The sequence below is a fragment of the Oncorhynchus mykiss genome, chromosome 2 (genome assembly GCF_013265735.2).
Source record: "Oncorhynchus mykiss isolate Arlee chromosome 2, USDA_OmykA_1.1, whole genome shotgun sequence".
NCBI lineage: Eukaryota > Metazoa > Chordata > Actinopteri > Salmoniformes > Salmonidae > Oncorhynchus > Oncorhynchus mykiss.
In genome coordinates, this window is record NC_048566.1 from 38,927,400 (window position 1) to 39,070,442 (window position 143,043).

The window sequence follows — 143,043 nt, forward strand, 5'->3', positions numbered from 1 at the left end:
TTAAGGAAGAATATCAAAAAGGGAAATAATGTGACGTGGGGAGCGTTGTAATTCTACCTTGTTTATTTGCAGAGAATGATTTTAGAATAAAAAGACCAAATCAGAAGGTCAGTGGCAGTAGAGGAGATATTGGTGTTGATGGCCACAATTTCCTTTACCCAGAGTACCCATTCATGTGTATGTGATGTAGGCCTATGTATTTTACAGGAAGTGAGCTATAACAATCAGTCATGACACACGTATAATGAAAGAGCAATAAACTATAATATATGAGAATCATAATGTTAAGATACCATCATACAATTGATAGCATATTACATGGGAAATGGATGCTTACTGTATCATTTACAATGTGTGTTTTCTGATTTCTGTCCATTGGTGGGCACATTTCACAATTTAATTTACGCAACACACTCACAAATGGTAGCATAGATCACAGTTTTGAGGTTTAGGTTGCTTGATGTTCATAGCTAGCGAGCAGCACAAGCAAACATTGTGCAAATCTCTCTTCACCCAGCATCAACACCAACAATCTCCGCAATCCTCCTCCATGCCATTGACCTTGTAATATTGTGTCTGTATTCTAGCAAAGCAAAATCATATAGAATTGGAAAACCAGACATAGCGATGATTTGCTTTCATCCATCTGTCCTTGTTGCGCTTGCCCATAACCAACGACAGGCGGAACTGTGATTCATGAGCAATCTTCTGCTACTCACCTGCTTGGTTAACCGCAGCGGTAGCAGCGTGACATTTGCATAACGTAGAGCAGAGCGCCGCTCCTGCGCATTGCGCTACTTGCTCCTGTTGAAAATAAATGGGGGCGGTACTTTGCCTGGCGAATTCGGAAGTGGTGGGACCCCTGCTTGACTCTGGCATGCCAAGGGTTAATCCAAGATGGCTGGGTTTACGGGTTCATGCTTTCTATGTTTTAAAATGAAGGTGTCACGTATCGCATGGTTATTATGTAAAAGAACCGAGGTGAGGAGGCATACAGTATGTAGAACATTCATCAGTGGATCCACCACCCTACAACAACAGCTATCAAGCGCGAGGGGTAGTATTTGTAGGTATTCAACTGAATCTTCAATCAATGGTTGTACGGCCCTGTTGTACAGAAACCACGGCGACCCGTCTCAAGTTGTTCAGTAAGAATGTTAGCTCAGGAAAATATTGAGTACTGTGTACCATTGATTCTGGATGTAAGTGCAATGCTGCCGTGACGTACTGTCATAGTTGCAGATTTATCTGAAGAGAGAATCCAGAGGCTTCAAATGTGTCTTGTGTGTTTTACAGGTTGGAGAGCATGGAGCTTCCCTCTGTTGGTGCTAAGAGTGTCCTTGTAAAATTGTTGGCAGCCCCCATCAACCCTTCTGACATAAACATGATCCAAGGTAAAAAGGAAATAAAAAAAACAGCACTGGTGACATGCAAACAGACAATTGCATTTATTGTTGAGTTCCTATCATGAATTAACTGGATCGAGATCAAATTGATCCTAACCATAGTTGTTTTATATCTAAAGCCAATGTCCCTATTTGGTCCTGTAGGTTCCTATGCCATCCTACCTGACCTTCCAGCAGTAGGAGGAAACGAGGGGGTGGGCCAGATCCTGGAAGTGGGCAGCCAGGTGAAAGCACTCAGACCAGGGGACTGGGTGATCCCAAGAGATGCTGGATTAGGTAAGTTAATACTTTATTGCTCATGAGATATCTATCTAGGTTTACATTCAAGCCCTTCATGCTTTAGAATCCAGGGGCCTCATTTATAAACCATGTGAATCTACTAAATAGACCACAAAGCATGCATGCGCCAGCTTTCATGCTAAAGTTGCCATTTATAAAACCTGAACTAGATGTGAAAATGTGCTCACCTTCCTGCAAACTTTAGACCATACCTACGTGCAGTTTCTAGTGGTTAAAGAATTGTGTTGCAAGTAGATTTGAATGTTTTGCACATGGGGGATATGAGGGACAGGCTTATTTATAGCAATCAACAGGTTAAGAAGAGAGAATCTATATTTTGTTTCTTTGCATTTTAAAATAATTAGTAATGGGTATCTATTTCCTAGGCCATTATTTATTGAATTTCCATAATAAATTCTTCACCTTTTCTGTGATGGTTTTATACTTACGAGGTAGCATAGGCCTACAACAAGGATACCATTCGTCCCATCTCATTTAATTGGACCCACTTCACAGTGGTAAAACAGAAAAGGTCATTTCAATATTTTGCTGTATGTCATCCAATCCGCAGCACAGTTTATTAATGGTGGAACAGACAGTTGTAGGTTACTTCTGTAGCTTACGTCTGAATACTGAAATTTCGCATTTCTTGAGTAGACAATATCATGTGCATCTCTCATTTAATTGGGCCCACGAGATAGGCTATTTTTCAAGTAATTTGCTCTATGTATCAGAAAGGAAGCTGGTTTATAACATACAGTAGAATTGAATAGGTGAACAGACCGTTGAGCTTTTGCATTGACGTATGCATGGCTACCGCTGTGAATAGACAATGTTTCAGATTTCGGGCAATGAGGTTAGGTTAGAGGAAAAAGTAAATCCCAAAACATTAGTCCATATTAAATTCAGACGGTCTGTTTACAGGTCCACAGCAATTTGTAATGGTTGTCTTTCATGAACCTTTTGTCTGTCAGATAGCTTAGGACAACAGTAAATGTCACTGCAAAAGATCAACGTTCTGCCATCACTTACAAAGACATTTAATCAAGTTTGATGTTGCTATTTCCTTTAGAGAAACGATTCGGCCTAATTCGAATACTTCCAAAGTGGACAGCAAATAAGGGAGATGTTGTCTCCATAAAAGGTGGATGATGGGTGTTTTTCATGCAGAGTTTTAATGCTTCATGCGCGCACAGTTTCAGGACGGGTCTGATTTGTAACGGAAACATGCGTATGTAGGGAGTGCGCCAAGTTTATGAATCTCAATATTTTTGTATGTGTGCAGTCTTTTCAGAAATGGCGCACGCAGATATTTCTTGTGAAATATATGCAACGATTATAAATGACGCCATACATACGCATGTTTCTTGTTATAAATCAAACCTGTCGCAAAACTACGCACGCGTGAACGAGCATTATAACTTCTCCTGAATAATTCCCATGGTTCACCTTTTATGGTCACAATTAACGCCCTTGTTTGCTGTTTGGAAGTATTGGAATTAGGTCAAGACAGTATCTAACGGAAATAGTAATGGTGAAATTGATGAAATGTCTTTGGGGGTGTTGGCAGAATGTTTTCTTTTGCAGTGACATTTGCGGTATCTGACTGTTTCTGAAAGACAAAAACAATTGTAATTTGTTGTAGACCTGCATTCACTTTTTCCCAAACCTAAATATGCTGCACTGCCTGTGAATTCTGAAACATTGTTTACTTTGGGAAAAAAATGAAACTACAGTAGGCCTACTTAGTGGTAGCCTACACACTTCAATGCAAAATATCAACTGTCTGTTCACCTGTTAAATTCTACTGTACAGTTGAAGTCAAAAGTTTACATACACTTAGGTTGGAGTCATTAACTCGTTTTTCAACCACTCCACAAATGTCTTGCTAACAAACTATAGTTTTGGCAAGTCGGTTAGGACATCTACTTTGCGCATGACACAAGTAATTTTTCCAACAATTGTTTACAGACAGATTATTTCACTTAATCACAATTCCAATGGGTCAGAAGTTTACATGCACTAAGTTGACTGTGCCTTTTAAACAGCTTGGAACATTCCAGAAAATGACATGGCTTTAGAAGCTTCTGATAAGCTAATTGACATCATTTGAGTCAATTGGAGGTGTACCTGTGGATGTATTTCAAGGCCTGCCTTCAAACTCAGTGCCTCTTTGCTTGACATCATGGGAAAATCAAAAGAAATCAGACAAGACCTCAGGAAAAAATTGTAGACCTCCACAAGTCTGGTTCATCCTTGGGAGCAATTTCCAAATGCCTGAAGGTACCACGTTCATCTGTACAAGCAATAGTACGTAAGTATAGACATGGGACCACGCAGTCGCCATACCACTCAGGAAGAAGACACGTTCTGTCTCCTAGAGATAAGTGCAAAAGTGCAAATCAATCCCAGAACAGCAAAGGACCTTGTGAAGATGCTGAAGGAAACCGGTACAAAAGTATCTATATCCACAGTAAAACAGGTCCTATATCGACAACCTGAAAGGTCGCTCAGCAAGGAAGAAGCCACTGCTCCAAAACCGGCAAAAAAAAGCCAGACTACGGTTTGCAACTGCACAAGGGGACAAAGATCATACTTTTTATAGAAATGTCCTCTGGTCTGATGAAACAAAAATAGAACTGTTTGCCATAAATGACCATCGTTATGTTTGGAGGAAAAAGGGGGATGCTTGCAAGCCCAAGAACACCATCCCAACCGTGAAGCACGGGGGTGGCAGCATCATGTTGTGGGGGTGCTTTGCTACAGGAGGGACTGGTGCACTTCCCAAAATAGATGGCATCATAAGGACAGAAAATTGTGGATCTATTGAAGCAACATCACATGACATCAGTCAGAAAGTTTAAGCTTGGTCGCAAATGGGTCTTCCAAATGGACAATAACCCCAAGCATACTTCCAAAGTTGTGGAAAAATGGCTTTAAGGACAACAAAGTCAAGGTATTGGAGTGGCCATCACAAAGCCCTGACCTCAATCCTCTAGAACAGTGGTGGGCAGATCTGAAAAAGTGTGTGCAAGCAAGGAGGCATACAAACCTGATTCGGTTACACCAGCTTTGTCAAGAGGAATAGGCCAAAATTCACCCAACTTATTGTGGGAAGCTTGTGAAAGGCTAGCCAAACCGTTTGACCCAAGTTAAACAATTAAAAGGCAATGCTACCAAATACTAATTGAGTGTATGTAAACTTTTGACCCACTGGGAATGTGATGAAAGAAATTAAGCTGAAATAAATCATTCTCTCCTATCATTCTGACATTTCACATTCTTAAAATAAAGTGGTGATCCTAACTGACCTAAGACAGGGAATGTTTACTAGGATTAAATGTCAGGAATTGTGAAACTCAGTTTAAATGCATTTGGCTTAGGTATATGTAAACTTCTGACTTCAACTGTATGTTATCAACCGTGCACCCTGTCAGATGCATGGAGCAAAAACTTGAAATTATAATAGCTTAACTAATGGTCCCAATTAAATGAGAGATATGCATGGTAATTTGGTATATGGATACAATGGGAATATGGACTCATCAAGGTGAGGAATTTATTCTGCAATGGTTATGATATGCATAACATGACCAAAAGTATGTGCCACCAGAGACTCTGGGTTCGCGCCCAGGCTCTGTCGTAACCGGCCGCGACCGGGAGGTCCGTGGGGCGACGCACAATTGGCCTAGCGTCGTCCGGGTTAGGGAGGGTTTGGCCGGTGGGGATATCCTTGTCTCATCGCGCACCAGCGACTCCTGTGGCGGGCCGGGCGCAGTGCACGCTAACCAAGGTTGCCAGGTGCATGGTGTTTCCTCCGACACATTGGTGCGGCTGGCTTCCGGGTTGGATGCGCGCTGTGTTAAAAAGCAGTGCGGCTTGGTTGGGTTGTGTATCGGAGGACGCATGACTTTCAACCTTTGTCTCTCCTGAGCCTGTACGGGAGTTGTAGCAATGAGACAAGATAGTAGCTATTAACAATTGGATACCACGAAATTGGGGAGAAAAAGGGGTCAAATAAAAAAAAAATTTTTACTTAAAAATAAAATGTTCTACCGTTAAACTGCACTTCAGATTGTATTGCACACTATTTACTACTGTGAAGTGGGTCCAATTTAAATGATGGGGCAAATGGTTGCCTATCCTAACTTGTTGTTCGCAAAATAGCCTACAGGCCTACAGTCTATGAAACCATCACAGTCAGAAAAGGTGAGGAATTTATCTGTATTGATCATGGAAATGAAAAAAAAAAAATAGAATATGCAGTGTGCCTACTTGTAATTATTTTAGCATGCAAAGATAAATTGGTTTACACTCTTCTCACTAACCGCAAATGATTGCATCGTGTTACTATATTTCGCTAGGCCTACCTGTTTTTATTTTGTTGTTGTGATGAATAAGAGTGTCATCATATTACGCATTTGCACAAGGCTACTACTAGGCTACTCATGCCTTCTTGCAATGCAATACTTTAACCACTAGAAACTGTGCATATGCATGGTCTAAGGTTTGCTGGAGGATAAGTACATTTTCATGTGACATTCAGTTTTTATAAATGCCAACTTTTGCTTGAATTGGCGCACTTATGTTTTGGGACATATTTTGTGCCCACGCAAATGTTTATAAATTAGGCCCCGGGCCCTTATTCATTAGGGTGGGGCACACATGATTAAAACGTCCCTCCCTGTTTCAGTCCGTTTTCTTCTATTTGGTTCCCAATGAATACGACCCCGTCCTTTTCTCTCTCTCTCTCTGAGCAGGGACGTGGAGGACAGCAGCGGTTTTAGCTGAAAACGATGTGATCTCTCTGCCCAATGACATCCCCCTGTTCTCTGCAGCCACACTGGGCGTTAACCCCTGCACTGCCTTTAGGATGCTCTCTGACTTTGAGGAGCTGAAACCAGGTGTGCTAAGTTCACCATTTCAACAAGTTGATGCTAAGCTAGCTGTTACTTTTTTTTATACAGAACCTAACTTTCCTTCATCACACTACACTGTATAATATGTTTATTGCACTGCCCTTTGCATGTGAGTTCATTCCAGGTGACACAGTGATCCAGAATGCAGCCAACAGTGGTGTGGGTCAGGCTGTCATACAGATCGCTGCTGCAAGGGGGATCCAAACCATCAACGTGGTCAGAGACCGGTAAATCCAAACGACCAGTTTCGTATTCATCAGGGCACATAACTCAAAATCTTTTGCAACAGAAAATGTGTTTCTTATGGGGTCCGGGTAGTCGCTCGACTCCCTCCCTGTTTCAGTCTGATTTCTTCGATTTGGTGCCAAATGATTAGAACCAATGCATACTGCACTAAGCTACATTTCAAAAAGGGAACATCTGTGAATTAGTGATTGATTAAGAATTTGACCTTTCAGCAGCTGAAGTAAAACCATTTGGGGGGGGGGGGTTCCAGCTCTAATGATAACACTGGGTTATCAGCTGGAAATAATGAAAAGAGTACTTGTACTAGACCAGGGTTGTTGTAAGTAACTCACTGTCATAATATAGCCTACTGCCCTAATAAAGTGATGTATTTTGTGCGAGAGGGACTGATATAGAAAATTCCTTAGAGCAGTGATTATATTAAGCAAGGTTGCGTATTCAAGAAGGCCCGTGTTGAAGAACTGCATGTACTTGTGTGCCCCTTTTCACAGGCCAGACCTCACACAGCTTATTGACAGGCTGAAGGCTATGGGCGCCAGTCATGTGATCAAAGAGGAGACCCTGAGGCGGCATGAAATGAAGGAACTTTTCAAGGTCTGTGGATATCAACACTGCTCTGAGGGCCAAATTCTGATAATGATCTTTCCTTGGATGTAAATTCACTATTTAACTTCCTTATAGACCTGTCGAAGGCCTAAGCTGGCACTGAACGGAGTTGGGGGAAAGAGTGCAACAGAACTTCTCCGTCACTTACAGTAAGTATTCAGGTGACTGAATTGAACCTTCTTTGTTGCCATAGCTTGATGTTCTGAGATTCAAGTGGATTTGATATCTGATCAAGTAAATAGTCCCCCCCACAAACTTTTTCAGAGTTGGAGGGTCGATGGTGACGTATGGAGGGATGGCCAAGCAGCCAGTCACTGTTCCTGTGGTAAGACTGCTACTTCCTATAATTCCTATAATATAACAATTTCAACAGACTGTTTTCTCTCTCCATCTCACAAACATGGCGATAGCTTTTAAATGCTAATACCTATGGAAACCACTTGTGTGTGTTGTGCATACTTACAAACAAATCATTGTCTGTCCTCTCCCCAGAGTGCCCTGATTTTCAAAAATGTGACAGTCAAAGGGTTCTGGGTCACCCAGTGGAAGAGAACCCACTCTCAGGGTGAGCCAGATACAATACACACACACACACAAAATAGGTAGGAGTATGGAGAGACAGATCTATGCTCTGCATTTCTCACATGCCATTATAGTGGGTCCAAGCTATGAGTGAGACACATGGTACCTTTAATTTTGTCCCTCTGAATGTCCAGGGTCAAAAGTTACTTTCAATAGCCTGCCGATATGATGCTTTATAACCTGTTATATGGATGAGTTTGCATGCATGAGCTTCTATAATGCCTTTATAATAAGGCTTATAATATGTTATGTCTGTATATTTCTGTCTCCCCAGATGAGGGGGCCTTACGGGGAATGCTGGATGAGCTCTGCTCTCTGATCCGCCAGGGAAAGCTGACCGCACCTGCCTGTTCTGAGGTAGGCCTCCAAGACTTCCGGAAAGCACTGGACACTGCCATGCAGCCGTTCACCTCAGCCAAACAGGTCCTGGTCTTGTGACCCCTCTTTTGACCAGCCCCAGCCTTTCTCAGGGTCATGTTCATTAGGTACCAAATGGAAGAAAACGGACAGAAACAGGAAGGAACTACCTGGACTTGTCCAATAAGAAACATTGTTTTGCACTGGGTGCCCAATTGAACACGACCCTGCATACAAAACGAAGTCCCGGGCACGTTCAACGGGTGCAGCCCCAAGACTGCTGCTTCATCATTGTCGGAAATGCGTTGCTCAAGCACACGTTCAATAAATGTGTATTTTCCGTAGTGTCTCAAAGTCCACTATATATATTATCAGCACCACTTTAAGTCATATTTCCTGACAACAGTTAATGGAAATGATTTCAGAATGGTCATGGATTCCTTGACAACTTATGTATTGTCGACATGTTTATTTCTCCTGAATGGTAACATTGTTATATCCTGGTCCCAGATCGGTTTGTGCTGTCTTGGCGACTCCTAAGGTTATTACTATGCAAGACGGCACAAACAGATCTGGGACCAGGCTAACGTGGTTATGCAACACATGGTGTTCTGGTAAAACATTTGTCAAAGATTAAGCTATTTTTAAAGAGTTCAAATTACTTGTTGTATGGACACGAGCAAATATCATCATGATGCGTGTTAGACAGGTTTATTGCTTTAAAAACAATAGCGCAGGGTCCAACTAGAGCTGTTACACTGACCATGTTAAATTCCATGTGAACATTAAGTTGTAGTAACTACTAGGCTTCTCTAAGCTCTGATGTTGCTGATGGTCATTAGTAGTCTACCAAACTTGCTAACTGCCTGGTACTCAGCATTCCATTGTCCCTTTAATCACTCTGACATCAATAAAATTTATCAAATCAAACACTTCATAAGAGCTCATTTTGAGCAACATTTCTATAGGCTATGAAATGGTGTGAGAAAAGGGTTTTGATGGCCTCTAATAAAAAGAGGATCCCATCAGCTTTCTATAGGCTAGGCCTACTATATTTATCAACTTTCCTAATATTAAGCACATTGCTTCGCTTTACAACAGGAGTATAGCCTACCTGGCTGGCATGGAAAATGAACCTCAGGCAAAGCGTCCTCCATTCGCTATTTAAATGCATAGATGACGTGTATTTTTTCCCCCCATGCCGCCGTTGCGAGACAGGTGCACGGTAATGGTCCATTCTATACTGAACAAAATGATAAATGCAACCATTTCAATGAATTACGGAGTGACAGTTCATATAAGGAAGTCAGTCAATTTAAAGAAATTAGGCCCCAGCTATGGATTTCACATGACTGGGCAGCCATGGGTGGGCATAGGCCCAACAAATCCGAATGAGTTTTTCCCCACAAAAGGGCTTTATTACAGACAGGGTGGCTGGTCTCCGATTATCCCGCAAGTGAAGAAGCCGGAAGTGGAGGTCCTGGGCTGGTGTTTTTACACGTGGTCTGCGGTTGTGAGGCCAGTTGGACGTACTGCCAAATTCTCTTAAATGACATTGGAGATGGCTTATTGTAGAGAAATTAACATTACATTTTCAGGCAACAGCTCCGGTGGACATTCCTGCAGTCAGCATGCCAATTGCACGCTCCCTCAATTTAAGACATATTTGGCATTGTGTTGTGCAACATTTGAGAAATAAGCTTTTTGTGTGGAACATTTCTGGGAGCTTTCATTTCAGGTCATGAAACATGGGACTAACGCATGTTGCGTTTTATATTTTTGTTCAGTGTAAATCAAAACTAATTTAACACCATTATTTAGTATATGTAAAGACAACATTAAGAATAGTCTGATGGGTGACAACATTAGCTTATCACTTGTGAATGATGTATTATCAATTGTGAATTTAATTTTACATTTTTTTATTTTACCTTTATTTAACCAGGCAAGTCAGTTAAGAACAAATTCTTATTTTCAATGACGGCCTAGGAACAGTGGGTTAACTGCCTGTTCAGGGGCAGAACGACAGATTTGTCCAGCATGTGCAGTAAAGCAAAAAACAGCACATGCCTTTTTTTGCAACTTTTTCAAATCATAGTCGCACACCTCATGTAGCCTAGCCCATAGGCCTATGTGTTTTGATCAGATTTGTATCACAACTAAAGTGGCCAAATAACATTAATTTGCTTTACAACCGATTGTAGAGCCTACCTGGCATACCTACCTACCAGTAGGTGGCGCGTGAGTTTCAAGTTTGGGGAAGATAATTTTCCCCATTAAAAATGCACCTATATAATAAAGCATTACACATCGTATTTGCTTTCATTTTTGAGAACAGTGTTTTCCCGCTGATTGATTGCATTTAGGAATATTTGCGCTTATAGCCTACTGCCATTGCTGCACTTATGTGAAGAAATAGCCTGATAGTGGGCCTCCCGGGTGGCGCCATCAGAGTCCCTGGGTTCGCGCCCAGGCTCTGTCGTAACCGGCCACGAGACGCACAATTGGCCTAGCGTCGCCCGGGTTAGGGAGGGCTTGGTCGGTAGGGGTGTCCGTGTCTCATCGCGCACCAGCGACTCCTGTGGCGGGCTGGGCGCAGTGTGCGCTAACCAAGGTGGCCAGGTGCACGGTGTTTCCTCCGGCGCACTGGTGCGGCTGGCTTCCGGGTTGGATGCGCGCTGTGTTAAGAAGCAGTGCGGCTTGGTAAATATGACATTTACATACACTTAGGTTGGAGTCATTAAAACTCGTCACCACCAAACTTCACCGTAGGGATGGTGCCAGGTTTCCTCCAGACGTGACGCTTGGTATTCAGCCCAAAGAATTCAATCTTGGTTTCATCAGACCAGAGTATCTTGTTGCTCATGGTCTGAGAGTCCTTTAGGTGCTTTTTGGCAAACACCAAGCGGGCTGTCGTGCCTTTTACTGAGGAGTGGCTTCCGTCTGGCCACTACCATAAAGGTCTAAGTGCTGCAGAGATGGTTGTCCTTCTGGAAGGTTCTCCCATCTCCACAGAGGAACTCTTTAGTTACCATTGGGTTCTTGGTCACCTCCCTGACCAAGGCCCTTCTCCCCTGATTGCTCAGTTTGCCCCGGCAGCCAGCTCTAGGAATAGTCTCGGTGGTTCCAAACTTATTTCATTTAAGAGTGATGGAGGCTGCTGTATTTTTGGGGACTTTCAATGCTGCAGACATTTTTTGGTACCCTTCCCCAGATCTGTGCCTCGACACAATCCTGTCTCGGAGCTCTATGGACAATTCCTTCGACCTCATGGTTTGATTTTAGCTCTGACATACACTGTCAACTGTGGGACCTTTATATAGACAGGTGTGTATCATATCAGAACAACAGTTCAGTTCATTTTTGACAAGCATTAACTATATGATAAATTATTACTTTTACCAATTATTCTTAATACCAATGTCTAAACATATGTCAAAGAGAATAACACATTCTATTTTAACTATTTTTTTCAAATTGGCATATACTCTCCATCACACTGTCAACTTCATCGCAGAGCCACAGGAACAGGAAGTTAGACCTATAACCCATCAGGAAAAATCCTAACAATCCAGCAGACCTAATCGGGTGAGATTTGTATCAGAACAAACACCACAATAATACACTCCTTCACATATCAAGGCGTGTAAACTTCAATCCAAAACTTAAACTTTTACCTCCCCCTTTTTGACACACAACTACCCATGTGAGTAATGTGTAAAAAAAAAAAACACAAAAAAACACTACTACTGGTCAAAATAAAATAATTTAAAACAACAAAATCGAATTAGAATCACTACCCTTAACTTCATAAAGAAAAATTATTGTACCCATACGGTCATAGGAAAAAGGCAACTCCCTCTCCTTCACATTGTAAAAATCACAAATATGGCTAAAAACTATAAACGTCATCATAATTGTCAATAATACAAATGAAACTATTTGGAATTTTCGTCTGCGTTGTCGTGACCGCTCTTTCCCATGGATTTCTGAATATAACGCGACAAACAAACAAACGGAACATTTGTTGTGTAACTGGGAGTCTCGTGAGTGAAAACACCCGAAGATCATCAAAGGTAAACGATTAATTTGATTGCTTTTCTGATTTTCGTGACCGAGCTTCCTGATGCTAAGTGTACTTAATGTTTTATCGTGCGATCGATAAACTTACACAAACGCTTGGATTGCTTTCGATATAAAGCTTAATTTCAAAATCTGACACGACAGGTGGATTAACAAAAGGCTGTGTTTTCCTATATTGCACTTGTGATTTCATGAATATAAATATAGTAATATTTATTGTATGTAGTGCTTTGCTATTCAGCGGTTGTTGATGACACTTATCCCGATAGGGGGATTGCAGCCATAGCAAGTTAAGGGAGACCTAACTCTGAGTACACCCTCAACAGGCGCATTTGTTGTTTAAAAAATATATATATATATATATTATATTTTCATCACTTAAATGTTCAGTTATGTCTAATATGTACTATTAATTCTGTGCACTTTAAGTTCAATTATTGAAAGAAACCAGTCTCACCCTTAATCCAATTCTGTTAAAAATTATGTATCCATTCAGCTGACGCTCGCAGCCAGGTGGGGATCCGATCTGCTCCAAATAGTGGAGAGTGGCTTTCCTCTGGTTGCATCTAATGCAACTCCGTGTGCACGGTTAACCTGAGTTTCACTGGGAAAAATCCGAAAATTAAGTTTATCATCCCATCCTTGTCACCAAAATGGTGGTACAACTATTGTAATCAAAAGGAGAGACTTTTAGATTTCTTCAACAATCACTTTATTATTTAATTACTGCAGTAATGGAGCTGGTTGGTAATCACCCCTGGAGGTGATCACTGAGAACTCGAGCTGGTTTGAGCCACAGCATTTTATTACAAAGTCCATCCTCCTTCAGTCTACATGACACACAACAGATGCATGGAATGTGTCACAAGGTTAAGATTTGTATGAAAGATACTGTCTGCTGTGAATTATAAGTATCTGCTGTAAAAACAGTTTTCATTGTGTAGAGACCAGTGTCTGGCACCCCAACTCTATACTGCAGCCATCTCCGCCTGGTACCCCAGTACAGAACAGAAACATTAACTCTGGAATGCGGTATCCCTGAAGACATCGTAAATCTCCTGTCAGTGTTATCTCCCAGAGGCATGTCCTCTGCAACAGGGGACACACCCTTTTCACGCCAATTCGATAAAAAGTGACTTTCGTAGCAGGTTAGGACAGAGTCCAGCATAACCCGAAGATGCGTGTTGGCTTCAAGGAAGTGGAACATGTCATATGACAGACAAGGGATAAGGAAGGCGGAGAGCACGCTTGTTTGAAATTGAAAAGTGTTGCGGTAGCTTTTGATAAATATTACCATCAAGATGAAGCAGCTGCGTTATAAGTGGGATGTACTGTTGAGCGCCACATCCCGACGGGCTGATTGTACGGAGATTGTGACAGCCAGTTAAATGGGGTCCCTTGAGAAAGCAAGAACAAGATATGTCAGGAGAATTGCAGCATTATCATAAGGATAATACTTGAAATACAGAGGAGGAATGGAGGGGAAAAGAGAGGCAGATGAGGTCTAAGAGAGAGAGAGGGAGGAAGATGGTGAGCTTGAGTCAGTGAAAAAATGGCTGGAAAAAGGGAGATGGTTTGCTACAGAAGAATGGTAGAAAATGTAAGCAGAGTGAGCTGAAGACAGGAGGAGAAATTGAAGTGAATGAGGGCGAAGTATCAGAGGTAGTAGGTGTGGTGAAGTTCTTGGTGCCCTTGAGGCTTGCACTGAGGGTGAGGATAAATATGAGTCTGTGACAGTAGGAGTGAAGTTTTTGGAAAAAGTGGACACTTGCCTTTTGGCTGATCCATTTGTGGTTTCAGGGTGAGTGAAAACAGAATTGGGTACTGTGGAATCGGTGAGGGTAACCAGAAGTGGTCTTGTGATAATTGTTTGTGTTTCTGCTGGTCAGAGGGAGAAGGCACTCGGTGTTAAACGAATGGGGGCAAGAAATGTGAATTGTTTTGCTCTCAATTAAAGGGTGGTTACTGGGGTAGCTGTAAATGTGATAGTTGACCAATTAAAAGGGAAAGATTTTCCCCTCATTTTTCCTAACCTAAAACTCAGTATCCTAACCTGCTGCATAAGTTCTATCCTGCTTAGGGTGACATTTATTAAAATAGGTTGGATTTTGTGGAAATCCCCCCACCCAACACACACAGACAATGAAAGCGCTTACCATATTCGAAACTGACAGAACACTAAGCCAATCACAGCGCAACTAAAGAAGATTGCCTACGCTCTGTATTCCTCGCTACCCCTCCACCACAGAAAGCACTGAGCTAGGCTGAAACACCTGCATTTTGGAGCTGCCTTACTCAAGAGGCAGAATGACGGGTCGCCACTGTTAATGCCCATGATTTTGGAATGAGATGTCATGCGAGCAGGTGTCTACATACCCATGTAGTGTATCTCTGGGTAAACTAGTGCGTCTAGCAATCTCGCATGTTCATTGGTTTTAGCTACCAAATCTAGTCAGAATCTCATTGGACAATGGATTTCGCGGCATTTCTGTAGGGCGCATGCGTTCTATACTGTCAACTTTCCAGCGCGCGGAATTGTTCAGGAAGGGGAATAGTTGTGAATACTTTTTACACGTTTTATTGTCTTGCCACCTGTTTAAACATTATTTTATCATATAACGTAAGGTAACGGCACCATGTGGAACCAAGGTGAGTTTGTCTTTGTAGCAATGGTTTATATGGCTGTCAAGAATAGCTCAAAAGTTGCCTAGTTGTAAATAACGTTAGCTTGCTATTGTAGCCAGCTCTCTTGAGGTCTGTTTTGTTGTGCAAAGTTTGTGCGCTGACTTTGTGCAAAGATAGCTAGTAGCTGACTTGACCTTATTTCTTCTGTAAACTAAAAGGCACCGAGCTTTTTGTCGTACAGTAACAGGAAACAACATTAGCAAACGTTAGCTAGGTAACTAACTAACCTTAGCTACTGTAGTTAACTTGTTACTATAGTGCTTTTGTCAGCTAACGTTAGCTATTTGGCTCACTCGTGTGTAGTCTCCAATCAGCTACCTAACGTTAGCTAGTAATGCAAGCTTGCTTGTTTCCATGGTTTTAGTCAGACAGTGAATTATTGCTGCAGTTGTCTCATTGACACAACCGTCGGTGATTGGCCTAGTTAAATATATATATTTTAAAGACTGTCATTTCATGTAGGTGGATCATACGGTGAATCAAACATGGGTGGTGGATACACTCAGTCTCCGGGAGGATTCGCATCACCTGCTGCCTCCCAGGGAGGAGAGAAGAAAGGGGTCTGTATTTGTCATTCACCAACTCCATATATTATAGCGAACAGCAAGTGGAAAATGTCTGTCATCGTAATATTAGTAGCATAACGCACTATTGTGTCTGCCATTGTGTCATTTTTTTTTTTTGTAGGTTAAAGTTGGCTCTGAATTACTCAGGCTTTCTGTGTATGTATGTTTACAGAGACAACGTGCCCAACATATTGTCCCCTGCACAGTGTCCCAGCTCATGTCTGCTGCCCAAGCAGAGGATGTCTTCAGAGTGGGAGAGATAGAGGTTGCCCAGGTAACCCAAAATACATCTTAAATATGAGGATGGTGGCCATTTTGTTGGGGTTTGTGGTGTGTTGCGATACGGTGACTCAAAGACTGATTAGGATTTTACATTTACATTTGTACATGGAAGGTTGAGGTGTGCCTTGGTATACTATGACAGTATTCTATTTTTGTGTGCTAGGTTACCATTGTGGGCATCATCAGAACCACTGACAAATCCATGACCAACATCCAGTACAAAGTCGATGACATGACAGGGGCCCCTATGGACGTGAAGCAGTGGGTAGATACGGAGGTGAGTCTCATCAGGGCTGCTAAGTACTAGGATCAGGAAGGATATACACTACAGTCAACACTTGCGGTTTAATTTCAAAATAATGTTCAATAAACATATATTTTTTGACATCAGGCTACACTCAAATGAGAGTTCAACTGCTAACTCAACTCACCTATGGTTCTGTCCTGCTCTCTCTCCTCTTTCATAGGATCCCAGTGTGGACAGCACTGTCATCCCCCCAGGCACTTACGTCAAGGTCTCTGGCAATTTGCGCTCCTTCCAGGTGACGTCATCATCCCCACACAACTACATACCTTTATCTGTAGGTCATATCACAGCCATGACCACATCATTCTACACGTTCATTTGTTTTTGTTTTCAAACAATGTGTAACCTGCAAATGTTTATTTTGCAGTTGAAGTCAGAAGTGTACATACACTTAGGTTGGAGTCATTAACTTCTCTAGGGTAGTGGGCAGCATTTGGAATTTTGGATGAAAAGCATGCCCAAATTAAACTGCCTTCTACTCAGGCCCAGAAGATAGGATATGCATATAATTGGTAGATTTGGATAGAAAACACTAAAGTTTCCAAAACTGTTAAAATGGTGTCTGTGACTATAACCGAACTGATTTGGCAGGTGAAAACCTGAGAAAAATCCATTCAAAAATCATTTTTGTTGTTGTAGTTTTCTATTCAATGCCATTACAGTATCCATTGACTTAGGACTCAAATTGCAGTTCCTATGCCTTCCACTAGATGTCAACAGTCTTTAGAAATTGTTTCAGGCTTGTATTCTGAAAAATGATGGAGTAAGCTCATTTCATGCGCACGACCGAGAGAGTGCCTTTCTTGTTTACCTTTTATATTGACGACGTTATTGTCCGGTTGAAATATTATTGATTATTTAGGCTAAAAACAACCTGAGGATTGATTATGAACATCGTTTGAAATGTTTCTACGAACTTTACGGATACTATTTGGATTTTTTTCTGCCTGTTTGACTGCATTTGAGGATGTGGATTGATGAAGAAAACGCGCAAACAAAACAGAGGTTTTTGGATATAGAGAGACTATCGAACAAAAGGAACATTTATTGAATAAATGAATGTCTTCTGAGTGCAACCATATGAAGATCATCAAAGGTAAGTGATTCATTTTATCTCCATTTCTGACTTGTGTAACTCTTCTTCTTGGCTGGTTACTGTTTGTAATGATTTGTCTGCTGGGCTATGTTCTCAAATAATCGTAAGGTATGCTTTCGCGGTAAAGCGTTTTTGAAATCTGACACCGTGGTTGGATTCACAAGAAGTTAATCTTTAAACCTATGTTAAATAGTTGTATATTGGCGCTCTGCAATCTCACTGGATGTTGGCCAGGTGGGACACTAGCGTCCCACATACCATAGAGGTTAAAACTATTTTTTTAAACACTCCACAAATTTGTTGTTAACAAACTAGTTTTGGCAAGTCGGTTAGGACATCTACTTTGTGCATGACACAAGTAATTTTCCCAACAACTGTTTAGATGGATTATTTCACTTATAATTCACTGTATCACAATTACAGTGGGTCAGAAGTTTACAAACACTAAGTTGACTGTGCTTTAACCTCTAGCGACGAGCAATCCTGTATCCGGGAGCGTAATCATAGCCTCAATTGCATTACCATAACGCAACGTTTCCTATTCATGAAAATCGCAAATGAAATGAAATAAATATATTCAAACACAAGCTTAGCCTTTTGTTAACAACACTGTCATCTCAGATTTTCAAAATATGCTTTTCAACTAAAGCTACACAAGCATTTGTGTAAGACTATTGATAGCCTAGCATAGCATTAAGCCTAGCATTCAGCAGGCAACATTTTCACAAAAACAAGAAAAGCATTCAAATAAAATAATTTACCTTTGAAGAACTTCGGATGATTTCAATGACGAGACTCTCAGTTAGATAGGAAATGTTCATTTTTTCCAAAAATATTATTTGTGTTGGCGAAATAGCTTCGTTTTGTTCATCACGTTTGGCTAAGAAAAAGACCGGAAAATTCAGTCACTACAACGCCAAACTTTTTTTCCCAAATCAGCTCCATAATATCGACAGAAACATGGCAAACGTTGTTTAGAATCAATCATCAAGGTGTTTTTCACATATCTATTCGATAATATATCAGTCGTGGCAGTTGGTTTCTCATCAGAAGCAAACGGAAAAATACTGCAGCTGGAGATTATGCAATAATTGCAACGGAGGACACCAAGCGACCACCTGGTATGGTCAATCTTCCAATGATATGCCTACAAATACGTCACAATGCTGTCGACACTTTGGGGAAGCGACAGAAAGCCTAAGCTCATTCGTGCCCCATTCACAGCCATATAAGGAGTCATTGGCATGAGGCGGTTTCAAAAAATGCGGCACTTCCTGATTGGATTTTTATCTGTGTTTCGCCTGTAACATCAGTTCTGTGGCACTCACAGACAATATCTTTGCAGTTTTGGAAACGTCAGTGTTTTCTTTCCAAAGCTGTCAATTATATGCATAGTCGAGCATCTTTTCATGACAAAATATCTTGTTTAAAACTTGAACGTTTTTCATCCAAAGATTTAAATAGCGCCCCCTATATCCAAGATGTTAAACAGCTTGGAAAATTCCAGAAAATGATGTCATGGCTTTAGGAGCTTCTGATAGGCTATTGACATCATTTTAGTCAATTAGAGGTGTACCTTGTGGATGTATTTCAAGGCTTACCTTCAAACTCAGTGCCTCTTTGCTTGGCATCATGGGAAAATCAAAAGAAATCAGCCAAGACCTCAGAAAACAAATTGTAGACCTCCACAAGTTTGGTTTGTCCTTGGGAGCAATTTCCAAACGCCTGAAGGTACCACGTTCATCTGTACAAACAATAGTACGTGAGTATAAACACTATGGGACCACGCAGCCGTCATACCACTCAGGAAGGAGACGCGTTCTGTCTCCTAGAGATGAACGTACTTTGGTGTGAAAAGTGCATATCAATCTCAGAACAACAGCAAAGGACTGTGTGAAGATTCTGGAGGAAATGGGTACAAAAGTATCTATATCCACAGTAAAACAAGCCCTTTATCGACATAAACTAAAAGGCCGCTCAGCAAGGAAGAAGCCACTGCTCCAAAACCGGCATAAAAAAGGCTACGGTTTGCAACTGCACATGGGGACAAAGATCGTACCTTTTGGAGAAATGTCCTTTGGTGTGATGAAATAATAATAGAAATGTTTGGCCATAATGACCATTATGTTTGGAGGAAAAGGGGGGGCTTGCAATCCGAAGAACACCATCCCAACCGTGAAGCAGGCGGGTGGCAGCATCATGTTGTGGGGGTGCTTTGCTGCAGGAGGGACTGGTGCACTTCACAAAATAGATGGCATCATGAGGTAGGAAAATTATGTGGATATATTGAAGCAACATCTCAAGACATCAGTCAGGAAGTTTAAGCTTGGTCGCAAATGGATCTTCCAAATGGACAATGACCCCAAGCAAACTTCCAAAGTTATGGCTTAAGGACAACAAAGTCAAGGTATTGGAGTGGCCATCAATTCTGACCTCAATTCTATAGAAAAATATGTGGGCAGAACTGAAAGCGTGTGCAAGCAAGGAGGCCTGCAAACCTGACTCAGTTACACCAGCTGTGTCAGGACGCCAAAATTCACCCAACTTCAGCTTGTGGAAGGCTAATTTTTACTAGGATTAAATGTCAGGAATTGTGAAAAACTGAGTTTAATTGTATTTGGCTAAGGTATATGTTTACTTCCGACTTCAACTGTATATGCGTCTAGGGCAGGGAGTTGCCGCTGGCATTTTGATTCACAAATGTAAACTTCACCATGCCAGTGGCAGTCGGTGCTGTTTAACATTAGGGATGACAATTCATTTTTTTATGAGCATGGCCTTATTTCTATTACAGAATATTGGATGACTGTAGTTTGTATTCTATTCACCCAGCTCAATGTATCATTGATAGGTTTAGGCTATTACATGATACGCAAATTTGCCATATACCTATCATGAGAGAGCCTACAATTGAATGTTTATAGCCTTGGTACACAGGTCGAGAGACAAATTGGAGTAATCAAGGCGAGACCGTGACACTTTAAATATTGCCTTGCACAGTCTTGCCTGCATCTAGCTGATCTGGTGTGTAATCATTTGTCCAAACAGTTACAAAACGTTCCGTTTTGCAACTTACACAAGAGTTTCTATTGGACAAATTTGGGTAGGTCCATTCCCGTTTTAGTTCCGTTTGCTTCCATTTAAGAAACGTTTTGCAACAGAATTGGTGAAGTGAATACACCGTTGATCACAAGCACACATGGTTCACTTTCATAGCAGCCACATACAGCATCATCACTTTGATGACCAGGTGCAAAAATCTCCCCAAGCCAAACCAAAACTGCGACACTGCCTAGATCGTTGTCACCATATGAGCTAACGTCATAATCAACCAAGTAGAACTAGTAAACCCACAATCAATCCCTGTGTACAATCACGCAGTACAGTGTACAGCATTCAGTTTAGCAGTTACTCCGGTGAGCCCCTGTGGCAATACATTTATAAAACAGAAAGCTCCCCTTGACTTGGAAGAGTTGCAGTGTTGAATAGCCTTAGCCAACAAATTGCATTCCTCTCTGTCAGGTTCTTGTGTAGGTTAAATCGGCTACATTAGCTAAGTATGTGAAAGCTAAACCAATAATTAAAAAATACACTGAGTGTATAAAACATTATGAACACCTGCTCTTTCTACGACACTGACAAGCTATGATCCCATATTGATGTCACTTGTTAAATCCACTTCGATCAGTGTAGATTAAGGGAAGGCGACAGGTTAAATAAGTATTTTTGAGACAGTTGACATGGATTGTGTGTGTGTGCCATTCAAAGGGTGAATGTGCAAGATAATATTTAAGTACCTTTGAACGGGGTATGGTAGTAGGTGCCAGGAGCACCGGTTTGTGTCAAGAACTGAATTGGGGCTGTTCTGAAGGCAGAAGTGGTGGTGCAACTCAATATTAGGAAGGTGTTCTTAATGTTTTGTACACTCATCGTATAGCTAGCTCTCTCTCTGCTGCTTCTTAATTTAAGAATTTAATTTGTCCAAACTGATCAACTATTTTCTTTCTCGATCTTTGAGTCAACTATTCACCACAATTTATGCACTGCAGTGCTATCTAGCTGTAGCATATGGTTTCAGTACTAGATTCATTCTTTGCTCCTTTAATTGGATGGACAGCATGTCAGTTTATGCCGATAGCGCTTATAGGTTGGAGGATGTCCTCCGGAATTCTTCATAATTATTTTGTTAGTTTATGGAAGGGTGTGAGAACCATGACCCTCCTAGGTTTTGTATTGAAGTCAATGTACCCAGAGGAGGAGGGAAAAGAGCTTTCCTCTGGCTACACCATGGTGCTCCCCTAGAGGGTGCTGTTGAGCCCCTCATTGCAAAAGTTTTTTTTTTTTATCAGTTATTTGTTGACATTAATATATTTAGTATAGTTTATCTAAAATGTTTCACTTCATTTTTTTAATGCAATTCACTGAGTGGGATGGTCCTGCATTCTCTGAGGAGCCTTCACTGACCTGTGCAAATGCATTCATGTTAACTGAAAGTGTGCGTTGCACATTCAGTCCTGTGTGTCTCTCTGTGTCTGATGCACTGACTGTGGGTGTTTGTGTAACTTCCTGTCTTCGATAGAACCACAGGTCCATGGTAGCATTCAGCGTCCGGCCCCTTGACGACATGAACGAGATCACCTCCCACATGCTGGAGGTGGTGCAGGCACACGTGCTGCTCAGCAAACCACAGACGATTATGGTGAGAACTTCCTTCACACATGACAAAGAGCACCAGGGCCTAAAATTAACACCCCCCTCCTGCGGGTAGATTTTGGCATTGGTGGGTAAGATGCCTTCTTCACCAGCCATGTTGGAGGGTGGTCAGGGCTTCACACTTCTAGAGTTTCACTCACGTTTGTTAATAAGAAGTCAAGTATGATCATATTTATAGCAAAATAAATGCTGCAGTAGCTGTTTTCATATTATTTCTGCCATTTTGTTTCATAGTTGGTAAATTAATCGCACAAAGTCAAAACTACGTATCCTATAGCCTATCCCACCTCGAGCTGCCACACTGCCTGTCTTGGGGCTGTGCGTCCATGAAGAGCTGAGTGAAAAATTATTTTTTAGAAGAGCTGTGCACAGGCATAATGTTGGTCTAATTTACTTGACTCGGAAGTCTACTGATACTTTGTCCTTGTGTTTCTTGGCAATTTACATTTTGTTCACAATCTAGGTATTTTTTTCTTTATTTGAGTTTCAACTGCTAGGGAAGAGAAGACAATGCAGTTATTAGTCAGACTCTGAATCTCAGACACATGACTCTTGAGTCGTGTAACCGCGGTAACCTCCTGCCCTTAACGGGGCATGTGAACATCTGATTATTTTCGTTAACACTGGTCACAAAAATGTATATGAAATTAAACAATATACCACATTACTTCTTACTAGTAATACATTATTGTTTTAGAAACATTACAAAGCATGCTCATCTGTTTTTGTTTTGTTGATGTAATTTTAGGGGTGAAGAAAAATATTTTGACTGGTAAAAAATGTAGTGGCTGGTAGATTTTTAAATCTACCTGACACAGTGGCTGGTGGAACAAAAATTACATTTTAGGCCCTGAACAGCACCAATATGCCTGAATTTTTGACTTTCCCACCTGTATAACAGTAGTCACAGAGCCGACGAGTTGGCCTTGGCCCATCTGCCACGTATTTAAATGGAGATAAATGAATCATTAAACTTAGCTTTGAATAAGGCCATTCAACCTCAGTAATGCCACAATCAGCTGCTTGTGCTTTTTATGAATAAAGTTTTGTTTTGATTCTCTTCCTGCTTGGCACCACTCACACACAGTTCTGGTTACCTTTTTAGATGGGCGGAGGAGGGGGAATGAACACTAGCATGGTGCCCTTGTCGCGGCCGGGAGTGGGTGGCAACATGGGAGGTGGATACTCGGGTGCCAACGACATGTCCGCTAACGGCCTGAGCCCAAGCCAGAACCAGGTGAGTCTGCAATGGACTAAAGAAAATTGCTGGGCACATTAAATAGTTGGTAGAATAAACAATAGGTAGCCTAAACGCACCGACCATACCAATTGGAAAGTAAACCCGCACCTGTTACCAGGTGAAAGGAGAAAAAAGTGTACTTTATTTAAAAAATCTAGCACATTGGTCTAATGATTACAAAATGAATTGGGCCTCATCAGTTTTTATTAAAAATGCCTCACCATACTGCCATCTGTAGGACTGGCATAACAATTGGGAAGTTTTCAAGAGTTGTTCTACATGTGATTGGCACAATATTCTATATGAATGGTTTTTGTTATGCTCTTGTCCTCTCATAAGGTGCTGAGCTTGATAAGGAGCTGTCCAGACGCGCAGGGTATCAGCACACAGGACTTGAAGCAGAGACTCAGCGGCATGAGCTTGGCTGTCATCAAGTAAGACATTCCCTTCCCTCCATCCTCAAATCAGTTTCTGAAGTTCTTGATATGCTTGAATGTGTCCTGTTGGACCACAACAGTGGTTTGTTCTGCAGGGCACAACTTCGGCCGGCTTTCAGATATAAATATTTTATAGAAAAAAACATGTATTTCTGGGATGTAGAATAAGTCATATTGGCTTTATTCATTGTATTTTTATCTGCAACGTTCAACATTTGCCTACTGAACGTGGCCCAGTGCACTCTCATGTGCAAGGCACAAGAGTAGACTGCATAATTAAGCATGCTGCATTGGCACCTATCTTACTGTCCTTGGTCTAATCATAGGCATGCAGTGGAGTTCCTCAGCAACGAAGGACACATCTTCTCCACCATCGACGAGGATCATTTCAAGTCTACAGACAATGACGACTAAAGCATCTCTCCATTCCCTGTTAGCGCTAAGAACATGATCATAGTCTTGGGTCCATTCTCAACACACTGTGGGCTATGAGCGGACGATTGTATTTAAGAATAACACCCAAAGTCCTCTTAGAATTTTAAGATCTCAACACTGAAAATAGAACCTGTAGTCATTCATGGAAGCATGATTCATACTGAGGATCATCATGGGATGTCTATATAATCCTGAGGGTTTCTGCGAAATTAGGCCTTGGTTTGACTGACATGGTGGCCAGTGTTCACATATCCTGTTTCAACTTCCGTTAATGATATTACAGTAAGAGTGGGCGCATCATAGGCCAATGGTTTTTCTCACAATGAATGCAATCTGTGACTACCAGTTCCTCAATCATTGGTCTTGGTAGTTGTTGTTTAAAAATAGTGAACAGAATGCAAAACTTTGCCATTCAGATTCTTATGTCTCTATGTTTTGTTTTTGTCTCTAGTAAACATATATTTTCAGAAAAATGTGTAATTTGTTCTCAATATAAATATTACTATTTTATATAGTCAATTGGAAAGTATCTCTTAATGCAGAAGTATTGTCATGCAGTATCGATACCCCTGCACTAGAAGAACCCCACTCCACTCTTTTTTAAATTATTTTTTTTTACCCCTTTTTCTCCCCAATTGTTGTAGTAGCTACTATCTTGTCTCATCGCTACAACTCCCGTACGGGCTCGGGAGAGACGAAGGTTGAATGTCATGCGTCCTCCGATACACAACCCAACCAGCCGCACTGCTTCTTAACACAGCGCGCATCCAACCCGGAAGCCAGCCGCACCAATGTGTCGGAGGCTACACCGTGCACCTGGCACTTGGTTAGCGCGCACTGCGCCCGGCCCGCCACAGGAGTCGCTGGTGCGCGATGAGACAAGGACATACCTACCGACCAAGCCCTCCCTAACCCGGACGACGCTAGGCCAATTGTGCGTTGCCCCACGGACCTCCCGGTTGCGGCCGGTTACGACAGAGCCTGGGCGCGAACCCAGGGACTCTGATGGCACAGCTGGCGCTGCAGTACTGGCCCTTAACCACTGCGCCACCCGGGAGGCCTATTTACCTCCACTCTTAACAGTAAGGTCACTGACGCTGCCAGAATAGCATCATTGAGTTTTAAAATAAGGGGACATTTTAAGTTACAAAATACATGGCTAAATTATTAAATGTAACAACCATAAACACCAATAGGCTTTTATTATGATAAGCATTTGGGATAATCGGTTGGCAAGTGTGACTTGTGACTGTAGCAATGTAGAAAATGAAAACCAAGTAACAAAATATGTGTACAATAAGACATGTATCCTGTTTTGCACAGTCCCATCTCAAAGTATTCACAGTTACAGTGGCTGGCTATCAGTGCGTAGTTCTGACATTGTCTTGCACCCTATATAGTCTAGTCTATTTTATGCAATGAGACTTTAGTTAGCCTTTTAATAGTTATTCCTCAACCTCGCTGGTTCAGTAAAATAAAAAATGGTCCTGTGCTCTTCTCAACTTGTCGTCCACTTGCTCATAATCATGGTCACTGTCCTCATCTGCTTGAACTTCATATTTCGCCGCTGCTGAAAGACAAGTTAATTTTAGGTTTACTGAACAATTGAGGTTTTGTGTGACGTGGTCACCCAGTGCAAAAACATTTACCTAACAGAGAACTACAGATAACAGTAAAATGTTGTATAAAAATATGCACCAAATTCAGAAACTGAATGGGGTAATTTTTGCCATTGACTTTTACTTCCCTGATGAAATAGCTCAAGTCATTTCCAATGTAAGACATACTGTACCTTTATTGTTGGGCTTGTGACTTTTAGACTTGATGTAAGTGTTTGGCTGAGCCTTGCCTGACTTGACATCGGTCATAGGTTTTCTTGGATTCAGCGGAAGAGCATCATCCTTGAAATCCTTCACGACAACAGGAAAATGAAACTACCGTTATTCTAGGAAGTGTACATACTATGTTGAAAAAACAGGAACCACATATTTGCATGGTGTGAGGAGTCTGCATCAGCAAACATTTTCACATAACTGATGAGACTACTGTAACAAATGCGGGGTGTGTTATGTGTGAATGTTCTAATATTTTTTCTTTAACTAGGCAAGTCAGTTAACAAGTTCTTATTTACAATGACGGCCTGCCAAAAGGCAAAGGCCTCTTGCGGGGATGGGGGCCTAGGATTATATCAAATATAAATATAGGACAAAACACACATCACAACAAGAGAGACTACATAAAGAGAGACCTAAGACAACATAGCAAGGCAGCAACACATGCAACACACAGCATGGTAGCAACATAATATGGTATAAACATTGTGCAGAGTCAACAGCAACAAAGTGAAGAAGGTAGAGACAACAAAACATCACACAAAGCAGCCAAAACTGTCAGTAAAAGTGCATGATTGAGTCTTTGAATGAAGAGATTCCAGTCGCAAGCTGCAGCGAACTGAAAAGAGGAGCGACCCAGGAATGTGTGTGATTTTGGGACCTTTAACAGAATGTGACTGGCAGAACTGGTGTTGTGTGTGGAGGATGAGGACTGCAGTAGATATCTCAGATAGGGGGGAGTAAGGCCTAAGAAGGTTTTATAAATAAGCATCAACCAGTGGCTCTTGCGACGGCTATACAGAGATTACCAGTTTACAGAGGGGTATAGAGTGCAGTGATGTGTCCTATAAGGAGCATTGGTGGAAAATCTGATGGCTGAATGGTAAAGAACATCTAGCCACTCGAGTGCACCCTTAACTGCCGATCTATAAATGATGTCTCCGTAATCTAGCATGGGTAGGATGGTCATCTGAATCAGGGTTAGTTTGGCAGCTGGGGTGAAAGAGGAGCGATTACGATAGAGGAAACCAAGTCAAGATTTAACTTTAGCCTGCAGCTTTGATATGTACTGAGAGAAGGACAGTGCACCATCTAGCCATACTCCCAAGTTATTGTATGAGGTGGCTACCTCAAGCTCTAAACCCTCAGTGTAGTAATCACACCTGTGGGGTGAGGGATATTCTTCTTAACAAACCACATGACCTTTGTTTTGGAGGTGTTCAGAACAAGGTTAAGGGTAGAGAAAGCTTGTTGGATAATAAGAAAGCTTTGTTGTAGAGCATTTAACACAAAATCCGGGGAGGGGCCAGCTGAGTGTAAGACTATCATCTGCATATAAATGGATGAGAGAACTTCCTACTGCCTGAGCTATGTTGTTGATGTAAATTGAGAAGAGTGTGGGGCCTAGGATTGAGCCTTGGGGTACTCCCTTGGTGACAGGCAGTGGCTGAGACAGCATATTGTCTGACTTTATACACTGCGCTCTTTGAGAGAAGTAGTTAGCAAACCAGACCAAAGACCCCTCAGAGACACCAATACTCCTTAGCCGGCCCACAAGAATGGAATGGTCTACCGTAATACAATACATTGATTGAGCAACCCAAGACCCTATTATATGAGGCAGCATTTTAGTCCTAGTCAAATCAAGTCACAATTTACTCAAATTATTAAAAGTGTATTTCACAATATCTCAACATACTTTACAGAGAACATTTTGAAGTTAAAACAGAAAAACATCAGACATAGAAACAGTACAGTGCCACATTTTTGTTTGACAATTTCACAGCTAAGACAAGGGATGTGGGGCTGCAAGGCAGAGTACAAGGGCAATACATAGGATGCAAGACAGTAGGCAGGACATGTAGGACAGTAAACAAGTCCAGCGAAACAGGAGTGACAACAGGAGATGAGTAGTGCTATATCCTGTCTAGAAAGTACATGAGGTCTGAAAGGAAGAGCTTACCGGAGGCAGAGGAGCAGGGGGCCTTTGAGCCTTTTTGCTATCAAGACTTAGATCACTCAACAGGGAAAGGGTGCCGCTTTTGGGTGGAAGACAGGGGGCATCTGGGTGTGAGGGTGAAGGGGTTGCCTTGAAAGACTTTGAGCCTGACAATGGCTTTGAGCCTGACAATGGTTTTGAGGCTGACGGTGGATTTGATCTTGATGATGGCTTCGGCTTTGGTGGACGTGGTGGTGGGGGCTCATCTGATGCGGTGAGCTTTCGAAATTCGTAATAGAATGAGTCTGTCACCTCTGTAACTGTCTCCAGGTGATATTCTTGGGTCAAAGGCAAGGGGTCGTTAGTAAAAGACAAAGACATGTTAAGCCAGTCTGTGGGTATCTCAAAGCACCTCTCTGGCTTTCCTGGAAGGCTGGCCTGGACCATGGGCTGTATAGTAGCCTCCTGCAGCCTCAGGGATGAGAACCCCACCAGAGGATCTTTCTCCAGCTCTGCGTCACCGCTCACCACCTTAACGTCCAGTGGCAGAGCAAAGGCCTTGCACAAGTCCTTCAGGCTGTACTTCTTATTGTCCGTGAGCTTCTCCACAAAGTGGCTCTGCATGTACATGGGCAAATGGACCACCTCACTCTCCTCCTTCTCCTCTTCATCCTCCTCCTCGTCATCGTCCACTTCTTGAAGACGTCTACATACAAGGACCTCCACGGTCTGGTTATTCTTCTCCTCCTGGCTGGTTCCTCCTCCGGGCAGCTTCACCTTCTCGCAGCGCAGCACCTCCAGCTGCTCGCCCACACTGAGTGCCAGAAGCCCCTCCTCCTCCAGCTCCTCACTGTGCCGCGTCACCCTGACCGTGAGTAACGGCGCTTGGGTCGAGGCGGCGTACAGCTCGTACACCGACTCGAACTCCCGCGGCCTCCGTCGCAGCCGTCCCCCGTAGCTCTGCGACATTAGGAAGTACTGGCGGGCCTTGCGCCCCTTGAGACCCGAAGCCAGAACCATGGCTGAGGAACCACGCTTGTGAAGGACTAGAGGATGGCCCTTGTGTAGCTCAGCCAGCCAGGTACAACGGAACAGAGGCTGGCCCTCATGGTGCTCCAGTATTTCAGCCATTGTGGGGAAGGCCTCGTCTGGCTGTGCAAAGACCTCGAGCAGAGTGAGCGGGGTCACAAATGTCAAGTCTTGGGATTCCGTCGTCACGTCGACCACATCCACCTCCAAGCTGGAGGGGAACTTGACTATGTTCTTCCTCACTGTGAGAAAATTTGAGAAATGATGTTGAAAGGGTGAAGACCCATACAGTAAAGTACTAAACTTGATGTTGAGCAGAATAAAAAAAAACTAAGCTGTATGTTCAAATTGCACAACCTTGTGCAGGCTACAGTTTGCCAATAGCTTTGATGATGTGCTCCTCAGGCAACACTTCTCTCAGTTCTAGATTCTAACATTATAGCTCAATGTTTTTTCATTGGCTAAGGAAGTATGCCATTGGTTGACTCAGAACCAGGTTCTACTCACAGTGCATGATGGCCTGGACCTGGTATATGGGGCTGAAGAATAGCGATGCCCCGTGCTTGGTCTTCTTGCTGAAGCAAAAGTGCCGGCTGCAGAGGTGGGGCGAGGACATGATCTCCTGGAGGGTGTAGGTCTGGTCACTCTCACACTCATAGAACTCCCCACGGCAGGAGTAGGGGATTAGCACGTCAGCCGAAGCCCCCTGCTGGCCTCTGAGTTGACAGCGGACGCAGCTCTCCTCACCCCCGTCCTGCTGCTCGATGTGTAGCATGGTCACGGCCATCCCGGCACCGAGCGTGAAATTCTGTAAGGTCAGCTCACATCGGCTGGTGAAGGTGAAGGGAAAGCAGGTGTCCAGGCCTACAGGCCTCAGACTCACCATCTCCTCCACTGTGCTGTATGGCATCTCCTCTGGAACCAGCTTGAACAGATCTGAGCGGGAGAGTCCACAATGAGGCCATTAATAACACAGCATTGATCAAGTGATTTTATTCAAATTAATTAAACATATTACCATGGTTAATAAAGAATAAGGGGGGTTCACATACATAGAATTACTAGAACTGCCATTCTTGGTCAAGTCAATCATCTGTGCTAGGTGGACCGGAGGCATTTATTTTATTCTTTCTAGGCCTGGCTAAGCGCATTTGTTGAAAACCGTAAGCCTCACCTGCATGGTTGATGGGCAGCTCAAACTTATCATTGTTGCTGGTGTCCTCACAGCTGACAGACAGGAGCTCGATGTCGATGACCTTCAACAGGTCCCCCGTGGACAGGCACACCTCGCTTCCCGACAGCTCATAAACAGAGCCTATAAAGCATCAACACACCACAATTTCAGCTCTGATGATAATATTTGATAATATTTGCAGCAACATGCACATACTGTACTGGGTTGATTTTTTTAATGTTTTTATCTCAGTTGTTTACTCAATAATACTCTACCGTTACAAAGCATGCCTGAACTGATGGAAATAGATATACAGTACACAGTACTAACTTATCTGTTCCAGGAACATCACTCATGAGGCTTTGCTACTTTCATTTTCCCTCCATTTCCTTATTTGGAATTAAATAGCTTTTTCTTGTGGGTTGCAGGTCATTTATTTGATACATTGTCTCAATATCAACCTGGTTGTAGGTTGTCTACTGACTGACCATCCATCCATATAACCAAGCATATTATTATCTATAAACCTTTAAACGTGTGATATTACATATAGTCCTCTACGTATTTATTTAGAAAGTGAAGCAAAAACATTTTTTTTGGCTCTACACTCCAGCATTTTGGATTTGAGATCAAATGTTTCATGAGGCGACAGTACAGAATGTCACCTATTATTTGAGGGTATATATACACATCTGTTTACTGTTTTACTATTTAGAAATGAAAGCACTTTATATATCTTCTCCCATTTGAAGGTGTCATCAGTATTTGGACACATTCACTTATGTGAGTATTAAAGTAGTCAAAAATGTGTACTTTGCTCCCATATTCCTAGCATGCAATGACTACATCAAGCTTGTGACTCTACAAACTTGTTGGATGCATTTACGTTTGTTTTGGTTGTGTTTCAGATTATGTCGTGCCCAATTAGAAATCAAATCCAAGTTTATTGGTCGCCTCCAGTTTTGCAGATGTTATTGCAGGTGCAGTGAAATGCTTACGTGTCACGGATTCCTCCGGTACTGCTGCTCATTCAGTTCACCAGCTCCGTCTCACTGAGCTGGATCATTACCACCAACCCCGGACTGTCTTGTCTCATTATGCACACCTGGTTCCAATTCCCTCTGATTAGTATGTGTATATATGTGCCCTCTGTTCCTCATTGTCCTTGTTGATTATTGTTCCATGTCCGTTGGTCTTGTGAGTACATGTGCTCAGTTGTGTCGGCTTGCGCGTTACGGTGTTAGTATGCATTTGTTAATACCGGTCTCGTCCCGTGTATTTGTATTACGGGTCTCGTCCAGTGTATTTATTAGAGGTTTACACCTCGCTCTTTGTTTATAGCGCTGTGTTGTGTGTGTCTGTTTCTTTTGGGCTTCGTCCCCGTCATGTTCATGAGGTACGCATTTTCGGGTAGAAAAAAATAGAACTATTTTGGATTCCTGCGCCTGTCTCCTATCATTATACAACGTGCCATTATGTTTCTAGCTCCAACAGTGCAGCAATATCTAGCAATACAATAACAATACCCAAAAGTCTTAATTCGTTTAAAAAAAAAATGTCAGAGTCCGGAATATAAACATGTGAATGGGGGGATATAGACAGTATGGATATGAATAGAAAAGGTGTGAATGGTAAACAATGTATTGTCACTTTTTGTAATTAAGAATGTTTCTGAACACGTCTACATTCATGTGGATGCCAACATGATTACGGATAATCGTGAATAATGAGTGAGAAAGTTAGCAGCACAAAGACCGTATGCTCAAGACATGGGTATCCTAACTGTGGTCTTGCCATACTGGGAGACTTCAATAGATGGGTTTACCCAAGTTGTGCAGGATAATATGATTAGATTTGTAGAGTGATTTTCATTTACAGATGTAAATCACAAAGTTCTTTACATTGAGAGCAACCATTAAAATAAAGCAGGCAACAAGGACAAAACCACAGAACTCAAACTAACGTATATGACCAAGACACCAACCAGACAGATCATATTTAGCGAAAGACTTTGAAGAAGTGATTCTCGAGCTCAGACTTAAAGGCAGTTGTTGTCTGGGGCATGCAAGAGGTGGGGGCTTGTTCCAGAGCTGGGGGACAACAGAATGCTTAGTCAGCCATTGTTTTTGAGCTTGTCTTTGGGACTGCAAATTCTTTGATCATTTGATCAACTGACTTGCCTAGTTAAATTAAGGTTAGATTTACAATAATACAAAAATGTTTTGACCATAATGACCATGAAGACTGTTTCAGGCTGAGGAGTTCACTGAGGCATTGAAGGTACCAGAGGTGATGCAGTACTGGACCTAAGCATTAGACATGAACCAGCTTTACTATAAACCCTCCATCCTACCAGACATTGGCCTCAGTGATCATCAGGCAGTCCAATGGTCTTGAAAAGCAAGAAGTATACAATGCCCCTGATGCTACATCCAAGACTGCTGCCTTCTATAACATGGACTGCTGTGTGTAATGACCACTTCCCTGTCCAAACTGTGAAAATGCACCCTACTGACAGACCCTCGATGACAGCAGAGGAGGTATAGGAGGATAGGCTCAATGTAAAGGCTGGAACAGAATATATGGAGTCAAACACATATGGAAACCATAGTTAAACACGTATAGAAACCATGTTTGACTCTGTTACGTTTATTCCAAACCATTACAATGAGCCCATCCTCCTATAGCTCCTCCCACCAGCCTCCTCTGGCTGAAATCAAGGCCCCTCTGAAAATGTATATTCCTGCCCATGATCAAAACAACAAAGTAGGAATAACAAATGAAACTAACAACTGGTTCTCTCAGGTCAGCCAATCACTAACTTCCCTGGACACAACAGCCATCCCAGCCTTCTTACGTTCCCTGCAGCCTCTCCCTGAAATCCAACCCTGGGAGGTGTATGACAAGCTGCGTGTGATCAAAAACAACAAAGCCCCTGGCCCCTACGGTGTGCCACAGCAGATCCTATGAGAATTTGCCTGCGAGTTGAGTCAACTCATCAGTGACATCCTCAACACATCATTTCAGCGAGGTGAATTCCCTTCCCAGTGGAAAGAAGCCACAGTCGTGCTCATCCCTAAGACCCTCCCCCCGACAGCCAACCAGCTATGGCCTATATCCCTGACACCACAACTATCAAACAATTCCTGTGAGCTTCACTGCCAGCTGGATGAAGGAAGACCTAAAACCCAACATAGACCCCAGACAGTTTGGAAGCAGACCCGAAAGATCATCGACTTACGCTCTCGTTAGCCTTTTGGACTATACAAACAGTCATACATCCCATCCACCATAACCAACCTCATCACCACTTCTCCAAGGCCTTTGACAAAATCAGCTACACCATCGCCATTGAACGCCTGATCCAACTGGATGTCAGACCTGCCCTCACAGCATGGCTCTGCAGTTTTGTGACCGGATGTAAAACAACACTCAGACTGGCAGAAGCTGAAGGGAGGTGAGGCTCAAGGAACTCCTCTGGGTGCTCTCATCTTCCTTGCAGTCATTGACGGTGCAGCCCGGGATGTTGTGTTGACAGTAGGTGGAAGTACATTGATGATTTCAGTCTGGCCCACACAAGCACAATGGGAAAAATCTGCACACCACAGCAGGTCCTGGACAACTTTGACTCATGGGTTCAGGCAAGCAAAATGTTACTGAACCCTGCCAAGTGTAAGGTCCTATCAGTGACCCTCACTAGAAACCCACCTGTCTCATGCCCTCTCCAGATCGAGGGGCAGGGCTGCGTAAGCTCAAAGTGTCTAATATGTGTATGTGGTACATTTTCACAATGCTTAGTACAAAACTCAAAACAGATAATCAAAAAGGCAGTTCTAAAACTCAAAGCACATTTCCAAATGACTGAGTACAACACAAAATCAGTCACTTTTTCACAAAAATTAAATCAGTGTTTCATCTAGAAATACATGTTCCATATTGCAATACATGTTTACATTAAGTACTTGCCTTTCACAATACAATGCTCACATTACTTTTAATATGATAGTCTTCTTATTTGTTAAAATACTTTTTACTATTACTTAATCCAACTGCTCTTATTCGATAATCACCTAATCTTTTGGTAAACCTATAGATTTTAAACTGGTTTGTCTACTATATATAGATTTGGAGAACTACAGAATTACAATGTATGTTTGTAAAATATATACATATAAAGTATGATATACACTGAGTGTACAAAACATTAAGGACACCTATTCTTTCCTACTCTTTCCATGATATAGACTGACCAAGTGATGGCGATGATCCCTTATTGATGTCACTTGTTAAATCCACTTCAATCAGTGTAGGGGAGGAGACAGGTTAAAGAAGGATTTTTAAGCCTTGAGACAATTGAGACATGGATTGTGTATGTGTGCCATTCAGAGGTTGAATGGGCAAGACAAAATATTTAAATGCCTTTAAACGGGGTATGGTAGTATGTGCCAGGCACACTGGTTTGTGTCAAGAACTGCAATGCTGCTGGGTTTTTCACGCTCAACAGTTTCCCATGTGTATCAAGTATGGTCTGAGGACAGACGCTACTCGCTTCAACACTGGGCGGTCCCGTTCTGTGAGCTTGTATGGCCTACCCCTTCGCAGCTGAGGCAAAGTTGCTCCTACACGTTTCCACTTCACAATGGCAGCACTTACAGTTGACCGGGGAAGCTCTAGCAGAGCAGAAATTTGAGGAACTGACTTGTTAGAAAGGTGCCATCCTATGATGGTGCCACATTGAATGTCACGGAGCTCTTCAGTAAGGCCATTCTACTGCCAATGTTTGTCTATGGCGATTACATGGCTGTGTGCTCAATTTTATACACCTGAAAGCAACGGTGTGGCTGAAATAGCCGAATCCACTAATTTGAAGGTAACTAATTTGAAGATATAGTGTATCTTGCATTTTTTGTTAAAACAACTAAATTGAGAATATTTCATTATGTTGTCTTTTGGTGATTAAACCAATATTTTCATTCAACTTATATTTTAGATTAATGGTTGTGTGGTGAAAGATGTTTCCAAACTAAATGAATGCACAATGAAAGGTTTTGAATGTAAGACTGACTGCGTTAGAAGTGTTAACAGTTTGGAGTTTTGTACTAAGAGTTTTGAAAATTCACCACAAAATTCACCACATTTCCCAAGAGGAAAATAGCAAAACAAAGCGATTGAAAATAACTGTTAAACTCAATGTTTTATTTTAGCAAAGTTGGAAGATAATGTTTGTAAGAAGGCCATTGTAGGCCAAAATGTTATCTTTTAACTTAAATAAACATTGCATTTTTAATGGTTAGCTTTTCCTATCTAAGATTATCACATTTTTTGGTTGCACCTCAACAAGCGCTCTCCACTTCTTTTCACATCAGTCTAGATGCATGTCAGGGGGGGTGATATTTATGCCACTGTAACTTTCTCACTAATTATTAACGATTCATTCATGATTATCCATAATCATGGTAGCATCCGCATGAATATAGAAGTGTTCAGAAACGTATGGTACTCTTATTTACAATAAAAGTGACTCCAAAATGACACAAATGATTTACCATTAATTTCTATTGGGCGCAAAATAATCTGAACCACAACCAAAGCAAACTGCAAATGCATCCAACAAGTTTGTAGAGTCATGGGTGCTAGGACTATGTGACCGAACACTACACTTTGACTACTTTAATACACGTATAATTACACTTGTCCAAATAGATGACACCTTCAAATGTGGGGACTAGATACTGTCATTTCTAAACGGTAAAACATATGTATATGAAAGTACCCTCAGTTGTAAATAAGATATTCTGTACTGTTGCCTAATTATGAGACTTTTGTTCTACTTCTGTTTGTGTATGTCATTGATTATTTATTAAAACTGCCACTGACTGTTAATCAGTAAGTTCTACTCTGCCTGTCTGTCTCATTTCTGGCAATGTAAAAACTAGTTTGCCCACACATGGAGTTTATGAAAGAAAGTATGAAAAAGTCTTACCTTGAAAGTATACCCCAGAGCAAACCTGCAGAATCCGTGGCAGACATGTTTTATCCAAGGATGCAATTAATTCTTGCAGGGACATAACTGTTTCAGTGCCTGCCATCACTGCAGTGCTGCCTCGATGTTGTGCTGTCAAGGCTCAACTGTGGTTCCAAGAGAGGTGCCACTGATCTAACAATCAAAAGCAACAATTGTATGAGGAAGTAGGCAACCAGATATTTTCAAGTAAAGTTAACCCCTACCCTGTGACACTAGCTTGTGTTGCCAATAAAGATATGTGAACTGGACTTTTACTTATTTATTGTTTGCTTATTTTATGCAGCAATTACATTTTTATTATTGGCCTACAATCAAAAAAGGAAGGTACAACTCACCATGTTTCCTATTAAAAAATGATGGATCCTAGCAGTACAGTATTGCATTGTGGATTTTTAAAATTATATTCATGTTTGCTGTATTGTGCATATATATTTTATAGATGTCTCACTATCAGCTGTAAAGCAGCCCCTCAGGAATAATAAACATTCTATACTCTACTCCATAGCAGTTCAAAGGTATAATTAAAATACATTCTGCAAAAGTGTATGGTCTGTGATAAATGGGAAGCTACATAAACATGCACCAAAATGAAATGTGACACCGCAACTTCCTACAATTTGCAGTCTATAGATGTAATATGAAACAAGGAGTATGTTGCTATAGTAGTCTATGTTATTCTACCCAGTGGCTTTTCAATAAAAAAACCGTCTATACTATTGACTATTCTTGAAGCTATTCAATCTGATTCAAGTGAATGATCGATAATGAAAGCTAAGCATAATAACTGTTAGCGTTAGTGCATGTGTGTTCACAGTTCATAGTTATGAACCATTGCCATTACATTTCAGTAGGCAACCTTTTTTTCTAGAGTCGAATCAAATCATTGTAGATAATGGAATGTATTACTTTCTTTTCATCCATTTGGGCAGAGACAGAGAGATTTGGCTGTCAAGGGTTTAACCCCACAAAACTACAATTCCCAACGCAAGGGAGCATTTTACCCAGCGGGTTTGTGAATGGAGAATCCTGCAAGATGGCGACTAATGCAACTGCTACAAACTTACCGTCTTTTGATTGTCCAACATGGTGAGAAAATACATTTACCGGTATATTTACGTTGTACAAAGACATCAAGTTCATGCAAAATCACAAAACAGCATTACTTTTTTAAATTTTGTAGCTAGAAACGTATGTATTCCTTTTAGCCACGTCTTATTAGCTAACATATGCTAGCTAGCTGATTCATTTCATTGAATGGTGTGCTTAGCTTTTGGTCATTGTTGTTTTCAGGGCAGGCAAGCCCCCTCCAGGACTCCATTTGGACGTGATGAAAGGTGACAAAATGGTCGAGGTAAGAGCTTAGGGCTTCTGTGGCGAACATTTGAACCGCCTATCTGTATTATCTGCACAAGGCTAGATATTCTGTATGGTTCCTTAGAATGTGGCTATTATCTTGCATAATACATCCGTCACTACGGAGCTGATGGGTTTACTTACTTTCTATACTAACCAACTGTATCAGCTCTATCAAAAGCTGTGATAGAGAACCATAGGATGTAGTCCTACGTGATGTAGTTTACCTATAAATGTCTATTAGTATAGACTGTCTACTTCAATATACAATATAGTCTACTTCAGTCTGTATACTTCAATATAGGTCGCTAGGTGTCATGGTGTACTTAACTAAATAAACACATTGATCATACATGCATGCACCAGATACGGACACTACTGTCCTCAGCCCAGTGCATCCTGGTGCCTGAGTTCCGTGACTGTTGGGTTTTAAGAAAGGTGCCACAGAAACATCAGTCCTGATATTTAAGCTCAGGAGTGCACTCTTGAGTTATGGCTCAGAGGCACGTGGCTTTAAACTGTCTTACAGCTGGCAAGGATTTAATTCAATGTTATCAGTGTTGTTAGCCTGAGTGTCTGTTTAGGATCTTTTGCCAACTCCTTATGGAATTGTGATGCCAAAACAGCTTGGCGTGAGAATGATTGACGAGGAGTTGTCAAGAAATCAGAATTCTATCTGGGAACACCAGGCTATGATGTTGTGACGTAAGAAAATACATGTATTGCCCAATCTGTTGTTATGATGATGAATCCTTGAAGAAACTGATCATTGACGAGAAGAAGTACTACTTATTCGGGAGGAACCCGGACATGTGTGATTTCACCATCGACCACCAGTCATGTTCACGCGTGCATGCTGCCCTGGTCTACCACAAGCACCTGAAGAGGGTGTTCCTTATCGATAACAACAGCAGTAAGTGAACTGTCGTGTACATCAGTCTGTAAAATAGTTTATCTTACCTCAAGCTAGTAAAAAGTACTCAAAATGTAACAGTTGCATTGCCTTAGAGGAGTGCACTGTCGAATAAAGGCCGTGCAACTATTACTCTTCACTTACTTTTTCTAAATTACATCTGTACATGACGTGGACTTGAAGTTTGTAAATTACGTTCTCAGCGCATGGTACCTTCCTGGGACACATCCGCCTGGAGCCCAATAAGCCTCAGCAGGTCCCCATAGACTCCACCATGTCGTTTGGGGCGTCCACGCGAGCCTACACCATCCGGGAGAAACCTCAGAGCCAGCAAGGAACCAACTCCGCCACGGGGGACAGCAAGGCCGGAGAGGATGAGGAGGGGTCTAAGGGTCTCTTAGGGTTACCAGAGGAGGAGACCGAGCTAGAGGTATGTCTGTGTGTCTTCTGTAGTTGTCTACTTGGGCATTTGTCTGGACATGCTGGTAAGGAGGGAGTGTACTATTACCACAGTAGCTAAAGATAACTTAGGGTGTCCCGCTTTACATAGTTTATCTTTTGTTCTGTCAGTGTCTTTAGTGGGTTTTTTTTTAGCTCTCGCTGTTTCCAATTCCGTGTGTTTAGTGTTAACTTTGTTTCACTTCTCCTTTCCCAAACATTTATCCATCCCCTGTCTGGGCTGTGACAGAACCTGACGGAGTTCAACACGGCCCACAACAAGCGCATTTCCACCCTGACCATCGAAGAGGGCAACCTAGATATCCAGAGACCCAAGAGGAAGAGGCGGAACTCAAGAGTCACCTTCAACGAGGACGATGAGGTCATCAACCCGGGTAAGCTCTCTCTTCAACTCCATTGGCCTAGCACCAGTACCCCAGTGCTGTTGAAGTATTGGTTCTTTATCTGTAGTTGAGGAAAAGTGTTTCTGTGCCTGTCTTCAAATGTTACAGTGTCTAAGACTTTTTAAAATGTTATGATTTAAAAGAAAATACTGGTCCTAGATTAACACTCTTACTCTGAGAGTCTTTGTGAACATGGGCCCTGATTTATAGTACCAGTCAAAAGTTTGGACACCTACTCATTCAAGGGCATTCTCTCAACCAGCTTCACCTGGAATGCTTATCCAACAGTCTTGAAGTAGTTCCCACATATGCTGAAAACTTGTTGGCTACTTTTCCTTCACTCTGCGGTTCAACTCATCCCAATCCATCTCAATTAGGTTGAGGTTGGGTGATTGTGGAGGCCAGGTCATCTGATGCAGCACTCTATCACTCTCCTTCTTTGTCAAATATCCCTTACACAGCCTGGAGGTGTATTGGGTCATTGTCCTGTTGAATAACAAATGATAGTCCCACTAAGCGCAAACCAGATGAGAGGGGGTATCGCTGCAGAATTCTAAATAAATCCCTGACCATGTCACCAGGAAAGCACCCCCACGCCATCACACCACCTCCATGCTTCACGGTGGGAACCACACGTGAAGATCGTCCGTTCACCTACTCTGCATCTCACAAAGACAGCGGTTGGAACCAAACATCTCCAATTTGGACTACAGACAAAAGGACAGATTTCCACCGGTCTAATGTCCATTGTTCGTGTTTCTTGGCCCAAGCAAGTCTCTTCTTATTATTATTGGTGTCCTTTAGTAGTGCGTTCTTAGCAGCAATTGGACCAAGAAGGCCTGATTCATGCAGTCTCCTCTGAACAGTTGATGTTGAGATGTGTCGGTTACTTGAAAGCATTTATTTGGTCTGCAATTTCTGAGGCTGGTAACTCTGAAGAACGTATCATCTGCAGAAGAGGTAACTCTGGGTCTTCCTTTCCTGTGGCGGTCCTCATGAGAGCCAGTTGCATCATAGCGTTTGATGGTTTTTGTGACTGCACTTGAAGACACTTTTAAAGTTCTTGACATTTTCTGAATTGATTGACCCTCATCTCTTAGTAATGGACTGTCGTTTCTCTTTGCATATTGGAGCTGTTCTTGCCATAATATGGACTTGGTCTTTTACCAAATAGGGCTACCTTCTGTATACCACCCCTACCTTGCCATAACACAACTGATTGGCTCAAATGCATTAAGAATGAAAGAAATTCCACAAATTATCTTTTAACACCTGTTAATTGAAATGCATTCCAGGTGACTACCTCATGAAACTGGTTGAGAGGATGCCAAGAGTGTGCAAAACTGTCATCAAGGCAAAGTGTGGCAACTTTGAAGAATCTCAAATATAAAATTATATTTTGATTTGTTTAACACTTTTTTTGGTTACTACATAATTCCATTTGTTATTTCATAGTTTTGATTTATTCACTATTATTCTACAATACAGTAAAAATAAAGAAAAACCCTTGAATGAGTAGGTGTGTCAACTTTTGACTGGTACTGTAAGTATTTACATAAACTGAGGCCATCAGACTGTTAAACAGTCATCACTAACTTAGAGAGGCTGCTGCCAACATACAGACTTAAATCACTGGCCACTTAAATAAATTGATTTAATAAAGGTATCACTAGTCACTTTAAATAATGCCACTTTAATAATGTTTACATATCCTACATTACTCATCTCATGTATCTACTGTATTTTAAACCATCTATTGCATCTTGCCTATCCTGAACTGCCATCGCGCATCCATGTATTTATATGTACAGTTGAAGTCGGAGGTTTACATATACCTTAGCCAAATACATTTAATCTCAGTTTTTCACAATTCCTGACATTTAATCCTAGTAAAAATTCCCTGTTTTAGGTCAGTTAGGATCACCACTTTATTTTTAGAATGTGAAATGTAATAGAGAATAATAATAGAGAATTATTTATTTCAGCTTTTATTTCTTTCATCACATTCCCAGTGGGTCAGAAGTTTACTTACACTCAATTAGTATTTGGTAGCATAGCCTTTAAATTGTTTAAAGGCTAACGTTTCGGGTTGCCTTCCACAAGTTGGGTGAATTTTGGCCCATTCCTCCTGACAGAGCCGGTGTAACTGAGTCAGGTTTGTAGGCCTCCTTACTCGCACACGTTTTTTCAGTTCTGCCCACAAATTGTCTGTAGGATTGAGGTCAAGGCTTTGTGATGGCCACTCCAATACCTTGACTTTGTTGTCCTTAAGCCATTTTGCCACATCTTTGGAAGTATGCTTGGGGTCAATGTCCGTTTGGAAAACCCATTTGCGACCAAGCTTAAACCTCCTGACTGATGTCTTGAGATGTTGCTTCAATATATCCACATAATTTGCCGCAAAGCACCCCCACAACATGATGCTCCCATCTCCGTGCTTCATGGTTGGGATGGTGTTCTTCGGCTTGGAAGCCTTCCCCTTTTTCCTCCAAACGTGGCGCAAATGGTCATTATGGCCAAACAGTTATTTTTGTTTCATCAGAACAGAGGACATTTCTCCAAAAGTACAATCTTTGTCCCCATGTCTAGTTGCAAACCGTAGTCTGGCATTTTTATGGCGGTTTTGGAGCAGTAGCTTCTTCCTTGCTGAGCGGCCTTTCAGGTTATGTCGATTTAGGACTCGTTTTTCTGTGGATATAGATACTTTTGTACCTGTTTCCTCCAGCATCTTCACAAGGTCCTTTGCTGCTGTTCTGGGATTGATTTGCACTTTTCGCACCAAAGTACGTTCATCTCTAGGAGACAGAACGTGTCTTCTTCCTGAGCGGTATGACGGCCGCGTGGTCCCATGATTTTTATACGTGCGTACTATTGTTTGTACAGATGAACGTGGTACCTTCAGGCGTTTGGAAATTGCTCCCAAGGATGAACCAGACTTGTGGAGGACTGCAAATTTTCTTTCTAAGGTCTTGGATGATTTCTTTTGATTTTTCCCATGTCAGAAAAGAGGCACTGAGTTTGAAGGTAGGCCTTGAAGTACATTCACAGGTACACCTTCAATTGACTCAAATTATGTCAATTAGCCTATAAGAAGCTTCTAAAGCCATTACATTTTCTGGAATATTCCAAGCTGTTTAAAGGCACAGTCAATTTAGTGTATGTAGACTTCTGACCCATTGGAATTGTGATTAAGTGAAATAATCTGTCTGTAAACAATTGTTGGAAAAAATACTTGTGTCATGCACAAAGATGTCCTAACCGACTTGCCAAAACTATAGTTTGTTAGCAAGAAATTTGTGGAGTGTTTGGAAAACAAGTTTTAATGACTCCAACCTAAGCGTATGTAAACATCCGACTTCAACTGTACATGTTCTTATTCCATCCCCTTACATTGTGTGTGTGTATAACGTAGTCGTTGTGAATTTGTTAGATTACTTGTTCGATATTACTGCACTGTTGGATCTAGAAGCACAAGCATTTCACTACACTCACATTAACATCTGCTAACCATGTGTATGTGACCAATAAAATTTGATTTGGTTGGGTGAAAATAATGAAGTGTGTGTACCAATCTAAATATGTTGCTTCACTCGTAATGCATGCAGTAACTCAGTGCTTCTTGAAACATTACAGAGGACATTGACCCCTCAGTGGGGCGCTTCAGGAACATGGTGCAGACTGCTGTCGTCCCTATAAAGGTAAGCCTGGGCTTATCCATAGTAAGCCGCTAAAGTGCATTGATTGCCTGAGGTGTCAATATCTTTTTGTAAAATCACGTTGCGATTTAAGGAAGCCTATGATTAAGAATATTGCAGCGTAATCCCAGAAACAGCCTACAGATGAGTTGCTACTCAATCTTTTGTCATTTCCACTCTAGAAACAGAAAATGGAGAGGCACAGCTCTCTTAGTATGGATGACGTTGTGACGAGGCGCATCCACAACTACACCTTCGGCGGCGGCCTTTACGGGGACCTGCCACCCACCAGCCACGAGGGCCACCCTACTGGGCCCCCGAGCGGAGCCACTATCCTGGGCGGTCTCCCTCTGCCCTTCCCCAACCCGGCCCCAGAGGTGAACCTGGCCCCGGACGCCCCCCAGCCACCTGTCACCCTCAACCCTGTCCCCGTCACAGGCCCCTATCCCTCTGAGGTCCTCAACGAGCCCCGCAAGAAAAAGTATGCCAAAGAGGCATGGCCAGGCAAGAAGCCCACCCCCTCCCTACTAATTTAACCCTCTCCCTACACTACGGCGCTTTCTCAATCCGTCTTTCCTCTATTCCTTGTGTCCTCTCTCATGCATTGGAGAAGATCCAAGGTGTTTCCTCTTGGATCTTTTCCAATGTATTTTGAGTCTGAGGCGAGAGGACACAAAGAATCCAGGAAAGCCAAATTGGGAAAGAGCCTATGTGGTGGAGGCAGGGCTGACTCTCAGGGTATGGGCGGAGACATCAGGGACCATGACCCGTTGGAGGCGGATCGATTTTACTTATAAAACTGTTTTTGGGGATTTAATAGTTTTGTCAATGTTTTCTACGTTACTTCCTCGTTCTCCTAAAGATTATCCCAAAGACTTGAGTAGTACATTCCATGAAGACAGAAACACCACTCCTTCGGGAGCTGAATGTTTGATGCGTTTTACAAATTAAGTCCTATATATAAAAAATAAAAGGCAGTTCTTAGCAGACCAAGTCAGTTGGTCAAGTAAGAGTAACTTGTGGCATAAATCGGTGTCCCATGGCCGTGATATATTATCTCTAATTGATAGTCGGGCATCGTGCAGGGAAACAAACACGAAGCGGATGTAACTTAGGAAAACAGCCCTTATGTTGGAAACAAACATTATGTTCTCATCCAAATTCACATGTATTTATTTTCCAAGCTACAGCGCAAGTATTACAGGAGGTTTTTAAAGGACCTGCTCCGTGTTATCATTTTTGCCATGGAAAAAAAACGTTGCGATACTGGTATCATCACAGCCTAATCGTTATATGGTTGGTCACTGTGAGTTCCATATTACTATCTCCACTTCCTTCTATACGGTCTCAGTATTGGTTTGAAGTTGTGCGTAGTATTTTTGCTCACTGTAAACATGAGCTTTCGGAAAGTATTCAGGCCCCTTGACTTTCCACATTTTGAGACGTTAGTCTTATTCTAAAATTGGTGATTTTTTTCTTATCAATCTAAACAAAAAACCCATGACAAAGCAAAAACGTGTTTTTAGAAATTTTACATAATTATTCAGACCCTTTGAAGCACATTTGGCAGCGATTACAGCCTCAACTTCTTGGGTACGACGCTACAAGCTTGGCAGACCTGTATTTGGGGAGTTTCTCCCATTCTTTTCGGCAGATCCTCTCAAGGTCTGTCAGGTTGGATGGGGAGCTTCGACGTACAGCTATTTTCAGGTCTCCAGAGACGTTAGATCGGGTTCAAGTCTGGGCTCTTGCTGGGCTCTTGTCCCGAAGCCTCTCCTGCGTTGTCTTGGCTGTTTGCTTAGGGTCATTGTCCTGTTGGAAGGTGAACCTTCGCCCCAGTCAGAGGTCCTGGGTGCTTTGGAGCAGGTTTTCATCAAGGATCTCTCTGTACTTTGCTGCGTTCATCTTTCCCTCAACCCTTACTAGTCTTCCAGTCCCTGCTGCTGAATAACATCCCCACAGCATGATGCTGCCACAACCACTCTTCACCGTAGGGATGGTGCCAGGTTTCTTCCAGACGTGACGCTTGACATTCAGGCCAAAGAGTTCAATCTTGGCTTCATCAGACAAGAGAATCTTATTTCTCATGGTCTGAGAGTTGTGCCTTTTACTGAGGAGTGGCTTCCGTCTGCTGAGATGGTTTTCCTTCTGGGAGATTCTCCTATCTCTAAAGAGGAACTCCCATTGGGTTCTTGGCCAGCTCTAGGAAAAGTCTTGGCGGTTCCTAACTTCACTGTGTTCTTGGGGACCTTCAGTCCTGCAAACATTTTTTGGTGTTCTTCAACACAATCCTGTCTCGGTACTCTACGGACAATTTCTTCGACCTCATGGCTTGGGTTTTACTCTGAAATGCAATGTCAACTGTGGGACCTTTTTATATAGACAGGTGTGTTTGTGCCTTTCCAAGTCATGTCCAAACAGTTGAATTTACCACAGGTGGACTCCAATCAAGTTGTAGAAACATCTCAAAGATGATCAATGGAAACCGGATGCACCTGTGCTCAATTTAGAGTCTCATAGCATACTTATGTAAATAAGGTCAAACTGTTTTCACCTTGTCATTATGGGGTATTGTGTGTAGATTAAGGAATGTTTTAAATGTAATCCTTTCTAGAATATTGCTTTAACATAACACTGGAAAAAGTCAGTCTGAATACTTTCCAAATGCACTGCATTTCTTTTTTTAATATCTATTTGTAAAATAGATACAAGATGGATTATTATAGGAATTGACGTAAGCAGTTCAGAGTTTCTGAAAAATGTCATTTTCTAAAGACTGAATAGGACTGTAGGTTTATATTTTTACACTTCTATCAAGATGAGTGCCGTGAGGAGAGAATGTTATGTTTACTCGGTTTACATTCACAATCAATATCAGTAATACATTTAAAAAATGTTAATAGACTGCACAGAGTGTTTTTAAATGCTGTCAGCCCATTATCAGAAGATATCGGTATGACCTGTGAGTTGCAACTCTGCCTGAATGTTAGTCGGTCCTCTAGATGGCGATATGTACATTGTAAATTTGCCTGATCTGCGCCACCGGTCGGTCACATGAAATAAAAGGTGGTAAGGTTCTAAGTTGGTGCTATTTGCTGTTGATCATTGTTTTGCAGGCCTTTTGAAATGATTCATTTTTTAATATGGTACACATGGTCTTGCATCACAGCCATAAAAGGGCTCTCAAAATGGAGCTTCTTGATGTTAAAAGAACTGCGTCAGTTTTCACACCAGCCAAATAAATTCTTAGATTGCCCCCTTTACTGGTTAAGTAAACATAGCTCAAATATAACAATCCTGCAAAAGCCATGCTATTTGTATCAACTTTGTACAGATGGACAGACACGTGTGCCCAGAACTTTTGTCCCTCTTTTGGCTGATGATGGCTTTTTTATTCACATAATACACTGTAAATAAAAACTGAATTTTGTCACAAACATGTCTTTATGTACAGTTTATAGAGTAGTGTCATTTTTACGCGGTAGTAGGCCTATATCTTCAAACGCCACGATTTAAATTGGGATTTTGTCTTATTTTTTTGCATTCCAAGGATAGTAGCCATCTCAGTATCTACCAGCACATTGCATGAAGTGTTTGGCCTGGTACAGAATATTCCATAGACAAACATTGACCAGGCAGACTCATTTGTGAGGACTTTGAAAACAGCCATCGGTGTTGGTCAGAGCATGCCAGTCTGCCAGCCCAAACAGCACTTAATGTTTCTCAATCCATCAGCTGGAAGATGCCCATCTAGTGTGACCCTTCACACTGGCATGGATGCTAACTGTTGGGTGGTGGTTCAGACTTCTTTACATACTCATGGCAACACCATAGCAGGGTTGGGGTCAATTCCATTTCAAATCCAGTCAATTCAGAAAGTAAACCAAATTCCTCATTGAAGAGAATTGGAATTTCAGTGCACATCCTGAATTGACCCCAACCCATAGCATATTGGGTGTATTTAGGGATTGGAAAACACTTTATTATTGCCGATAGGGAATCGTGTCAGCTCCTATTCAGTCTATTTCTATCAGACAAATGTGTTGTGTAGAACAGAAATTGTCTATCTGAACGTTTGGCAACATTACATCCTCCTGCACAGGCCCCTGATGTGGCACCATGCATTGTTCATGTTCAGGATGGCTGCTTTCTCTAGTCATTATGAATACCAGTCCAACAAGCCAAGCTTAGAATCATTTAACAACAATATAGTTAAGGTCAGTGACCTGTCCAACACAAACTCACTAGTATTAAAGCCCTGGTTTTGTGGATGTGTGTGGACATTGAATCATTTTCCATTTCTTCTGCTTTCTCAGTGGGTTTCTGACCATCTATTTTTCTGTTTAGTTCCCCAAATCACCACAACCAGGAAGGAACACATTCACGTCACCACATGGTAGGATTTACCATCCAAAATTATAAGCATTGTAAAAGAGCGAGTTTACTCAATTAAAAAAATGACACTTTGGTTTCCTTACCCTGTAAGCAGTCTATGGACAAGGTATGACAGCAATTCATGCTTTGGTTGAATTTCCCTGGCACCGTTTTAGCATTTGTGGCACAAATCCCATTCAAGTCATGGGACTGATATTATAATTTTTTGTGCGTCATGTCTAAAGTCATCCAACAGTATCTCAAATTGATTGTGAAGCTCAAGCTCACTTCTAGATTATTTGAACATGATGAGTGAAAAATGCTAATACCGGTCCCATGACTTGAATGGGAAAGCGTGTGGAAACAGTGCCAGGGAAACTAAACCAGAGCATGGATTGCTGTCGCACCTTGTCCACAGACTGCTTACAGGGTAAGGAAACCAATATTAACTTTGTAATCTGGGTGAACTATCCCATCGTACTTAAATTGATTTTTTTATGTATTTAAATAAAGGTCAAATAAAACACTAATCATTTCAAGTGCTATGTAGATTCAAGTGGCAGCGAGGGAAGAAGTGTTAAGTTACGTGAGGTAGCGTGCTGGAAACACCATGCAAAATACAAACTTGCCTGGTAAACCGTGTAGGCTTGGATATGTTATGGATAACAACGAAGAGAAATCATGTTATAAGGCCTCTTATTGATCTTAAAGTGACAGAGGTACACTCTCAATGGAACTGTCCTGAAAATACATTGATTTGAGAGAACGCAAATGAATGGATTACACCAGCAATTTCCTGAGTGGTTTGCACCACACGTTTATTTGAAATAGTGAGAATAACATTAACTCAATCCTTTGTCTATTCCTTTTCAAACTGTCACATCACTGACAAGGGACATGGACTTACCATAGGCTATATGTCAAAAGGAAAAACAAACAACATTTAGGCAATTACTAGCAAAATATTAGTAACATAAATTAGTGTTAAATTCATCTTTGTATATAAGACATAAAATTCTCCTTACATGGATATTTAAATTACAATTCTGAATATAGCTTTGAGAAGTTAATATTTAAAAAATATTCCTTATGTAAGTTTTATTTCCCATTTCCTGGTGAATTAGCATGTTAAAAACAAATTCATAAGAACATTCCACAAACAGTTGCCTATGCCTGATAACAAAAGTGCAACTATAACATTCCTTATGGTTCAAGATCGACAGGTTTGATTTTCACATGGATCCCATTGAGTGAGCGGAGCACCAGTCTTGGAATCATTTTTGGTTTCTTCATTGGGTCCTCGGTCAGCTGATATCGCTTGAGTGTCTGTGCCACCACCACCTTCATCTCATTCATGGCAAAGTTCTGCCCAATGCAGTTTCTACAGACGGAGAAAAAGACATTGAAATAATGTTGTAGAACTCCTGTACATTCACCCTGTGTAATAAAGAAGTTATGTGGTAAGATTACCAATGGTTTATAGCTCTTTTATATAATAAAACATTACCATATCATCAGACAGACCCTACAGCTCTTTGAAGTGAGTTCAGCCTGTGCCAACTCTACAGACCTATAATAACTACTGTTGTGTCAGAGGGGGATGGGATCTAGCCTGATCCCAGATCCGTTTGTGCTATTTTGACAACTCCTACTTTCATTGTCATGCCAAACAAGACAGATCTGGGACCGTGCTAGGTCCCACCCCCCTTTTATAGTTAGGTTGGATCTAGGTCACAGGCATCAAGGGACCGAAGGGCTCCAAAATCCAGTCAGGTAAATTAGTAGGTCTATGGTTCCATCCTAGTCCCAGACTACTAATGTGAGAACCAAACCCTGCTGCCAATGCTGCTCTCTTAAATAGTGGCTGAGTCACATGGCACTGGTGTGGAAACGAACCTCGGGCCGGCAGAGAAAGGGACAAAGGCATGGGGTGATCTTTTTGCAGAGTTCTTGGGCAGAAATCGGAGTGGGTCGAATGCCTACGAGAATACAAAATAGAAGAGAGACAAATGGTAAATAGAAACAGTGGAAAAGACTGTATATAGGTAGACAGCTGGTCCCAAATATGTTTGTGTTGTCTTGTTCATTGTCACTGCAAACATGACCATATGAGTTGGCAAGACAGCACAAACAAACCAGGCTGGTGAGACAAACTGCCACCAGGCTTGTATAAACAGGTTTCAGTTCCCTATTGTGTATACCCTGAATCTTATAGCGATATATTAGTCAAAATCAAACCCATGGGGTTACTGCTAGGTCATATGGATTTCATTGCAAACTAACTCAGCAACAGCCCCTTCCTCTGTCAATACTCTAAACCTTGTCCTCTGTGACCAGAAACGCATGATTTTATGACACATGTGTTGGGGAATAATCAGAATTAGTTGGTAACATAGGTAAGATGTTTTATATTCATCATATGTTTGTAAGTTACTTCTCATCAGAATGTGTTTGTATAATACTGTGGCGGGGTTGCAGTATCTGTTCTCTGTCAAGACTAAGTTGTTTGGGTCACAGGCATCAAGGGACCGAAGGGCTCCAAAATCCAGTCAGGTAAATGAGTAGGTCTATGGAGGGGAGAGGTCAAGCGTGTATCTCTTGGCTCCACAATGTCTGTGTGCCAGTCAATGTGCCTCTGTGATCTTGTCAAGATAGGATGGATTTGATATATGCCTGTTGATATGGAGGATTTGTTTATGGTTCTGAGTTTGAGAAAATAACATAGTTTAGGAGACAAAGCTGAACGATACATTATGCCTATGCTGTCTGGCTATGTGTGTCTTTGCTATAAAGGATCTCAGTTGCAATGTGTAAGGGACTCTCAGATAATTCATTTATAGACACTGAATTGATCTGAGAGTCACACGGTTGTTATGGAGCTCATATAATATAATAAGATGGACTTTGTGATAACTAACTCTGACTTGTGTGTGGTTTGCTCTCATGATTTGGTAAATACAGAACATTTCCACGACACATGTTCAGCTGTTCAAGCTAGCATTTCTTCTACTACTAATCACAAATTATATTAACCCTGTTAAATGAGAAAATTGTGTTCATCAAGATGGTGTGCTCACGTTAGGGTTCTCCCAAACGGTGGCGTTCCTATGAATGCCAAAAATGCTGGTTCCAACAAGACAACCTAGAGGGAGAAAAGAGAGACGAATTATACTTCCACAGTGTTAGCGCTTGACATCTGTTTAGTTTCCTATGGACACAGTGATAATATTGTCCATGCTGCAAAAGGATCCATCTGCTGAGGCAGAAAGATAGACTATCTGGGACAGATTTTTGTTGGTCATTGGCAGTAATAAACACGATGAGAAGGACATGGTGAGAATGCTCCAACAGCACCAATTCATTTGACATAAAAAAAAAAATACTAGGGGCCAGTTTCCAGGACACAGTTTAAGCCTAGTCCTGGACTAAAATCACTTTAAACGGAGAACCTCCAATTAATATTTGACTTAGTCCATCACTAGGCTTAATGTGTGTCCAAGAAACTGGCACTAGAAAATATATCACTGTTTATGAAAAAGATGAATAAACACACTGATTGTAGAGACACAGTCTCTACATACAAACTAGTTGGTGACAATCCCAATGCAATAAGGAGAACTAGCCCTGGAGACAAACAAACATGAGTTAATATTTAATTTGTTATAGCCGATGACTGAGGCAAAGGTTAGGGAGGACTCCATTGCAACCCCTTATGGCCTCATGTTAAGGCACAGAGCCATTATGCCTTTAAAACTATAATTTTAAAAAGTCTCTTGCATGGCCTGGAGTGGTCGGTGTAGTAGTTAGTTCCACTGCCTACAGTAAAATATACCCACTAGTGTCGGTGTGGATTTGATTCCAACCCACTGCCTGTGTGACCCACTCTCCTACCACTGTCTTGCCTCAGTCCAGTAAAATGTACAAAAAAGTCCCCTTCAGTACATCACAATGCAACATTTTTTTAAATGTACACATTTACCTTCAGGCACAGTCCTCCCATCGAAGAACGTCATAGGTTTGGTTATCTTCCTGGACATCCCAGGTACAGGAGGGTAGAGGCGGAGGGATTCCTTTATACACATGGTTGTGTATGGTATTTTACTGAGATCTTCCCTTAAGAATGCAGAACATTATCTTTATATCAATTCTCTTTTAGTAAACATGTTGCCATGTATTGTGTGGCTCCAATCTAAGAGCAAATACAGGCTGATTTCCCTTCCTTGACTCTATATCTAAAATAAAGGAATGGCTTTGGTAACTAGTTCCAAACATGGAGCCTATTGGTGATTGTGTAGCCCTGGTGATTGTGTAGCCCTCAATGACCAAAAGCGCCCTCTTTGGCCTCATGAGTGGAATGTTATTAAGATTTTGCATAATTTCATAATGGATAATTGTTTTTTTAAATATAGGAAGAAAATCCGGTGTTTCTATGTCAAACTATTGTGTTATATTTCAGTCTTCTGTGATGTATATAAAGTGTAATATTGGGATGCAAACTCAAAATGTAATACATTTTAACTCTATATCTGACATGGTACAGGTGACACGGTACAGCCCATAACCATGTGTGTGAGGTCTAGACTTTTGTTTCAAAGTAGATTTGTTTAAGACTACCAAGAATCACTCTGAGTGACCCTGATTTAGCCCACTGCAGTAAAAGGTTAAATAATCCCCAAAGTAACAAAAAAGTAATTTATATATACTGTAGCTGCGGACTGTAAAATAACCAAATAAAACTGAAACTCCACAGCATGATCTCTGAAAAATAAATCTGGACAGTACAGCCTTCCACTTCATGTCACTCTCCTCCAGCCAAATGAATGCATATCTAACATGCAACAGGATCAGGACAGTAAATCAGGGCCCGTATTCATAAAGCATCTCAGAGTAGGAGTGCTGATCTAAGATCAGTTTTGTCTTTTAAATCATCATGATCAGCATTCCTACTCTGAGGCGCTTTATGAATACGGGCCCTGGACAGTGGAACCTACCATTCCATGGTGTCCCTCCCCTCCAGGGCGCTGATGACCTCGTCCCTGCAGATCTGCTGGTGCTCTGGGTTGCAGGCCAGGCTGTACAGGGTCCAGGAGATCCCACTGGCTGTGGTGTCGTGCCCCTCAAACATGAAGGTGTCCACCTCCGCTCGGATAGCCTCATCTGACAGGCCCTGCTGGTCCTCGTCCTGGATTGAAAACCATAAGGAACAATCAGATCCTTGCATGTTCTTCCTTGTTTGGCTTCATTTTATGGAAAAGGTATAACTCGCAGAACTATAATGTTGCTAGCCTGGTCTCCGATCTGTTTGTTCTCTTGCCAACTCCATTGCTAATTTTCAAGCCACGCCATGTGTTTGGCATGACAATGACTGACAAGGAGTTGGATAGCAAAAACAAACTGGCACTCAGGCTATTGTGTTACCAGTTGCACGGAGAGAGAATATAACGAATAGAAAAGAAACTCTAGCACACTGGCGATCTTGAGGCTACGATGAGTTTCTATTCGAATTGACTTCATTCAATGACATATTATGTCATCGCCGATGTAGCCGTTTTAACTAATGACCTGGTTAGATGAGTGCATAAATGGCATAATGGTGGATAATAGTGTAGTAGAGTAATAGAGGTGTGACGTACTCGCGCGCAGAGCAGGATATCCAGAAAGTCCAGGTTTCTCTTAGCCTGTATCCTGCCCAGTTCCTTTTCGTCCTTTAAGGCCTCTTTTCGCTTTCGTATGATTTCCTCTACAAGCAGAGGGAATCAATAAAATGTTCGATCAAATGTATTTATAAAGCCCTATTTACATCATAGATGTCACAAAGTTGTATACAGAAACCTGGCCTAAAACCCCAAACAGCAAGCAATGCAGATGGCTCAGTGCAGATGGCACAGAGGCTAGGGAAAAATTCCCTAGGAACACATCATGGGAGAGCATCAGACATAGCAGCAGCAGCATAGCTCATTCTTATGACATGGTTATGACATGGTTAAGCCTATAGCTGTACATGAATACAAGATGTATAATCAATAGGAAATACATACATGCATACTCCACAAGGCGAATGCATACATGCTGCTTTTTCAGCGTATATTTGCTTTGTCAAATTCATACATATAAATGTTATCAGGGCTGAGACCTGCTGGTGCAGGGGATTAAAATAATAATTTCAACCTTCATTCACAGAACGCACCTGTATGACTGTGTGCAACATTGCATGCCTTCCTGTATTTGTACCCATGTGGGCTAAGTTGGAAGATCCACTCGCTGTGGTAGGGAAAGGTCCGGAAACGGACATTCACCAGATCACTGAGCTCGTACACAGCCTTAATGTACGAGTTGGTTCCACTGAAATGAGAGTAAAACAACAGAAAAGTATAAGTTACTTCCTCTCAATCATTGCTTATAGGCAGGGCCCTGAGTTTTTCCTGATCATGTGATCTGGCCTGAAAACCTCTGGGCCCGTACTTACAAAGCTTTCAATTTTTATAACATTAACACTGACAAGACAAGATTTTCAACATGGGCAGATTGTCACGACTTTCGCCAAAGTCGGTCCCTCTCCTTGTTCGGGTGGTGTTCGGCGGTCGACGTCACCGGCTTTCTAGCCATCGCAGATCCACTTTTCATTTTCCATTTGTTTTGTCTTTGTTTTACACACCTGGTTTCAAATCTCCAATTACATGTTCATTATTTAACCCTCTGTTTTTCCCCATGGTTTTTGTGAGTGTTTGTTTATTGTAACTTCTGTCCGATGTTTGTGGGCTTGGTATTACTTCATGTATTTTGACATTTTGAGTAAAGTTCATTGTGTTACTCCTCTCTGCTGTCCTGCACCTGAATCCTCTGCACCAGCTACACCCAGACCATTACACAGATGTAAATGGCAGATAATGCAGTGGTTAAAAATAGTTAACTAACTGACCTCTCTCCCCCTCGCACTGTCTGGCAGTTAGTGTTGGAGCTGAAGGCACACTTCATAATGCTGTCCAGTGTCATGAGGCTCACATGCTCAAATAACTCAAATGACTCGTCGGATTTTGAGTGAGTCTCCCATTTGTCCTGGAATAGAAAGAGGACAGACATAGTCAACTTGCACAAGATGGATAGTTACATACTCATAGTACATCACTCCCTTATTAAATTACCCCTTTAGTGTGTTCATGCAGAATTTCCCTCCAAATACAGTTGTCAAACTATACAGCATTCTAATACAGTTGGGAGAATATGTAATGTTAACTCTTATGCAATTAGCTTTTTTGTATCCAGAAATTCCCCCCATATAGGCTATGGTTGTCAACCTATACAGTAATTAGGGTAGAGATAGCAAAACGCACCAGCATCGTTTTGGCAGAATCAGCCATCATTTTGACATAGGGCTTTAAAACATCGTAATGGAAGCCAGGGGTCAGGAGTCTTCTGTGGCGGAACCATTTCTGACCTTCAGACACCAGTAAACCATCCCCTAGAGAGAGAGAGAGAGAGAGAGAGAGAGCACATCCTGAGAAACACATATGTTGTACGTTCATGCAAAAGAATAGAAGTAAAGAATATACACTACCGTTCAAAAGTTTGGGGTCACTTAGAAATGTCCTTGTTTTTTAAAGAAAAGCACATTTTTGCCCTTCAAATAACATCAAAATGATCAGAAATACAGTGTAGTTATTTGTTTCCGACCATTTTGAGCTTGTAATCGAACCCACAAATGCTGATGCTCCAGATACTGAACTAGTCCAAAGAAGGCCCGTTTTATTGCTTCTTTAATCAGGACAACAGTTTTCAGCTGTGCTAACATAATTGCAAAAGGGTTTTCTAATGATCAATTAGCCTGTTAAAATTATAAACTTGGGTTAGCTAACACAACATGCCATTGGAATACAGGAGTGATGGTTGCTGATAATGGGCCTCTGTATGCCTATGTAGATAATCCATTAAAAAATCTGCCGTTTCCAGCTACAATAGTCATTTACAACATTAACAATGTCTACACTGTATTGTTGATCAAGTTCATGTTATTTTAATGGACCAAATATGTGTTTTTCTGACCCTGATTTAGCCCACTGCAGTAAAAGGTTAAATAATCTCCAAAGTAACAAAAAAGTAATTTATACATACTGTAGCTGCGGACTGTAAAATAACCAAATATGTGCTTTTCTTTCAAAAACAAGGAAATGTCTAAGTGACCCCAAACTTTTGAACAGTAGTGGACATTATAACCATAACTGTATAATTGCCGAAGTGGAATGAATCACAACGTTATTGAAAACCAGAACTGCACCCAAAAGGAAGAATATTTGAAAATGCCTATTCTTAAAATATCTGCAGTTAAATGTATATAATCTAATGTTGGTTCAATATTTGTAACATATGTGATTATGGCAAAGACAATGCAACCTTACCTATCCATGGAATAAGAAATCTATATGAAAGGTCATCTTTGGGCTCTATTTAGAAAGAGAGTGAAACAGGTATTCTATCACATGTACTGAGATTCCATAGATAGACATACTGTACATAGATGCAACTTGTTTAAATAATGATGTGAGTATTGTCGTTCCCAAAGAGACCAACCTGTTGATGCCAGGATGGTTTTGACATAATCTGGGTGGTGAATATTGAGGATGGAAACAAATGGACCAAACCACATTTGAAATGCAAGGGGGTACGATTCTCCCCATTTGACAACCTTATACATGTCGTTCCCATCTTGTTTAAACTGCAAGACAACAGAGAAAACATGCACTTATATTATAAAGAAGGAAACGCACGAGCGTGATACCGAAACTTGCCTCTGAAGCTGATGCTACAATGTTGAAGTCACTCAATGTGCACGTTCAAGAAATTCTTATTTTAACTTACCTCTCGTACATGCCCGAAAAGCCAGTGTTTTGGTGGTCCTGGGAATGTCTCGAGCGCCCGAATCCATTCATTCCTTTTGACAATAAGTTTAGAGATTTTAAGAATTACATAGACCAAGCTAAATATTGCAACCAAGTGATGAATGCGATAGGAATCTAGCGTCACTTTTTTCAACGTTTCAAATAACTCCATTGCAATGGACGTCTAACTGCCGAAAGCTACCATTGACAACTTTTACAACAAAAGGCAACGGTCTGGTGAATGACATAACTGCGAGAAGCAGAAGAGAGTAGGGTGGGTGGTTTGAGGTCATTGGGGGACAAATGTTGAGGGGCGGAGTCCAGCCTGCCAGAGCAGACAAGGCACTGCATACCAATAATTTGCCTTGATGTATCTAATTCTTGTTAATTCTTAAATCCTTGATATCTTCAAATATTCAGCTCTGCAAATATCAGAATCATGTTTTCCCATCTGACAGTCATCATGACTGATTAGCTCTATATTATCAGGAGATCACACAACCTTGGGGAACCCCAAGAGGAGGACACTGCTGGACAAAATACAAACAAATGTTGGACATTGGCCATCAACCTCCACTATATTATATATTAGATGATATACTGTAATCAGGTAGCACATGTTGACTTCCTGTTAACCCTTTGATTGGCTATCCCTCTATGAATAACAACATAAAGGCCACGGTCTAGGTTGAAACATACTGTATCTAACAGCAATTGCAACGCAAGGGAACCAACATTTCCGATGAAGGCTTATAAGCCTAGTGACTAATGGCATGCTCTCAATTAACACATCAGATGTCACATTTGGTGTTAACGCCTTGCAAGAAGCTGCATGCAAACCCGCTGATGGAAAATGGAGCTCCAGACCACATTAGTCAAGGACCCCATTGTGTGTCACTGACACTTACACCACAGCCTATGCCATTGGTTCAGAGGAAACATCTGTGTGGGAGGTGTTGATAAATGTTTATGTAAAGTCTTTTTTCTTATCTCTGTTTCCTACTGAGTCAACTGTTCGATTTGTGATTTGTAACCTCTGCTTAATTTCCAATAGCTTTAAATTATAATCATTAAGTGTCAGTGTTGGCGTAGGCCTGTAGCCTGCACATTTTAAAGCAGATTACTTGTGGCTGTTTTAAATATAATGCTTAAGTAGGGACTAATCTCTGCTTCAACAGTGTTTATTGTAATCATGATCGCTACCTCTGCCATAATTATTGTATTTATGGTTTGGGCCTCATTTCCAACATCAGGTGAGTGAAATTACCTGGGGGTTAGAATTCTCACATATGTATGGGCCTTTATTGAAAATGCAAAAGGCTATACAGTGTTTAACCTTATTGTACACTGTTATACAGCTAAACAATTAGTATACAGATCTACCACAGAAACTTAAAAATAGATGTTTTTGAATACTCATTTGAAATTTCAATATTCAAATGTCTCTCTGGACGTTGAAAACCTGCTAATCAGTTTAATCAAATAGGACATGCATTGAGTGATTTGTTTAGGCGATTGATGAAGCTGAATTAACATGATGTTGTTATTGTTTTCTATAGGCATAAGAGAAATTGCTAACTATTTCAATCATCAATCCATCATTTATTCATCCATTCCTTACATATAAACCTTTTATAAACACTTTATTAACAGTACTTTCATGTAACGCTATTGTACTTTCTTATTGTTTTTATCAATGTGTTGTAGAATCTTCAAGTCCTCTTCGCATACCGCTTGGGAGAAAATTGTTGATACCCTGCATAAGTAATGAAAGTCATCCAGAATCTTTTAGCTGGTTTTACAGTACAAACAATGTTGACCGGCGCCGCACCCAGATTTTTCATGAGGATAAAAGTGGCCTACATCTCCTTTCCAAACATTTTTGGCATAGAAAGAGTGTTTTAAGGAATCGTTCACTTGTAATCAGCCCTTTTACAAAGGAGGATCAAGGAATATACTTATGTGGATTGTATAAAAATGACAAGATCACATATGGATTGTCCACTTCAGTTGTTCTTGAAAAAGGTTAGTCAGCCTATTATAATTGGAGATAATTTGCAAGCAGATTGATCGTCTACACTAAATTAGTTTACAGCTCACCCTAACCATCTATCTCTTTATTTAGGATCTCACATGCCAATAATAACCACTGTGTCAAGCAGTGGTTTTATGCATGAAGTAACTAAGAATGTGATTACCAGCACATATTACGCACTTGACTCCGCTCTGAACAACACCACCAACAAAAGCATAGGTGAGACCCAAAAGGAGTAGTTCTTAAACCCCAATCTCACTGACTTTCCACATGTTCTCTAACATCAACAGGATTGCCAGATTCTTTACTAACAGCATTTTCTGTAGTAACACTACCCAACACTGTTGCCTCTTTTACAGACAATGGGCCTACTCCTCCAGATAACCGAGAACCTCAATGGCTGGCATCAACAGTAGCTGGAGTCTCTGCAGCTGTGTGCCTTTTCCTTGTTGCACTGGCACTGTTTAAATTATGCCATTTGAAATGGAGAATACTCGCAGGTAGGATAAATATACCGTATTGTTATCTTTGAAGATGGGGAGATCACAAGATTAATACAATTGTTTGGAGATGGTAATGCAGTTTGAGGCCCTATCTGTTTTAAATGGAAATGTTTGTCTGTTTGTTCAAATGTTTAAGCTTCTGCCAATCAACTTCTCTGTGGTGGCCAGGGGACCAGCTTTGTAAGTTATCTTATCTAGCCGACATTACTACTATTATTCTTGATAAAACGATATTGGTGATGTTTAGTTGCACATCAGTATAGTATTATGCACATACATCTATGCATCTCCTTTCAACAGGAGGAAGAAACTACACTTGTTTATTCATCCTTGTTTATCAGGAGAGTCCAACAGAGAGATGACATCAGAAATGACAATGAGTGTGTGTACAGTCATATCAGGGTCTAGGAACTAAGAATGACACTACTTTGATGAGAGGCGTAATAAATAGTTTAAATCAAGTGTTTCCATTGTGCTCAGGCACACAAAATGCCAAAAAGGCATACTGTTGTTGTTGGGAATGATTTTTATGCTTTGAATTGGTTTGTTTTATATTCTGTCAAAAAGTTATTTAATCACATTTTGGCATGACCTTTTGTTTGTATTAAATTGGTATTGCACTGTGTCACGCACTTCTGTACTTTTAACCTTTAAACCAATATTTAAAAAAATAAAAGGAAGAAAGCCTGCTTTATATATCAAAAAGCATAACGCCTGTGTATTCAGATGTCTATACATTTAATTTGTGACATACTTGTAAACAAGTTGCTGAAATGTAACATTTTGAACTCATCGATCCGCTGAGTTGCTTTCAGAACGTTTTCGGAACGTTTCCGTTCTTGAATGCCCCTTGCTGCATATCGTTGCACAATGCGCAAACGCGGATCTGGGTGAGAAGTATGATAGCGAGCTAGCTATTCCTCCCCCATCACACGGGCTCAACTCTAGCCAATCTGTTACTGTGAACGTTGAAAACGTTTATTTGTACCTGCCTAGCAACCTAGCTAGCTTGTTTCAATGTAACTATGAGCTAACGTTAGCTAGGTTGCAAGTTAGCGTGAATTGCTGCAGTGGCAGTTTGCGAAGGAAGGAGCAGGTACTCGGCAGTCCAAGCCGCCAAACATAAGGTGAGTTAAGTGCATTTTGCCTGATTTCTCAGTGACTTTTTCTTATCGGTGACTTGTTTAATTTTTTCTGTAGCTTATTTGGCTAGCTAGCTAACTGGCTAGCTAACTATTGGTTTGAATGAAATTAGATACTGTCTGTCTAAACTAGCTCTAACTAGCCTGATAGCTTAGCCAGTCGGGAAATATGACAAGGTTGGAGATGCAATCATTAAGAAATGATGTTTATAGTCATAACGTTAGTCTATGTAATACGAATTGATTGAGGTGTTTTCATTTTCCCCCTTGCTCTAGTTACCTGTCTGACACTGACGAGTGATGGAGGCCCCACCAGTCTCAGTGCTGCCCATCACGGGGGGCACAATTAACATGATGGAGTACCTGCTGCAAGGTGAGTTTACCTCGTTCGAGATTCTTGAGTCTCCAGTAGGGCAGGCGTACCTATTTGGTATTCTGTGGTTGGCCATCTTGTAGGGGTCTTGAAAAATATATCCAGATCATAATCAATGTCAATACAGTGCATTCGTAAAGTATTCAGACCCCTTCACTTTTTTTCCACATTTTGTTATGTTATAGCCTTATTATAAAATGTATTAAATCGTTTTTTCCCCTCATCAATCTACACACAATACCACATAATGACCAAAAAAATAGGTTTTGCGAATGTAAAAATAAATAAAATATTACATTTTCATAAGCATTCAGAACCTTTACTCAGTACTTTGTTGAAGCACCTTTGGCCGTGTGATTACAGCTCAAGCACCTTGTCTTCTTGGGTATGACTTTACAAGCTTGCCACACTCGTATTTGGGGAGTTTCTCCCATTCTTCTCTGCAAATCCTCTGTCAGGTTGGATGGGGGGCATCGCTGCACAGCTATTTTCAGGTCTCTCCAGAGATGTTCGATAGGGTTCAAGTCCGGGCTCTGGCTGGGGCACTCAAGAACATTCAGAGACTTGTCCCAATTCACTCCTGCGTTGTCCTGTTGAAAGGTGAACCTTTGCCCCAGTCTGAGGTTCTGAGTGCTCTGGAGCAGGTTTTCATCAAGGATCTCTCTGTACTTTGCTCCGTTCATCTTTCCCTCGACCCTGACAAGTCTCCCAGCCCCTGCTGCTGAAAAACATCCCCACAGCATGATGTTGCCACCTCCATGCTTTCCCGTAGGGATGGTGCCAGGTTTCTTCCAGACGTGACACTTTGGCATTCAGGCCAAATAGTTCAATCTTGGTTTCATCAGACCAGAGAATCTTATTTCTCATGGTCTGAGTCCTTTAGGTGCCTTTTGGCAAATGCCAAGCGGGTTCTCCCATCTCCACAGAGGAACTCTGGAGCTCTGTTAGAGTGACCATCTGGTTTTTGGTCACGTCTCTGACCAAGGCCCTTCTTCCTCGATTGCCCAGCTCTAGGAAGTCTTGTTGGTTCCAAACTTCTTCCAGTTTTAAGAATGATAGAAGCCACTGTGTTCTTGGGGACCTTCAATGGTGCAGATTTGTTTTTGTACCCTTCCCCAGATCTGTGCCTCAACACAAGTCTCGGAGAGGTTTTTGCTCTGCCATGCACTGTCAACTGTGGGTGTCTGCCTTTCCAAATCATGTCCAATCAATTTAATTTATCACAAGTGGACTCCAATCAAGTTGTAGAAACATCTCAAAGATGATCAATGGAAACAGGATGCACCAGAGCTCAATTTTGAGTCTCATAGCAAAGGCTCTGAAAACTTATGTAAATAAGGTATTTCTGGTTTTTTATTTGTATAAACCTGTTTTTGCTTTGTCATTATAGGGTATTGTGTGTAGATTGAGGAAATAAATGTATTGTATTAATTTTAGAATAAGGCTGTAACGTAACAAAGTCTGCATAAAGTCAAGGGGTCTGAATACTTTCCGAATGCACTGCATGTTCAGCTGAAGAACCCATACCAGCCCCTGTGCTGTGGCTTGGTCACCTCTGTATCAGTTAGTTGCGATTCAATAATTGAAAATTGCTGTATATTTCTATTGAGGCCTTTTACATTTTTTTATTTGCATTTCAATTCACTCTTAAAAAGTCCAAATGGCAAGTTGCACTGATTCAAGCTACACTTGATAATATAACATTGCTTACACCGTTCTGTCATGTCCCCACACTCAGGCAGCGTCTTGGACCAGGCCCTCGAAAGCCTATTGCACCGCCTCCGGGGCCTTTGTGACAACATGGAACCCGAGACATTTGCCGACCATGAGCTGGTCTACCTCCTGAAGGGCCAGCAGGGCAACCCGTTCCTGTTGCGAGCCCGCCGCTCCCTCTCCCACCCCACAGTGCCCTGGCACCTGCGCTACCTGGGTCAGCCGGAGGTGGGTGACAAGTCCCGCCACGCGCTGGTTCGCAACTGTGTGGATGTGGCCGCCTCGCACAGCTTGCCCGACTTCCTCAATGAAATGGGCTTCCGCATGGACCACGAGTTCATAGCCAAGGGCCACATTTTCCGCAAAGGTGTGCTCAAAGTGGTAGTTAGTAAACTGTCTCGCATCCTGGTCCCCGGGAATACAGAGAACACTGAGCCGCTGTCCCTCTCCTACCTGGTGGAGCTCAGTGTATTGGCCCCTGCGGGCCAGGATACCATGTCAGAGGACATGCGCAGCTTCGCTGAGCAGCTCAAGCCCCTGGTTCACCTGGAGAAGATTGACCCCAAGAGACACATGTAAGAAGGAGTGTTTTATGATGAGCCTCTGTTGGCTGTCATGGACAAAGTGTAGTTTTTATTAAAACATTTTTTTTTTTTTTACATGGGACTTATTTTTGTATGATTCCTATGAGAAAGCGCTTTCCCACAGTATTTTGTCTCTGTAAATGAACTCTAGATCTCACAATCTTGATGCGTGTCTCGTACATTTGGAGAAGGACCATCTGTCATTTGGATGTTAGTGGTGTTTGACAAGGACTTCACAGGAGGTTTATGACATAGCCAACATGGCTGATGTGACAAATGAGGCTTTGAATGAGTCAATAAATAACAATGTTTCTATTCACAGTGCCGAACTCTTAGAATATACGTTTTGTGTAGTGCTTTGTTCTGATTTTGAGATGTTTTAAGAAATGCACAGCGCTATAGTGTTTATAAAAAAATGTTTTTCTCAACTCAACAGTGTCCTCTTGGTTTGCAGCACTCAACAAGTGAGTGTGCAGCAGGACACAACATCGTGTAATGTTCAGACAGGCCAGTTTGTTCTAACCTACATATTCATAACATAATCTGACATGTAGAATAATGTATCATAACATTTAAGTCGTTTAGCAGATGCTCTTATGCAGAGCGACTTACAGGTGCAATTGGGCATGCCTAGCTTAAGGACACATCGACAGATTTTCCACTGGCTCGGGGAATCAAACCAGCGACCTTTAGGTTACTGGCCGAATGCCCATTCTGCCGCCCCATCATTCCAGCTCTATTAATAACATTTCTATCTGCCATATTCCCCAATGTTTGTATTCTAAATGTTGACAGGTGCCATTTCCATTGACTACCACTAGGGAGCTCTCCTACTCTATTTATAAAAACAGCCATTCTGGTTAGAGCAAGTTATATTTGCACCTCGGATCATCTACACATGAGCTGTGGTTGCCATGGTAATAGTTAGCCACGAGATCTGCACATCTCATCCCACAACTCTAATTAGCTTTTTCAATTGCTTAATGATATATATACCTGTGAAAGCTTTCCCTTTCTTCCTCTCACAAAAGCATTGATTTCCCTTCCCCTCTCATTTCTCTTAACCCATTACTACATCAATGGCAACCTGTGTGGAGGGAGGCTCTTTTGAGTACAAGACTTGAGACCTCAGGTTGTTTAATCTACAGTCATAATTTCAAAATGGTCTATTGTGTCATCATGTCCATTCTTGGCTAGAGATCAGTTTTCCTCTGATGCCCTCCCATATACAGTGCATTTGGAAAGTATTCAGACCCCTTCACTATTTCCACATTTTGTTTCTAGCCTTATTCTAAAATTGATTAAATACAGTTTTTCCTAAATCTACACACAATACCCCAGAATGACAAAGTGAAAAAAGGTTTTGAGAAGTGTTTTCACATTTATTAAAAAATAAAAATAATATTGTTTACATAAGTTTTTAGACCCTTTGCTATGAGACTCGAAATTGAGCTCATGTTTCCATTGATCATCCTTGAGACATTTCTACAACTTGATTAGAGCACCGGTGGTAAATTCAATTGATTGGACATGATTTGGAAAGGCACACACCTACCTGTACATAAGGTCCCACAGTTGACGGTGCATGTCAGAGCAAAAATCAGAGATTCTCTGTGGAGATGGTTGTCCTTCTGGAAGGTACTCCCATCTCTGCAGCACTCCACCAATCAAGCCTTTATGGTAGAGTGGTCGGACAGAAGCCACTCCTCAGTAAAAGGCACATGACTGACCGCTTGGAGTTTTCCAAAAGGCACCTAAAGGACTCTCAGACCATGAAAAAACAGATTCTCTTGTCTGATGAAGCCAAGATTGAACTCTTTGGCCTGAATGCCAAGCGTCACGTCTGGAGGAAACCTGGCTCCATCACTTCAGTGAAGCATGGTGGTGGCAGCATCTTGCTGTGGGGATGTTTTTCAGCGGCAGGTACTGGGAGACTTGTCAGAATCGAGGGAAAGATGAACGGAGCAAAGTGCGATCCTTGATGAAAACCTGCTACAGAGCACTCAGGACCTAAGACTGGGGCAAAAGTTCACCTTCCAACAGGACAACGACCCTAAGCATACAGCCAAGACAATGCAGGAGTGGCTTCGGGACAAGTCTCCCTAATGTCCTTGAGTGGCCCAGCCAGAGCCCAGACTTGAAACCGATCGAACATCTCTGGAGAGACCTGAAAAAAGCTGTGCAGCGACACTCCCTATCCAACCTGACAGAGCTTGAGAGTATCTACAGAGAAGAATGGGAGAAACTCCCCGGTGTGCCAAGCTTGTAGCGTCATACCCAAGAAGGCTCGAGGCTGTAATCGCTGCCAAAGGTGCTTAAACAAAGTACAGAGTAAAGGGTCTGAATGCTTACAGTACCAGTCAAAAGTTTGTACACACAGTGTCACCAGCAAAGGATCATTAAACCACAACCTCCATGCTTCACGGTGGGAACTACACACGCAAAGATCATCCGTTCACATACTCTGCGTCTCACAAAGACATGGTAGTTGGAACCAAAAATATCACATTTGGACTCATCAGACCAAAGGAAAGATTTCCACCGGTCCAATGTCCATTGCTCATGTTTCTTGGCCCAAGCAAGTGTCTTCTTCTTGTTGGTGTCCTTTAGTAATGGTTTCTTTGCATAAATTCAACCATGAAGGCCTGATTCATGCAGTCTCCTCTGAACAGTTGATGTTGAGATGTGTTTGTTACTTGAACTCTGTGAAGCATTTATTTGGGCTGCAATTTCTGAAGCTGGTAACTCTAATAAACTTATCCTCTGCAGCAGAGGTAACTCTGGGTCTTCCTTTCCTGTGGCGGTCCTCATGAAAGCCAGTTTCTTCATAGCGCTTGATGTTTTTTGTGACTGCACTTGAAGAAACTATCAAAGTTTTTGAAATGTTTCGCATTGACTGACCTTCATGTCTTAAAGTAAAGATGGACTGTCGTTTCTCTTTGCTTGTTTGAACTGTTCTTGCAATAATATGGACTTGGTATTTTTCCAAATAAGACTTTTTTATGTATATCACCCACAACACAACTGATTGGCTCAAATGCATTAAGAAGGAAAGAAATTCCACAAATTAACCTTTAAACAAGGCACACCTGTTAATTGAAATGCATTCCAGGTGACTACCTAATGAAGCTGGTTGAGAGAATGCCAAGGATGTGGAAAGCTGTCATCAAGGCAAAGTGTGGCTACTTTGAGGAATATCAAATATAAAATACACTGCTCCAAAAAATAAAGGGAACACTAAAATAACACATCCTAGATCTGAATGAATGAAATATTCTTATTAAATACTTTTTTCTTTACATAGTTAAATGTGCTGACAACAAAATCACACAAAAATTATCAATGGAAATCAAATGTATCAACCCATGGAGGTCTGGATTTGGAGTCACACTCAAAATTAAAGTGGAAGACCACACTACAGGCTGATCCAACTTTGATGTAATGTCCTTAAAACAAGTCAAAATGAGGCTCCGTAGTGTGTGTGGCCTCCACGTGCCTGTATGACCTCCCTACAACGCCTGGGCATGCTCCTGATGAGGTGGCGGATGGTCTCCTGAGGGATCTCCTCCCAGACCTGAACTAAAGCATCCGCCAACTCCTGGACAGTCTGTGGTGCAACGTGGCGTTGGTGGATGGAGCGAGACATGATGTCCCAGATGTGCTCAATTGGATTCAGGTCTGGGGAACAGGCGGGCCAGTCCATAGCATCAATGCCGTCCTCTTGCAGGATCTGCTGACACACTCCAGCTACATGAGGTCTAGCATTGTCTTGCATTAGGAGGAACCCAGGGCCAACCGCACCAGCATATGGTCTCACAAGGGGTCTGAGGATCTCATCTCGGTACCTAATGGCAGTCAGGCTACCTCTGGCGAGCACATGGAGGGCTGTGCGGCCCCCCAAAGAAATGCCACCCCACACTAAGACTGACCCACCGCCAAACCGGTCATGCTGGAGGATATTTCAGGCAGCAGAACGTTCTCCACGGCGTCTCCAGACTGTCGCGTCTGTCACGTGCTCAGTGTGAACCTGCTTTCATCTGTGAAGAGCACAGGATGCCAGTATCGAATTTGCCAATCTTGGTGTTCTCTGGCAAATGCCAAACGTCCTGCACGGTGTTGGGCTGTAAGCACAACCCCCACCTGTGGATGTCGTGCCCTCATACCACCCTCATGGAGTCTGATTCTGACCGTTTGAGCAGACACATGCACATTTGTGGCCTGCTGGAGGTCATTTTGCAGGGCTCTGGCAGTGCTCCTCCTGCTCCTCCTTGCACAAAGGCGGAGGTAGCGGTCCTGCTGTTGGGTTGTTGCCCTCCTACGGCCTCCTCCACATCTCCTGATGTACTGGCCTGTCTCCTGGTAGCGCCTCCATGCTCTGGACACTACGCTGACAGACACAGCAAACCTTCTTGCCACAGCTCGCATTGATGTGCCATCCTGGAGGAGCTGCACTACCTGACCCACTTGTGTGGGTTTTAGACTCCGTCTCATGCTACCACTAGAGTGAAAGCACCGCCAGCATTCAAAAGTGACCAAAACATCAGCCAGGAAGCATAGGAACTGAGAAGTGGTCTGTGGTCCCCACCTGCAGAACCACTCCTTTATTGGGGGTGTCTTGCTAATTGCCTATAATTTCCACCTGTTGTCTATTCCATTTGCACAACAGCATGTGAAATGTATTGGCAATCAGTGTTGCTTCCTAAGTGGACAGTTTGATTTCACAGAAGTGTGATTGACTTGGAGTTACATTGTGTTGTTTAAGTGTTCCCTTTATTTTTTTGAGCAGTGTATATTTTCATTTGTTTAACACTTTTTTGGTTACTACATGATTCCATAAGTGTTATTTCATAGTGTTGATGTCTTCACTATTATTCTCTAATGTAGAAAAAAGTAAAAATAGAGAAAAACTCTTGAATGAGTAGGTGTGTCCAAGCTTTTGACTGGTACTGTATGTAAATGTGATATTTCATTCTGATTTTTTTTTGCTTTGTCATTATGGGGTATTGTGTGTGTACATTGATGTGTGTGTGTGTGTACGTTGATGGGGGTGGGGGTGGGGGGTGGGGGGGGGGCAATTTAATCCATTTTAAAATGAGGCTATAACATAACAAATTGTAGAAAACGTCAATGGGGTCGAAATACTTCCCGAATGCACTGTAGCTGCAAGTGCACATCATGCCCAATGCTCAAAGGGATACTGCGAGATTTTGTTTTCATACTTACCCATAGTCAGACGAACGAGTCAGGCGAACGAATGGATACCATTTTTAGTCTCTGCATGCAGTTTGCATATCATTAGCTTAGGACAATTGCTGTAAGTCTCCCGGTACAGTAGCAAGCTTTAGGGAACTACTCCAAAGCTGGGTGGTTGGTCATGTATAATCTTACAAAGCTAAACATACTGTCGTCATAGATATTTTATAAATGTGTTACTTTTACTGAACATAAGAAATACGATTCTATCCACTTCCTTATTCATTCACTGACGTCGTATAGAGATTGCAAAGTTGTATTTGTCCCACCAGGGTGTCTGTGAGCGCACGGCCAGTGCCATTGAGACAGGTAATGGAAAAGTAGGTAAGTAGAATAATGACCTAAAGGCGAGGTCTTGCTCATTGGTAGAGAGGACTAGGAAGCATTTCAACATGGGCTCACCTGCCCTCACTTCCGGCCTGCCTTACAACATGTCTGTCCCATTGCCATTAAGTCTGCTTGTAATTATTCAAATACAGCCCTTTTCTGTGCACAGAATTCCATAGTGGCTGATTTATCAATGAAAGTACAAGATAGAGACACAGCCCTTCTTACCACTTTGACCAACAACCAAAACCAGACTCATGGCCCAAAGGACAAGGACTGAGTCTGATGTTTCTTGCTGCCTGTAAAGTGAATTATATATTAAAGAAGCAGATGCCTCTTGCCCAGGGCTGTTTATGTCCAGCCCATCATACACAACATTCTGCTGGCTTTATTCCACTTAAACTTGTGTTTAGTAGCCTGATCTCTGGTCATGAGCACCCCCCCCCCCCCCCCCCCCCCCCCCGCCCTGTGTACCTCTCCTCCGTGGTGCCTGAGGAACCCAGCCAGGCTAATCAGCTGCTTGGCATCGGGCCCTCTCAGCCATTGTGGATCCAGCCAACCAATGGTTTCTTCTTGTGCGAGTGAGTGATTTAACTCACTGCCGGAGGCAGAGGCCAAGCGATGGTGCCTCAGTTTCTTAGAAAATAGAGCTCAGAGTTTCTCCTAAAAACCAGATTAAACAATGAGGTAAATGCAGTAACATGACCTCTTGGGTTGCACACAGTCAATAGTAATGTTCATCATGTGCAGTCAGTAGTAAAGCATATAGCGATCTTTGGCTCAGCAGAAGGTTATGGACATCTCATAGACTATCCCTATTAAGAAATATGAATCGTATTCATCGAGGATTGTCAGGATAATGTACTTGCAGATGATGTACTTATATGCCCATTGTAGAGGGGCATGGACATAACCCTGACCTTCCCACTCCTCATCTCACCCGCCATGGCTCTAATAAGTGGGAAATCAATGTGTATTCCCCAATGTCATGTTCATGTATTTGACAACCAGAACACACATCTATGCCACCTTACCATCTTCTGCCACCCAAAGAAACAGCCTAGTACAGGAGAATTGTCAAGGAGATTTTTATCATCCAGACATTGTTTAACTTGTAAATAGGATTAAGCGGGCCACTATCGTATTAGTTAAACCTCTCACTGTCAGAGCCCTCGAAACAACAGAGGAAAGAAACTGTTACCTGCGCACCACTTTTATCCCACTCCGCTGCATTCCGTCGTAATTATAGCCTCTTGGATCCACTCATCTTTGTGCCTCTGAACATTGTGTTCACACCAGGTAGGGCCCGTGCGAAGATCTGTGCCACGATAAGCCTGACTCTTTGCCCAGGGCAGGAAGTATTTAAGTCAGCCCAAGTTGGGCTGGTGCCACGGAGGGGGTGAAATCCAGACTTGCCTACTCAGGAACATTCTTGATAATTGGAAAGGAGCCTCTCCTTCCTGTGTCATTGGGAGCCCATATGCTTGGTGAGGGAGGCGAACTGTGACTGAAGAGGAGGGAGGCGTTTTCCCAGGACGGACATCGGTCTCCCCAGGGCCTCCTTGTGGCTCCTCCAACTTCCAGTCTTCCACTCATCCCAGTACCACCAGAGCGACACGGGTACATGGCCTACTTAAGTAAAGATGTGAGGTTACTGGAGGTGGGAGGGGAATGATGGGTGGGTCTTGGCTGTGGGGAAGTGGGAGGGAACCCTTTATTTTTTGTAGGTGAATGAAATTCCACTGAGTGCTTTTTCGGTGTGCCAATTTACAGGCGCAACGCTTGCCTTGTGCTGTTGTGGAGCAGCTCTTAGCCCAGCCTGCGGCTGCCCCGCTTGTGGCTGAAGTGGTTCGCTGTGGTGAAGGGCTTTTCGAAGATCAGCCACAGAGAGTGCCTTAAGCCAGCCCTCCTGCCTCGGAATGTCTGGTATGGGGACCAGTGTAAAGCAGCCTGCCTGCCTGGACGGGCCGCACACACACTCTCGGCGCTAGGCTACGTCTCCTGACAGTGACAGGGCCTCCCTCTGTCTCTCCACCTATTCCTCGCCTCCCCTCTTCTCCCTCCTGAGGTGTGGTCCTCTTCCAAGCCTCTGGATTGGGTCCACTGTCTCTCATCACCTCTGATTAGTTATTTTTTTATATGTTCTCTGTCTCAGTAGGAGTTCTTGTTCCGAGACATGTTATGCAATGCTGGCCGAAACTCCATAGCTTGGAAATTGTAACTTTTCAGTGTCTGTGAAGAGTGTGAAGAGCGCCCTGCAAAAATCTAACTAGCATAGTAATAAAAAACAGTCTGTTAAGCTAGAGATACAGTATCTTTTTTTTTGTTGCATGGGCTGCATCTCAATCAACCACATCCGTTGATGTCGGCCTTCATCATCTGCTGTGAAAGGCGGCAGAGCTAGTGTGGTATTTGTCAGACCAGGAGACATCCTGAAGATCGGTCTTCTCACAAAAACATCTGTTGTGTCTGAACGGTTTGGCCTAAACACTAATATGACCCCTCTATTGAAAGGTGAGACTCTCACGAACGGGTTGGTTGATTTCCTCTAGGATGCCCACAAGACTCATCTGAAGGTAGACCAGTACCATCTCAAAATATTTATGGAAGTATACAACCGTTCAAAAGTTTGGGGTTGCTTAGAAATGTCCTTGTTTTTTAAAGAAAGCACATTTTTTGTCCATGAAAATAACATAAAATTTATCAGAATTACAGTGTAGACATGGTTAATGTAGTAAATGACTATTGTAGCTGGAAACGGCTGATTGTTTTTGGAATAATTAGGAGTACAGAGGTCCATTATCAGCAACCATCACTCCTGTGTTCCAATGGCACCTTGTTTTAGCTAATCCAAGTTTCTCATTTTAAAAGGCTATTTGATTATTAGAAAACCATTTTGCAATTATGTTAGCACAGCTGAAAACTGTTGTTCTGATTAAAGAAGCAATACAACTGTCCTTCTTTAGACTAGATGAGTATCTGGCTCAAAATAGCCAGAAACAAAGGACTTTCTTCTGAAACTCGTCAGTCTATTCTTGTTCTGAGAAATGAAGGCTATTCCATGCGAGAAATTGCCAAGAAACTGAAGATCTCATACAACGCTGTGTACTACTCCCTTCACAGAACAGCGCAAACTGGCTCTAACCAGAATAGAAAGAGGAGTGGGAGGCCCCAGTGCACACTTGAGCAAGAGGACAAGTACATTAGAGTGTCTAGTTTGAGAAACAGATGCCTCACAAGTCCTCAACAGGCAGCTTCACTAAATAGTACCCTCAAAACACCAGTCTCAACTTCAACATTGGGATGCTGGCCTTCTATGTAGAGTTTCTCTGTCCAGTGTCTGTGTTCTTTAGCCCATCTTAATCTTTTCTTTTTATTGGCCAGTCTGAGATATGGCTTTTTCTTTGCAACTCTGTCTAGAAGGCCAGCATCCCGGAGTCGCCTCTTCACTGTTGACGTTGAGACAGGTGTTTTGCGGGTACTATTTAATGAAGCAGACAGTTAAGGACTTGTGAGGTGTCTGTTTCTCAAACTAGACCCTCTAATGTACTTGTCCTCTTGCTCAGTTGTGCACCGGGGCCTCCCACTCATCTTTCTATTCTGGTTAGAGCCAGTTTGCGTTGTTCTGTGAAGGGTTTCTCAAGCGATATATTTATTGGTCATACCATGACACACTATGACACATTCTTCCACCTCACGCATGTGCTATATTTGACATGTACAATTTCACAACTGAGACTTTACTGCATTTTGTAGTCATATTGTGCAACTTTAACTGTACTTACTGTAGTAGGTGTAATGGGTGGGGACTTGGTAGACAATCTCAGCTTGTTCTTTAAATAGATGTTTTTGTGGTTTGGGATCTTTGTGGCCACTTATATCACTCAAGGAATATGTGAGCGCCCATTGTTGTTTGTGTGTGCTGTCAGTCCCTCAACTAAACAATGCTATTCGATCCACCATCTAGTATTGTCCTCAGAACAAAAGCTTCAGCCAAAAACTTAAATCATGGGTAAAATAATGTAGAACATTGACAACCCCTTTCGCAGAACAAATAATGCAATGTGAAGTAAGGTCTGTGTGTGTGTGTGTGTGTGTGTGTGGCAATGACTGTGGGTTAGTAGTGTAGGCCTACCTATCTCATAACTGGTGCGTGCAGACATTCCGTAATGGCCACGACATTGCCCAACCGCTCACCTGATCCTGGCTTGGTTTCTTCACTAGACAATGGGCAGCAAGCCAACATGCAGTCTAAGGGTCCACCCCAAACACTTTAAGATGACATTTTATTCCTCACCAATGAAAAACATAAAAACAAGTCTTTAAAAGTCACTTCCATGATCCTGAATCTATCCTGTATTATTTTGAACACTGTATTAGTGAGCAACCCATGTACAGTAAATTAGATGTCTCCATGTGTGTAATAACTGTGTAATAGGATTGTAAAGCAAGTTTTATTTATTTTGGTGGAAAGTACAGTATAGGTCAGCGTTTGGGTATATGTTTTCCATTCCTGTGTGGTTCAAAAAATGCATTATGGGTTAGGCAGCCCCCTATGTCTATTTTTACTTTTCTAGTTTTATGTAGTTTATAGGGCTCCTGTCTGTTTTTCGAAAACCACTGACCCATATGTTTTGAGTTAGACTAACATGGTGTCTAAATACCCCGTCTGTGACTACTCTTTGCTTTTGTTCACCTTTGACTATTACTGTCAATGACAAATATGTGATGCAGACTTACCACCAATGAAATTATAAATTCTCAGTCAAAGTAAAGGATTCTACATTGATTACATGATTCATCTGAATTAACCCCTTCGGCCATATAATCAGCCAATGGACAACGTGGTCTGAACTGTGGTAGCCAATCGCGTCTAAGCACCTGAGCAATGCGCCCGCCCAGCTGTCAATTTTGACACATGAGGAGGCGGCACCATACAGTGGGCGGAATCCCCTCGGTCAATGTAGCAATCTGGTTGTTACACACACGGGTCAAACAGGGGCTGCCACTGGGAGTCTGACATCCTCAACGGTCATTTCTGCAAGTGTAGAAAGAAACAGGCTGCTGTAACGCATCGAAACTTGGCAAAAGCGATTTTAGAAAATTATGTGCTACGCCTACATTTTCTTCCGGTGATGTAGGGAAAAGAGCAGAGATAATTGAACAGCATGTAGCTATTTTATTTTTTATTCACTCATATCGGATTAGAATCTGGGGTTACCTAATCTCTGTTAATCTGAACTAAATCTATCTAATTGTGGTAGAAAACTACACTCCCGCTGTTCTGGTGCACCACCAGAGACGCTTTGCGCATCAGTGGGTATTTTGTGACACCGTGCCGCCAAAAGGAGATTATCAACTGATTCTCCAAGACTGATCATAAGGACATTAAGAGAGTATATCTGCACCAAATTCTCTTAAGAGTGACAAGTTAGGCTAATTGGAATCTGGAGACCAAATATCGCATTAAAACGCGCAGCAGCCACTTTTCCAGAGATTAAGAACATTATGCATATTTTTCATGTTGCAACAACATACCGCTTTATGATGGGGTTGATATGATATGTGAGAGAGTTCTGGCCGGGGTGTTCTAAACATGTTCTGGGAGTAATGTGCGCGCCATCCAATGGCAGCATCTATTCCACACCACAGCGTCAGCGCGTCATCAGTTCACATTTACGAAACGAGTTTTATTAAATGAGGACATGTGAGGGGATCTGAGAGTAAGAAAAGGAGATTGGAGATAGACTGACTACATGTTAGAAATACTAGAGGCGAGCAATACGTGTGTTACAATTATTTATCAAATGGACAACAACAGACTGATGCTGGACTGTGCAATGTCTGGAAGTGTGTCGCTTTTTTAAAAGACACATGCGACCCGATTTTTTAAAAAAAAAGTATCATTGCAGTTGAATTCGGAATCGTTTGTGTGTGACTGTGAATGGATTTGCATTTGCCAGCCTATTCCGTGAAGACTGGAATATTTAATAATTTGCGATAATCACACATCATCGCTTGTCTGTGCTGTCTGCACAATCCTGTTGATTTAAAATTATCATTGTCTAATGTTTTTTCGGATCCTTTCGACGCCTCCTGCATCTCTATTCTCGTTATATGAGGTATCATCTGTTGCTGCAGCCGGATGAACTGACACTGTCATGCATTTGGATTGACTCTAGCTGCTGGAGATGTAGGCAATTCACAATTCCCCAAATTGAACATGTTTTATTTCAGGTAAAATGGGAGAACGATTATTGTTACTATTATTGCTACTCTTATCGTTACATTCGGGTCGGTGATAGCCCACTGCAGACGAGCTATTCAACATTATCAATCTCCACAGCAGCCGGCTTCTCTTGAGATTTGATCGTTACTTTATTGAATCAGACTGTAATATCCTCGTCACGAGACGGATTTCGGTTTGAAGTAGGCCTAGTATTGGAGACAATACGGGAATAGTGGAGGTATTGTATTTCTTTCTAACCCGGTTATTCCTTCACAACTGAGGATAAATGTTGATGATGGAGGACGACGAATTGGCTCATCAGGTTGATATCGATTCGGATTTCGAGCCGCAAAGCCGGCCTCGCTCGTGCACTTGGCCACTGCCTTGTCCGGAGGATTTCCCCGAAGTGCAGGAGGTCAATGGGGGTCTTCAACTGACGACCATCAAGGTGGAACCAGATGACAATCTAGCCGTTTCAGCGTGCAGAGCGGGGAGAATGGGTGGCACGCCGACCGAGCTGAAGCATCCAGCAGTCGCCCCGGCTCCCATCCGGGCGACGCACCCATGCTTGGCCAGCGCGGCACTTGATGTGACTGGACAATTGCGCAAAGCCAAATCCTCGCGGCGGAACGCATGGGGTAACCAGTCGTACGCGGACCTTATCACACGAGCCATTGAAAGCACCCCTGAAAAAAGACTCACGCTTTCACAGGTCTATGATTGGATGGTCCGCTATGTTCCCTATTTCAAGGATAAGGGCGACAGTAATAGTTCAGCTGGATGGAAGGTAAGCGCATGTCTAACAATTGTTATAATATAAAATACTTTATGTCGATATTAAACACACCAGAAGTCTCAGCCAAGACAACATTGGGTATGCTATTCCTGGGCTATAGGCTACATTATTGCACATGTAGTGTATATTACATTGCCACATGTCACACTTTAGGGTCGTTACGCATGAATGGTGCCATGTAATTATCTCTCGCGTCAATGGCACTGATCAATAAATGACTGTAGCCTACCATTGACAGCAACATGGAATGGAGCTGGGTAGAGGTTGGAAAGGCACGGTGCATACCTTCATAATTCCATCTTCGGTTTGGCTACGTGTATACAGTAAATGAGTAACCGCCCCCATTTCACAGCCTATGAGCATGAAAATGCACACATGGCAAGCATTTTTATATTGGTTCCTTTGGTTTCTCTCCTCTCTCTCCTTTTTTCTCTCTCTCTCACACTATCTCCATGTGTGTGAGACAGAGAAATAGGCCCTAGACAGAGGCATATAGCCAATTAAAAATCTATTTTCACTTCAAATATTTGTTGTACACCTACTTTATACTCTCTTTTTAAGGTGTCACTTGAGAGACACTTGTAGTTGTAGCTGGTCAGCTGTCAATGGTGTAAATACCCACTGGGCACTTGGTTGAATCAATGTTGTTTCCACGTCATTTCAATTAAATTACATAGAACCAACATGGAATAGATGTTGAATTGACGTCTGTGCCCAGGGGTTAGGCTATTCAAAAGGGGCTTTTCTCCAGACACGCACACGCACACACACACACATACACACACACAGACTACCACCTGTCTCGCCAGCAGCCTAGAGCAGCCTCTCCGGGATGTCTGCCCATTTTACTGTATCAGCCTCATTATTATACCATCTCACTCCTATCGCTGTTCTTCATTAACACAAGCTAATGTTAAGAACATAAAATCCCAAAGTAACAAGGAAAGTTAGAGGCACAAGTGTGGCTGTTGATATTGTACCTCTCAGAGAGGAGATCTTGAGGGCCAGACATGATGAGGTCACAGGTGGGAGAGTTTTATAAACCCACACCACAACACTTCTCCAGGTAGAAGAACCCTTTATGGTTCCAGATAGAACGTTTTCACCCAACGAAGAACACTTTTGGAATCCTTTCTTTCACAGACACAAGGTTCCAAAGAAACATTTTGTATGAAAAAGGTTCCAAAAGGTTCCATGTAGAACCCTCGTCCCTGAAGATCAGAAGAACCCTTTTAGAACCTTTGTGAAATTCACAGCAGTTTGAACCGTTGTCGTGCATGCAGTGGGATTGACTGTAGTATCCCACCCCTCTTCGCTGTCAGTCATTCCTGTTGGTTCCCTCCTAAGAGGCTGTTTTGAAAGCTACTGTCATGGTCTCTTTTTCTGTCTGTGTGATCGTATCAAATCAATATTTATTGGTCGTGCACACATATTTTGCAGGTGCAGCCAAATGCTTGTGTTTCCAACTCCCACAGTGAAGTAATACCTAACAATCCAAAAAAATAGGAAATATCAGGACGAACAATGTCAGAGTCCGGAATATACACTGAGTTTACAAAACATTAAGAACACCTGCTCTTTCCATGACACAGACAGACTAGGTGAATCCATGTGAAGCTATGATCCTTATTGATATCATCTGTAGATGAAGATGAGGAGACAGGTTAAAGAAGGATTTTTAAGCCTTGAGACAATTGAGACATGGATTGTGTATGTGTGCCATTCAGAGAGTGAATGGGCAAGGCAAAATATTTAGGTGCCTTTGAACGGGGTATGGCAGTAGTTATGGTAGCACCGAGTGTGTCAAGAACTGCAATGCTGCTGGGTTTTTCACATTCCACAGTTTCCTGTGTGTATCAAGAAGGATCCACCACCCAAATAACATTCATCCAACTTCATACAACTGTGGGAAGCATTGGAGTCAACATGGGCCAGCATCCCTGTGGAACACTTTCGACACCTTGTAGAGTCCATGCCCCGGCGAATTGAGGCTGTTCTGAGGGCAGAAAAAGGTGCAATCAATATTAAGGAAGATGTTCCTAACGTTTTGTACACTCAGTGTATATGTATATGATGGCGTGTATAGACATATTATTATTATAATACTTTTTTTTACCTTTATTTAACTCGGCAGGTCAGTTAAGAACAAATTATTGCTTTCAATGACTAGTCCAACGCTCTAACCACTAGGCTACCTGCCGCCCCATTATGGACAGTATATGAATAGAACAGGTGTATACAGTATATACATAAAAACACACCCACTGTACATGTAGGCTATGTTGTGATGGTTTTACCCTCACAATTTAACGGTGAGATCCTCCAAAACATATGAGAAAATCATCAGGGCTAGTTTGATTGCTCATTACTTATTGTGAATCGACATGGTTAGGTCAGGGTTTCACAAGGGGCAGGCTAAGCAGGGCACAACGTCGTGGAGCGTTCCGATCTTACGTAGAACTAACATGCCTCTCTGACATGTCGAATCAGTAATAATGTGGGCTCTATTCATGACATTGCAATGTTCAACAAAGCTAGCCTTGAACAACGAGCCCAAAAAACAGCTTTGAAAGGACCACAGCTAGTAATCAACACCAGATCACGTAGACAGAGGATTCAGAACTACACTAATACCACCCCATAAAAGTGTGAAAATCGCAAATGTCAGTTCATCACCTACCAGGTATTTCATGCTTGGCAAGTGTCAGTTTCGTCTTTCACAACCAGGCTCAGAGTAATGAACCAACACTTTATTGGTGTACATGTGAGAAATGCTTGGAGGCCTGGGGTTTTAAGTGTTTCTTTTCCATTTAAACCCGACTTTGTCTTTATGATCTGTATGTCTCTCTTTGTGGAGTTCGGTCGTCTTCACATAAACACCTGTTGTAGTCTGGTTCTAAATGAGGCCTTTACGTGTGTCCCAAATGGCGCCCAATCCCATAAGGGCCCTGGTCAAAAGTGGTGCACTACATAGGGAGCAGGGTGCACTTAGGTAGTCACGAGTTGAGGAGTATGTCGAGTTCAGTCCTTTAGTCTGCTTAGCCTTAATCACCAAGCGCCTGACTAACTCTTAACTCTTTAAGTCCAGCCCATTTAAGTGAGCGCTGCTAAGGTGTGTCTGCAGGTGGCTTAGCCCTTGTTATCCCCGCCCTGTACCTCGACGGCAGTGGCACCGCTAACAGACATTTTTTATTATGTACACAACAAATACACAACAAATACAAAAAAAAAAACGGAATTATACAAACAAGAGTACATAAACCTAACAGTATTACATATCAAGATTAATTTTCAATTTGTTACATACTTTTATGGTGTGCATTGCTTTTTTGTTTTTACATTTATTGATTATTTCAAAAATAATATTTCCATTCTATCTTAAATAATGTGAAGAGGGGTTTGGTCTCTGCCCACTTCATTTTATGGACAAAGAATCTTCCATGAAAGATAAACAAATGAACAATGAAAGTTAAATCAGGGTCCATATCATTTGGATCAAAATTAAAACGTAATATCAGAATCTTTCCAATTAACAGTAATAGTTGTTTATTTGAAAATAAAATCTTCTAACTCACACCAAAATCTTCTGACATAAGAACAGTCCCAAAATAATTGGTCAAGAGTCTCTGGGTCACAACCACAAAATACACATTTGTTATCAATAGCTATTTTAAACCTCTGTATAATAAAGGTATTTACAGGGTCGATTCTATGAATGAGTTTGTATGATACTTCTTTCACCTTATTAGATATACAATATTTACCAGATAACAACAAAACTTTGTTCCAGTTCACTTGTCCTAGGGCTCCATTCCAGTACATTTTAGCAGAGGGAATAGTAACATATTGACATAGCTAACAGACTTTAACCGCTAAGCGACAGCCCAGCTTTATCTTTAGCACTAGTGTCACTCAGTCAGCGAGACCGACAGTTACGAAACGGGCAAATTAGGGGGTTTGACTCCCCGGAAGATTGAGAAAGTCTGAGGACCAGGGTTATTATGAACACAGGTTTATTATGAACGGTGCGAGGCGAGAGGCGCGGTCCGTCCCAGGTAATGAAGGTGTTTAGGAAAGTTGTTTTAAAGCAAGGCGTAATTGCAGTAATAGCCTTGGCCTGGTTTCATTGAGAGACGTTGTAGGTAATGAAAACATACACTTAGAGGAAGCACTCGCGAAATCAGGCCTGAGGAGACAGTGTTTAACGCGACACAACCCCATCGTCCGTACAGCAGCCGTTTGTATGTAATAAAAACGTATGGTATAGTCAATAATCACTTTAAATGATGGACTGTGCAAGGGCTTAACGTCCAGTTGTTGGCCAACTGCTTTTGATGCGAATACTGTCGCAGACTCGCAGCACAGTCCAAATTATGAGTCAGTTGTTTGTAGACGCTATCTCCCTCCCCGTATACATTCACATACTTACACAATCATATCAGGCTCCCTAATTATTCGTAAGGTGCGTGCGAGTGTGTGAGAGTTGGATAAGATTTCTTGCATCATACGCTGCATTCCCATTTCAATCAAAAGGCGAAAGCATTTGATGTGGGAACAAGTTTGTTATTTGTTTTGTTTGCGGGAGAAGGAAAAAAAGATAAAAGACAAAAATATTGGTAAGCCGCTGATGAAATTAAATGAAATGGTATGGTTTGCGGAGGAGGATGAGAGGGGGAGGGGTCGGCTAAACGGAGAGGCACAGGCAGACGGCTATTAAGAGAGGTCTGTATGTAGTAGTTCTAATCTGGTCCAAAAGCAGGTAGTCTTTTAAGCTTCCAGTTCCTCTCTCTCTTGGTCTGGAATGGACACCGGATTCCCTCTTGGTCCTAGACAGTGCTGGCAACACACAACTGCTGACTATAAATACCTGCTCCTCTGACTTCTAGGAAGGCTGGAATCTGAGGCCCTGGCCTGAACCTAATCATCTCATTCGAGAAGGCTACTGTAGTGCGTGGGCTTTGTGGTGTTGGCCAGGCACACGCACGTACGCAAACACACACAGGCATAGAAACGAACACACACACGCGCACAAATGAGGGCAAGCACACGCAGGACATACACACACATGATGCTGAGAACACACAACACAGGGTCAGCAGTGAGTGGTGGTGCTGTGTCTTTGTGGGGGATACTGCAGGGGGAGGGTTTGTCTCATTCTATAGACGTGTGTGTTTGGCCCCTCTGATTGGTGTGACAGCGTGTCACTGCAGAGAATGGTGCGCAGCCTTGCCGCTGACTTCCTAATGTCTATAACGGTGTGTATTAACTGTGCTTGTGTGTGTAATGCCTGCAGGTGCTACTATATTCATTTAGTTCAAGGAGGTTCAAAGGAGTGTGTGTGTGGGGGGGGGGGGGTCTCTGAATGGGTGTTGTTCTATGTGCTACTTAGGGTATATGTGTGTGTGTGTCGCACAGTGTGTGTCAGTGTGTGTGTGTGTAAGCTGCAGGCAGTCAGATGCCAAGGGATTGCGAGGCAGGTCGGAGCGAGTGCGTCAGTCTGACGGTCTAATCTGAAGTGACCAGACTGTTATTTATAATGTGTCTTTAGGTATCAAGCGGACCAAGAGGGCATAGGGTCAACCGCTAGATAGCTGCTTGACAGAAATCAGCCAAATCAGAGAGAGTGGAGAGAAGAAAAGGGGGAAATAGAAAGAGACAGGAGGAGAGGGAGAGGGGGAGGAGAAGAGGGAGAGTGAAGACTACTGATTGAGTTTGGGCTGTTTGTTTGACATTTTGGAATGACAGGGTTGTATTCATTAGGCATCAAATTAACGAAAATGACTGAAACAGGGAGGGACTCATTTTAAGTTTCTGTTGCGAAACGTTGTAGAACATTTTCCGTTGCCTGCCCTAATGAACACGACCCTGGTGTCCGCTAACGATCACACAATCACATTACAGTGTTACGATAGTCATCACTCTTAAAGGGGATGAAGTCAATTGGATAATATCTGTTTAGTTATTGATTTCTACAAACGTGACACTGACATGTGTGCCAACGTCTGTGGAGAGATGTACAGACACTCACAGTGCTGTCAGTACACACAGGCCTTAGCAGAAGAGGGAGAGAAACATTCAAGTTGGGAAATAAGAGGGATATGGCTGTCTCTGTGTGTGAGAGGGTATGTCTATGACTTTGTGTGTAAAAGCTTAGCACGGAAAGGAGACTGATAACTCTTGATTGTGTGTGTGAGTTTGTGTGTGCGCGTGAGTGTGTGTGTTTGTGTGTGTGCGTCCGTGTTGCGGGTGGGTAGTCTGAGGGTGCAAGACTGGAAACCATCCTAGACTTCAGCTGATTCATATGTTATCCTCTCTTTTGGCTCAGGGGAATTGTGTAATTTGAGAGAGACAGAGAGTGATGCACACAATGAGAGCACAGATGATACAATCTGGATAGATTTATGATGTCTGATTATGAACACCTTATACAGTATCTCTCTCTTGGCACACACTCTCTGTTATGTACATGCATGCACACACCAGCCAGGTCACTCCAGATCCAAGGCGATATATGACATTCATCCTGGTCCCCATGACGTCGGGAGATGCTTTCAAAACCATCCAATAGGGGCAATGGTGAGCGCTATTACCATCAAAGTAGGCTTGCGACTTGCTAGCGAGCACCGAGGGTCGCGTGTTCAATCACAGTACTCGGCACTAGGGTTGGGAATATTTGGGCAATAATCAGAGGTGGAAACTTTCCGTGGGAATTAACGGGAATATATGGGAATTAACGGAAATATATGAAAATTAATATTAATTCCTTTTAAATGTAGATGTTTTTTGCATTGGATATATTTACCATATCATATGGAGACAGAAACATAAACTTTTGACCTTATCATAAGTAGACATAATTGCAAATGATTCAATCCTTCCAATAGAAATAAAACCATTTTTTTTTTTGTTAAGAATTGAACTTTAATTAAATGAGTTGATTCTTCACATGGGATGATTTCACTGAAACACAAAAGAAAGGGAATATTGAATGATCCCCAATGATCCATCGCATCTCCCAAAAACGTTTTCAACATACATCTGTAAAATGATAGTCTAGAAACTAAAGCTTTGGTTGTCTTCCTCTCCGGCTTCCAAGTCTTCTCCCTGGACCTCCTCTGTCATGTATTGTCATGTTGTGTCTTGTTTCTGTCCTTTCCCTTCACCCTGTCTCCCTCTGCTGGTCGTTATTAGGTTACCTTTTCTCCCCCTCTTTCCCCCAGCTGTTCCTTGTCTCCTCCTAACTACCTCGTCACCCCTTTTCCCACCTGTTCCCTTTTTCCCTCTGATTAGTCCTCTATATCTCTCTCTGTTTTTGTTCCTGTCTTTGTCGGATTCTTGTTTGTGTTTTTCATGCCTGAACCAGACTATCGTCATGTTTGCTGCAACCTTGTCCTGTCCTGTCGGAATCTGCCGGTCCATCTGAGCCTACCTATGTTTTGTTATTAAAGAAGTTCTGTTTACGTTAATTCGCTTTTGGGTCCTCATTCACGCACCGTAACAGAAGAATCCGACCAAGAATGGACCCAGCGACTTCGGATCCTCTCCACTCAGCCGTCGAGATCCAGGGAGCGATGCTAGGCAGACACGAGCAGGAATTGTCTGCTGCTCGACATGCCGTTGAGACCCTGGCCACCCAAGTCTCCAACCTCACAGAACAGGTTCACCATCTCCGCCTCGATCCACCGGCCACTTCCAGGGCTTTCGAATCTCCGGAGCCCAGAATCAATAACCCGCCGTGTTACTCTGGGGAGCCCACTGAATGCCGCTCGTTCCTCACCCAGTGTGATATTGTGTTTTCTCTCCAGCCCAACACTTACTCCAGGAGCACTGCTCGTGTCGCCTACGTCATATCTCTCCTTACTGGACGGGCTCGTGAGTGGGGCACGGCAATCTGGGAGGCAAGGGCTGAGTGTACTAACCAGTATCAGGACTTTAAGGAGGAGATGATACGGGTTTTTGATCGATCTGTTTTTGGGGAGGAGGCTTCCAGGGCCCTGTCTTCCCTATGTCAAGGTAATCGATCCATAACAGACTACTCTATTGAGTTTCGCACTCTTGCTGCCTCCAGTGGCTGGAACGAGCCGGCTTTGCTCGCTCGTTTTCTGGAGGGTCTCCGCGCAGAGGTAAAGGATGAGATTCTCTCCCGGGAGGTTCCTTCCAGCGTGGATTCCTTGATTGAACTCGCTATTCGCATTGAGCGACGGGTTGATCTTCGTCACCGAGCTCGTGGAAAGGAGCTCGCGTTCTCCGTTGCCCCCCTCTCCGCATCACTACCATCTTCCTCTGCCGGCTCGGGTGCTGAGCCTATGCAGCTGGGAGGTATCCGCATCTCGACTAAGGAGAGGGAACGGAGAATCACCAACCGCCTCTGTCTCTATTGCGGTTCTGCTGGTCATTTTGTCACTTCATGTCCAGTAAAAGCCAGAGCTCATCAGTAAGCGGAGGGCTACTGGTGAGCGCTACTACTCCTGTCTCTCCTTCAAGATCCTGCACTACCTTGTCGGTCCATCTACGCTGGACCGGTTCGTCAGCTTCCTGCAGTGCCTTAATAGACTCTGGGGCGGAGGGCTGTTTTATGGACGAGACCTGGGCTCGGGAACATGACATTCCTCTCAGACAGTTAAGGGAGTCCACGGCCTTGTTCGCCCTGGATGGTAGTCCTCTCCCCAGGATCCAGCGTGAGACGCTACCTTTAACCCTCACTGTTTCTGGTAATCATAGCGAAACCATTTCTTTTTTAATTTTTCGTTCACCTTTTACACCTGTTGTTTTGGGCCATCCCTGGCTAGTTTGTCATAATCCTTCCATTAATTGGTCTAGTAATTCTATCCTCTCCTGGAACGTCTCTTGTCATGTGAAATGTTTAATGTCTGCTATCCCTCCTGTTTCCTCTGTCTCTTCTTCACAGGAGGAGCCTGGTGATTTGACAGGGGTGCCGGAGGAATATCACGATCTGCGCACGGTGTTCAGTCGGTCCAGGGCCACCTCTCTTCCCCCACACCGGTCGTATGATTGTAGTATTGATCTCCTTCCGGGAACCACTCCCCCCCGGGGTAGACTATACTCTCTGTCGGCTCCCGAACGTAAGGCTCTCGAAGATTATTTGTCTGTAGCTCTTGCCGCCGGTACCATAGTCCCCTCCTCCGTCACATTTCTCGGTTCTGTTATTTCCGCTGAAGGCATTAAGATGGATCCCGCTAAGGTCCAAGCTGTCATTGATTGGCCCGTCCCTAAGTCACGCGTCGAGCTGCAGCGCTTTCTCGGCTTCGCGAACTTCTATCGTCGTTTCATCCGTAATTTCGGTCAGGTGGCAGCTCCTCTCACAGCCCTTACTTCTGTCAAGACGTGCTTTAAGTGGTCCGTTTCCGCCCAGGGAGCTTTTGATCTCCTCAAGAATCGTTTTACATCCGCACCTATCCTTGTTACACCTGACGTCACTAGACAGTTCGTTGTCGAGGTTGACGCGTCAGAGGTGGGCGTGGGAGCCATTCTTTCTCAGCGCTCCCTCTCTGACGACAAGGTCCACCCTTGCGCGTATTTTTCTCATCGCCTGTCGCCGTCGGAACGTAACTATGATGTGGGAAACCGCGAACTGCTCGCCATCCGCTTAGCCCTAGGCGAATGGCGACAGTGGTTGGAGGGGGCGACCGTTCCTTTTGTCGTTTGGACTGACCATAGGAACCTTGAGTACATCCGTTCTGCCAAACGACTTAATGCGCGTCAGGCGCGCTGGGCGCTGTTTTTCGCTCGTTTCGAGTTCGTGATTTCTTATCGTCCGGGCTCTAAGAACACCAAGCCTGATGCTTTATCTCGTCTCTTCAGTTCTTCAGTAGCCTCCACTGACCCCGAGGGGATTCTCCCTGAGGGGCGTGTTGTCGGGTTGACTGTCTGGGGAATTGAGAGGCAGGTAAAGCAAGCACTCACTCAAACTCCGTCGCCGCGCGCTTGTCCTAGGAACCTTCTTTTCGTTCCCGTTCCTACTCGTCTGGCCGTTCTTCAGTGGGCTCACTCTGCCAAGTTAGCCGGCCATCCTGGTGTTCGGGGTACGCTTGCTTCCATTCGCCAGCGTTTTTGGTGGCCCACCCGGGAGCATGACACGCGTCGCTTCGTGGCTGCTTGTTCGGTCTGCGCGCAGACTAAGTCCGGTAACTCCCCTCCTGCGGGCCGTCTCAGGCCGCTTCCCATTCCCTCTCGACCGTGGTCTCACATCGCCTTAGATTTTGTCACCGGACTGCCTTCGTCAGCGGGGAAGACTGTTATTCTTACGGTTGTCGACAGGTTCTCTAAGGCGGCTCATTTTATTCCCCTTGCTAAGCTTCCTTCTGCTAAAGAGACGGCACAAATCATCATCGAGAATGTTTTCAGAATTCATGGCCTTCCGTCAGACGTCGTTTCGGACAGAGGTCCGCAATTCACGTCTCAATTTTGGAGGGAGTTTTGCCGTTTGATTGGGGCTTCCGTCAGTCTCTCTTCCGGCTTTCACCCCCAGTCTAACGGTCAAGCAGAACGGGCCAATCAGACTATTGGTCGCATCTTACGCAGTCTTTCTTTTCGCAACCCTGCGTCTTGGTCAGAACAGCTCCCCTGGGCAGAATACGCCCACAACTCGCTTCCTTCGTCTGCGACCGGGCTATCTCCTTTTCAGAGTAGCCTCGGGTACCAGCCTCCGCTGTTCTCATCTCAGTTCGCCGAGTCCAGCGTCCCCTCCGCTCAGGCTTTTGTCCAACGTTGCGAGCGCACCTGGAAGAGGGTCAGGTCTGCACTTTGCCGTTATAGGGCGCAGACTGTGAGAGCTGCTAATAAGCGTAGAACTAAGAGTCCTAGATATTGTCGCGGTCAGAGAGTTTGGCTCTCCACTCAGAACCTTCCCCTTAAGACCGCTTCTCGCAAGTTGACCCCGCGGTTCATTGGTCCGTTCCGTATTTCTCGGATCATTAATCCTGTCGCAGTGCGACTTCTTCTTCCGCGATATCTTCGTCGCGTCCACCCGGTCTTCCATGTCTCCTGTGTCAAGCCCGTTCTTCGCGCCCCCGCTCGTCTTCCCCCCCCCCCCCATCCTTGTCGAGGGCGCACCCATCTACAGGGTCCGTAGGATTTTGGACATGCGTCCTCGGGGCCGTGGTCATCAGTACCTAGTAGATTGGGAGGGGTACGGTCCTGAGGAGAGGAGTTGGGTTCCCTCTCGGGACGTGCTGGACCGTGCGCTGATCGATGATTTCCTCCGTTGCCGCCAGGTTTCCTCCTCGAGTGCGCCAGGAGGCGCTCGGTGAGTGGGGGGGTACTGTCATGTATTGTCATGTTGTGTCTTGTTTCTGTCCTTTCCCTTCACCCTGTCTCCCTCTGCTGGTCGTTATTAGGTTACCTTTTCTCCCCCTCTTTCCCCCAGCTGTTCCTTGTCTCCTCCTAACTACCTCGTCACCCCTTTTCCCACCTGTTCCCTTTTTCCCTCTGATTAGTCCTCTATATCTCTCTCTGTTTTTGTTCCTGTCTTTGTCGGATTCTTGTTTGTGTTTTTCATGCCTGAACCAGACTATCGTCATGTTTGCTGCAACCTTGTCCTGTCCTGTCGGAATCTGCCGGTCCATCTGAGCCTACCTATGTTTTGTTATTAAAGAAGTTCTGTTTACGTTAATTCGCTTTTGGGTCCTCATTCACGCACCGTAACATCCTCAATGTCCACCTCTCGAACATCAGACTCTGAGGCCTCATCTTCACAGTTACTTTCCAACCTTGTTGAGGATGGCTCGTTATCAGGCTCAAAAAGCCTAACATTTTCCCTGATGGCCACCAATTTTTCAACCCTTGTATTGGTCAGCCTGTTGCGTTCTTTGGTGTGTGTGTTCCCAAACAAGGACCAGTTGCACTCTGAGGCGGCTGATGTTGGTGGGATTTGGAGGATGATGGAGGCAACAGAGGAAAGAGTCTCAGATCCACAAAGTCCCTTCCACCAGGTGACTGATGAGATATGTTGGCACGACTGCCATATTGCATCTCCATCCCAAAGCCCTTGCATGGAAGTGTACTTCGCCAAGGTGGCGAGACATGGTAGTGATGACACCATAGGCCTTGTTGACCTCTGTACCAGACAGGATGATCTTGCCAGCATACTTGTGGTCCAACATGTACGCTGCGGTGTGTATGGGCTTCAGGCAGAAGTCTTCATGCTTTTTGATTATTTCAGAACTGAAGTTTCCTCTGCTTGGAGCAACAGTGAAGTAGGCAGGGCAGTACGGATTTCTTCTCTTACATCTGTAAGCAGAGTCTGAACATCAGACAGGATGGCATTGTCTCCCTCAATCCGTGCAATGGCTACTGCTATAGGTTTCAGGAGTTTCAGGCTGCTTACCACTCTCTCCCAAAATACTTCATCCAGGAGGATCCTCTTAATGGGACTGTCCATATCGGCAGACTGATATGGTCGTTTCTTGGAGAGTCTCCTTCCCCTCCAGGAGACTGTCAAACATGATGACAACGCCATCCCAACGGGTGTTGCTGGGCAGCTTCAATGTGGTGCTCTTATTCTTCTCACTTTGCTTGGTGAGGTAGATTGCTGCTATAACTTGATTATCCTTCACATACCTAACCATTTCCTTGACTCTCCTGTAGAGTGAATCCATTGTTTTCAGTGCCATGATGTTCTTGAGGAGCAGATTCAATGCATGAGCAGCACAGCCAATGGGTGTGATGTGAGGGTAGGACCAAGCAGCCTTCATGTTCGCAGCATTGTCTGTCACCAGTGCAAATATCTTCTGTGGTCCAAGGTCATTGATGTCTGCCTTCAGCTCATCTGCAATGTAGATACCAGTGTGTCTGTTGTCCCTTGTGTCTGTGCTCTTGTATAATACTGGTTGAGGGGTGGAGATTGTGTAGTTAATTATTCCTTGCACACAAACATTCGATCACCCATCAGAGATGATTGCAATACAGTCTGCTTTCTCTGTGATATGCTTGACCTTCACTTGAACTCTGTTTTACTCTGCATCCAGCAAATGAGTAGATAAAGCATGTCTGGTTGGAGGGGTGTATGCTGGTCAAAGGACATTCAGAAATCTCTTCCAATACATATTGCCTGTGAGCATCAAGGTGAACCAGTTGCATACACAGCTTGAGCAAGACAGTCATCAGCATTTCTCTGACTACATTCCTCCCATGAGTCAAAAAAACTTCTGATTCCAGGAGGACCATGAGCTGTTGCTATCGATAACGTGTCTGATTCATCATTTACACCTCGAATAGAAGTAGAGGGACTTTTGTCAGATGTTACTTGTTGTGAGCACTGAGGGAACTTTATGCACTTGGCCAGACGATTCTGCATCTTTGTTGCATTCTTCACATATGATTTGGCACAGTATTTGCAAATGTGCACAGCTTTTCCTTCTACATTAGCTGCAGTGTAATTTCTCCACACATCACATAGTGCCCGTGGAATTTTCCTGTAAAGATTAGAAAAAAATTAGTAAAGAAAACCTATTACTATTCCATGTACAGATAAATAGTTAAGCAGTTAGATTAAACAACTCCTTTGTAAGATACATGTTTTAAAATGAAATATGTATGGAAACAGGTTGATAGTAAAAACTAACTAGCAGAAATTGTTAACAAGATTATTTATACACACTTTGCTGTAGGCTACTAATTACTAGTTAACAAAACATAATGTATGTCAAATAAAATAAAATATATTCACCCCACCCAGTATTGTAATCACAATTTACCAGAAAGTATGTAGTCCTTGGCTCAGACAGTGTCATAATGTGGGCTCAATAGTATCTCATTAGTGTGCAAGATCTTGAGAATCAGCTGTACATGTGATGGAAAAGTGCACTGCACATGTGAGGGAAGAATGCACTGTGCATACAGAGGGTTTTGAATTGGGGATAGTTTATCCAAAATATGCAACAAGACCTAGAATTGCCTTAAGTGTATCCCACAAAAATGTTAACTGTTATAAGCTAACTTTTTTGATGAATTTAAGCAAAATTCCCCAAATTCCCCGGAAGGTTTCCGATCCTTTGCAACCCTACTAGGCCCTCAATTTTAATACTATCCCAAACCTTAACTGTATCATTCAAAATATGTTGGAAATGGCACTCTATTCCCTTTCTAGTGCACTACTTTTGACCAGGTCCCATAGAGCTCTGATCAAAAGTAGTACACTATGTAGAGCATAGGATGCCATTTGGGACGCAGCCCTAGTTACATAGGGTCACTCACTTGGAGGGTTTCCATGTTGAGACTTACCACACTAAACCCCATTTTCTCTAGTTTTCTCAGGCAGTGTTGTGAGTCAGGCTAGGTCTTTAGGACGTGGACTTTGCTCATTTCAAAATAAATACAAAATATGGCTCAGTGGATCGTCATTCCTGCAGCGTCTCATCATCACCCTCTGACTGGGCTTGCTCCTACCATGCATACCTACATGCACGCAAACACACACACTATCCCTGTGCCTTGGAGCACCACCCATGGAAGAACACTGTGTTCTTGGTGGTGAGGCCTGTGGGGTGGGGTGGGGGTATGATGAGAGGGAAAAGTATTGTAGATGTGGTAGTTTTCTTTGTTTTGAAACTTGCTGGACTTGTGGCGGATTGGCTCTTTGGGGAGGTGTGGCATTGTTTGGTAAGAGTCAAATGGTTTTGCTGATGCCTTTTACAGCTTGGGACTTGGTGTGCCGAGGCACTTTACGAGTTTGGAACGTCCACAGTCAAGGGAAGGAAGGGAGGATGGGGGAGGGGGGTTCTGTTCTCAGCATTGGGCCAATGTTGGATCCTCTGAGAAAGCACATCTCTTTCTACATTTCTCTCTCTACCCTGCCAGGGTTGGATGGGGAAGTAAAGAGGGAAGAGGGGGAGGCCTGCTTTTGTGTTGCTCTCTGTATACATCATGATCCAACCATCCAGCTAACTGACTGGGTGCACAATGAGTTATCGGCAGGCATCCGCAACTAGGCCTATATTCCAACGAAACAACAAGTAGAAAGAGACACTGAGAGTGCTAGTCCTTTCGGTGGTTTTGTATTGTGCCCAATAAAAGCTGGATGTGGATGTGGTCAGTCCCTCAGCTCTATTTTCATCCCAAACCAAATATTTATCCTTCCACTTGGCTTGTGTTCGCTCACCAAAAGGCTTTGTTTTGGAGGATTTGGTGAATGTAGATGTGTGTGTGTGTGTGTGTGTGTGTGTGTGTGTGTGTGTGTGTGTGTGTGTTGTGTGTTGTGTGTGTACGTGAATGTGAAGGTGGTAAGACAACTCTTTGCACTGATATACAGAGTCCAGTCTAATTGACTTTTTTTGCAGTTTATTTGTGGTTATAGTTCCATTTTATGTGGTTCAGAGAATGTATGTACATTGGGAGCCATCTTGTTTGTCCGTAGGAGAAGAGTCTCAGTGGGAGTGACTCAAATATTAGCAACGATGTCCTTCAAGTCGATTTCAAGCTCCACATCAAGCTCTCTTCTGCTGAATTCAATCCAAATTTTAGTTGTCACGTGCGCAGAATACAACTGGTGTAGACTTTACTGTGAAATACTTACGGACGAGCCCTTTGACTTGCGCGTGGGTTGGTTTGGGAGCTATTCATTTGGATATCTGTTCCCGTTCTTCTTTCTTGAACATGAAAAACAATACATTTTATTTGTAGAGCCCATTTCACTACATGGATAAATCACAAAGGTCCACGCAGCAGCTGATAACATATTGCTATTGTGTTCAATGAAATGTTGTCGGTGCTTGGGAGTAACTTGGTCTGTCTATGAGTGAGTCGGTGAGCTGGAGTCTGTGGATACATGCGTGGCTCTGTACATGTGTGTCTGTTTGGGTGAGTGTCAATGTGTTTTATGCAGTGGATGGCTGCTGAAGGGAGGATGGCTCTTAATAATTGCTGGAACTGCACAAATGGAATGGCAGCAAACACATAGAAACCATGTGTTTGATATCTTTCTACTTGTTCCGCTCCAGCCATTACCACGAGCCCGCCCTCCCCAATTAAGGTGCCACCAACCTCCTGTGGTATTATGTATATGTGTGCACGTACTGTATACCTCGGTGTGTGTGCGCTTACATGCATGTGTCTGTGCTCACTCGTGTGTGTGTGTGTGTGTGTGTGTGTGTGTGTGCGTGTGTGTGTGTGTGTGTGAGAGAGAGAGAGAGTGCTCACATGCGTCTGATGAGCTCAGTGGGAGTTCAGTTCCCCGGGGGAACGGCTTCTCATTAATAATTCAGACGAGGCTCATTATCAAGGCAGTGCAGATTTCTCCCTGATTTCACCTTAATTGCAGGCAGCCTGCTCCACTCAGGCAAGGCAGCAGACCCACTGTGTATAGACTCTTAGCACAGCCCTCATATTCACTCTGCCTTCAGTAAACCTGGGTTTCAATACTTTGAAATCGTTCAAATACTTAGAGCGTTTGAGCTAGTCTGTCTGGAGTGCCAGATGGGCGATGTTTGGGGTTTTTCCATTTTGCTACTATTTCATTGGTGCCATTGTGTCAGGCAAGCTCAATCAAGCCCAGCTAAAGTATTTGAAATTATTTTGAATAGTATTTGAACCCAGGTTTGACTCTCTGCCTCCAATATTCACCCCAGCTCTCTCCTGTTCTCCTCCTGCTGTCATTTAAAAAAAAAAAACTTTATTTAACTAGTCAAGTCAGTTAAGAACACATTCTTATTTTCAATGACGGCCTAGGAACGGTGGGTTAACTGCCTTGTACAGGGGCAGAACGACAGATTTTTACCTTGTTAGCTCGGGGATTCAATCTTGCAACCTTACAGTTAACTAGTCCAACGCTCTAACTACATTGCACTCCACGAGGAGCCTGCCTGTTACGCGAATGCAGTAAGAAGCCAATGTAAGTTGCTAGCTAGCATTAAACTTATCTTATAAAAAAACAATCCATCAATCAATCATGATCACTAGTTAACTACACATGGTTGATGATATTACTAGTTTATCTAGCGTGTCCTGCGTTGCATATAATCGATGCTGTGCACATTCGCGAAAAAGGACTGTCGTTGCTCCAATGTGTACCTAACCATAAACATCAATACCTTTTTTTAAATCAATACACAAGTATATATTTTTAAACCTGCATATTTAGTTAATATTGCCTGCTAACATGAATTTATTTTAACTAGGTAGATTATGTCACTTCTCTTGCAACAGAGTCAGGGTATATGCCGCAGTTTGGGCCACCTGGCTCATTGCGAAATGTGTGAAGACTATTTCTTCCTAACAAAGACAGCCAACTTCACCAAACAGGGGATGATTTAACAAAAGTGCATTTGCAAAAAAGACAATATTAACCAGGTGAAATTGTGTCACTTCTCTTGCGTTCATTGCAAGCAGAGCAAGGGTATATGCAACAGTTTGGGCCGCCTGGCTCGTTGCGAACTAATTTGCCAGAATGTTACGTAATTATGACATAACATTGAAGGTTGTACAATGTAACAGCGATATTTAGACTTATAATGAAGTCTATGATTTGATATTTGATAGAGCAGTCTGACTGAGCGATGGTAGGCAGCAGCAGGCTCGTAAGCATTCATTCAAACAGCACTTTAGTGCATTTTGCCAGCAGCTCTTCGCAATGCTTCAAGCATTGCGCTGTTTATGACTTCAAGCCTATCAACTCCCGAGATTAGGCTGGTGTAACCGATGTGAAATGGCTAGATAGCGGGGTGCGCGCTAATAGCGTTTCAAACGTCACTCGCTCTGAGACTTGGAGTAGTTGTTCCCCTTGCTCTGCAAGGGCCGCAGCTTTTGTGGAGCGATGGGTAACACTGCTTCGAGTGTGGCTGTTGTCGATGTGTTCCTGGTTCGAGCCCAAGTAGGGGCGAGGAGAGGGACGGAAGCTATACTGTTACACTGGCAATACTAAAGTCCCTATAAGAACATCCAATAGTCAAAGGTATATGAAATACAAATGGTATAGAGAGAAATAGTCCTATAAATACTATATTAACTACAACCTAAAACCTCTTACCTTGGAATATTGAAGTCTCATGTTAAAAGGAACCACCAACTTTCATATGTCCTCCAATAATCGGTATCGGTATTGAAAAATCATAATCTGTCGACCTCTACACTGTACACCTCCTCTTACTGTGCACGGAATGTCACAAACCTACTATTTACACTTACTTACAGATCAGATGAGCATTTCTATATTTCTCTAGCAATGTTTGTGGAATGTCATGCATTGTTATGATTGATTTAGTGATACATGCCTACAGTGTGTTGATGTTTAGAATGCTGACATTGTTTTATGTAAGGCAACTCGACCCTGTGAGTCCCATTAAGGCTTTTTCCAGTCTTTATTGTTGTTGTGATAAAACCATCTTGGTATTCATTGTACAGTGTGATGAAATGAGTTTTTTTGTAATGCAACACTGTCATTTACATAATGTACTCACTGATGGTTTTCCGTTCAGTCTTTTGTCCTTCTTTATGACTGTGTGGAGCAGAATCCCCATTGAGAACACAGAATAATGGCCATGAACCTGACATATTTGCATTTGAATGATCAAACATTTGCTGACATGAGGGTGGTGTTGCTTTATACATTTTTTCAATGTTTATCATTTATTTAATAAATAAAGTAAGAAAAGGATGTTACATTAAAAAACTTATGATTCTCTCTTGAGTCTACATACGGAGATGCTGTACACAGGAAGCCATATTTCTCTCAGAGCCACAAAAAAAATGAGCGCAGAAATCCTGGGTGGTCATGTTTCATATTTCATAACTCAATTTTTTTGCGTTCCCTGTATGCAGTGATTGATGAGGGAGAGAATGGGGAAAGAGAGAGGGAGAGAGAGTGAGTGAGGAAAGTGGAAGAGCAAGGAGGGGAGAGAGTAGAGGCTGGGTGGGTGACACTCCCATCTTTGGCCAGTTTGAGGTGGCGTGTCCCCGTCTGTCCCACCCCGTCTGTCTCAACCTGCCTGCCTGCCCTGCCTGCCTGCCTGCGTGCGTGCGTGCGTGTTTGCGTGCGTGTGTGTGTGTATCTGGGCCGTCCATCTATCAGTGTGTGTGTGCGTGTGTCTGGGCCTTCTATCAGTGTGTGTGTGAGCCGTCTATCAGCTTATCTAAGGTTCCCGCAGCCACGTGGCTCGACAGATAACCGCTCTAAAGGGGGATGAAGAGGGCTGGATCACAAAGGGAAATGTAGTTACCGTTGACAGAACCTTGACGTATCGTTGACAGGTGGATATGAGAGTGAGGAGGAGACCAGGGCTGAGAACCGTTACAGTCTGCTTGTTATGCTAATGGTTACTGGCTATTCATGTACACCTGTATGTAGCCCACTTCCGCCCATGCAGTTGATGGATTTGGCTGTTGGTGGTCAGCTGGGTCACTGCAGGTACAAGTTGCCCTCAGAAACAGTTTTATGCACCTGGGGAGAAGGGCACAAATTGGATCTTGGATATGTATCTGAGCCCAACTTCAGCCTATGGTACTACATTGGGGTGCTGTTCACTGGGGGTAGGGGTATAGTTGCAAAAATCCCAAAATGTTTCCAAAGTTCGCTGTTTTTTCCTCTTTGAAGGATTCCTGGAATCGGCAGGGAATTAACTCTTGATGGAATTCCCCAACCTGGAATTCTTTTGAACAAAAAAAAAAAACGAGACATTTTGGGGAATTTTCCAACCCAAGTCGGGACTGTAGCAGCAGGGGTGGTGAGGGAGGTTAGCGGTGGCCAGCAGGATTTGTGTGTCAGTGGGGATGATTGTAGGTCAGGACGCGGGGCCCAATGTTTAGAGTTCTGACCGTATGAGGAGGGCTGAACTCAGAGCCAGCAGATAGACCAGAATGAACCCAGCACGTCTGTCTCCCTCAGTTTCAGTCTCTCTGCATGCGTCTCTCTCTGTGTCTGTCTGTCTCGCTCAAATCAAATTGTATTAGTCACATGCGCCGAATACTACAGCTGTAGACTTTACAGTGAAATGCTTACTTTCAAGCCCCTAACCAACAATGCAGTTTAAAAAATATGAATAAGAATAAGAAATAAAAGGAACACCTAATTAAAGAGCAGCAATAAAATAACAATAGTGGGACTAAATACAGGGGGTACCGGTACAGAGTCAATGTGCATGGGCACCTGTTAGTCAAGGTAATTGAAGTAATATGTACATGCAGGTAGAGTTATTAATGTGACAATGCATAGATAATAACAGAGAGTAGCAGTGGCGTAAAAGAGGGGGTGGGGGGGTGGGCAATGAAAATAGTCTGGGTAGCCATTTGATTAGATGTTCAGGAGTTTTATGGCTTGGGGGTAGAAGCTGTTTAGAAGCCTCTTGGACCAAGATGCGGTAGCAGAGAGAACAGTCTATGATTAGGATGGCTGGAGTCTTTGACCATTTTTAGGGCCTTCCTCTGATACCACCTGGTATAGAGGTCCTGGATGGTAGGAAGCTTAGCCCCAGTGATGTACTGCCGTTCGCACTACCCTCTGTAGTGCCTTGTGGTTGGAGGCCGAGCAGTTGCCATACTAGGCAGTGATGCAACCAGTCAGGATGCTCTCGATGGTGCAGCTGTAGAACCTTTTGAGGATCAGAGGACCCATGCCAAATCTTTTCAGTCTTCTGAGGGGGAATAGGTTTTGTCGTACCCTCTTCATGACTGTCTTGGTGTGCTTAGTGTGTTGGTGATGTGGACACCAAGGAACTTGAAGCTATCAACCTGCTCCACTACAGCCCCGTCGATGAGAATGGCGGCGTGCTCGGTCCTCCTTTTCCTGCTTGATCAGGTCTCTGACCTCCTCCCTATATGCCGTCTCGTCGTTGTCGGTCATAAGGCCTCCCACTGTTGTGTCATCGGCTATCTTAATGGTGGTGTTGGAGTCGTGCTTGGCCGTGCAGTCTCTCCCTCTCTCTTTTGTTCTCTCTTTGTATCTTGGGCTTTTCTCTCTCTCTGTCTCCCTCTCCCTGTGTTTCTTTCTCTAGCTTTTTTCTCCCACTCCTTTTGACTCCCTTTCTCTCGTATTTTGGTATTTTCTTCTCTCACACACCCACTTCCTGTCACTCAATCCCCTTCACTTCCCTCCTCTCTTGCTCTATTTCACACTTTCAGTCACTTTCATTCCTTCTCTCAAAAGTACCCCTTTTACCACTCATTTCGCCATCCCTCGCTCATTTATTCCCTCTCCTTTCATCCTCGTTTGATGTCCTGTTTCGTCTCTCCTTCCTTCTCTCCTTCAGTCATTCTTTTATTACTAAAACGAGCGTGATAAACGCCTCTCTTTTCTTCTCCCGAAATGTCGGTCTTAGAGTTGTCTCTGGTCTCTGGCTGTATCCGACTGACATTTCCACAGGGAGTTTGGGGGGCCTCTGGTTGCTATAGTTGCCTGTGACCACAGGTGTGTCCATCATTGATGGATAGCCAGGCTAGGGTTACAGTTGGCTGATATAGCGGTAGGTTCAGCTCTGTATCCAGTCTGATGTACCCAGAAAAGAACCATAAATGTGTGTGTGTGTGAGAGAGAGAGAGAGAGAAGACGAAGAGACAGAGAAGGAGAGGGAGATGAGGATGAGTGGATTAGAGATTCCAAGCAGGACTGGAAGCCAGACTTGGCTGCACTTTAGCTACTCTGCGCACTTCAGCTCAAGTGTGCGTCCATTAGTGCACTCCCACTGCACTCAGAAACTCATACAGTCACACACACACACGCACACACACACACACACACACACACACACACACACACACACACACACAGTTTTGTATTGCTATCCTTGTGGGGACCAAAGAATTGCTTCCCATCCAAAATCCTATTTTCCCTAACCCTAAATCTAACCTTAAACCTTAACCTAACCCTAACCCTAACCTTAACCTAACCCTAACCCTAAATCTAACCTTAAACCTTAACCTAACCATAACCCTAACCTTAACCCTATGCCTAACCGTAACCCCTAACTCTAAACCTAACCGTAACCCCTAAACCTAACCTTAACCTCTAAACCTAACCGTAACCTCTAACCCTAATTGTAACCTTAACCCTAACCGTAACCCCTAAACCTAACCGTAACCCCTAACCCTAATTGTAACCCCTAACCCTAACCCTAAACCTAACCGTAACCCCTAACCCTAAACCTAACCGTAACCCCTAAACCTAACCGTAACCCCTAAACCTAACCCTAACCCTAATTGTAACCCTAACCCTAATTGTAACCCCTAAACCTAACCCTAACCCTAAACCTAACCGTAACCCCTAAACCTAACCCTAACCCTAACCGTAACCCCTAAACCTAACCGTAACCCCTAAACCTAACCCTAACCCTAATTGTAACCCTAACCCTAATTGTAACCCCTAAACCTAACCCTAACCCTAAACCTAACCGTAACCCCTAAACCTAACCCTAACCCTAAACCTAACCATAACCCCTAAACCTAACCGTAACCCCTAAACCTAACCGTAACCCCTAACCCTAATTGTAACCCCTAACCCTAACCCTAAACCTAACCGTAACCCCTAACCCTAACCCTAAACCTAACCGTAACCCCTAAACCTAACCGTAACCTCTAAACCTAACCCTAACCCTAATTGTAACCCTAACCCTAATTGTAACCCCTAAACCTAACCCTAAACCTAACCGTAACCCCTAAACCTAACCATAACCCTAAACCTAACCGTAACCCCTAAACCTAACCCTAACCGTAACCCCTAAACCTAACCGTAACCCCTAACCCTAACCGTAACCCCTAACCCTAACCCTAAACCTAACCGACACAATGTCCCCACTTGTCAGAATTTTCCTTGTTTTACTATCCTTATGAGGTCTTCTGGTACCCACCAGGCTATTTAAACTAACACACACACATGCATAGACACATACACCCGCAAAATCACATGTTCACTGTAAAATTCACACACAGTATATAGCCTACTTTCGTGCAAATAAACAAAACCACAGGCACACACAGACCCTCCTTCCCTTCACATATACCTCATTTCACTCAGGTTCTACTCTGGTCTAGACTCACTCACACACATACTGTATGTTACAGTTACTGTCAAACCACACCCACACACACAACGTATCTTATCCCACCAGATTGCTCAGTGCTTCCCGACAAAATAAATAATTAAATGAGAGCAATAACAGCTTCCGAAAAAAGATCCCTCAATTAGAACAGAATGGGTAAATGGGGTGAGGCGGGGGCTGTGTGTGTGTCGGGTGGGGGAGTGGTATTTCGGGAACTCAGACACACACTATTACATAAGGGAGAGCATGACCCAAGAAGGTTTTATGCAGTTGTGCAACGTTAATTTGTCCCCCCCCCCCCCTTTAGCAATCAGCTTAGCAAAATTATTTTCTCAAATACTTACAAGTGATCCATGCAGACGGACCAACAGGGGAGGCAAATAAATCAGTGGTGTAGAAGAGAGGGGGTTTGGTGTGTGTGTGTATGTGCGTGCGCGCAGGACCACATTGCTGAGGTTAAGGTGTGTGTGTGTAGCTGAAGTTGTGCGTGTGTGTCTGAATGTTATGAATGTATGTTTGTTATAAGGGAGAGATTGTTTGGTTGTTGCATTATGTACTGTATGTGTGTGTGATTATGGTATTTCTGTCATACGGGAGAGGTCGTTGGGTTGTGTTACTCGTGTGTGTGTGTGTGTGTGTGTGTGTGTGTGTGTGTGCGCGCGCTCACGCGTGTGTGTGTATGTTTGGACGTGAGTGTGTGCAATCTCAATGTGATTGCCTATCTTGTACATGAGACGTCTAGGCTGCTTCAGATTTTCATTGACCCACCTTTTCACACCCTGTCGCTTGCCACTCTATCATTCCATCTTTTCCTCAGTCATCCCTCAAATACACTGTTCCAACAGTCTTATAGCCTACTTGCCAAAACCCTCTGTCCTCTATCCACCCAGCCCCATTTGCATCTGTACGGTCACGTGGTCCCCGAGCAGTGAGTGGGCCGTACACGCGTCTCATTTCTGTCTGCATGTCATCTGAGGCTTCAGTCTGTTTCAGAGCACTGTTGGCATCGGGCCAGTTTGCATCGCTTAGTCTCGCTATCCTCCCGTGTTAGCGAGGCTAACGCTGAGCCACGCTAGGCAGCTCTGTGCTGGTCTCACACATTCTTTATAGGGACAAATGCAGCATCCCATCATCTGTTTGTGTGTTAAAATGCTAACGCTACGAGCAACAGATCTACGCAAAGAAGTTATTCAACCGCCTAACCCGCTAAGCACGCAAGCCACCATTGCATGAGGGACAAATGGTGCCGTGCTTGTATGGGTCCTGGGTAGTGTTCATTATGACACGCTGCAGAAAATGCATTTTGCAACAGAAAACCTAAATGAGTGTTTCTTGTTGGATAACTCCATGTAGTCCTTCCCTGTTTCAGTCTATTTTCTTCCATTTGGTACCTAATGAACACGACCCAGCTCTGTAGAAGGATACAGTCAAATGTTTACCATTATCCTAGTAAATGTCATCCATGTTGTTTTCAATATTTAGCATAGGGCATCTCTACACTGGGGCTATGCCCAGTGAAGGAGATCAGAGAAAGGTTGGGAAAACGGATGAGGAGTGAAAGTCGTGTGTGTCTTTGTGTCAGTCTGTGTCTACATCTGAAGACATAGGCCAGTAGCTACATAGCGCCATGGATGAAAGCGCAGGCAATTGACACTGATGGAGAGAGGGAAAGAGAAGAAATGAATGTGGAGGCTCCAGAGTTGGAGAACATGGAACAAGTGAAGAAGAAAATGACACGCCAGCAATCTAGAGAAGTGGGAGCAATAGATTTGGAGCAAGAGAGACAAAAAAGAGGTAATGAAGATAAGGTGAATGAACGGAGTGAATGATGTGGGAAGAGATTTGGAGAGAGTGAATAAGAGACAGGACGAGGGGGGGGGGGGCAGGTGGAGGGAGAGAGAGTGACAGAGGAGAAAAAGGGGGGCTGAGTCTGCTTTTACGGCGGGGTGATTGCGTGACTGAGAGGAGAGTGCAGTGCCGTGTATAATGCTCTCAAGACGGATATTAAGACGTGCTGCCCGACTCAGTCTCTCTCCCTTCATTCTCTCCTCCGTTCTGCTCCTTCTCTCTCTCTCTCCATCTCTGCTAATGATCCACGCGTCTTGCCACACAGCCGGGCTGAGTGATACCCACTGACAGTACCACTCAGGCGGAAACTCTGCAGCCCCCTTCTAGGAGAAGAGGCAACACACACACACACACACACACACACACACACACACACACACACACACACTAGATGGAAAGTACCATACATTCAATGTCACGCAAAGATGTTGATTAACACGTGAGAGCATATTTGAACCATCACACACACATGCACAACCACATACAGCTAACCCAAATATATAGAAGCACATTCAGCAGTACTGATAGACATATGAATGCTTTCATCCCTCTATAGAGGCAATACAATATACATACATATATATATGCAAGCTCAAATCCCCGAGCTGACAAGGTACAAAATCTGTCGTTCTTCCCCTGAACAGGCAGTTAACCCACTGTTCCTAGGCCGTCATTGAAAATAAGAATTTGTTCTTAACTGACTTGCCTAGTTAAATAAAGGTAAAATAAAAAAAATATAAAATATATATATATCCTATATGCTTTCCTTATACCCCCCCCCCCCCCATTGGGCCTATGCGGCCACCCCGCCACACTCCCCTACACAGCTCCATATGCCCCCGTGCAGTACGACCCCATACATCCTACTACATCCCCTTACAACCCTACACAGCTCCATACAGATGTTTCAGTGCAGCATGAGCCCATACAGCCCTGTGAGCCAGGTCTCGTTTTGCTGCCCTAATCCGGCCTGCCTCGTACAATCCCATACGTCCCTACCCAGACCCATAGATAGACCATACGTCCCTACCCAGATCCATTGATAGACCATACGTCCCCATGCAGCATGACCCCATTCATCAGTACAGTCTCATACAGCCCCATGCAATCTTACATGGACCTACACTATACGTCCCCTATGAACCAGGTCTCATTTCCCCACTCGAACTGTAATCCGGTGGCCCGCCCAGCCATGACTGCAGCTGAGAGGGAGAGGTTAGGTCAAGAATTAGGTCATAGGCCTAATAGGAGCCCACTCCTCCAATTAGCGAGTGGATTACGCTGAGGCGTGTGTGCATGTGCGTTAGCACGCTGGCCCACTCCAGCCGCTCCTAATCCGGCCACGGCCTCTATGGTAACATATGAGTAATCCTGGGTCCTGGGAAGACTTAGTAACCTACATTTCTCGTTCTTCTGCTCACTAATCCTCTCCTGACTTCACCAAAAAAAAAAACGGGATACCTTCAGGTGCTGCTGATTGTGTGTCGTACACTTTGAGTTGAGGAGAATGTTGAGGGGGAGTTAGGGTTTCATTAGTAGTTGAAGTGGTCTTACTTTCAAAACGTTACTGCACGGTTCACAGTCAATAAGTAGTCCCGAAAATAAACTGAATTTAAATGTTTTCCCTTTTGCTTTACTTTTCCCCTTTATTTTGTATCTTCAATGAATCGGGGATTGTGCATAAACTTCTCAGCATAAAGCTTTCTTCAGTGTGGGGGTTTATCCCAAATCTATTAGCCATTTTTGGTTTTACGCATCTAATCAACAAGGCCGGAAGAGTGCATTGGTTTTCTACTGAGAGATTATCTCTCTTGAAGTAAAACTGCATCACTGTCAGATACTCTCGGGCTAATACTGTCTGGCCTGTGTGGTTTTCTCTACAGCCCGACAGCTGACCACATCCTATATGAGACATTTCTATGTTTACATTCTATATGAGGCATTTCTATGTACGGGTTTTGGAGACAACGTTCAGACTATTGCAGTTTTAATGTTGGTAGGTTATTTATACGTTTGCCTGCTTGTACAGTATGCACATTTTGACATGAACGTCGTTAAAGCATAAGTGTGTCGTTTGGTGTAGTGCCCTTAAATAGCCCTAGAACAGAAACTTCAGTGTACAGTATAGCTCTGAGGGGTTGTGTGGGTGAGAAGGTAAGAGGGTTATCAGTCAGCACGCACCAACAGGGAGTGCAAGGGAGATGGAGAGACAGAGAGGAAGGAACGAGAGGTGAGTGAGAGATGAGACTGAGAGATGGAGAGGGAGGATGAAAAAGTGAACAAGAAGTGGAAAAGTGGGGATATCCTTAATGAAGTTTTCAGGAGCCTCTTAAAAGGTCACGGCATGTCCCTACATCCCCCTCCCCAATACCTCACTTACCCCCTCCCCCCATCGCTATCTATCCCGCCATCAGCCCCCCATCGGTGTCCATTAGCCATTCATGAACCCACTCGTAGCCACTCATTAGGGAGGGAAGGGGTTTGAAGCGATTGCATTCAGAGGAGAGGAGTCTGTGACCGGAGCATACTGATTAATATTTCAGCGTCTCCCGTCGAGCTGAGAGCAAGTTTTGCCCCGCTTAGGCTGTAGAGTTGTGTGTTTGTCTCTCTCGCTCTTTCTCTCTGTGGCCGGCTGCTCTCCCCTTCTCTCTCCCACACGAGTGAGCGATAGAGAGAACGACCCCCCCCCCCCCCCCCGACACTTTCTCTACCACATACCACACACTAACCACCCCCCCCCCTCCTTGTTTCCCACCCATACACGCACAGACAAATGTACAGACACACACCACCAGACTCAAACCAACTCAAACTGACCTAATTGGGCTCTTTTTGTTTCGGGAAATGGATGGAGAAGACAGAGGGGGAGGGTTGAAATCCCCCATTCCTCTCTTCCTCTTTACTCACAGCAGAGTGGTATCGCTCCTTCTCTCATTAATCTAGACAGTGAGACAAGTTACCCCAGCAGACAGGGTGTTCTGTGTCCTCCTGTTGAGAATCAAACTTGGCAATAAAGCCCCTCATTCATACAGTAGGTTGGCACTTCCAATCTTGAGGGTCAAGCGACCATAGAAATAGAATCCATTTCATTTCCATGGAAGCAACATGGTTCATACATTGTCCACTATATAAAGCGCTCTTACTGTATGTGAATGCACTTTAGTGTAAAAGGCAAGGTACCTATGAATTCAGCATTATCGCTTGGCCATATCGCTATCTTTACTCCCTTTCAGCAATCTCGGAGGCCCCTCTTGAGGAATGAGTAAGTCCTGAATGAGCACTCTCTTCCTCTCCAGTGTTTGGCTTTTGGTTTGTGCAGAAATGCTGCTACAGTATGTTTGCTTGAGTATGTTGTGTAGTAGGTTTCCATTGAGCCGTTGTACTGTACGGTTGGATATACAGCATTGCTGTACAGTATGTGAAGTTGAAATAATTTATTGTTTGTTCATTCTCTTAGACTGAATTTCCAGGAAGTGGATGGAATGGGCTCACTGGATGCGACATTTCCTTTCGTAGGATAGCCGGAGGCAAAGTCATTAATATTCATGTGTTACGTTGGGTGATTAGTTGAGCCTTCTTGCTGTCTGCTTAGCTTGCTCACCGGGATGAGCAGTAAGCCCCGAATGACTTGGGGAAACCAAGCTTCAGCTTAATTAATTGTGAAATAAATTGAAGTCTCACCAGCTAGCTGACATCTATTTTAGTTTCACTGTCCGGTCATTCATAAAACAAGTCCACTAAATGTTATTTTTACCTTTAAACAAACGGTCTGTTGCTTGATATGAGCAAGTTGACCCAAATCTATCAAAGAATAGGAAATTCGCGATTAGTTGGCTGAGCTAGCTAGCTACGTTTCAGTAATTTAGCTATCCTGCTGAATGCAGTGGTCAGTGGATAAACTAACTATTAATTGAACATATTTAGGTAAAAACTAACTAGTAGCCAGTTGTTGTTGCCCATGGTGGAATCATATCTATCCAGCTGTCTCCTGAAGCCTATGTGACCTGTCTATATGCCCTTGAACTCCCGAGTCTAGACGCAGTCTAGCTAATGTTAGCTAGTTAGCTAGCATTGATAGCTGAGCTGTTTTAGAAGAAAATGGCTGAGGTGACTAGCTAACAAGCCCTCCTCGGCGGCAATGTTATTGGGGTGTGGGAATATTAGATATAACGGTCAGTGAAGTTGGTGGTTACTACTGGTTTTAGATTTGAGGGGAGATAAATTGGCCGTCGTTGTTTTGTGTTTCGGTATGGGCTCGGAGTGATGTCACACAGAAGGCTCAACCAATCATCCGACGCCTATCTTACAAAAGGTCATCTAGAACACTGGACGGCCGTATAGGCTCAAAGAGACGGTCGTAACAATGCGTTTACATAAAGGAATGTCTCAAGATGGCTCCATGGCTAACAGACGCCTCCAAAATTAAGATCCCCAACGTTCTCCATTTACCAAAATGCAAGACCCTCTTTGATCCTCCTTTGTTCTCTTTCTCTATTTTCTTATTTTCCCTCCTTCCTTCTATAGCTGCCTTTTCTTGACCTATGATTCCGCATATACACTTACCCTTTTCAATGTCATATGTAGGCATACACCATAGGTGGGTGTAGCTCTCTGCATCTCTGAGTAAGTAGACTTGAGTGTAAGTGTATAGCATGCGGTGTATATTGTTGAGAAGCAGTGGTTGGTGTGGTACACAGGGCGTTTAATGAAGTTCCCCAACACCTCTCCCCTATTAGACGGGTGCCCTCTACCTCTCCCTACTTCACCCCCCCCACCCTCCCTCCTCTCTCCCTAGCTGCCTTTCCCTCGGGGGATAGTTGGCAGGGAGCAGGCTGGCTGCTATGGAAACAAGGAGCCTCCCTCTCCCACAGGTCTCCTTAGCAACTAGTAGCTTGGCATTGTGGTAATGAGCGTGCCCACTGTGCCAGGCTCTTTGTGTGTGTGTGTGTGTGTGTGTGTGTGTGAGAGAGAGTGTGTGAGGCATATGTGAATATTTTGTTTGCCAGTTTATGTGAGAAGATGAACGTGTGAGGGAGAAGCTGTGTTTTATTGCGTGACTGATACATGCGATATACGTATAGACATGGCTGAGTTTTGGTCTTCAGATCATCTGTACCTCACAAGTAATGATGGCTACCCTACTATGTGTGCCTGTGTGGGTGCCTGCCTGTGTGCCTGCCAGCGTGCCTGCCTGCTTAAGATGCATTCGTGCATGTACACGCGTGTGTCTTTCTGGATCTTTGGACGCTTCCATCTGATTGCGATGATATCATTAGTCTCTCCGCTATGAAATTGCAAGCAATTGAAGGGACTGTTCAATGAATTTTGCGTGCCATAAGGCAACCCGCTGCCGAATGAGTTTCCTGCTCTGCCGATATGAAACCCTGAGAATGCTGTTTATTAAAGTCTGATCAGAGGTGTGTACTGACCTTTAGAATGCGGGAAATGAGATTGTTGTTATTATGAAGGAGATTATGGTGGAGAGTGAGAGGCGGAGATAACCGCGTCGGCATTGAGTCCATTGTTGCATCGTCTGTTTCTTTGTATGTGGCAGAGGGTGGTTTCTATATAATCAAATCCACACTCCGCCCGCCTGTGGGCCGTTAAAAGACCTGACTCAAGCACACACATAAATAGACAAGCACACACACACACACACACACACACACACACACACACACACACACACACACACACACACACACACACACACACACACACACACACACACACACACACACACACACACCTACTCTTCCTTGCAAAAATAAATCAAATTAAAAAAGCTGTAAAAGCCTCTCTCCAGAAACGTGCATGACTTTATGATAGCATGATGGCAGGCCCAGTGGAAAATGTGAGTCTGATGGATCCCCAGACTTTGGTCGAAGTGTGAGCTGTGAGCAGGTGGCATGCCCCACAGGTGGCCCAACCCTGTACACCTGTTTTGTGAACCCTCACAGGGGAAAGCGAAGCCTACCTCCAATAGCCCCTGTGGAAAACCATGCCCTCTTGCACGTACCCGCCTTGTGCCCTCTCCGGCACAGGTCTTGCCCACGTTTGGCGTGATTACGAGCTCAGGCGGGGGCTTTCGTCTCGTGGGTGTCATAGATGTCGTGTCCCCCTCACGCCGGCCAACTGGAAAACCGCCAAGACCATCCTGGCATTCCTTGGTGGATTTTCCGATCCCCTATCCTGGTCTCAGATGGTCTGCTAATCTGTTTGCGGCTATTTTTAGCCGTCAAAGCTCGTGCAGCTCTTGATCAGCAGTTCCAAACCGCTAACCATCCCCCTTGGTGCTTGTAGAAGTATACAGGCAGTGATTTGCCAGGGACTGGCTGCCATTAGAACACAGCCAAGCAGGAATCCCTTACACCCTCTCCCCACAGACTTCCTGACTGTGGGCACCATGGCACATGGCAGCTCAAACTCTCAGTTGACTTTCCCTCTTTTCCCTTTGGAATGGCACTGAGTGGTGTATGGGATGATATAGACATTTTGAAAGTGATTTGTATTGTCGTAAGAGGGGAAACTTGCCTTAGTCAGCCTCTAATGGCTAAGGTTCTACTGTATGTCTTAGGTACAGATAGTAGCCAATGGTCTGTACTGTAGCTCAGCCTGGTTCCTAGCCTAGGTTTCTGACAGGGCTTGCCGTGACTACACAACTAGACCTACTTGATAGTTCCGTGACTATGGACCATGGCGATGATGATGGCATTGCTTGATTACTTTTTTTTGTTGTCGTTCAGCAGAGGATCTTCTCCAGAGCGACTTACAGGAGGAGCAGTTAGGGTTAAGTGCCTTGCTCAAGGGCACACCACCAGAGGTTTCACCTAGTCTGCTCGGGGATTCGAACCAGCAGCCTTTCGGTTAATGGCCCAACGCTCTTAACCGTAAGGCTACCAGCCGCCCCTGTGGCGTGTGGCGGCTAAGTTAGTTTCTCACCTCCTAATAAGAGGTCTATTTTTTTGTTCATCTTTTCAATTTGATCGCAGTCCAGAAAACAGGCTCGTCCATCTGCCCATCTGTCTCTCCTTAAAGTAGGCTCTCCTCCTCTAAAGGGATTTTAATTATCGTCTGACTTTGGGCTTCCTTCGCAGGCAACAAGATCTGTGTTCCTGTCTGTACCGGTGCCACTTGGGATAGCGTGCCGTATCTGCTTTGTTACGTATAGAGCCATATTTTAGGTACCATTAGGCCCTTCAGTCCCCTTGAAGCCCTCCCATCCCTCCACTCCACCCCACCCCTGCAGACAGAGAATGCTGAATGCACCAACCCCCCTATTCCCATTAATCTATGCGCCTCTACATTCTTTATTTCCCTTCAAAGGGGGACAAGCCGAGCCGTGACATCAATCACTGGAAGCGAATATTTAGCCGGTGCTAATTTCCATCAATAGCCTGGAGACAGGCTTAGCTGACAAAACTCATTCCTTTGCCTGAACAAAACTGCTTGTGTTTGAGCCTCCACCTCCCCCTCCTCTGTAGATGCACAAACAGGCATCACAATAAACACAGCCAGAGCCTCTCCTGGTCCCCCTTGATTTGTGCTTATCTAATGAATGGCGTGCCATGAAGAGATACCCATAGACAGCAGAGGAGCATAATGGCTTCTTTCTGTATGAAATGGGATTGATAAACACCGAATGAGTACATGGCGAATGGCGGTAAATAGCTTCCAGACAGATTCTCGTCTTTGCAGAACGAACATGCCAGTCATCCAACCCTTTAAGTTATTTGAACCGGGTGAGTGGTTTCTTTTGGCGTTCCCACGTGAGCCCTCTTGTCTTTGGGCTCATCACTTGGTTTTGTTTGAATGAGCACACCCTCTCTCCACAAGATGGGCCCTAAACAGTTTGACCTGGTTCATCTATCCCCTCTTGTGAGTATGTGGGGGGTAGAGGGGCCCCATTTTGAGGGCAGCCCATTGTGTGGCTCGGAGGGTTCTCACACACTGGGCTCCACGCTATGCCTCCACACTCCCACCCCACTACCCCCCTTACACCCTCTATCCCAGCTGCCCGCCTTGCCAGCCAGCCAGTCAAGCCAACCCAGACGGTCTATTGCCCCCACCACCCCGCTCACCACAGTCTCAACGGCAGATTGCTACCCTGGGAGTGGCGGCAGAGGGGACACATTGGCATTGTGCCAGGCTGGGCAACTGGGCACTGTCACCCTACTCACGCAATGCCGGGGGTACCCTCGGGCAAGGACATTGGAAAGGGAGCCATATCGCCTTCACAAAGCTAGTCCAATATAATATTTTCCTACAAACAGTCAGACCTTGATGTGTCTAAAGCCAAACCTTACCATTGAAGGCTATTAAGTTGAATCGATTCTCCAAGTTTAACTGCCTACTCCAGATCCAAAATCAAACTCAGTGGGTGTGTGGAGGGAGGACTGAGCAGGAATCAATGTGAATGGCCAGAACGCTGAGGGGCAAATTAAAGGGTTTGAAAGAGAGGGGAATTATCGACAATGACCAGGGCCCGTTTTTGTTCATTCTCGGAACATGAACAGAGCTTGGTCGATCCAAAACAGGAAGTCTTGTAGTACCCGGTCTCGGGAAAAGGAAAAATCCCTTTCTGCTGCTCTGAGGCCACCTGTGTTGGAAAGAGTGTGAACGTGTCAGATTTGAGGGTGCTAATAGGTTTTAAGCTTAATCTGTAGGCAAAGAGTGCTGTGGTGGAGTGGCTTGGTGGGGAGCGAATAAAGAAGATGTACGTCAGGTATCAGGATCGTGGGCTCTAATGAGAGTTGAGCTCAAGCCGATTTGTCTCTCTGGGGCCACCGGGGTGCCACACCACAGAAATAGATTTACTAGAAAGGACATTCCCATTCAAGTCAATGTTACGTATGTGACGGGTGAACCGGCTGCCATATTGAATGTACCCATGAGTGTTCTGTGAACTTGATGTGGTCTGAGTGGCTTTGCCATTCTAGTAATCATATTTGCATGTGCTACGCAGTCTTCCACTGGCTACAATTGTTCTAGAATCGGACAGATGCCCTTTCCACAAATAACAGTGCAAGGCTACTGCACGCTGGTTGTTGTTGCTTAAATACCCACTCTGTGATAGTTACATATTCATAGAAGTTTGATTTGACAACCTTTGATATACCGCACAGTCTGTTCACTTAAGTCGGGTGGGATCAGGCAATACATTTGTGTGTTAGCTCTCTATCTCACGTCATTATTTCTGCCTTCCACCATTATGTATTGTATAAATTGGCCCGATTTCAATATGAGATAGCTGCCGGACCAAGGGGTTGGAGTGTGTGCTCCGTTCTCATTGTATGTTTTTGTGTGCTACCCTTCATTTGTCTATTCCTGAAAGCCAGAAACATTTTATGAATATTTAATAGACAATAACGTTTTTAACATTCTATTCTGCCGTAAACAAACTCAGAGTGAGGCATTCCACTTAGCTCTGTCAGATAGGAAATTGAAAGGGTGGTTGTACTACATGGCCTTGTAGATCATGGCCTTTCCTCTCCTTGTCTAACATGGACAGGTTGCTTAACAAAGGAATCTCCTTAGTCTGCCCCCTCATCTTCCTCCTTCCATTGATTCATACCGTATCCAGGCTGCTCGCGGTGCACACGATGACCTGGCAGTGGACTGTGTGAGATGCCCAGCTGGGAGTGCCCCTGAATCAACTCCAGGATTAGCCCGGAATTGTCTGGGATTACTCGGAATGAAGCGGGATTAGCACCGGCTGCCTGCGACTGCCTGTTTTGGGGGCGTGAGTGAGCGGGGCATGGGCCGGCCATATTTCCCCTGACTCAGTCCAAGATTGGGCGAGAAGCCAGGGCTAGGCTACTCCTACACAGGGAGGGACACCTGTAACCTGGCAGGGCTATTCTTAGTCCCTAAACCCACGCCCAAACAGGATGACTACTACTGAGAAACTCCGGGTTTGAAAACAAAACAGAAAGGCCAGCAAACAGGAAGCAAACAGCTAGCTGACTACGCCATCATGGTCGACTTACCCACGCAATGGCTGTGTCCCAAATGGTGCCATATTCCCTATATAGTGCTCCACTTTTGACCAGAGCCCTATGGCCCCTGGCCAAAAGTAGTGCATTATATAGAGCATAGGGAGCAATTTGGGACGAAGGCAATCTCTTAAATCTCTCTTAAGCAGGTGGATTCAGGATTCATCAGATAAAGAGGGCTTGGGGATGATGTTCAAATCCCTCTCCCAAGTCTATAGCGGGGGACTGTTTTTGATCATACATGCTACGTTTGGAACAGATCAGAGATCATACGCGGTAGCGGCTTCAACCGGGTCCGGTCCCATTGAAGGAGGTTCATTTTCATTCGGCCTTCAATCAATCTGTCATCTATAACTTGATGGACAGCATTTGTCATGAGCTGATAAGGAAATGTTCTGGTGTGGGAGAGACAGGTGTACCCGGACCAAACCTTGCTGAGCCAAGCTGTTTGAGCTGGCTGGGTATCCACCGTAGTTGCTTGAACTGTGCCGAAAAGATCAATGTGAAAAGAAAATATGTGAGAGAAACTTCTTCAGTTTCAGTTGGCACGATAGTGTGAAAAGGGTAGTAGTCGGCGCAGGCACGTAGTTGCCCGCCCCTAACCGCCGACCGGGCATCCCCGACGGACTGGCACGGCCCAGATGAAAGAAAGGCTGTTTAGAGTTAGAGAGAGAGCTGCAGCATCAAACAACCAACGTCTCTCCCCATCCCCCCGCTACCCTTACTCTGCCTCCCTGCTCTACCCACCACAATATCATATACTCCCTCTCCTGCACGTTTACCAACAGTTGCCATGGTTACCCAATGCTCGAGGTGTCACAGCGAGGCAACCGAAGGGAGGCATTCACAGATCACCTGGATTCAGTCAGTCGCCGCTTTTCAGTTGGTGCCCCACCATTTGATTTGTGTGTTCTCAGACTGTGCCGCTTCGCCGTGAATACAAATGATGTACGACACAACGGTGCCGTTGAAAGTATGAACGCTTAAAATTACACCACATGTACCTCAATCTGAAACAATGGAATATAGTACTATAGTACCAATGTAAGGCTTAGCCACACTAGGTGCTCTGGTTTCATTTTGCCGTTCAAGTTTCAGAATAACGCCTACAGCAAAAAGCAGAACAGAACAACTGTTGTCAATCAATCAATATTTCTTACTGTTCACTTGGCCTTCACTTGCCCTTGAAGAAAAAGTCTAATACACCTACAAATTGTTTTTGGAATTAGAAAGGGAATGAGTCACAGAGTCATCTATTGAGAGTTTATCATTGAATTTGAGTGTTCCCCCGCCCAAAACAAATGTGGGAAAGGCATTGACAAAAAAAATCTATTCTCTCAGCAGGTAAATAATGATTCCAGCATATTAACAAACACAAGAAACATGGAGAGAGGGAGGAAAGAGGATGAAAAGAAAGGAGAGAAGCAACAAGTTGCAGAAAGCTTAGAGTAGAGAAGGCTATAAAGAGAGAAAATGGTGATAAAAGAGAGACAGAGATAAAAGGAGAGAGAGGGCGAGGGAGGGGAGAAGGTGATGGAGCGAAAGAGCGAGGGTTATAGAGAGACAGAAAGAGAATTCGGTGATAGAGATCTGTGTGGGTAGGAGGTGGTTGGTGGGCTCCATCCATTATTCCTGGTAGCTCCTAGCTCAATCTATCCGATCCATCTCCACACTCAGGCCATGGGAGAGGGGGCTGGTGCGCGGGCCAGACTGGCAGCCACTTCAAACACCAGCCCCAGCCAGACACATTGAACCAGGGATTAGCGTACATCTACCAGGCGGAGGAGAAGAAGTGGAGAGGAAAGAGACAGAGGGAAGGAGAAAAAGGGAGGGATACCCTCCACTTCACAGAGATAAAGTGGACGTAGTGTCTTCAGTTCAGACAATCATTGGCACTCTCACCTGATAGATTGTACAAAGACACCCATTCTATTAATTCTGTTTCTACGCATTCAATCACATCCGATAGTTGGAATTCGGATCGATAACTTCAGAAAAACTGGGCCCTGGTGTCTACAGTTTAGTAGGCAGACAAGGCACCAGTAAGTATTTTGTAGACCCACGATGGTGAGTTGATAGCAGCTCTATAAGCATGAACACAAACTGTCTGGTACGTATTGATCAGCGACGCTCTTCTTGGAAGGGGAATCCACACACTCCCCAGTGGCATCAATGTGTGTGAGATAAACCTTTAAACAGCCATCAATACGGAGCAGCAGGCTTGGGATCAGATTGGCAGGTTGCACGTCGTCAAAGTCGCTGAAACTCTAGTTTCCTCTCCAGTAGACAGTTGTTTCATATGAAAATGGGTCATATGCGTACTTGATTCAGCTGATGTCTACAGATGAGGAGTTCTGGGAAACGCACAAAGGCGACCCGTACTCATTGTCTGAAAGTCACACGCTGTCCTCACCCAGAGCTAAAGTGTGACGTTTGGTGGCAGTGGTGGGATTCAGTGTGTTAAACAGTGAAAATGCTAATAGACATACTATGATGAACAATGTAATGTGCACTCTAAATGAATCAATCTCTTTCTCTCTCTCTCGCCCCCCTCTATCTATCTATCTATCTATCTATCTATCTATCTATCTATCTATCTATGTCTGCAGAACTCCATTCGACACAACCTGTCCCTCCACACGCGCTTCATCCGGGTGCAGAACGAAGGCACGGGCAAGTCCTCCTGGTGGATGCTCAACCCTGAGGGGGGCAAGATGGGAAAGGCCCCTCGTCGGCGAACCGTCTCCATGGACAACAGCACCAAGTACCTGAAGAGCAAGGGCCGGGTCAGCCGCAAGAGGGTGGGCAGGCCAGGGATTGGTTCTGGAGCTCAAGTGGGGCTCCAGGCTTCCCCTGAGCAGGGTAGCCCACCGGGGAAGGTTCTCCCAGGCAACATAGGGGGAGCTGGGGGTGTGGAAGGAGAGTTTGACGCCTGGACGGAGCTCCACTCCCGGGCTAGTTCGTCTACGTCGACCCTGAGCGGGCGTGTGTCGCCTATCCTGGCCGAGGGCGAGCTGGAGGAGTCAGAGGAAAGCGGGCTGTCCTGCTCGGCCTCGCCACACCTCTACCCCTCCCCCTCCTCCAGTGCCCGCTCCCCTGCCATGGGGGCCGTGGGAGGCCACTGTCCACCCGTGGAGCAGCTTCCCCAGCTGGCTAATCTCACCGGGGCGATCAGCCTGGAGGAGAGGCTCTTGGAGGAAGGCTACCACCATCATCATCCTCACCTGGCAGCGGGCCACAAACTCTCCCCGGTCTATCATTACAACCCTGGGGTTAAAGGTCAGGGGTCATACTGTGGCGCGGTCTACAGCCAGGCTGGGATGGGCATGCTGCGCCACCACTCGCCCATGCAGACCATCCAGGAGAATAAGCCGGCTAGCTTCTGCGGAACCTTGCCGGCCTACTCAGGGACCAACGCCCTGCAGAGCCTGCTGACAGGGGGCCCTGGAGGGCCACAGCAGTACTGTGCCAAGGACATAATACTGGGCCAGGAGAGAGATGCCCAACCAATGATGGGGCCCTCCACGAACGGAGTGAGCTCCACCCGTCACAGCCACCACCCCGGACACAACGGACATGCAGTTCACAGCCACAACGGAACTCAGAGTCATAACCTCAACCCTGTGACCAACCACAATAACCACAACCACAGCTCTCCTCATCTTGGCCACAACCTCAGTCAGAACCACAGCAACCACACAACGCACACACCGACTCGAGCCCCAGCCCTGGCCCCACGCATCAGCAGTGGCCACCTCCAGCCCTACAGCCACAAAGCCCCCTATCTTTACAGCCCCCCATCCCACGCCCACCTCCCCGCTTCCACCACCCTGCCACCCAACCCGGCCGGCATGCTGGGGATGCCCCAGGACTCCTGCCACCTGGCCACCGCCCCCCACCCCTCGCACCCTTGCCACAACACTTACCCCAGCCCCCAACACCAGGGAATGGGCAGTGGACTGTACCACCACCAACTGGGCATGGTGGGAGGCTGCACAGGAGGCAGCTACCATGGTAGCTCGTACCACCAGCCTCACCCCCACGAGAGACTACCAGCCGATCTGGACCTGGATATCTTCCACGGGAGCTTGGACTGTGACGTGGAGTCCATCCTCCTCCACGATATCATGGACTCCGGAGAAGAAATGGACTTTAACTTTGACAGCTCCCTGGCGCAGGGGTTGGGCATCGGGATGGGCATGGGGGTGGGCCTTGGGATGGGCATGAGTGGACTGGCAGGCCCTCAGCAAGCCCACAACAACCAGAGCTGGGTGCCCGGCTGAGACATTTCCCAGAGTGCTTCAGGGCAGGCCTCAGAAAAGACTCCACTACAGAGAGTGCTGCAGGCCAGCCCTCACTGCCCCTCAGATAGACAGACTCCACCCCTCCTCACTAACATGTTGGGGAGCACTGTGCATAACTGTGTCATTCCTGGACTGAAAACAGAGGAGATGGGACAAACACTCAGTCGCTCACTCCCCCATACCTTTCTGTGTTGTGCTATAAAATGCCCCGGTCCTATCTCTCCCTACCCGGACTCTCTCTGGAGACTGTAGCTCATGTCACATTGGTTTTTCTCACATCAGCTGTATACTGTGATGACAATCTCAACTGTGTTGTTGCCCAACCTTGTCCCTTTCTCATCTACTATCATGAGACCTGAACTCACCAAGCACTTTAAAAGAAGTGGGTCAGACTCCACAGCTCACTCACATACAGACCTGGGTTCAAATACTATTCAAAATCCTTTCAGACACTTTATCTGGGCTTGATTGAGTTTGCCTGGCGCAATGGAGCCAATAGAATTGTCGCAAACGTGCAAACCCCGCCTATCTTGCACTCCATGGCAGACTGCAGCAAACGCTAAACGTATTTGAAATATCTCAAATGGTATTTGGACCCAGGTCTTGTCATGTACTGTAGCAGACAAACTCATGCAGAGTTTGGCTGTTTGCGATGTGGGTACGGTATTTGACATATAATTTTGCTGAACAAACCAAGAAAGCGCAAGAATCCGGATCTATAGATACATTTGTGGAATAGATTTATAATGGGGGTTGCTGTGCTGCAATGTTTATAATGGGGGTTGCTATGCTGATATGTTTACTGCCAGTGGGAAGTAGGGAAAATGTCATCAAAAATGTCTGATTGATTGGCTATTTGGGCTCTTTGTTGTTGGCTCGTATTCGGTCAAATCAAATGATACATTTTGGGACAGACTTACAATGATCTGTGCCTCTTCACTGACCTAATTGAAAACTATAATCTGGTGCTTTACTTTACTGTGCAAGTGAAAGTGTATGTTATATTAGTTGGTCGCATTATGTTCATTGAATTCATCTTTGGAATATTCAGAAGACAAAATGGAAAATGGCGTATCACCTTGCCTCAACCAGGGTTTATTTTGTCCTTTGTGGCGCCAGCTTTTCTCTTTAACTTTGCTTTCTCTGTCTCTGCCCCCCCCCCCCCCCCCCCCAACAGAGACAAAGTGATCATCCCTCAGACCGACCCATTAAACTGTGCTTGATTGAAATTCAGCGCCTTGCTTTTAATCTCCAAAGTGATGCTGCAGCCATGCATCACTATCGGGGATCTAAACGCAACAGCCTCCCCTCCCATCCCTCCCTCTTTCTCTCTCTCTCTCTCACCCCTGCAGTTGTCGCTAACGTAAATGTGCTGTTCTGATCGCCGTGATTAACACCTAGTCATCCTGGCCCGGGAGGGAGACAACACTGTCCGCGTTTGTCTGTTCGGAAAGGACACCGATGGGGGGGAGGGGGTAGGGGGGAGGGACATAAAACCCACAAAAAATAAGTAAACGCAGGTTGATAGTAGGTCGACAGCAATATAATCACATGATCATGTCCCTTTCCCCGTCCCTTCTGGGCGCGTGTGTCTTAAACGGGTAGTGTGTTTGTGTTGTAAGTCATCAGCATCGTTGTCATCATCTGTATCTTGTGTTCCCTATCACATGTTATGAGGTCGTCTTGGCTGTGTTTTGGGCCTTTGGGAGTTTGAGTTGAGACTGGTTCTCTGATATAAGGTACTGTACATATAGGCGGAGAGGGGTAGAAAAGACAGATGGAAACAATCAGCCAATCAGATTGGCATTAATCTCTGTCAAACAGGGTTGTTGTTCCTTCTTTACCTTCCTTCCACACATGTCCACGTTCAGCGCGTTTCCTTTGTTCGTCGTTCTCTCTTGTTGTCGTTGTAATGTTGACGCTCTGAAGGGACATTCAGGGACAGGGTGTATATGGCATGGTGATTTGTGAAGGCGGACATCCGGATCCACGCCCTATACGCTAGGCTACACCAGCCCCCATGAATTGGACCACGGTCTCTTTACTGTAGCTCTAGCCACCATACAAAGCCTCGGGACAGGAGATAGCCATGGGTCATGTTCATTAGGCCACACGCCGCACGCCATTGCGAACCGCCTTAAAGCGCTTTGCAACGGAAACCAAAAATGTGTGTTTCTTATTGGACAAAGTCCAGGTTGTCCCACTCTGATTCAGTTAGTTTTTGTTCGTTTGATGCCTAAAGAACATGAACCAGCTCTCCTGTCTCCCTCAGTAGACACACTCTGCTGTGGACTGTACTGAATACTTCTAACAGGAATGTCCTAAAATGTACACCGTTCCGGGGATTTCCTAACATGGACACCGTACAAGGGGCATATCATTACAGCCAAAGGTCAAGTATGGCACAGACTAGCAGGCCCTATCCTTCGAGATCAACATCCTTATTCTAGGATGTCGACTCTTGTTCAATCTCAGTCTGTGAAGTATGTGTGGAAGGTCTTGGCGAAAGGACCCCTTGGTAGGGCTATGTTTTAGCCTGCGCTAAAAAGGTTTAGTGATGCCCCGATATTGGAAAATAGAGTTATATATAATGTCAAACGTTATCATACACATTTATTTATGAAAGAGGTGGGTCTTTGTCACCCCTGAGTGTGGTAGTTTGTGAGCCAACTCCAATTTCCTTTGCATTTTTTTTTGGTCTTTGTTTTTCCGCGTCACACTTCCTTTACAGTCGTAAGGATTTTATTTTGTACAAAAATCTATATATTGAGGATATTGTATAATAGTTTTTAAACTCAAAAAGAAAATATGAATTTTGTCGTCTATTTCTTTTTTTTAAAGCGAATGTATCTTATCTGGTGACTGTTAAATAAATGAAATGAAAAGAAAGTATCTGTTTCATGCTCTTTCTACGCTTGTGTGGTTCCGTGCGAGGATTTGTCACAATTGTGTGATGACATTTCCATTGTCTTGTGCTGGTGTGTCCTCGAGTCCTTGTTCTTTCGTATACCTGTGTGAGTGAATGCATGTGTTGTGTTGCATATGAATTTGGTCTTTCATTTGATATTATCCAAGGGTAATCTGTCCAACAAGGTTCTCTTTTTGTACATGCAGCACACACAGACGTTGCTTCCAAAGTGTGTGTTTGTGAACGACTAGGTTTTTTGTTTGTTTGAAAGAGTGTATGCATATGTTGATGGGTGTATGTGCATAAGGGAAATGTGTGTGTGTACTGTCTGTGTGTGTTTGTGCATGTGTGCCTTTCGGTGTGAAAGCGTGTACTTGTATGCTAGTGTGTCTCCTTCTGTATGTGCGAAAGCAAAAACGTGTTTGCCTGTGTGTGAGAGAGATATGGGGGCGGGGGGTGGGTGATGAGGGGGTGAGTGTCTAATAAGGCTTGTCATCCCCGCTGAAGCTGTAGGTTGGTCACAGCTGTCCCAGTCCCATCGGAGGCGTTGTCACAGGAGGAGAGTGCTGCGCTGCAGCGCAATACTGCCAGGCCCCATGGGAGCCTCCTCCACACACACACACACACACACACACACAGACACACACACACACACACACACACACACACACACACACACACACACACACACACACACACACACACACACACACACACACAGACACACACACACATTCTCCTCTCACTGAAATGTGCGCTTTTAATTGACTCCACTCGGCAGAGGCTCTCGGGAGGGAGGGAGGGAGAGCGAGAAAAAGAGGGAGGTGGTGGACCATACGGAGGGTAAAGCCAGAGAGGAGAGACCGAAAGAAAGACAGGAAAGAAGGAGGAGAGAAGAGAAAGCAGACGGCCCAGCCCAGGTGCTGTGCCTCAGGGATGGACCAGTCTTCTGTTGCCACACTATCGGAGAGAGAGAGGCTATACATTCCGGTGCCATTATTCTCCCACTCAAACAGCTCAACGCAGGTCTGCTTCACTGAGCCCGGTGATGGTATAGCATGGAAAAACATTCACAGGACGAAAGTCTGTCAGGGGAGGGCACTGCTTACCAGGACCTATAGGTTAATATAATACTAGAATATAATACAGAAGACAGATACATTTGATTTAATGCTGATCCCATGTGTTTCTACTTAGAATAGAGTAGAGCTTTATTTCACTCTCATTGTAGATGCTAATATAACTGTCATTGGGATACATTATGCAGCTGCTCAGATGGAATCACGGTCCTGGTCTGCCGTAAATTGCCCTATCGACTTAGGTCCATGCTGTCCTGCTGTTCTTAGTTCACCCGGTTTAAAGGGTTAATATAGATGAAGTCAGCTATTCCCTGTAGCCTACTAATACTACTGCAGATCCCAAGTCAGACATCCAGAGGAGGTGGGGGCTGGGGGAGCGAGGGAGGGGGGGCTACAGAGGTGATGACACAATTAATGTCAAGTGAATACCCCTGAGCCCCCTTCTCAAATCTGCATCCCCCCTCACCCACCCCCCTTCTCTATCACACATGGCCTAATCCCACATGGGGGCTAAGCGTTAAGCGCTGTAGCCTGAATCAGCTAGCGCAGCACTGGCGTAGCATTAGCTTCTGGGGAACAGGGCTGATTGGTGTCTAGAATTACGGGTTGACACTGAGACAGTAATTAGCGAGTGTTGCTTATGGCTGCGGCTTTGGAATGTTGGGGTTGATCGCTAGGAGATAGCGACGCTTCAACTAGCCTCCCGTGGGCAAGAGCAGGCACATGGGTTCTGGATCAGAGACGGTTCTGGTGCTTAAATACTGGGTCATGTGACGCTGTAGGGGAGGATTGGATTTGGGCTTGGGGACTGCGGAGCTCAGAGAGAGGGGTCAACTGCAGGCTGTGGCGATGGTTGGTAGTTCATGTATCATTGGTGTGAGTGTGTGTGTGAGAGAGAGAGAGAGACTAACAGAGAGATAATTGAATTGAATGAACTGAATTGAGGAAGTGAGAGGAATAGAGAGAGGCTGTGTGTGTTAGACAGAGAGGCTCTGAATCGAGGGCAGCAGTAGTGTAGTTAATAGGCCTGCAGTGGAGAGCCCTCTCTGTGTGTGTGTGTTGCGTTAGCCAGTGTTCAGTCCACCCTGACTCTCAGTAAGCATCACCTGGTACCAAAGGACCTCAGAGAGCTAGACACGAAAGAGTGAGAGACAGAGTGAAAGTGAAAAAAAAAAAAGCAGAGCCTCTCACTCCGAGTAACTGGAGCAGCACTTCAACCTGGCTGCTAACAAGCGTTCTCTCTCTCTCTCTCTCTCTCTCTCTCTCTCTCTCAGCATCTCTCTCTCTCTCAGCATCTCTCTCTCCCGCTACCTTAATCACCACAGAGTCTGTGTACACAGCAGCGTCCAGACTACCAGAGAAGTCGCTTTGCAAGAAAGTGACTGATTAAAACCCAGGAGAGAGGAAGAGAGAGAGAGAGAGAGAAGTCAACATCCCTCCCTCTGGAGAGAGAAGCTGCAGCTTATCAAGGACCAGCTGGGGACGAGCCGTCAACAACCAGTCGACAAACGATACCGAGTCTGCTTCCACAGACAATGTGGAGTCATGGACCACTGTAACAACATGCAACTGATTGTTAAAAATAACAAAATAGAAGTGTGCCATTGTTGAACTCAAATGAAAGATAGCAGTGCGTGTGGAAATATTCATGTTATGTGTCCCAAATGGTGTGCTACTTTTGACCAGGGCTTGGACGATAACTGCGGAAGACAACGGTGCTTCGTGTGGCCTTGGTTCTCTGTATGAGTGAGCGTTGACATGAAGCAGTGTTCATACGGAATCAGGTCAGAGCAGAGAGGGGTGAGCACGGGAACCGATGCAGCTATAGCTGTCGTCATGACTTTGCCACGGGTGAGGTTTCTTTGGTGGTAGTGCCCGACTGAGGGCCAGCCTGGCAGGGGCGGAGGGGAGGGTATAGGGTCTTGGGTGGAGGGAGAGGGAGAAAGGGTGGTGGAATTTGGAGGGCAGATTTTTATGTCAGCCTTTTAGGGATACCTTAACAGGCAGTTACAGTGATGTGTGTGCAGGGTGGGGAGCAGTGTGTGTGTGTGTGTGTGTGTGTGTGTGTGTGTGTGTGTGTGTGTGTGTGTGTGTGTGTGTGTGTGTGTGTGTGTGTGTGTGTGTGTGTGTGTATTGGTGGTGGGTAGAGGAGGGAGTTGTGTTGGTGAGGCCATCCATCACAATATTGAGAGGCAGTGAGGCCGCATCGGACACACTCAAACTCACCGACGCACGCACACACACACACACACTGCTATATCTCGTCTCACAATTCCCCCTCGCAGGCGGCTGTGGCGTCGGTTCTTCTTCGCTGAGAGGAGAGAGAGTCTGGACTGAGGCGATAGACATCTCATTAGAATCTCCTACAGCTCCACTGGGCTAGCGGCCTGTCTTCCGTCTTACTGCCAGGAGAGAGTGTGTGTGCATGCGTGTGTGCATACATGCAAGAAAGAGAGAGAGAGAAAATGAGACAATGATAATGGCAATAATAGTTTTGATCCTTCAGGAGGCTCTCTCCCACAGTCTCTCTCTCTCTCTCTCTCTCTCTCTCTCTCTCTCTCTCTCTCTCTCTCTCTCTCTCTCTCTCTCTCTCTCTCTCTCTCTCTCTCTCTCTCTCTCTCTCTCTCTCTCTCTCTCTCTCTCTCTCTCTCTCTCTCGCTCTCTCTCTCGCTCTCCCTCTCTCTCGCTCTCCCTCTCTCTCACACACACCACTGTTTCACTCTTAATGAATTTCAAACTCGTTAGTGCTGCAGCCCACAGCCCGTCTCTTCTTCTCTCCACCTCCTTCTGACACTGGCTTCAGATCTGTTCATCGTGTCTCTCACTGCCAGGGTATTTAATACGTGCCTGTATCAACTGTTCTTAGATCTTTTGCTATATAACTTTTAATCTGTTCCTGTATCAGACTGTACTCAGATCTGGTTTTTTTTTCATAGCCAGGTCATTTAATCTTGGTCAATTATCAGACCGTTCTTGGATCTGTTCGTATACCTCTCACAGCCAGGCTTTTAGGCGTTCAATCTCTGCACTCTTAGGGCTCTAATTTCAACTGGCTCTAAGGAGTCAAACGCATGTTAGTTTGCAATTTTGTCATGTGAAAACTGGCGCATGGGCATTTTCCATATTAAAGCAACGCAATTAGAACGATGTAGACTGCAAACATGTTCAACATATTTGGCAAATATTGGGCGGGCTATTTAAGGGACTAGGCTATAACGGGCCAACATTCAAATTGGAGTTGATGACAATGCAATACATAAAAGACCATAAATACACAACTTGAAGAAACAACATATTTAGTCATGGAGCACATTCTGATTGGCCAGTGATGGGCCAAGCCTCGACACCCACAACTTATTTCATCAAGTAAATGTGAAAACAGCACAAATATTTCTGACACACACCTGAACCTATAATGGTACCACTAGCGCTAAGAAGGACCATTGCGTTAGTTTTGTTAAAATAGAGCCCTTATAAAAAAAAAGGTGCGACTTAGAACCAGAAAGGGCTCATCAGATGAAAAAGGTCCCATGTAGAACCCTAAATCTCCACCAAGTACCATTTCAGAACCCTTTTTCTAAATGTGTGAATGTATCACCCCTGTCCTCAGATCAGATTCCCTTCTCCCTCTCCTTTCCCAGCCAACGCCATTTACACTTTGCTTATATCAGCACCTGCGCACACACAGTCCCTCCCTCGCACTTACCCCTCTGACCCCTCTCTCTCTCCCCAAGCCCCAGCCGTGAGTTAGTAATCCTAGCCCCAGGCCAGCTCCCGAGCGCTCTGCTAAAGCTATTCCAGTGCGTAAGGAGTACTGCTGTCTGTGTGAGGCCTTGACCCCGTAGGTTTAGAGCCAACCACCCTGCCCACGCTATCTCTCTCTCTGACTTAGGACTCTCACTCTCTCTACCTCTCTCTCCCTCGCCAAGAACCTCCCCAGAGCACTCTCGCTCTCTCCCTTTAGTGATAATTGCTCAGTGAGAGAAAAGAGAAAATCCGGCAGCCACTCTCAAGGTCGTCTCGCCGTGTGTGTGTGTGTGTGCGTGTGTGCATGTGCGTGTGTGTGAGTGCGTGCGTGCGTGAGTGCGTGGGTGCGTGCGTAGAGGAGATGAGTGTCTGAGGGTAGACGAGATGAGTGTCTGAGGGGAGGGGAGATGGACTCACTGCCAGATGTTGTAGCGTGACCCGCTCTCTGGAGAACCAATCATGGGATCCCTCTAGGCCTGACCTCTAACGCCACATACTGTACTGAATGGTTATTGGTTAGCCTGTCACAGCTCTCCCTATCCCATCCATTCTCAGTGACAAGTAATCATACACCTTGACTTATTCAACATTTTGTTGTGTTACAGCCTGAATTCAACATGGATTAAATACAAATAAATTCTCACCCATCTACATACAATACCCTATAATGAAAAAGTGAAAATATGTTTTTAAGACGTTTTGCAAATGTATTGAAAATGTAATAATTTACATAAGTTAACATTTACATAACTATTCACACTCCTGAGTTAATACTTTGTAGAAGCACCTCAAGTGGTTGGAGCATTGGGCCAGTAACTGAAAGGTTGCTGGATCGACTCCCCGAGCTGACAAGCTAAAAATCTGTCGTTCTGCCCCTGAGTAAGGCAGTTAACCGACTGTTCCCCAGGCACCGAAGACTTGGATGTCGATTATGGCAGCCCCCCCGCACCTCTAAGATTCAGAGGGGTTGGGTTAAATGTGGAAGACACATTTCAGTTGAATGGGTTCAGATCTACAACTGACTAGGTATCGCCCTTTCCCTTTGGTCTCTAAAACCTTTCCACACCTGGATTGTGCAACATTTGCCCATTATTATTTTAAAAATTCTTCAAGCTCTGTCAAATTGGTTGTTGATCATTGTACCCCTTTAGGTATCCCCAAAATCATTTAAAAAATGTATAATAATAGTGAAGGCTTTAAAACTATGAATTAACAGATTTGGAATCATGTAGTAACCAAAAAAGTGTTAAACAAATCAAAATATATTTTATGACCCAACACACCTCCAGGCTGTGTAAGGGCTATTTTACCAAGATGGAGAGTGATGGAGTGCTGCATCAGATGACCAGGTCTCCACAATCCCCCCGACCTCAACCAAATTGAGATGGTTTGGGATGAGTCGGACCGCAGAGTGAAGGAAAAGCAGCCAACAAGTGCTCAGCATGTGGGAACTCCTTCAATACTTTTGGAAAAGTATTCCAGGTGAAGCTGGTTGAGAAAATGCCAAGAGTGTGCAAAGCTGTCACAAAGGCAAAGGGTGGCTATTTGAAGAATCTCAAATATAAAATGTATTTTGATTTGTTTAACACTTGTTTGGTTACTACATGATCCCATATGTGTTATTTCATAGTTTTGATGTCTTCACTATTATTCTACAATGTAGAAAATAGTAAAATAAAGAAAAACCTTTGAATGGGTAGGTGTGTCCAAACTTTTGATCGGTTGTGTATATAAATTCAGGTTGGAACACAACAAAATGTGGAAAAAGTCAATGGGTGTGAATACAATGTATCTCCTTGTTGGGACTACCGGTAATGATTGAGTGACTGTCTCTCTCACCACTGTTCCACTCTTAATCAATTTCTCACTCATTAGTGCTGTAGCCCACAGCTCATCTCATCTCCATTCTCTCTCTCACACACACACACACACACACACACACACACACACACACACACACACACACACACACACACACACACACACACACACACACACACACACACACACACACACACACACAGAGTACAGAGGACTCTCTCTTCTCCTTCCCAAACGAGCCTCCAGGGAGAGGCAGGCCCATACCTGAGTAGCTGTGTTTCCCAGCTGGGAGGCTCTCTCCTTAGGTGCCTAACCACCATCTGTCCAGCTGGGACTGGAGACAGCGCATCTCCTGGAGATGTACAGTAGTGTACCAGCACCATAACTACTGATACAGGGTCAGTTATGTCTACATCCACAGACCACCTAATGGTTAAGATGAGAGGAAATCTGATTCCTAGATCTGTAGTCAAGGCAGGGGTGGAAAGTATGGAGTAAGTAGACGGCCCCTAACAATGGTCCCTAACCACTGACTGATACAGGGTAAGATATTTGTTCATTCACCGACCACATACAGTATTGGTTAAGGCTAGAGGTAATATTACCCTAGATACGTGGTTAATGATAACATCTACCACGAGGAAGCCTGATCCCAGATATGTTTATGCTGTCTCACCATCTCCTGGTTCCTCCTGGTTCATTGTCATGCCAAGCATGACAACTACCATTGGAGTCGGCTACACAGCACAAACTGATCTGGTAACAGGGTTAAGGTTGTGGGTGGCTTTTGGAGGCAGGGCCCAGGGTGGTCCATCCATCCAGGCTGGTGTCCGTGGTTCTTGTGTTGTGGGACCAGGGGGGAACCAGTGTGAGCCTGTGAGGACCAAGTGGGGTTGTGTGGGGAGAGCCCAGCCCAGGAGGAGACAGCCAGTCCAAGCCAGCCAGCCTTCCCCTCAGCCCCTTGCGAACACTGACACTAATTGAGGTGCCATGAATTATAGATGAATTCTGTGGTGGCCCATGCAGCGCTCCCTCTTCTCTCCATCTCTCGCTCTCCTTCTTACACTATTACATCCCTCTCTTGCTCCCTCCCTTACTCTGCCTGCTTCATTGACTCGATCAGATGGCAGACACAGCGTTGGCATACACATGTATCCTCCAGTGCACTATGGACCTCCAGTTGGGGGTTATGGGTATCAGGGGGGGCGGGGGGGTAGAGAGAGAGAGCAAAGTAAGGGTTTCAAGTTGCTTGCTCTTTCCCAACAATGCAGTAGTACTATGAAACATTATTTAAAATGTCAAGAAAACAAAAACACAGCCGAAATAGAAATAAGAAGAACCAGAGAAGGTAAGTAAGCTATATACAGGATCAGTTTCAGGGACAGTGCCAATACCATCTTTACAATGTGCAGGGATACTGGAGTGGTAGGATTAGATATGTATAGGGATAAGGAGACCAGGCACACGATAAACAGAGTAGCAGTAGCGTGTCTGATGATTGCATGTGTGTGAGTGAGTGAGTTTGTAGAATGTGCATGGAGTGAGTGTGTAGAATGTGCATGGAGTGAGTGTGTAGAATGTGCATGGAGTGAGTGTGTAGAATGTGCATGGAGTGAGTGTGTAGAATGTGCATGGAGTGAGTGTGTAGAATGTGCATGGAGTGAGTGTGTAGAATGTGCATGGAGTGAGTGTGTAGAATGTGCATGGAGTGAGTGTGTAGAATGTGCATGGAGTGAGTGTGTAGAATGTGCATGGAGTGAGTGTGTAGAATGTGCATGGAGTGAGTGTGTAGAATGTGCATGGAGTGAGTGTGTAGAATGTGCATGGAGTGAGTGTGTAGAATGTGCATGGAGTGAGTGTGTAGAATGTGCATGGAGTGAGTGTGTAGAATGTGCATGGAGTGAGTGTGTAGAATGTGCATGGAGTCAGTGTGCATAGAGACGGTGCAAAAATACAAATAAAATTGAAGGGTCAATGCTGATAGTCCGTGTGGCCATTTTGTCAGTCTTATGGCTTGAGGATGGAAGCTGTTCATGAGTCTGTTGGTGTCAGACTTGATGCCACAGTACCACTTGCCGTGCGGAAGCAGAGAGAACAGTCTATGGCTTGGGTGGTGGTTCCTTTCACACCACCTGATATAGAGGTACTGGGTGTCAGGGAGCTCGGCCCCAGTGACACAGCACCCTCTGTAGCGTCATGTGATCAGGGGTGGTGCAGTTGCCATACCAAGCAGTGATGCAGCAAGTCAAAATGCTCTCAATGGTTCTGTCGCGCCGCCTTCACAACTGTTTGCGTATGTGTGGACCGTTTTAAGTCTTTAGTGATTTGGACACGAGGAACATGAAGCTCTCAACCCGCTTCACTGCAGCCCCGTTGATGTGGATGGGGGCTCGTTCACCCCCCCCCCCCCCCCCATTTCCTGTAGTCCACAATCAGCTCATTGGTCTTACTGATGTTGAGGGAGAGGTTGTTGTCCAACTGCCAGGTCACTGACTTCCTCCCTGTAGGCTGTCTCATCATTGCTGGTGATTAGGCCTACTACCGTCATGTCATCAGAAAACATGATGAAGGTGTTGGAGTCATGCCTGGCCATGCAGTCGTTGGTGAACAGGGAGTACGGGAGGGGACCACGCACAATCCCCTGTGGGGACCCAGTGTTGAGGGTCAGCGTGGAGGAGGTCATGTTGCCTACCCTCACCACCTGGGGTCAGCTGTCAGGAAGTCCAGTTGTAGAGGGAGGTGTTCAGTCCTAGGGTACCAAGCTTGGTGACGAGCTTGGGGGGGGTTCAATGAACAGCATTCTCGCATAGCTATTCCTCTTAGGTGGTTGAGGGCAGTTTGGAGTGGATTTGAGATTGCGTCATCTATGGATCTGTTGGGGTGGTATGCAAATTGGAGTGGGTCTAGGGTGTCTGGGATGATGGAGTTGATGTGTTCCATAAGCAGACTTCATGGTTAGAGATGTGAGTGCTACAAGGCGGTAGTCATTGTGGCAGGTAGCCTTGGAGTTCTTGGGAACAGGAATGATGGTGGTCAGCTTGAGAAATGTGGGGATTACATACTGAAAGGTTGAAAATGACTGTGAATATGCCAGCCAGCTATTCTGTGCATGCTCTGAGAATGTGCCCTGGAATACTGCCAGGCTCCGCGGCCTTACGAGTGTTGACCTGATCATAAACCTTCCTCGCGTGGGCCTCGGAGAGCGAGATCCCCCCAGTCCCCTGGGTCAACGAGGGTCCTCGTGCACGGCTCGGTGATGTTTTTGTCGAAGCGTGCATAAAAGGTGGTTAGCTTGTCGATGCTATCGGCGGTGTCCCAGAACCTAATCCAGTCAGCGCTAGCAAAGCAGCCTCGTGGCATAGCTAGGGGCATGTGTCTTCAGAGGCATATTACCATCACTATGTCTCTGGGGAATATTTCTCTCTCTCTCTCTCTGTCTCCGTCACCCTTCACCCTCTCTCACCCCCCTCTATCTCTCTCCCTCCCCCTCTCCTTCATGTCTTTCTAGACGTCTTTACCATCAGCAATTTGGCTTGGCTGTCACTTGTTTCCTTGTTTTCTCCATTGGCTCGCACTCAAGTGGGAAATCACAAGTGTGTGTGAGGGTGTACTTGTGTGTGTACAGTAGAATTGAGAGTTTTGCACGGCTCAAATTGAGGCCCCATACTGTGTTGGTGTTTTCATTTCCTGTACTTTGAAAGGTCGTCGACTGATTCTTCGTCCTTTTCAAGAGGATAAATGAATAGTTTATAAAAGAGTGACCAAAAAAAAGCTAGAGCCTATTACTGTTAGCCCATTGTATCTTTCTATAGAGACTTTTGAATCGTAGTATCTGTATCATCTGTCTCCGCAATACACTGTCTCGCAAATTTCACATGGACAAAATCCAGGAGTGTACTTCTCCACTCAACTCTTTCTTACTTTTCTTGAGATGACTAGTGAGGCTATACAGAGAAAGCGAGAAAGATAAGAGAGTCAGAGGAGAAAGGGAGTTATTTGTGCGCCCATGCATTTGTGTATATGTGCATGTAGTGTGAATCTACAAGTCTAAGTGGCTGGTGTTACACTCTATGTCCTTATCTATCTTGCACTCTCTCTGCCTCTCCCCCTTACTAGTCATAGAAAATACTATTTTTGTATTCCTGTGTAAAGCTACATCAGTGGAAGTTCCTCCTCCGAGGAAGGGGAGGACCATCCTACTCAGTGAATTTCATAAAAATAACAATTGTGGGCCTCCCGGGTGTACTGCAGCGCCAGTGTTGCTACCAGAGACTCTGGGTTCGCGCCCAGGCTCTGTCCGGGTTAGGGAGAGTTTGGCCGGTAGGGAAATCATCGCACACCAGCGACTCCTGTGTCAGGTCGGGCGCAGTGCGCGCTAACCAAGGTTGCCAGGTGCACAGTGTTTCCTCCGACACATTGGTGCGGCTGGCTTCCGGGTTGGATGGCGCTGTGTTAAGAAGCAGTGCGGCTTGGTTGGGTTGTGTATCGGAGGACGCATGACTTTCAACCTTCGTCTCTCCCGAGCCCGTACGGGAGTTGTAGCGATGAGACAAGATAGTAGCTACTACAACAATTGGATACCACAAAATTGGGGAGAAAAAGGGGTAAAATTACAAATATATATATTTTTTAAATACAAAAAAGAAAAAATAACAATTGTGATTTTTTTTGTTATTCGTCCTTTTTGTTTGTTTACCTTTCACTTACTTAGTTAATGCAGCTAGTATATTGATTGTACACATACATTTTAATAAAAGAGATCTAAGTTCATTAAAGTTGCTTTTTTGTTAATTCTCCTGACGTAGAATTACATGAAATGCGTTTATAAAAGGCCACATTTTTCCCAGACACTAGGCTACTAAAAATGTTCTCCATGTGTGCAACTTCTGTAAGTGCCTCTACTCAAATCAAAATCAAATTTATTTATATAGCCCTTCGTACATCAGCTGATATCTCGAAGTGCTGTACAGAAACCCAGCGTAAAACACCAAACAGCAAGCAATGCAGGTGTAGAAGCACGGTTTCTAGGAAAAACTCCCTAGAAAGGCCAAAACCTAGGAAGAAACCTAGAGAGGAACCAGGCTATGTGGGGTGGCCAGTCCTCTTCTGGTTGTGCCGGGTGGAGATTATAACAGAACATGGCCAAGATGTTCAAATGTTCATAAATGACCAGCATGGTCCAATAGTAATAAGGCAGAACAGTTGAAACTGGAGCAGCAGCACGGCCTGGTGGACTGGGGACAGCAAGGATTCATCATGTCAGGTAGTCCTGAGGCATGGCCTAGAGCTCAGGTCCTCCGAGAGAGAGAAAGAAAGAGAGAAAGAGAGAATTAGGACAGGAGAAGTACTCCAGATATAACAAACTGACCCTAGCCCCCCGACACATAAACTATTGCAGCATAAATACTGGAGGCTGAGACAGGAGGGGTCAGGAGACACTGTGGCCCCATCCGAGGACACCCCCGGACAGGGCCAAACAGGAAGGATATAACCCCACCCACTTTGCCAAAGCACAGCCCTCACACCACTAGAGGGATATCTTCAACCACCAACTTACCATCCTGAGACAAGGCTGAGTATAGCCCACAAAGATCTCCGCCATGGCACAACCCAAGGGGGGGGCGCCAACCCAGACAGGAAGATCACATCAGTGACTCAACCCACTCAAGTAACGCACCCCTCCCAGGGACGGTATGAAAGAGCCCCAGTAAGCCAGTGACTCAGCCCCTGTAATAGGGTTAGAGGCAGAGAATCCCAGTGGAAAGAGGGGAACCGGCCAGGCAGAGACAGCAAGGGCGGTTCGTTGCTCCAGAGCCTTTCCGTTCACCTTCCCACTCCTGGGCCAGACTACACTCAATCATATGACCCACTGAAGAGATGAGTCTTCAGTAAAGGCTTAAAGGTTGAGACCGAGTTTGCGTCTCTTACATGGGTAGGCAGACCATTCCAGAAAAATGGAGCTCTATAGGAGAAAGCCCTGCCTCCAGCTGTTTGCTTAGAAATTCTAGGGACAATTAGGAGGCCTGCGTCTTGTGACCGTAGCGTACGTGTAGGTATGTACGGCAGGACCAAATCAGAGAGATAGGTAGGAGCAAGCCCATGTAATGCTTTGTAGGTTAGCAGTAAAACCTTGAAATCAGCCCTTGCCTTGACAGGAAGCCAGTGTAGAGAGGCTAGCACTGGAGTAATATGACCACAATTTTTGGTTCTAGTCAGGATTCTAGCAGCCTTATTTAGCACTAACTGAAGTTTATTTAGTGCTTTATCCGGGTAGCCGGAAAGTAGAGCATTGCAGTAGTCTAACCTAGAAGTGACAAAAGCATGGATAAATGTTTCTGCATCATTTTTGGACAGAAGGTTTCTGATGTTTGCAATGTTACCTAGATGGAAAAAAGCTGTCCTTGAAATGGTCTTGATATGTTCTTCAAAAGAGAGATCAGGGTCCAGAGTAACGCCGAGGTCCTTCACAGTTTTATTTGAGATGACTGTACAACCATTAAGATTCATTGTCAGATTCAACAGAAGATCTCTTTGTTTCTTGGGACCTAGAACAAGCATCTCTGTTTTGTCAGAGTTTAAAATTTCTGAAACACATGCTTCTAGCGAGGGCAATTTTGGGGCTTCACCTCTACTCTACTGCTCTATGCCACCAGGCAAATGCAGTGATATATAATGCTTTATTTTAACAGTGACATTTTTTCCTCATGCCTTCCGGTACCTCAGAGCTCCCCAGGTCACCCTCCTCTCGCACTCACTTTTTGTTCCGGCACCTCCCGATTTACAAATGATGTTACAGCTGAGCTGAGTGAATGGAAAATGAATGACAGTCATCCAATATGCTGTAATAGAAATAAGCCATGCCCATTAACGCCATGCTCATAAAAGAATATCGTCCTCCCTAATCTATAACGGCACCGACCGCCACTGACCTGATCATACTGTGAATGTACAGTCTGAATAGCCGTTATCTGTTATTGCTCCCCTACCCCCCCCCCCCCCCCCCCCCCTCCCTCACCCCCGTCTCTCTGTCTTTTTCTCTCCCTGTCGCACACACACTCCCCCCTCTCACCCTCCCTCCCTCCTGGTTGTCGTCTGCCACTGTGTGGTGCTAACTCCTGACAGCATAGCCCAGTGAATAAGTGAAGGCAGGGATGTGAAAGTTTGATGCCTGGCTCGCGGGCAGTTTTAACCTGCAGGCTGAGCATGCCTTTGCCCATCAGCCAGCTCTCTCTCTCTCACACACGCACGAGCAGGCACACACACACACACACACACACAGAAACACACACAGTCTCTCCCTATATCTTTCTTTCTCTCTTTCTCTCTCTCTATTTTGCCAAACAGCCCTCTGTCTGTCCAATGGAAAACTCTCTATACAGTCACCGAGATACTGCAACAACTTACAGTAACACACATGCAAGAGACAACCAGAATTACCTTGATGACCGTCAATTGGCCATAGCTCTTAAGCTCAATAGGAACAGTAGTGCAATACTCAAGGAATGCAACAGACCATGAACAAGGAATGCGATTACCATAATACACAAGGATTGCTTTGGGTCGTTCCACCAATTCCGTGCCTTTTGAGAAGTCTAACTTGGTAAAAAAAAACTTCAGATTTCACCTAATTGTAACATTGTCATAAAGTGCACATGTTCAACTTCCCATCTCAAGAGAAAAAATAAATAAAAAGAAAAGACTATAGTGCCTATTAACTGCCAAATAAAGTAACAGGGTTGACGGTAACAGTGTTGACAATTTCATCTTAAATCAGACATCAATCCCTTTGTGACAGGGGGAATGGAATCTTGTGTGCAACAGGGAGTGGCAATTAAATGCAAGCAAAATAATGATAATTGCTAAAACATTTCTAGCCTGTCTATCTATGGGTAACAGGGTTGTATATCTATGGGTAACAGGGTTGACATGTCATGCTCAACCTTCTTAGTTTTCCACCACAAAACACCAGAAAAGGGCCCAGAAGAGTAGAACCAGCTCACCTGGTTTAACTCTATGAATTGACTATTAGATGTTTAATGTTTCTTTTGAAAAATATATTAAAAAAAGAGCAGTTTCACCATTTTAAAACTAGAGTTCAGTTCATATAACAGGGTTGACCTTAAAATGAGGGACAGACATAAATGAATCACTTATCACATGAAAAAAAAAAAATCCTCAGAAATAACTGAGGATTATTACACAACAATGCAACAAAATAACTAGGGCCTTACAATTATGGTGGAACTTGGAGAAAGTTTGAATTAAGTGGGTTAAAATCTTCCTAGAAGTGGAGGGTCTATATTAAAAGGATACTTCTAGATTTTGGCAATGAAGCCCTTTATAAAATAATCGAGGCGAGGTGCATTGTAGCCTGTTTGTGTGTGTGTTTGTGTGTGTGTGTGTGCACATGCAGGAGTGGACTGGCGATCTGGTAATTTGGGCAAATGCCACAATCCACCAGTTCTCGATTTAGGCAATGAGGTGATTTATGAAGGACACAGAGACATAAAATGGTATCCACAAATTCATCTGACTCTGGGGAAGAAAATTAAGGGCCTCATTGCCAAACTCCATAAGTATCTCAAGTATCTCTTTAATATAGACCTTCCACTTCTAGGTAGATTTTAATTAACTGGCTAATAATGTGGGCCTATTTTTATTTTTTTTATGGGCCTGTGTGGTGGCCTCTAGGGAAAAAACGGGCCTGTGTGGTGGCCTCTAGGGGAAAAATGGGCCTGTGTGGTGGCCTGAAGGAAAAAAATGGGCCTGTGTGTTAGAAATGCCAGGGCCGATTTTTGGTCTCAGTCCGCGCATGTCCACATGTGTGCAACAAACATCCATGCTGAAGGTCTAAAGCTCTCTCCTCTCTCCCATCTCACCTCTCTCTCTCTCTCGCTCTCTCTCTCTCTGTCTCTCTCAACTCTCTCTCTCACCTCTCTCTCTCTCTCTCTCTCTCTCTCTCTGTCTCTCTCTGTCTCTCTCTGTCTCTCTCTGTCTTTCTCCTCTCTCCCATCTCCCCTCTCTCTCACCTCTCTCTCTCTTTCTCTCTCACCTCTCTCCCCTCTCCCCCATCTCTCTCTCTCTCTCTCTGTCTCTCTCTGTCTTTCTCTGTCTTTCTCCTCTCTCCCATCTCCCCTCTCTCTCTCTGTATCTCTCTGTCTTTCTCTGTCTTTCTCTGTCTTTCTCCTCTCTCTCAGCACCCCTCTCTCTCTCTCTCTCTCTCTCTCTCTCTCTCTCTCTCTCTCTCTCTCTCTCTCTCTCTCTCTCTCTCTCTCTCTCTCTCAAAATTCAAATTCAAGCTGCTTTATTGGCATGAAAAACATTGTGTCAATATTGCCAAAGCAACAATGTATACAATATACATTGTAACAAAATTATAAATGATAGCAAATAATAATATAAAATGGTAGTAAATAATAATACAAAATTAAATACAAAAATAAATACAATAAAATGGTAACAGTCACAGTAAACATTAATAATTATAGTAATAACAATAATAGTAATAATAAGTAAGTTACTGTTTACTATGCAGATGTTATTATTCAGTGTCCCTCAGGCTATGGCAGGAAAATACATATTTGGCTGCAAGAGGAGCCATTGCTCCTTCGCCCATGAGTATTCTTAGTTTTTCCTCTGGGTTCAATTTGTAAAAATGTGGAATATATGTAGTCATTTCTGTGAATAATGAATCTCTTTGTGAGGAATATTTATCACAGTAAAGGAGAAAGTGCATCTCTGTCTCTACCTCCCCTGTCATGCAGTGACCACATACACGCTCTTCTTTGGGTAGCCATGTCTTTTTATGTCTGCCGGTTTCTATTGCCAATCGGTGGTCACTCAGCCTGTACTTGGTAAGGATCTGTCTCTGCTTCGTATCTCTGACAGAGTAGAGATAATCAGCCAATTCATATTCTCTGTTTAGGGTCAGATAGCAATTTAGTCGGCTTTGGGATTTTGTTTCGTTTTTCCAGTATTGTAAGTATGATTCCTTTGATTGGTTCATGATTTTGTTTATTGGAATTCTTTCTTTTGAAGCAGTGCTGGTGTCAGCTTGATTGGTGAGGTCCAACACCAGCTGACTGAGAGGGCTCGTTTCTGGGCTCAGCTCTTGGGCTTGAAGTGCTTTAAATTGCAGACTCGAATTTGGACTTGAATTTAGATGTAGCCAAAATTTTAATGATCTTTTCTGTATTTTCATTATTACTGGAAAACGGCCCAATTCTGCCCTACATGCATTAGTTGGTGTATTTCTCTGGACTTGTAGAATTTTCCGACAGAATTCTGCATGTAGGGTTTCAATTGGATGTTTGTCCCACATTTTAAAATCCAGTTTATTGAGTGGCCCCCAAACCTCACTTCCATAAAGTGCTATTGGTAGGATTACACTGTCAAATATTTTAGTCCAAATTCTAATTGGGATGTTGATTTTGAATAATTTCATTTTTATTGCATACATTGCTCTGCGGGCTTTTTCTTTGAGTGCCTTCACTGCCATATTAAAGTTTCCCGATGCAGATATGGTCAGACCAAGGTAGGTGTAATTTTTTGTGTGTTCAATTAAGGTGTTGTTCAGGGTGAATTTACATTTTTGTTTCTGACATCTGGGTTTTTTTTGGAAAATCATGATTTTAGTTTTTTGGAAATTTACTGCCAGGGCCCAATTATGGCAATATTGCTCCAGAATATTAATGTTTTGTTGAAGACCTTCTTTGGTTGGTGATAGAAGTACCAAGTCATCAGCATATAGCAGGTATTTCACCTCTGTGTCAAATAGTGTGAGTCCTGGGGCTGGAGATTGGTCCAACATGTCTGCTAATTCATTGATATAAATGTTGAAAAGATTTGGACTCAAATTGCAGCCTTGTCTCACACCTCGACATTGTGAAAAAAATTCTGTTCTTTGGTTTTTGATTTTTATTGCACACTTATTTTCTGTGTACATACATTTTATTAAGTCATACACCTTACCACCAAGCCCACTTTGTAGAATTTTGTAGAATAGCCCTTCGTGCCAAATCGAATCAAATGCTTTTTTAAAGTCAATAAAGCAAGCAAAGATTTTGCCCTCTTTTTTTTGGTGGACGTGTTTATTAATTAGTGTGTGTAAGGTGTATATATGGTCAGTAGTGCGATGGTTAGGGAGAAAGCCAATTTGACATTTACTTATTACATTTTTTTCTTGAAGAAAGGTTTGAATTCTTGAATTCAAAATGCTACAGAAAATCTTTCCCAAGTTACTGTTGACGCAAATTCCCCTGTAATTATTGGGGTCTGATTTGTCTCCACTTTTGTGGATAGGGGAGATGAGCCCCTGGTTCCAGACATCAGGGAAGCAGCCAGAAGTTAAAACCATGTTGAACAATTTAAGCACAGCATTTTGCAACTCAGGTGTGCTGTTTTTCAGCATTTCATTTCTGATGTTGTCTACACCACAAGCCTTTTTTGATTTAATAGATTTTAGCTTTTCATTTAGTTCTTGTTGGGTTATTGGGTAATCTAATGGATTTTGGTTGTTTTTAATGACTGATTCCAGGATGTTCAATTTTTCTTTAATTTCTAATTGGTTCTGGTTTAAGTCTTTTTGTGGGATGTTTTTGTATAGATTATCAAAGTAAGTTTTCCAAATTCCTACATCTTGTATGGCTAATTCTTGTGGCTTTGTTGTGCTTAAATTGTTCCACATGTCCCAGAACTGATTTTGGTCAATTGCGTTTTCAATTTCATCAAGTGTCTTGTTGGTATAATTCAATTTCTTGCATTTCAGTGTTTGTTTATACTGTTTCAGAGTTTCAAAGTATTCATATCGTAGCTCTGGGTTGTTTTGCTGCTTATGTTTTTTGTTTGACATTTGTCTTAGGTGTTTTCTAATTGTTTTACATTCATTATCAAACCATTTGTCAGAAACATTTAGATTTTTGCTTCTGATGTTGCATTGCTTTGGTTTTCTCAAATTTGCTTTCGATGCTGCTTTTTGGAATATGCAGTTGATGTTTTGGGTAGCTGAATTGACACCATCTTTATTGTTTTGGTACTGTGAGTTATTGAAAAACTGTATAGAGTTCATCATTTCATTTGAGTTCAATGTTTCAATGAATGCCTCTGCACTGTTTGGAGCCCATCTGAACGATTGGTTTATGTTGTAAAGTTTATTGGGCTGTTTTTTTGAATGAATATTGCCGGTTAATTTCTTCAGAAACACGTTGATCTGACTGTGATCTGACAATGGTGTCTGTGGTCTGACAGTGAATGCACTAATGGAGGAGGGGTCAATGTCAGTGATGGCATAATCGACTACACTTGTCCCAAGAGCTGAGCAGTAAGTAAACTGACCTAAAGAGTCCCCTCTGATTCTACCATTAAGCATGTACAGGCCTAAGGCTCGACAGAGATGTACTAACTCTTTTCCATTTTTGTTCAGTATTTGGTCAGGACTGTTTCTATTATTTATAATAGGGCTACTGTACAAGGAGGGGTGTCCAAATATGTGGTGGTTACCTCCCGCATCAGTGTAGTCAGGCTCAGAACCTGTTCTTGCATTGAAATCTCCACAAAGAAGCACTTTACCCTGCGCCTGAAATGTAATGATTTCTGTCTGGAGATTGTCAAAAAACTGATCATCATAATATGATGAATCTGAAGGAGGAGCATAAGCTGCACATATGTATACATCATTGTCACAATAGATTGTACCTTTGTTAAGTTTTAGCCAAATGTGAGTGGTACCTTTTTTCATTTCATTCAGTGCTAAGTCCTGCTTATGCCAAATGATGATTCCACCTGAGTCTCGGCCTCGTTTAACATTTTTATGTTTGATTGATGGTAGTAAACTTTCTCTATAGCCTGAGGGACACTGAGTATCTATGTCTCCACGACACCATGTTTCCAGTAGGATTATGATGTCCTGTCCCTTGATGTTTTTAATCAATTCTGGATTAGTTGTTTTATAACCAAAATGTGAAGAGTATAGGCCCTGGATATTCCAAGAGCTGATAGTTAATGATCTCATTTATAATAAGTGATATTCACTGGTTTGAGTAAAGTACATCGAAAAAAACAAAAAAAATAAAATATGTATATATACATATATATACATACACATATACACACATACATATATATACATACATATATACACATATACATACATATATACATACACATACATATATATATACATATATATATACATACACATACATATATACATACACATACATATACACACATACATACATACATACACACACACACACACACATACATACACACACACACACATACATACATACATATATATATATACATATATATATACACATACACATACATATATATATATATATATATATATATACACACATACATGCACATACACATATACACACATACATACATACATACACACACACGCGCACACACACACACACACACACACACACCATTACATATAATAATTATTATAATACCGGTGTCAATACATTTAGGAATATTTGTAAACAAATGAATAAGAATGGAATAAGATTGCATTGTACTTATGTTATGTGCAATCTGCAACCCTGTGTGTTTGTGTGTGTGTGTGTGCGCGTGCGTGCCCGTGTGTGAATTAAAGGGACTGTCTAGCTCAGTAGTCTGCATATTAGTTGCAATAGTTGGCGCACCTCTCCTATCTCTGATTGTTCTAGGGGTCTTCTGCCAGAGGTTACCTCAGCATATGTAGGCTGACGATCTAATTGATACATGGTGTGGACTGCATCATGTGGTCTACTTCCCTGAAGGGCAGTGTTCTGACCGACCCTGGAGTAGTGGTCAGAGCTGTGTTGTGATGGGCTGGGTCTAGTAGAGCTGTGTTGTGATGGGACAGGTCTAGTAGAGCTGTGTTGTGATGGGCCGGGTCTAGTAGAGCTGCGTTGTGATGGGCCGGGTCTAGTAGAGCTGTGTTGTGATGGGCCGGGTCTAGTAGAGCTGTGTTGTGATGGGCCGGGTCTAGTAGAGCTTTGTTGTGATGGGCCAGGTCTAGTAGAGCTGTGTTGTGATGGGCCAGGTCTAGTAGAGCTGTGTTGTGATGGGCCAGGTCTAGTAGAGCTTTGTTGTGATGGGCCAGGTCTAGTAGAGCTGTGTTGTGATGGGCCGGGTCTAGTAGAGCTGTGCTGTGTTGGGCCTGGTCTAGTAGAGCTGTGCTGTGTTGGGCCTGGTCTAGTAGAGCTGTGCTGTAATAAGCCATGTCTGGCTCTTTTCTCCTCGGGATGGTGGAGGTACTGTTGTTTCAGAAGGTGGGGCGTGGGACCTTTGTTGCTGGGGTGATGGGTGTGTGGGTCCCTGCCAAGTGTTGCATCTTTTAGGTCCTTGGCAAAGGTTCTGATACTGTCCTGATCAAGATGTATATTATCATATAAGTGTTGACATGTCAGAGTGGGGTGGTGAGCCGTTCTGACGTTGAGCAGTGAGGCACAGTCCACAGTGATCTGTTGATTTATTTTGTCGATCAACTTTTCTGGGAAGTCTTTTCTTGGTAGGAGGGTGGACACAACTATATTGGTTGTTGGGAACATAGCCTGTGCCCGTTCTGCCACTCTTCTCACTGCCCCAGATACATTTTCACCTTTGGCATGAAGGTCGTTTGTGCCAGTGTGGATGATGATGTTGTCAGGGGTGTCAATCCTGGTCTGACTGAGTAGCTGCATTGCACTCTCAGTTGTAGGACACCAGAACTTATACACCTGGTGTCTAGGGAATAATCTTTCCTGGACTAAGAACTTCCCATTTGAATCAATTAGAATTGCAGTTGTGGGTGATTGTCTGGGTGGAGCAGACTGGGAGGCTGGTATTCTGACCTGGGCTGGAGCAGACTGGGAGGCTGGTAGGTTAACCTGGGCTGGAGCAGACTGGGAGGCTGGTATTCTGACCTGGGCTGGAGCAGACTGGGAGGCTGGTAGGTTGACCTGGGCTGGAGCAGACTGGGAGGCTGGTAGGTTAACCTGGGCTGGAGCAGACTGGGAGGCTGGTATTCTGACCTGGGCTGGAGCAGACTGGGAGGCTGGTAGGTTGACCTGGGCTGGAGCAGACTGAGAGGCTGGTAGGTTGACCTGGGCTGGAGCAGACTGGTAGGCTGGTGCAGTGTCATCCGGCTGTGTAGTGGAGGCCATGCTGGTCTCAGGTTCTGCTTGTGTTGTACCAAGCTGGTGGACATGTTTTCTAGATGCAGAGGACACAATGACTCTCTGCCGGTTGAGGGTGTCAATGTACCTCTCTTTTTGTTCGAGCTCCTTTCTAGTTGTGCTCAGATGGTCTCTGAGGTCATCATTTGTCTGACTCAGCTTGTCCATTCTGCTTTCTAATTTAGCTATGGATGCTCTGCTCTCCTCCCTGAACTGTTTCATCTCTTCTTTGAGTTTCTGGACAGTGTCCTCCTCTTGAAGCTTCTTCTCTCTGAGTTCTATGACCTCTGCTTCGACTAGAGAGAGGGTGTTGTGGAAACGTTGCATAGCAGGTGTTCTTATTGAAATTGTCATGTCCTTGACTCTGTCTGCTGCAGGTGAGGTAGGTAAAGGGACGTTGAGGGCTTCCTGCTGGGTCACAGAGACCATTGGGGTCTGCTTTTCTCCATCTCCCTCCTTGACTTTTTCCTCATTTTCTGAGATGATGTCAGCGTCTTCTTTTAGGGTAGCTCTCTCTCTCTCTCTCTCTCTCTCTCTCTCTCTCTCTCTCTCTCTCTCTCTCTCTCTCTCTCTCTCTGTCTTTCTCCTCTCTCCCATCTCCCCTCTCTCTCTCTCTCTCTGTCTCTCTCTGTCTTTCTCTCTGTCTTTCTCTGTCTTTCTCCTCTCTCCCAGCACCCCTCTTTCTCTCTCTCTCTCTCTCTCTCTCTCTCTCTCTCTCTCTCTCTCTCTCTCACCTCTCTCCCATCTCCCCCTCTCTCTGTCTCTCTTTGTCTTTCTCTGTCTTTCTCCTCTCTCCCATCTCCCCTCTCTCTCTCTCACCTCTCTCTCTCTCTCTCTCTCTCTTTCTCTCTCTGTCTCTCTCTCTCTTTCTCCTCGCTCCCATCTCCTCTCTCTATCTCCTCTCTCACATCTCCCCCCTCTCTCTCTCTCTCTGTCTTTCTCTCTCTCCTCCCCCCTTTCTGTCTTCCCCCCCCCCCCTGTCTCTTTTTCTCTCTTTCTGTGTCCCTGTCTCTCTGTTGATTCCCTTGCTGCTATGTGTGGATGTGTCATGAAGGAGACATCAGTGTGTTGATTTATTCATGAGATGACTTTTAATATCATTTACTGTGACACAGGAGTCTGCATCTCAAATAAGCCTACAGGCGACTTTGTGTCTCTCTGTGTGGGTGTGTGTGTGTGTGTGTGTGTGTGTGTGTGTGTGTGTGTGTGTGTGTGTGTGTGTGTGTGTGGTATGGGGATGTCATGGTGTGTATTTGTTGGAGGATGTGGGGTTGTGCATGTGTGGGGGTGTAAAGGGTTGGGAATATACAGGTGAGGAGGGGACTGTGTGTGGGACTGGTATGATATGCCTGTAGGCCTAAGAGTGAGTAGTCATGGGGAGCGCAAGCTATAAGGGGTTGATATCAATATGTAAAGCTATATAAGGTGTGCAGTGGAGTCTGTCCGTCCGTCCGTCTGTCTGTCTATGAATAATGGCGCATCCCCATATTTGTACATGTTTGCAATATATGTCAAGTTGGCTGTCAATCTAAAGTAAATGCCTTTACACTTTTCAATTTGTCTCAAACCTCAAACCCATTCAGCTCTTCCTTGAGATGTTACAACGACATTGTTCTCACTTAGACTATAAAAACATCATTTGACACACACCTCAATGTCATCTTTTTCTGCATGCTTATTATCTATTAGAGTCTTTCATTTAACGGCGAGGAATAGGTGGGTGGGTGGAGCAGGAAGGGAGTGCAAGAAGTGTGATTTCATTTGGCTATAATCTAATTTGCTTTGATTAAACACGTATGCAAATCCCGCTTAGCATGGGGATCAGCAAGACGAAGAGGCACATTTCTCTCTCGCCTTCTCCTCTCCTCTTCACACTCCTCCATTAAAGCCCTCCTCCCCCCTCGTTGCCCTAACCACTAAATTAAGAGTTGTGTGAATTGTAGCTGAGACCCTATCTTGCTGATACTGTAGCTGCTGTATAGATACAGTAGATATATGGAGGTGACATTTGACCTTAGACACATCACACAGGGTGTGATGTCACTCCTGCTGGCCACGTACTGTACAACCCTCAGTTCTGATGTGGTTTGATTTGAAATGTGTAGTGTAGAGGGCATGTGTGTGTGTGTGCGCGCGAGTGTCCACAACAGAGTGTCAGTGTGTGTGCTCATGCTGTCTGAGAGTGACTTTGCCAAGACTTACATGTCTCCTCGAGGTTGATACTCCCTTCAGCTGCCCACTGCTGAAGGTCACCCTGCCATCTTCCTGGTCTCTCTCTCTCTCTCTCTCTCTCTCTCTCTCTCTCTCTCTCTCTCTCTCTCTCTCTCTCTCTCTCTCTCTCTCTCTCTCTCTCTCTCTCTCTCTCTCTCTCTCTCTCTCTCTCTCTCTCTCTCTCTCTCTCTCTCTCTCTCTCTCTCTCTCTCTCTCAGGGCCATGACTAGACCTTTCAGGGGGCATGTGCTCAAAGTGAAAAAAAGAGCAAACTTTCATTATTCATATCTCGAAATTCATAAAATTAATCTGTGGCGAGCAGAGCATAAGCCTATTCATTTCTGCAAAGACACACTCACTTATCATCACAAATTGTAAGCAAACTAGTTACAGCGCCTCCTAAAGACATGATTGACATTGGGAAAAGAGGGTGGGTTATCAGGTGATCGTGATGGTTGATTTAAATCTGCTAGTTAGCTAGCTCAATTTTGTTTACTATCTGCTGCGCATATCAGCCAACCAGACCGAATATTAATGATGATATAGGCTAAATCAAGTGTTTATCAAATATTATGCTGCTGTGGCAGTACTGCTGGTATTTCAACTAGGTAGCTACACACACTCGGCCGGTGACCCCATCTCTCAAGTCATGCATGTTTGAATACCGGTGAGCGCACACTCGGTACAGGGAAGATCAACAGGCGTAACCAACAGATGGCAATGACTTGCAGTGGGTTCCGAGCAACAATGACAAAAAATGTATCCAAAAATATATTTTGGGGGAAATTAAACCACAACAACAAATAGGGCACTTTGGAGACTTAAAGGGCAAAGGGGCTTTTGCTCTGCACAGATAGTACCCTATCTGTACATGTGCCTTCAATTCAATTCAATTCAAGGGCTTTATTGGCATGGGAAACATGTGTTAACCTTTCTGATCTCCCCATCCCGGATCCGGGATCGTGAATACAGACTCAAGCTCATTACCATAACGCAACGTTAACTATTCATGAAAATCGCAAATGAAATGAAATAAACATGCTAGCTCTCAAGCTTAGCCTTTTGTTAACAACACTGTCATCTCAGATTTTCAAAATATGCTTCTCAACCATTGCAAAACAAGCATTTGTGTAACAGTACTGATGGCTAACGTAGCATTTAGCATTAGCATTCAGCTGGCAACATTTACACAAAAAAACAGAAAAGCATTCAAATAAAATCATTTACCTTTGAAGAACTTCAGATGTTTTCAATGAGGAGACTCTCAGATAGCAAATGTTCAGTTTTTCCTGAAAGATTATTTGTTTAGGACAAATCGCTCCGTTTTCTGCGTCACGTTTAGCTATGAAAAAACCCCTGTATCCAGGATTGTGTAAATCTATCAGCAAGCTCATTAGCATAACACAACGTTAACTATTCATGAAAATCGCAAATGAAATTAAATAAATATGCCATCTCTCAAGCTTAGCCTTTTGTAAACAACACTGTCATCTCAGATTTTCAAAATATGCTTCTCAACCATAGGAAAACAATCATTTGTGTAAAAGTAGCTAGCTAGCGTTAGCATTTAGCGTTAGCATTTAGCGTTAGCATTAGCGTTAGCATCCAGCACGCAACATTTCAACAAAAACATAAAAGCCTTCAAATAAAATAATTTACCTTTGAAGAACTTCTGATGTTTTCAATGAGGATACTCTCAGTTAGATAGCAGATGCTCAGTTTTTCCAAAAAGATTCTTTGTGTATTAGAA

The 143,043-nt window shown here is 43.9% G+C and overlaps 7 protein-coding genes and 1 non-coding gene across 13 annotated transcripts; 6 read left to right on the forward strand and 2 right to left on the reverse strand.

Annotated features, from left to right (window-relative positions):
• The first annotated feature begins 838 nt into the window (after positions 1–838).
• On the forward strand, positions 839–8,744 carry LOC110489198 (enoyl-[acyl-carrier-protein] reductase, mitochondrial). 3 transcript variants are annotated; one of them, XM_021561835.2, is made up of 10 exons: positions 839–1,070; positions 1,297–1,394; positions 1,551–1,682; positions 6,446–6,589; positions 6,729–6,831; positions 7,342–7,444; positions 7,532–7,605; positions 7,721–7,781; positions 7,949–8,021; positions 8,313–8,744. In XM_021561835.2, the coding sequence occupies exons 1-10, from the start codon at positions 898–900 to the stop codon at positions 8,474–8,476; spliced, it is 1,125 nt and encodes a 374-aa protein (XP_021417510.1). In that variant the 5' UTR covers positions 839–897; the 3' UTR covers positions 8,477–8,744. The 3 variants fall into 3 exon arrangements, with proteins under 3 accessions (XP_021417510.1, XP_021417503.1, XP_021417517.1); XM_021561828.2 differs by having other exon boundaries at positions 841–1,148; XM_021561842.2 differs by having other exon boundaries at positions 906–1,066.
• A 6,078-nt stretch (positions 8,745–14,822) lies between these two features.
• Positions 14,823–24,712, forward strand: LOC110489231 (replication protein A 32 kDa subunit). 2 transcript variants are annotated; one of them, XM_021561873.2, is made up of 9 exons: positions 14,823–15,127; positions 15,626–15,723; positions 15,902–16,003; positions 16,175–16,288; positions 16,479–16,592; positions 21,994–22,113; positions 23,233–23,364; positions 23,707–23,801; positions 24,131–24,712. In XM_021561873.2, exons 1-9 carry the CDS (start codon positions 15,115–15,117, stop codon positions 24,216–24,218), a joined length of 876 nt encoding a protein of 291 aa, XP_021417548.2. In that variant the 5' UTR covers positions 14,823–15,114; the 3' UTR covers positions 24,219–24,712. The 2 variants fall into 2 exon arrangements, with proteins under 2 accessions (XP_021417548.2, XP_021417555.1); XM_021561880.2 differs by having other exon boundaries at positions 14,842–15,127; positions 16,479–16,553; positions 24,131–24,707.
• Positions 24,713–25,424: 712 nt separating this feature from the next.
• LOC110489249 (protein THEMIS2) lies at positions 25,425–36,381 on the reverse strand. 3 transcript variants are annotated; one of them, XM_021561889.2, is made up of 6 exons: positions 36,197–36,381; positions 30,214–30,354; positions 29,547–29,975; positions 28,035–29,281; positions 26,032–26,149; positions 25,425–25,809 (listed from the first exon to the last, which is right to left on the reverse strand). In XM_021561889.2, exons 1-6 carry the CDS (start codon positions 36,300–36,302, stop codon positions 25,706–25,708), a joined length of 2,145 nt encoding a protein of 714 aa, XP_021417564.2. In that variant the 5' UTR covers positions 36,303–36,381; the 3' UTR covers positions 25,425–25,705. The 3 variants fall into 3 exon arrangements, with proteins under 3 accessions (XP_021417564.2, XP_021417575.2, XP_021417584.2); XM_021561900.2 differs by having other exon boundaries at positions 25,425–25,806; positions 36,197–36,380; XM_021561909.2 differs by lacking the exon at positions 36,197–36,381 and adding an exon at positions 31,212–31,592.
• A 773-nt stretch (positions 36,382–37,154) lies between these two features.
• On the forward strand, positions 37,155–46,558 carry LOC110489269 (nuclear inhibitor of protein phosphatase 1). Its single transcript, XM_021561946.2, has 7 exons — positions 37,155–37,324; positions 37,529–37,589; positions 38,351–38,504; positions 38,708–38,934; positions 39,193–39,337; positions 42,980–43,044; positions 43,224–46,558. The coding sequence occupies exons 1-7, from the start codon at positions 37,272–37,274 to the stop codon at positions 43,575–43,577; spliced, it is 1,059 nt and encodes a 352-aa protein (XP_021417621.2). The 5' UTR covers positions 37,155–37,271; the 3' UTR covers positions 43,578–46,558.
• LOC118944175 lies at positions 37,949–38,102 on the forward strand. Its single transcript, XR_005039486.1, has one exon.
• Positions 46,559–48,205: 1,647 nt separating the features above from the next.
• On the reverse strand, positions 48,206–56,573 carry LOC110489261 (cytochrome P450 4B1). Its single transcript, XM_021561924.2, has 12 exons — positions 56,269–56,573; positions 55,981–56,125; positions 55,809–55,853; positions 54,747–54,874; positions 54,335–54,471; positions 53,603–53,757; positions 53,049–53,155; positions 52,407–52,597; positions 51,395–51,528; positions 50,493–50,557; positions 49,312–49,394; positions 48,206–48,796 (listed from the first exon to the last, which is right to left on the reverse strand). The coding sequence occupies exons 1-12, from the start codon at positions 56,458–56,460 to the stop codon at positions 48,619–48,621; spliced, it is 1,560 nt and encodes a 519-aa protein (XP_021417599.2). The 5' UTR covers positions 56,461–56,573; the 3' UTR covers positions 48,206–48,618.
• Positions 56,574–59,669: 3,096 nt separating this feature from the next.
• On the forward strand, positions 59,670–63,071 carry LOC110489273 (mediator of RNA polymerase II transcription subunit 18). The gene is made up of 3 exons (XM_021561959.2): positions 59,670–59,953; positions 60,245–60,341; positions 62,080–63,071. The coding sequence occupies exons 2-3, from the start codon at positions 60,269–60,271 to the stop codon at positions 62,631–62,633; spliced, it is 627 nt and encodes a 208-aa protein (XP_021417634.1). The 5' UTR covers positions 59,670–59,953; positions 60,245–60,268; the 3' UTR covers positions 62,634–63,071.
• Positions 63,072–73,321: 10,250 nt separating this feature from the next.
• Positions 73,322–117,258, forward strand: LOC110489280 (forkhead box protein O3-like). The gene is made up of 2 exons (XM_021561973.2): positions 73,322–75,234; positions 112,675–117,258. Exons 1-2 carry the CDS (start codon positions 74,734–74,736, stop codon positions 114,346–114,348), a joined length of 2,175 nt encoding a protein of 724 aa, XP_021417648.2. The 5' UTR covers positions 73,322–74,733; the 3' UTR covers positions 114,349–117,258.
• The last annotated feature ends 25,785 nt before the right edge of the window (positions 117,259–143,043 follow it).

Excerpts from the sequence above, each read along its gene's own strand:
- LOC110489198 (XM_021561828.2), top strand. The coding sequence starts at position 898 with ATGGCTGGGTTTACGGGTTCATGCTTTCTATGTTTTAAAATGAAGGTG. Across the intron at positions 1,683-6,445 it reads CCCAAGAGATGCTGGATTAG|GGACGTGGAGGACAGCAGCG; the intron begins GTAAGTTAATAC and ends CTCTCTGAGCAG. Across the intron at positions 6,832-7,341 it reads ATCAACGTGGTCAGAGACCG|GCCAGACCTCACACAGCTTA; the intron begins GTAAATCCAAAC and ends CCCTTTTCACAG.
- LOC110489231 (XM_021561873.2), top strand. Across the intron at positions 16,289-16,478 it reads AGCAGTGGGTAGATACGGAG|GATCCCAGTGTGGACAGCAC; the intron begins GTGAGTCTCATC and ends CCTCTTTCATAG. Across the intron at positions 16,593-21,993 it reads ACAACTACATACCTTTATCT|AACCACAGGTCCATGGTAGC; the intron begins GTAGGTCATATC and ends TGTCTTCGATAG.
- LOC110489249 (XM_021561889.2), bottom strand. The coding sequence starts at position 36,302 with ATGGCAGGCACTGAAACAGTTATGTCCCTGCAAGAATTAATTGCATCC. Across the intron at positions 29,282-29,546 it reads GGTCCAGGCCATCATGCACT|TGAGGAAGAACATAGTCAAG; the intron begins GTGAGTAGAACC and ends ATTTTCTCACAG. Across the intron at positions 26,150-28,034 it reads CCCCTGCTCCTCTGCCTCCG|GATTTCAAGGATGATGCTCT; the intron begins GTAAGCTCTTCC and ends GTTGTCGTGAAG.
- LOC110489269 (XM_021561946.2), top strand. The coding sequence starts at position 37,272 with ATGGCGACTAATGCAACTGCTACAAACTTACCGTCTTTTGATTGTCCA. Across the intron at positions 37,325-37,528 it reads TCTTTTGATTGTCCAACATG|GGCAGGCAAGCCCCCTCCAG; the intron begins GTGAGAAAATAC and ends TGTTGTTTTCAG. Across the intron at positions 39,338-42,979 it reads CGATGAGGTCATCAACCCGG|AGGACATTGACCCCTCAGTG; the intron begins GTAAGCTCTCTC and ends GAAACATTACAG.
- LOC110489261 (XM_021561924.2), bottom strand. The coding sequence starts at position 56,460 with ATGGAGTTATTTGAAACGTTGAAAAAAGTGACGCTAGATTCCTATCGC. Across the intron at positions 54,875-55,808 it reads ATTTCTTATTCCATGGATAG|GGGATGGTTTACTGGTGTCT; the intron begins GTAAGGTTGCAT and ends CTCTCTCTCTAG. Across the intron at positions 48,797-49,311 it reads CCTTTCTCTGCCGGCCCGAG|AAACTGCATTGGGCAGAACT; the intron begins GTTCGTTTCCAC and ends CTCCGTCTGTAG.
- LOC110489273 (XM_021561959.2), top strand. The coding sequence starts at position 60,269 with ATGGAGGCCCCACCAGTCTCAGTGCTGCCCATCACGGGGGGCACAATT. Across the intron at positions 60,342-62,079 it reads GATGGAGTACCTGCTGCAAG|GCAGCGTCTTGGACCAGGCC; the intron begins GTGAGTTTACCT and ends CCCCACACTCAG.
- LOC110489280 (XM_021561973.2), top strand. The coding sequence starts at position 74,734 with ATGTTGATGATGGAGGACGACGAATTGGCTCATCAGGTTGATATCGAT. Across the intron at positions 75,235-112,674 it reads ATAGTTCAGCTGGATGGAAG|AACTCCATTCGACACAACCT; the intron begins GTAAGCGCATGT and ends CTATGTCTGCAG.